The following is a 121,896-nucleotide window of genomic DNA, read 5'->3' on the forward strand; positions in this document are numbered from 1 at the left end:
TTTTCTGCTCTCATAAAGAGCCTAGGAAAGCTGCCCACTGCTACTCACCTGGTGATGGACGGGGCATCCACCCATGTGTTCCAGAGGATCGTCCTTAGTAAATTGATTCCCAGGCCTCTCTTCCCAGTCATATTAATCTGGAAGCTCTGCCCAAACTAAACGGGCATATTTAAAAAAAATAAATAGACATGTATTTCTACACTTATTTCCTTGTAATTTTTCTTACTCTTAACAGTTTCTGCTATTGGATTAATCTTATTTTATAGCCTCTCTTTAAAAGGCCTTTGCCCCAGCATGAATTATTATTTCTCATGGAGGGAATCAGACCCAATGTCTGACTGCCGGCCTTGTTCCTTATTCTACACATCAATCAGCTCCTTCCGACTTCTAGTAGTATTAATCTACATCCAAGGAGTGCTGGTGGCATAGTGGTTACACACTCGGGTGCTAAGCTCAAAGTCAGCAATTTGAAGCCATCAACTTAGAAAGATGAGGCTTTCCACTCCTATAAAGAATTAATCTCGGAAAACCACAGGAGCAGTTCTACCTTGTCTTATACGGTTGCCATGAGTCAGAATTGACTCATTAAGCAGTGAGGGAGTGAGCAATCTAAAACCCAATTCCTTAGGCTTACTAAATCTATTACTACAATCTATTACACAACTTTTACCAGTATCTTGATCTTCTACAATTCTGAGATGAGAATGTGCAATTAGAATGTGTAGTTAAAATCCTGTATCTGGTCTTCACCGATGACTGTCGAGTGCACGTGCAGAAGCCCCATTGCTGGTCCCATGGTCCTTGCTGCTGTTCTTTTAAAACGAGAAGGTGATGGTCTACTACACATTTCTGTTCTTCTTCATTCGCTAACAAATGTCATAGCTTACCTGTCCATAAAGGTCTGAGGCATAATTCCCTATGAGGTACAACTCAATTTGCTTACGACAGACAGACCTAAAATCTCTTCTCTCGTAATCATCTGTCCGCCATATGGCCCTTGTCATCATAGCCATGCTCATTCCGAGGCCATGAACTGTCATAGGCTCCTCTGCCTTGACAGTTACCCACAGGCTAACTTCATCAATACTCTCTGCCTCCCCAGTACCAACTGTGCACATATTCACCATTGAGCAATAAGGTAGCCCCAGGCCTCCAAACTCCACTACCCTTAATAGCAGCGGGATGAATATTTGCTAGTTTAACTAACCTTGCCCTACCCCTAACAATTAACGTAATTAGAGAACTCTTAACTATTTTATCCTCATTCTCATAATCAAAATTTAACCATACTATGTATAGCACTGAACATATTAATTACGGCTTTATGCTTGATATATAACTCAATGAGGGAAATTTTCATACTATTGTAACGCAACCTCGCCTTCATTTACTCAAGAAGATTCTAATAGCCATGTTCCTAATTAGCCTCCGCCTCTTCTCCTTTTGTAGATGATAGCTAAACTTATTCTGTGTTTTGCCTACTCTAAGTAGAGTTAAACAATATACTAAACTGTGAATCTACAAATAGAAGATAATCCCTTCTTAATTACCAAGAAAGATGTAAGAGCTGATAATTTTTCATACCATACTTTGAAATGTGGCTTTCTTAACTTTTAAAGGATGGGCGTTATACATTGTTCTTAGCAACCAAAAGATTGGTACAAGTTTTTAAAAATTGTACAAATGAAATTAATCAGTGTATTTTCTGCCTTTACTCTTACTATACTTGTAATTCTAATATGACCTATTTTCATGTCAGTCACATGTATTTACAAATCTGGTTAATAAACACCCTGTGTAAATATATATATATCCACTATGGGTTTTTACTAGCTTTCTACCAGCCATAATATTCATTTTATCAAATAAAGAATCCATCATCTCCAACTGACATTGATTTATCATCCAAACCCTAAAACTATATCTTAGCTTCAAACTAGATTACTTCTCAATAATTTGTGTCCCACAGTACCATTTGTTTCAGTTTATTATAGAATTCTTTCTTTCGTATAGACACCCCAACCCTCGCATGAGTTGATTCATCTATTCCTAATCACTATAATAATTCTAGTTGCTGCCAATAATTTATTCCAATGGCTTATGGGATAAGGAGGATTATGTCTTTCTTATATACTGGTCAAGCAGATGTGGGTACAGCAGCCATACAACCCATTCTCTACAACCACATGGTAAAAATGGCAGCATGATTTCTCATATACACAACTCATGAGAACATCAACAAATCTTCACCACAGCTCTGAATAATACCTATGCACCTCTCCTAAACCACCTACTAGCTCGTATAGGTCAATCCTGCATTGACTGCATCAGCCATGAAGGCCCTATCCCTGTACCGACTTTACTGCCATCAGCCATGAAGGCCCTACCCCTGTACCGACTTTACTGCCATCAGCCATAGAAGGCCCTACCCCTGTACCAACTTTATTGCCATCAGCCATAGAAGGCCCTACCCCTGTACCGACTTTACTCCACACGCACACGAGAGCAGCAGCTAGCATATTCCTGGTTTGATTTCATCCCTTCGGATCCATTTTAAGTTGTTTCAGTTAAAATTGTAAAAATAGTGGCAGGGAATACCCACGGATGAATCCTCCATTGGCTCCCTCTGACTGTGCACCAGGGATGGGAAGAGCCTGCTGTTACGCAGAAGACACTGGAGAGTGAAGTTGAAATGCACCACATTCGCAGTCCATCTCCCTTTGGATTCACTTTAAATTGCTCTAGAACCTTATTCTTTCTTTTTGATTGAGGTTTTTATCTGCATTACTTTGTTATTCCTGTTAGTTTTTGTTGTTGTTGTTTTTTAAAAGTTTCTCTATATATGAAATTCAGGGTAAGTAAATCTATAGAGATAATAATTGGGTTGATGATTCCTGGGGTGTGACAGAGAGGTAATAACCATGTGTACAAGAATGGTGGAAATGCTCTATAATCAATTGTGGTGATGATTGTACAACTCTTTTAGAGGTGATTGGACCATTGTGTTGTATGATATGTGAATGATATGCTAATACAACTGCTATAAAAAATAAGTAAAAGTGTAATGGCTTTTGCCTCAATGAGGAAAGAAACAAAGGATCTGACCCAATAATTTAGACCCTTGCACTGGGCATCGGGACTAGTCACTGCCATCTGCATTCTCACACAGAAACAACATGTTACATACTGTAGCCTAAGAATGGTAACAATTGGCATTAACCCACCTCATCTAGCTTCCCCTCATGTTTGGACCCACGACTTGGTTAAAGATGTATTCCTGATAGGCTCTGGCTCCACCATGCAGAGCCATATAATGAGTAAGACATGGGTAAAGCAGGGGCCTGTAAAAAGCACCTCCATTCACAATAGCAGCACTTACAATTGGGTGCCTACCACTGACTGGAATGCTTTTCCTTACTGGATATGAGCCTAAAGGTCTAGTTAGTGAAACTGCTAACTTGTCTGATACCAACATTTGAGCCTTTTTATGTTGATTACAAGCTCTATCACAACTTTCTACGGCATTTGCATGATTTACTTTGTTCTCCTAGATCCACCCTGACTCCCCTGTCTTAGCCGAATGAACAGAAACAGTCTCGCCCTTATAAACAGCATTCAACACCTTGCACCAAGAAGCATTATTGCAGGTTTAAAAAAATGACAGGGAATACCAAATATAGACTTTGGGGCGAGGACTTGGCGCCCAACAGACTCTACTAGAAAACACTTCTAAAGGCCAAGAAACAGTCCTTGAACTAACTATAAGCGTTTCTTTCTTGTGGTTTTTTTTTGTCATTGGTTTGTTGTTGTTGTTTTTTGTTTTATTTTGTTGCTTGGTTTTGCTCTGTCTTGTTTTTGTGCATGTTATTATCTCCACGGGTCTGTCTAAATAAGATAGGCTGGATGAACAATCTGGAGGAGAAAACAAGGGGACTGAGAGTTCCGGGGGGACATGGGAGGGGGGAGGGGGGGAAAAGGTAGTGGTGTTAACAAACCCCAAAACAAGGGAACAACGAGTGATTTAAATCGGTGGTGAGAAGGGTGTAGGAGACCTGGTATGGCATGACCAAGGGTAATGTAACCAAGAGGAATTACTGAAACCCAAATGAAGACTGACATGATAGTGGGACAAGAGGAAAATCAACAGAAATAGAGGAAAGAACTAGGAGGCAAAAGGTATTTATAGAGGTGTAATTAAAGGCATGCACATATGTAAATATATTTATATGTGAGAATGGGGAAATAGATCTCTGTGCATATATTTATAGGTTTAGTATTAAGGTAGCAGATGGACATTGGGCATTTACTCAAGTACTCCCTCAATGCAAGAATATTTTCTTCTATTAAACTGGCATTCCATGATGCTCACCTTCGCCACACAACCGCTGAAGACAAATGGGTGCATAAGCAAATGTGGTGAAGAAAACTGATGGTGCCTGGCTATCAAAAGATATAGCATCTGGGGTCTTAAAGGCTTGAAGATAAACAAGCGGCCATCTAGCTCAGAAGCAACTAAGCCCACATGGAAGAAGCACATCAGCCTTTGCTATCACGAGGTATTGAAGGGATCAGGTATCAGGTAAGGTATCATCAGAACAAAAAATTATATCATTGTGAATGAGGGGGGAAGTGCAGAGTGGAGACCCAGAGCCCATTTGTAGGCCACTGGACATCCCCCTACAGAAGGGTCTTGGGGAGGAGATGAGCCAGTCAGGGTGTAGTGTAGCAACGATAAAACATACAACTTTCCTCTAGTTCCTAAATGCTTCCTCCCCCCACCCCCTTATCATGATCCCAATTCTACCTTACAAATCTGGCTAGAGTAGAGGATGTACACTGGTACAGATAGGAACTGGAAACACAGGGAATCCAGGGCCGATGATCCCTTCAGGACCAGTGGTGTGAGTAGCGAGGAGGGTAGAAAGAGGGTGGGTTGGAAAGGGGAACTGATTATAAGAATTTACATATAACCTCCTCCCTGGGAGATAGGCAACAGAAAAGTGGTTAAGGGAGACATCGGACAGTGCAAGATATGACAAAAAATAATTTAAAACTTATCAAGGGATCATGAGGGAGTGGAGAGCGGGGAGGGAGGGGAAAAAATGGGGAGCCCGGGGCTTAGGTGAAGAGCAAATGTTTTGAGAATGATCAGGACAATGAATATACAAATGTACTTGACACAATTGATGTATGTATGGATTGTGATAAGAATTGTATGAGCCCCTAATAAAATGATCCCAAAAAATCATATGATCTAACAAAAAAAGATTAGTTGGGGTTTAATACATATATCATTCCATATTTCAGTCATATCAAACAGAATTGTACAATTGTTACCACAATCCGTTTCCAAACAATCTTTTTCTACATGAATTCCTTGACATCATCTCACTTTTACTCCCACCTCACCCCCCAACACCACTATACCCTCCTTCCCTGAACCCCTTATTCTGCTTGCTGCCCCTGAAGGTTCATCAGTCCTGGGGTTCGTAGACCCAAAAACAGAAAAGCACATAACACAGCTTCAGGAGGGTGACCTCCACGGACATAGCACCTCTGAGATGCACTCTACTGTGAACAAACAAAATCCAAAGAAACCAATACAAACCAAAAATACAGAAAAATTTGGAAACTAGATCAGGTCCAACCTATTTTTTCAGGTTTTAATCATCTCTAGTGTCCCTGTTACAATTTCTCAAATAACAAATTAAAATTCATGGCACTAATAGTAACTAAGTTAGGGTTCTTCCTGGCCATAGAAGTTAATCTACTAATTTAGCACCTAAAATTTAAAATCCCTTCATAGCCACCAAACAAGCTCACAGTGGCAGGGGGATGCATGTGAGTTTCATTGTCTGGGTTTGTCAGGAAGTGACGTGGAGCTTGCTTCCTCTGGCTAAACAAGCGGGGAGGAGAATATAGCTTTGCTTCTGCCCAAGGATGCTTCCTATGAGACAAGGGCGGCCGTGCCTCCACCCTGCAACTAAGTTCATTCTGACATGCCCATCGCTCCCACGATGTTCTGCTTCTCTGCTGGGTTTGATCATCCATTGCAGTGGCTACACAGAACTCACAGACAACGGGCCTTATTGGGGAAGCTAACAGGTCTCACATCGGGATCAGAAATGCTAAGAATACAGTTCTTTCTGATGCAGCCCCTGTTCTCAGTCACGCCACCTGGCACGTCTCTTTCTGGTCCCTGACCTCAGCAAAGCGAACTCTTGGCTTCCGTCTTGCTGGAGCAAATGATACAGAACTCCTTCAGTGCTGAAAAATGCCCAAAGGGAACCCCACTCCACAAATCAGCCTCTGACCTAAAGGCACTCAGTCTTCCTCGTTCTGTGGGCCTGAAGCCTGCACTCTGTCTCGTGGTCTGGATGCTTCTCTGCTGTTTCGGGCACGGCTGTCCCCTCTCCATGCAGGGTCCTTGGACCTGCTCCACCTCAGCTATTCTTCGCGGCTGTGGGATTCTCCTCACTGTGGACCCAGCAGAATGGCTAAGCTGACCAGTTCCCTCACATTAGAGTTCCATCACCCTGTTAGCATGCCCCCACCCAATCATTTGGCGGGAGTTGCAAAGATTATGCACAGAAGAGCCCAAACAAGTAAATTGACTTCACGGCATCGTGGAAGGAGCTCCTACATCAGAAGCTAATTTTCTACCAGTGCCTCAGCCCTGGGTTATCACTGTTAGATGCCCGCACATCTGTTCCAATTCATAGCGACCCTGTGTACAACAGAACTATCTACTGCCCAAGCCCGGGCAGTCCTTGCAATTGCTCCTACCCCGGAGCCAAGCCCTGGTGCTGTGGTGGGTTACATGTTTGGCTGCTAATCACAAGGTCGGCAGTTCAGACTCACCAGGTACTCTGAGGGAGAAAGATGAAGTCTGTACTCTGGGAGAGATTTCAGAAACTCAAAGGGGCAGTTCAACTCTGTCCCATAGGGTCGCTATGAGCCTTAACTGTCTCGAAGTCAGGGAGCCTTTTATCAGGGCCTCTGTTTACTAGTTTGTCCTCCTGCCAGATTCTCAGGACAACAATGCTGAGACAAAGCCAGTCTCACCCCTGTCCCCCCGGCTTAACACCCGCTCCAGACAGAAACTCAGGAAATAATTCATTGAAAAGAAAGAGATCACGAGGAGATGGATGGTTAAATGAATAAAATAAGGAAGCTTAATGACACATTTTGGAGTGTCCTGGTGCAGCAATAGGAGCTCCTGTGGTGTCATGGTGATGTCATTAGGAAAAGATCTGTAGGGTCAGAAGTTCGAGACCACCAGTAACTCCGCTAGAGAGTCTGGGTTTTCCACTCCCATGATCAGTTACAGTCTTGGATACCCACAAGGGGTCGCTATGTGTCAGTGAGTGAGGTGGTGGAACAGTTAAGCACTCGACCGCTAACCAGTACGTTGGTGGCCTGAGCCAAGTCAGACGTTCGTTAGGAGAAAGACCTAGCGTTCTGCTCCCATAAGGATTCTAACTCCCGGTGGACATTTCTGCTCTGTCACAGGGGGTCACGATGACGTGAAATTCAGCTCGACAGCACCTTAATAGCAATAACAGCCTGAGGGGAGGGCTTGGGGTCTGGAGGGGGCTGACAGAGACCCTGTGGCCTCTGTCCCCGAGCTCTCTGCAGTCGTTCAGAGGGGGAGTGGCAGGCTGGAGAGGGCCAGAGGGATGGGATGCAGGCAGACCTAGTCTTCAATGGACTAAAGTCCAGACTCAGGACTGCAGACTGTTTAATATCACGATACAACGTAACATCTACGTGAACCCTCGTCTTGGGGACAGGCTTGAGGGGGCAGCCAACACAGAATCACAGGAAAATGTGGTTTTTAAAGACAATAGACTTGTTGTTTTAGTTATCGGGGATGTTGTCAATCATTAGGTGCATCAGAACTCGATCAAGTGGACGTGAGCCTGCTGGTTTCTCTCTCACACAGGAATGTGTCCCTAGCATGCTAGCCAGAGTTCTGTCTGCTAAGCTCTTTGGTCTCTACAAGAGGTCAGTACATTTATGAAGTGAACCTTTATTTTACTAGGGAATCTTTAACACCTTTCATATGTTCTCTAATTTTTTTAAATTTAAAAATGTATCCCCTTTTATAGACTAACAAATTCTAATTGGGGTTACCGGAACAACTTAGGTCAAGGACTCAACTGGTAAGAGTCTAGGTCCTTCTCAATGCTTTTCATCCCTCCTTTGTGTTACTGCCCCCCCAAGTCCCCAACTCACTGCCATCGAGTCAATTCTGACTCATAGTGACCCCTATAGGACATGCCCTGTGGGTTTCCAAGGCTGTACCTGTTTCCCAGAGTAGAAAGCCTCACCTTTCTCCTTCAGGGCAGCTGATGGTTTTGAACCACTAACCTTGTGGTTCTCATCCCAATGCGTAACCACTGTCCCAGTCCCTGATTTCTGTAAATTAACGGCGCATACAGTAGTTCCCAATCTCTGACCAGCCACACAGTACACCTTATCAGTCATACATTCTGCACACAGCGTTGAAGCACATAATTTGCTGATGTCCCATTCATAGATGCTCCCTTGCAGATGTGCCATGTTACGATTCACTGCTCTGAACACTGTTGTATAAACTTCGTCTCTCAACTGAACGGGAGGTTTCGGTTGCTTGAAAATATAGCCCGAAACACTGATTGTGTTGTTAAAGTTGATGGGCAGATTCTGGAAACAGTGTAGGTGTTACCACAAAATGTATAAAGGAAAAAGCAAAAAACTGTAGAGGCAGCTCTCACAAGCTTCCTGATGGAGAACACCGGCTCTATTCTCAGGGAGAATCCTGAGAATTCATAAGTATCCACAGTGCAGTGGTTACTGCAAAGGACAAAATACCAACACTGCCCACCCTTCTCCATCCAGTTTTGATTTGTGTATATATTTGTAATGTATGCAGCTATGTCTAAAGGGGCTTCAATATATTTGTGAAACAAATTCTAATCTTTTCTATTTCATTCCCCCGCAGACTTTGTGTAGTCCCTCTGTCTGCATTAACCTACATCTGCATAATTATGCCTAGTACTTTCAGCCCTATTGGCTAGGTGGCGATGCATTGGGCTGCGAACTGCAGGGCGGGCAATTTGAAACCATCAGATGCCCGGTAGGGCTTTCTGTGCTCATGACAGTTACGATCTGGAAACCCCCAGGGGCAGTTCTGCCCTGTCTTACAGGGTCATGTGTGTCAGCCTCGACTCGGGGGCAGAGAGTTTGTTTGTTTGCCTTTGAGGAAAGACAAATAAGGACTCAATTTGTAGAGATAGTGGTAATAAAAGACAATAATAATTATTTTTAATTTTTAAGTGATGTCGTCAACTTAGTTTAGACTAGCTTAGGGAGTCCTGGGAAGGGAATCCCATCGTAAGTCAACTATTTGTATACAACATGCAACTTCAACTTGTGAAAATAATCTAATCAACACATTTCCAAGGGATATATGCTTGAACTGTTTACACTTGTTATGAAAGATTTCATTTGAGTTATGCACACTCTTTTTAGCAGAGATGAGAAAAACAAGGATTTGTGAGATGACTGGAGGGAAAAAAATAAACGAACCAGACCCAAACAGGTTAATTTTCTTTGCAAAAGTAAATGCCCCCAACAGGGGGTCAAATTCATGATCCTGATCTCCATTAGAAAGCACATTAGATGCAATATTGTATGATACTCACCTACACGATTGTTCTCACTGAAGACAAATGGGTGCATAAGAAAATGTGGTGAAGAAAGCTGATGGTGCCCCGCTATTAAAGATATAGTGTCTGTGGTCTTAAAGCAGGTGTCCTCAAACTATGGCCCCCAGGCCATATGCAGCCCACCGAGGACATTTATCCGGCCCGCAAGGTGTTTATTCTCCATTTTGTTTTTTACTTCAAAATAAGATATGTGCAGTGTGCAAAGGAATTGTTCATAGTTTTTTTTAAAAACTATAGTCCGGCCCTCCAAAAGGTCTGAGGGACAGTGAACTGGCCCCATTTAAAAAGTTTGAGGACCCCTGTAAAGGGTTGTAGTTAAACAAGCAATCTAAGTACCATGGAAGCAGCAAAGCCCACCTGGAAGAAGCACACCAGTCTGTGTGATCATGACGTGTCGACAGGAAGGGGTATCAGAAGTTCAAAAAGAAGCAACTAAATCGATGCGAAGGGGTATGGATGTAGTGGAGACTCAAAACCCACCTGTAAGATAATTGGACAGTCTCTCTTAGAAGGGTCACATAGAAGGGATGAAAAAATCCAGAGTGCTGTATAGCACTGATGAACCACATTAATCATGTTCTATGATTTACATGTGATCACTTCTATATTTAAGATTGTTCGGTATATGAAAGCCAAAATAGATAATCCTTCAGAAATAGTAACTGGAGTAAATAGTAACTGGAGTACTCAGAGGGTACAGGAAGGGGGGGGGAGAATAGGAAGCTGATGACATTGATAGCTGTATAATCCCACTTGATGGGATCAAACAATAGAATTGCATGTTAATGGATATATTGGATCATGTAAGATAGGGCAAAAAAACTATTATAGGGAAATTGATAATAATAAGGGTTTCTGGGGGTAGTTTGGGAGAGGGAGGGAATGAATATAAGGGAGCTTATATCAAGGAGTTCAAAAAGAAAGAAAATGTATTAAAGCTGATTGGAGTAGCAATTGTACAATACTGCTTGATGTGATTGAACTATGGATTGTTATGATATCTATAAGAGCTCCCAATTAAATGATTAAAAATTTGGGGAAAATCCCACACATTAGACAATCTGGGAAACCCTTGGCCCCGTTTAGATAGATAATCAGAAATTTAAATAAGACACAAGCACATGCATTACTTGCAGAAAGCACAGTGAGTGAATTTCTCATTCTGGAAAGCTGAAGGATTAACTGTTACTTCCATCAAGTGAATCTCCTTGGTTAAGCACCTTTTAAAATAGACTCAAAGGCAAGGTCGCTAAGGACAGATCATACAATATTTAAAAGCATCACACAAGTTTTGCTGTCTGCTCATCACATGACAAGTGGAGGGATGAAATTCAGACACAACAGTTCAATAGTTTCCCCTCCAATTCTGCCACCCTTTGGAGCAGGAGAGATATGTGACTGCTGCCCCCTAGTGGGCTCGAGTTAAAGTAACCAGGGATGTCAGAAGCGACTGCAGGAAGCCTCTTAGGTAGGCATGCCCCAAGTGGAAGCCTCAAGGCAGGGTCTCACACAAGCCAGGGTCTAAAAGGCAGTTCCTTTGATTTAAAGTTGAAAATGACATTGTTCAAGCAACTGATAACACCCTCCTCTAGCACCCAGCATTATCATGGATGGGACATTTTCCTGGTTGAAAGTTTGCTAGTGAAGGCATCTTTGGATTATGACAAATTCCATTCCTAAATGTATTTTTAAATTGAACTTGTAGGTAAATCTTACTTGGAACAGCAAAGTTTGATTCTGGTCATATCTAACATTATTTACTCAAATAGTTCTTGTAGTATAGAGTCTGCCTTTCTATGCGGGTCCCTGGTGATGCAGTGGGTTGAGCATTGGTCTGCTAAGCACAGCAGCCCGTCCGTCCCAGGGAGAAGGATGAAGTCGTCTCTCCCATGCAGACTTACAGCCTTGGAAACCCTAGGGGCCTTTCTACTCTGCCTTTGAGGCTTTCTCTATAAGCCGGGTCCTCTTGGTGACAGTGGGTAGATGGGTGGGTGGTGGTACCTTTGTGCACTAAAAAATGGAAAGAAGTGATTTCAGATACATTAAAGCACATTTATATAACAATAATAATTAAAATGCTCTGCTGCGTGTCCAACATAAAGCCTGTCTGTTTGTACTGATGAACCATTCTTTGTATTTCAGATTCTTAATATCTAGTCTTGACACTGCTGGTTCCTCGCTGTGGGCTCTGCATGAGGATACTGTCAGCTGGAGACTCTGTACAGGAGCCTTTTAGCGTGAATAGCCGTTTCCTTGGGGTTTGATCATTCATACGCATTTTAGAGACTTATATTTTTCCAAAATAACATATATTTACAAAATGGGTTTTGGCTTTGTTAGCATAAAAAGAACGGTAACTCAAAGTCCCCAAATCTTTCAGATGACTTTAGTTTTAACAATTTCTCCCACAGCAAACAAACACACAACCTCACTGCCAAAGAGGTTCATATTGACCCGTGTGGGTTCCCGAGGCTGTGAGTTTTTATAGGAATAGAAAGCCTCATCTTTCTCCTGGGGAACAACAGGTGGTTTCCAACTATTGACCTTGAGATTAGCAGCCCGATGCATAACCACTACAGCACAGGGTTTCTGTTAAGCAGACACCTCGGATCAGAAGGTGTACTGTGAGTTTTTATTTGAGGAATATGCCATAGATGTGTATGTTATCTTTCCTAAATATTTAGCGTGTTGACTAAATGCTGGGCTGGGGTGAAGTATATAGATACCCTCCCCTGGCGTAAACAAAAACCTGGGAGACTATCTTGTCACCCAAGGGCTTTCAGGCCAGTCTCTCATTTCAAGGATGGGTCCATTCAGTTAGTGACTAGACTTGCCTTCCAGGACACTTCTGAACTGCAGATTATATGGCCCAGTTGCTGTCAAGCTGATTTGGACTCATATGTCAGGAAGTACATCACCAGCTCTTTCTGTGGAGGGCACCTCTGAGTAGAGGTCAACCTCTGACCTATGGTCAGCAGCAGAGTCCGTTAACCATTTGTACCTCCCAGTGACTCCCCAAGTTGAACAAGGCTGAGCAGGTTCCTTTCAAGACCCCTCCCAAGGCTGAGGGGTGCCTGAGCACGCAGCCATGTGTTTCTGTTTAATTAAGAACTCACTCTAGGAAGCTGATGACCTTTCTGTGTTCCTGGAGTTCAAAGCCACAGGTGAGGCCTACTGTATGCTAAAGTACCTCCTCCTCCCCTACCCTCGCACAGCAAGCACCAGAACTTACTATGCACAGAGCCATTCCTTGGGGGTTGCTTCGGATTGAAATGTGCCTGCCCAGAGTCGTGTTATACATCTTCACCACCGAAACCCTGTACTATTGAGTCCATACTGATTCACAGTGGCCCTAGAGGACAAAACAGATCTACCCCTCAGGGTTTCCAAAGCCATAATCTTTGCCGAAGCCAACTGCCACGTCTATCAGGACCATGTTGCTGAGAAAGGGCTAAAGTGTTTACTAAAAGGCATTGGGTCAATCTCAATCAGTGTGCTAACGGGTCGGTGTGATCATTCATCACCCACATGGTGCTGGCTTGGGTAATTTGCCTAAAAGCGCTAGGTGAGTTTTCCTGGTGAGTCCTCAGGAGTATGTCCTCCTACAAGGCTGGCAGGAGCACAGGTCGCAGTCACCTCGCGTGGTGCAGCCAACGAGGGAGATATGCCCAGCATCCTCCGGGCCGTCGAGGATGGGATGCTGAGCATGTAAAAGACAGCAGATTTCAGAAAAACCTTCCTGGATGGCTGAGTCTTCAAAGATGAGCGAGTCTTAGATGAAGGAGGTGAAACACAGGCTGCGAGTGGGGATGGAGAAACAGTGTCCAAGTGGAGGGCGAAAACGAACATTAAAAACAAAACAAAAACCTCACAAACAGTGACATAGTGTGTCAAGAGGCTCTAGTTCGGCCAGCGGTTCTGATGGTAACAGGCATCACAGCTTCCTGGAGGACTTGTTAAAACACAGATTGCCAACTGGACATCCCCTTGCAGAAGTGTCTTGGGGAGGAGATGAGCCAGTCAGGGTACAGTGTAGCAATGATGAAACATACAACTTTCCTCTGGTTCTTTAATGCTTGCTCCCCCCGCCCCCCAACCACCACCACTATCATGATCCCAATTCTACCTTACAAATCCAGCTAGACCAGAGGATGTATGCTGGTACAGATAGGAACTGGAAACACAGGGAATCCAGAACAGATGATCCCTTCAGGACTAGTGGTCAGAGTGGTGATACTGGGAGGGTGGAGGGAAGGTGGGGTGGAAAGGCGGAAATGATTACATGGATCTACATATAACCTCCTCCCTGGGGGATAGACAACAGAAAAGTGGGTGAAGGGAGATGGCGGACAGTGTAAGATGTGACAAAATAATAATAATTTATAAATTATCAAGGGTGAATGAGGGAGGGGGAACAGAGAGGGAGGGGGGAAATGAGGAGCTGATACCAAGGGCTGAAGTAGAAAGCAAATGTTTTGAGAATGATGGTGGCAATAAATGCACAAATGTGCTTGACACAATGGACGGATGGATGGATTGTGCTAAGAGTTGTATGAGCTCCCAAGAAAAATAGTTATTAAAAAAAAAACCACCTTTCTGCTTCTGCAGAACTTACAACAGTTGTTCTGACAACAACTTTAGCTCTTTGAACACTTTTAGGAATCGCATAATTCACTCCTAATACCTTGTGGGAATTTTGGGTTTAACACAAAGCTGACGGGAATGACAGCATTTCACCCTCTGGGTGTTTGGCACTTTTTCTCTTTATGCTGTGTTTGTTCCCTGAAGTCACGAATGCAGGGGAATACAAATGTAGTATCTCGAGAAAAGCATAGAGTTTTATGAAATGAATAAATCAACATTACAAGCAGAGCTCTGTCTAATGTTTTAGACCTATGGAATGAACTTTACTTTGCGTACTTAGAATACCCTTTTGCACAGGTGAATGTTAAAAAGATTAAAGGATGTAAATCTGTGATCTTCGCATTGGGAAGCTGCACAACTGCCCACCGTAGCGAGGACCCGATGACAAGACCCATGGTAACCATTGATTTGCCAAACTCAACAACAAAGTAGGTCCTGCCCTGCTGTGTTAGTCTGGGTAGACTAGAGAAACAAATTCATGGAGACACATATGTGCATAAGGAAGAGATTTACATACAAGAGCACATTAAGGTACATTAAGAAAACATCCCAGCCCAGGCCAGATCAAGTCCATAAGTCCGATATTAGGCCATATGTCTGACAGCAATCTATAAAGTCCTCTTCAGACTCACGAAACACATGCAATGAAGTCAAATGCAGGGTGATCACAAGCCAGTGGGTAGAAAGTCCTTGGGTCCAGTGGCATTGTAAGCATCTCAGTGCTGGCAGGGGTCTTTCTGTGGCTTCTCTGGCTTCAGAGGTCTGGTTGCATCCGTATGGTTTGTCCAGCTCAGGGCACTAGGGTAGTTCCATGTGTCTTGTCAGCTGCAATGTCTCCCAGAGAGTCAGCAGGTAGAGGGAGGTGTCTCCTGCCTCCAAGGAGGAAATACCAGATTCCCCAGAATTCTCAGGAGAAGGCCATGCCCACACAGAAGCCTCATTGGCTATGATCCAATTGACAGACTAGACTACACCCCTTCACTTGTACTCCTCTCAAATTGATAATTACATAATTTCCACACCTGCCCAAGCAGTGCCAACTGGCTGAATCCTACCACTGCTCCAACGGGGATAATCTTGATAGATTTTCTGAGAACACAGGTGACCACGAGGGCTTAGTATGAGGAATTTTTAAGAAAATAGAAGAATGTATTGGTGAGAAGGCAGCCAGGAAAGTTGAACTGAGGATCCCCCCTCCGCCCACCTCCCCCGCCACGACACCTGTTTATTTTTCAAGGGTAGCAAGGGCTGCTGTCCAAGAATTTCCTTGGGAAGCCTTATCCCATCCACCTCTCTGTCCTGATCTTGTACCTTCAAGCTCCCGAAAGCCAAAGAACATCAAAGAGGAACAAGATCTGAATCCCCAAGGGATCCCAAATCTGCCATCGAAGAACCCAGGTGTGTTCCAGGAAGGGCTAGGATGGGAACACCTTCTTCAACAGTGTTTACATTAGATGGAAGCGATGTCAGGAACAATAGCTCCACGTTTTTCTGTTTCTATGCAATGGAAGGTTCTAAATTTGTAGCAATATGTTTAAACCTACCCTTGTATGCATTAACTATCTTGTCATTTTTAGTGGTATCACAGCTGGGCTGTAAGCGTCATCGGTGCACACTGGGATCTGACCTGCCAGGTCAGAAGTTTGAAACTGCCAGTCGCTCCAAGAGAGCAAGGCACGGCTTTCTAAGAGTTACAGTCTCAGAAATGCACAGGTGCTGTCTACCTGTCCTATAGAAGTCGCTATGTGTTGGCATCGACTCAATGGCAGTGAGTTTTTGAGGTATGATCCTTTTCCCTTTTATCTAAAATTTGACAGAGGCTTGTCAACTTCTATAAAATACCTGTTGAGATTTTCATTGGAATTGGGTTGGACTTATAGATTAATTTGAGGGCTATAAATATTGTGACCTCTTCAGTTTTATTTTCCTGTCTATGTCATAGTACAGACTCACCACTAATTTGGTGTTTTTAAACAGCAAATATTCTTTCTTCCATAAAGGTTTTGTGTATCTTGTGTTACATTTTTTTCCTGGTACATTCTGGTTTATGACAGCATGGACAATAACATCTATTTTCAATGATAATTTACCATTAATTACTGTTGATGATAGAACGCTACTGATTTCTTGGTGGCGTTAGTATTATTTCCTACAGAACAATTATTTTTCTGTAACTCATCTGAGTTTTGCGACATCGGAAACCATGCTGTCTGCAGATAACAGCAGTTTCATGGTTTTCGTATCGTGTTTGTAATTCTTACCCTCTTTTTTGCTGTACTAGGTGAGATACGCAGGTCAGAGATGAGTAATTGGGGTCATAGGTGGCCTTGTCTCGTTGCTGACTGTAATGGAAATGCTCTCTAAGATATACCAGGAAGTATTCTGTTGGCTTTTGATATCTCTTTGTGAGAACAAGAAAAACCTTCTTTTTCTGTTTAAGAAATGAAAAAATGTAAATACAATGTTCATCAGGTGATTTTTCTCTATCTGTTAAAATGATCATGTAGTTTGATTCTGTAATCTGCTTTTAGAGTGAAATGCAAAATGTACGATTAGAACCCTCAATATAATCATGGACTGCTGAGTTTCATTTGCTAATATCTTATTTATGATTGTTTGGCATCTATGGTCATAAGTGAGACAGGTCAACAATTTTTGCTTCTTGCAGTTTATTTGTCCTATTTTTTTCATCAATTTCAGCAATTTGTGTAGAACATTATGCACTCATCCACCTTTTCAAGATATTATCGTTAAACATCTACAATATTCCAATGCATATATACACAAATTCTTTATTTTATATCTGATTCATTTATATTACTTTCTATTTTCTTTTTCAGTCCTTACAGTTTATCTATTAATTGTTTTTTAAAAGACAGTTTTATTTTATTAATTCTTCTTTTGACCTTTTACATTTTCTTTCTGGTAATTTTTTTCACAATTTGATAAATTATAATTTAAAATACTTTGATGTTCCTTTGTCAGCATTTTGAAATAAAGCCTTAATTATTTTAAATTTTATTTTTAAAAATAAATGCATTTGGGTTTAAGTATGGTCCTTGTAGCATCATACAAGTTTCAATATGCTCCAGTCGTTGACATCCCATCGTAAATATTTTGTAAGCTATAGCATGTTTTTTCTTAATCCTTGAGTAATTTATTTCCAGTTAAAAAAATTTAGGTTTTCTTACTCTCTTTTTGTTATTTATTTTCACTTCATTGCATAGTATTTGGAGGATCCAGTCCGAATAATATCTATTCTTGACAGTAGTTAATATGTTTATCATGAGTTAGAACAGGATTAATTTTTATAAGGTTCCTTTTCGCAAACATTTTAATTGTCATTTTTAAAAAGCCTGGGGAGATAGAGCTGACGTTCACTTCATGCTCCAGTGGGAAAGTTAAAACATTAACTATACGGAGAGTTTTTCTAATAGCCACATATTGATTAAGAGGGAGAGCCAATACTGAAGCTCAAACTTTCTTCATTAAAATTTCCCTCCGCTCTGTCAGCGGTTACTCATGGAGACAGATGTAAATGGAAGACTTGCCCATTTTCTTTTGTATACTTACATATATTTGGTTGTTTTACAAAAAGCATCTTCTACTTTTAAGTATTTATTAAGAAACAATGGCAATGGGGGAGGGGCACTTCTACTCCTAGGAGGTTTCCTTATGGATGCATTCCCACAGATTCAAAAAGCTAAACTCATAGATGCTTCCTTCTATCCATTCTTATAACCGGGGAGACGTAGGAACAACCCGACGGGCCTTTTGTAAAGAGCCTATTTTAGTAGATTACAACACGTTCACACAATAGTGTCGATAGTCCCCAACATATTCCAGTTATGGCAAAGATCTTTTATGTTTTTTGGAGCTTTTTTGGGTATCTAGTTTCTAGTAATACATACTGCATCGCGTGCTGCAACGTGTCATTGGCTGATCATATCATCCTCAGATGTTCACTTACAGATGGTCAAGGTTATGAGTTTACCGTTCAACGCATTGTGGCATAAATTCACTTTTCTAAAATAAACTTGCTTCCAATCATGGACTCAAATGCTGATAGCTTTGCTCCAGCCAACAGGCAGATTTGGGAAACAGTGGGATGGTGTGAAATACACAAGGGAAAAGAAAAGGACCATACGGATACTATTCACATGTTTTTTGACAAGATACATCATCCCATCTCAGGTGATCTAGACCCTTCCACATGCAGAGTTCGTATCAAAACTGACAACATGGTCATGCCACTCTACCCTTCTTCATCAGCAGAGTAAATTGTTGTAAGTCATATATTTTAATGTATGGCTATATGAGCATACCCATATCTACACATGCACACATATATTAACATACACAAATGGGCAACTCCCAAAATGGAAAAAGCCCCACTGGGCAGAGCTTTCATGGTACACATTTTTCCTGCTAGGTGAGCATTCAGCAACTTGCTCTGAGTCCGTGTGCCCAGTGGCATCACCTGGAAAGGTCCTCTCTGGTCACAGTAAATTTTTTCATAAAAGCAGTTTCAATTGAGCCTCTTTTTTTTGGTGATGGCTGATTTTATAGAACAGCATGTGACTGTGACACTTTGTTTCCTGCTTGGGAAAACACACTGCAGAAACCGTTGTAATATTGAACACAAGGTTAGTGCTATGGGAAAAACCTAAGTGTACGAGTGGTTTTCTTGTTTCAAAAAAGGTGAAATGTCAGTTGATGACAAAACTCCATTCTGGACATCTATAAACTTCCTGAATGAGCAAAAATGTCATCTCGTAGTGTTTTTGGAGTTCATTCCACCAGGTCAGACTGGTAAACTTTCTACTTAGAGGTCCTGAAAAGATCGTATTACAGTGTGCGACAAAAAAAAAAAAAAAGGCCTGATTTGTGGCAGACAGGGGACTGGTTCTGCCACCATGACAGTGCACCTGCTCACCAGCCATGTCAGTGTGCCAGATTTTGGCACCAAGCAGCACGCCTCTGTTGTCCCACACGCCTGACTCACCTGACCTTGCTCAGTGCAACTTCTTTTTGTTTCCTCGAATGAAGAGAGACATGAAAGGACAGCTATATGATGATGAAGAAGAGGTGAAGGAAAAACAAGGGAGGTGCTGTCAGCCATCCAAACACATGAGTTTGAAAAATGTTACATAGAGTGGAATAGCAGATTTGACAAATGTATTAAGTGCAATGGAGAGTACTTTGAAGGTGATAAGGTTATTTCGTAAAAAAAATTAAGTACAAAGTTTTGTAAAAAATAATTCTAGGGTTTTTCGGTACCCCTCATATATCTTTAAGTTTATAAGTTATATTCCAACTCCCCCAAACAAATAAAGATCTGATTTATAAGGTATTGTTTATATCTCCACAGGGAAAGTGGGACCAGACTTCAACCCAGTGCCCCAAGGTGTGAATGCAACATTCCAGCGTGGAGTCGGGAACCAGTGGAGAGGTCTGGGGGGCTGGCCCCAGTACCAAATACTAAGTGGATGCCTGCCCCTCCCCCAGAAGAATTTATTTCAAAGGACGGCCTAGAATCTGCAGCTACGGGAGAGGGACATATCTGATCGGAGCACATGGGAGCAGATGAAGGGGGAGTAGGAGAGAGTGGAGCACATCCTGGCCCACCAGGTCTAGAGGACGATGACCCCAATTAGAGCAGCCAGTCTACAGATAGGACCACATGGCCAGCCCCACTATGAGACACGACGTCCCTCACTGACCCATGGCCCTGCGGGGGACAGCACTGGAGACACAGTGTGCGAATTGCACCTGACCTGATCCCACCACACCGAGGCAAATCACTGGGGGAGTGCAGTGGAACAGCAAGGGAATGGAGTGGCAAGGTCCCCAGGGAATGCTGAAAGTGGACTTTGGGGCCAGGGCGTGGTGCCCCAACAGACTGGACTGGAAAACACTCCTAAAGGTCAACAAATGATCCTTAAACTAACTACAAGCTTTTCTTTCTTGATGTGTTTTGTTTTGTTCTTTGTCACTGGTTTGTTGTTGTTTTGTTGTATACTGTTGCTTTATTTTGCTCTGTCTTGTTTTTGTGCATGTTATTATCTCTGCAGGTCTGTCTAAATAAGATAGGCTGGATGAACTATCTGGAGGAAAAACAATAGGACAGACAGTTCCGGGGGGACATGGGAGAGGGGGAAGTGGGGGGTAAGGAAGTGGTGTTCACAAACTCAGGGACAAGGGAACAACATGGGATCCAAATTGGTGGTGAGGTGGGAGTGGTAGGCCTGGTAGGGAATGATCAAGGGTAAGGTAACAAAGAGGTATAGCTGAAAGCCAGGTGGACACGGAGCATGATAGTGGGACAGGAGGAAAGTCAAGGGAAATAGAGGAAAGAGCTAGGAGGCAAAGGACATTTATAGAGGTCTAGATAAAGACATATATACATGTAAATATATTTATGTATGAGGATGGGGAAATAGATCTATGTGCCTATATTTATAGGTTTAATATTAAGGTGGTGGAAGGACCTTGGGCCTCTACTCAAGCACTCCCTCAATACATGAATACTTTATTCTATTAAATTGGCATTCTATGATGCTCACCCTCCCAACACAACCACTGAAGCCAAAGCGGGTGAACAAGCAAATGTGGGGAAGAAAGCTGATGGTGCCTAGCTATCAAAAGATATAGCATCTAGGGTCTTAAAGGCTTGAAGATAAACAAGCGGCCATCTAGCTCAGAAGCAACAAAGCCCACATGGAAGAACCCGCCAGCCTGTGTGATCACGTGGTTCTGAAGGGATCAGTTATCAGGCATCAAACAACAAAAATCATATCATTTGGTGTACACCTCCATGATACGATTGCTGAGGACAAACAAGTGCATAAGCAAATGTGGCAAAGAAAGCTGATGGTGCCCGGCTATCCAAAGAGATAGCATCTGGGGTCTTAAAGACTTGAAGGTAAACAAGCGGCCATCTAGCTCAGAAGCAACAAAGCCCACATGGAAGAAGCACACCAGCCTGTGCGATCATGAGGTGTCGAAGGGACCAGGTATAAGGCATCATCAGAACAAAAAATCTTACCATAGTGAATGAAGGGGGAAGTGCAGAGTGGAGACCCAAAGTCCATTTGTAGGCCACTGGAGATCCCCTTGCAGAGGGGTCTAGGGGAGGAAATGAGTCAGTCAGGGTGCGATGTAGCACCAATGAAGAATACATCTTTCCGCTAGTTTCTAAATGCTTCCTCCCCCCTCCCTGCCTCACTATTTTGATCTGAATTCTATGTTGCAAGTCTGGATAGAGCAGAGGATGTACACTGATGCAGAAAGGAGCTGGAGGCACAGAGAATTCAGGGTGGATGATACCTTCAGGACGAGGGGTGTGAGCGGCGATACTGGGAGGGTAGAGGGTGAGTGGGTTGGAAAGAGGGAACCAATTACAAGGATCTACATGTGACCTCCTCCCTGGGGGACAGACAACAAAAAAGGGGGAGAAGGGAGACATCAGACAGGACAAGATATGACAAAATAATAATTTATAAATTATCAAGGGCTCATGAGGGAGGGGAAAAAAGAGGACCTGATGCAAAGGGCTTAAGTGGAGAGCAGATGCTTTGAAAATGATGAGGGTGATGAATGTACAGATGTGGTTTACACAATTGAAATATGTATGGATTGTGATAAGAGTTATATGAGCCCCTAATAAAACAAATAAAAATTTTTTAAAAAAACTAAAAGAAGTATCCGACTTACATCAGAACCATTGGAGCCATCAGAATGAAACCACGTTGTAAGTAGGGACTCACCATATTACAACAATATTGTCTTATTAAATGTTTTGTGTAACTTCATGTTGCATTCACACAATAGTACAACATACAACTTTATCGCCTTTTAGATATTTATATAAATTAGCATATGCACATAGATTGAGAATTGGAAAGACATGGCCTTTACTTATTCATTTTTCCAGCAGTTTTAGTGGCACATAATTCACATGGCATATAATTCAGTAGTTCAATCACATCAAGAAGAGTTGCACGATAATGACTAAAATCAGCTTTAGAACATTTTCTTCATCCTTGTACTGACTATCTTTCAGTAGCTCCCCATTTCCCCCTAACCCCGCCCCCCCGCTATGCCCCCAAGGAGCTATCATTCCATTTACTGTGAATAGATTTACCCATTCTGGATTTCATATACAGAAAAACATTAATTAAAAAACCTAATAACAGTAACAAAGTAAAACAGATAAAAACCTCAGTGGAAAAGAAAGCAGGAAATAGTAAAGCCCAGAACAAATGTAAATGGATCATAAGGAGAACAAACGACAGGGTGTTCAAGGTTAACCTAAGTGCCTCTGTCACGATCCACTGGGAAGGCATTACTAACATTAACTCACATGGGCTATTTCTAGACAATGCAGTTCTAAAGCGATTTTAATTTTTATCTCCCAAGTCTGATACCTACGGACCCATTTTAAGAGCAAGGTCAAAACCAGGGTTATTGATGAAAAGGACAGGAGGGAGTCACCCCGGAGGAAGCCTACGGGTCTCGAGCTGACATTGACACGTCTGTCCTGTGGACCTCCTGTCCACCTGGGTGACGCGGGAGTCTGACTCAGAGGATGCCGAAACCCCAGGCCGGTGACGACATGCGTCACCAGGGAGGACTGCACTGAGAGGGTGCTCTGCTCAGCTCCCGTGTTCAGTTCTTCACTGTAGGCGGGGATGGGAAGTGAGCCAACAAACCGCACTGCCTCTTGTCCCATGTGCTGTCTTTATGCCGATTCCCACAGCGAGTCAATGGCAGGAGGCTGTGGTTACTGCGAACCAATCCCCGAGGTGGCTGCTGCTCTGACCTAGGTGAGCCCTTGTCTACACCTTTCCTGGGAAAAGGACTTTGGGGCCTCCCAGAGATGCCCCAAGAAGCTTGGTGGAATCACCTCAGAGAACTGCAGAATTCTCAGTGTCTCAGAAAACAGCAACTCTGATGAGGGAGGTCATGTGCACAGGGAGGCCTTTAGGAATCAAGGGAAGGCATGGTTATGGTTGCTCCATACTCCTTGTGTGCTGTCTTAATGACTCCAACCCATAACGACCCTTACAGGACCGAGTGGCACTCCTGCACAGGATGCTCTGAGCTAGACTCTTTTGGGGAAGCAGCCTGCCATATGGTTGTCTCATGCAGCAGCTGGTGGATTCAAACCCTAGTCAGCAGTTGTGTGCTTAGCTCTTTAAGAAAGGTGTGACTGAATGCTAGAGGCAACAACCCTGTCTCAGTTGCCTTGGGCTGCTGTTGGTGTTAGGGGCCATTGAGCCGGTTCTGACTCAGAGCGACCCTGTGGCCAGCAGAAGGAAACACGGCCCAGTCCTGTGCCACGCTCACTGTGGTTCTATGGGTGAGCCTCTTGCTGCAGCCACTGGGTCAATCCTTCTTCTGTTTGCTGCCCCTCCGTTTTACCAAGCGTGATGCCTTGCTTCGGGAACCGGTCTCCCCTGATAACACATCCTGGCCTCTAAGGGGCATTTGGGCTGTACCTTGTGCTACTGTAGGACAAACACCACATGTGGTTGGCTTTAAGATCTGACATTGATTTCATCTCCATCCTGGATCTCAATAGGCCCCATCAGGGTTTCGGCCAGGCTGATGCCTTTCTTGTACGTGGCCTGAGTTTCTTGGCAACTTGATGATCCTCGCCTGGCGTGTCTTTCTCCATGTTATGCTTGCTTGCCTCTGTGTCTATGCTGCTCATCATATAGGTCAGAAGTGATTGGCTTTAGGACCCTCTCTAATAATTGATTGTAATAGAGAACATTCTGGAAGATGATTACCTTACCTTATGTTATAGTCACAAATATAGGAGTTAGGATTTCAACACACACAATCATTTTACTGGGGACTCTTACAACAATCCATACCTCAATTGTGTCAAGCACATTTGTACATTTGTTGCCATCATCGTTCTCAAGACATTTTCTTTCTACTTGAGCCCTTGGTATCAGCTCCTCTTTTTTTCCCTCCGTCCTCATCCATCCAACACTCATGAACCATTGATAAATTAGAAATTATTATTTTCATATCTTATACTGTCTGCTGTCTCCCTTAACCCTAGTTTCTGTTGTTTGTATGCCTGGGGGAGGGGGCAGTTAGAGGGAAATCATTGTAGTCAGTTCCCCCTTTCTTCCCCTTCCCCCCTTCACCCTATGCTCATGATGTCGCTACCCCCATTGCTATTCCTGAGGGCTTTATCTGTCCTGGATTCTGTGTGTTGAGAGCTCTTATCTGTGCCAGCGTACACGCCCTGGTCTAGCCATGTTTTTAAAGTAGAACTGGGGTCATGATAGTGGGGGGGGAGGGGTGGGAGCAATAAAGAACTAGAGGAATGTTGTGTGTTTTGTCAGTGATATGCTGCACCCTGGCTGACTCATTCCTTCCTTGTGATGCTTCAGCGAGGGGATGTTCAATTGTCTACAGATGGGCTTTGGTCTCCATTCCAACTCCCATTATTTGCATTAATATAATTGATTGTTTTGGGTCTTCTGATGCCTGATATATGATTCTGTCGATACCTCCTGATCCCACAGGCTGGTGTGCTTCTTCCACTGGGCCTTTGTTGCTTCCATGCTACATGGCCACGTGTTCAACTTCAAGCCTTTAAGACATCAGAAACTCTACATTTTGATAGCTGGGCACCATTAGCTTTCTTCACCACTTTTGCTTATACAGCCTTTTTTTGCTTCAGTGGTTGTGTCAGGAAGGTGAGCATCACAGAATGCCAGGTTATTAGAATAAAATGTTCGAGTCTAACACGTATTTTAGAGATAGATCATCTAATTCATATCAAACCCACAAAAAAGATAATGCTCAATGAATTTATGTGTAGCTAATAAGGCATCTTAAGAACTTAGAAATCATATAGAGCAGAAAGAGACAGAAAAGAAAAAGGGAAGAAGCTAACAGGTCACGTATAATATAGAAGGTGATAAGGGATTTGAATAATCTGGTTTAATATATTTACACAAGGAACTCTGTACATGACAAACTGAGAATGCACATTAAAATGCATTTAGGCCATTTATAAAATGTAATTACTTTTATCAAACCACAAAGGATAAGCACTCAATGCTTACACCCCTATAATGAGTCAGGCTCAGAGAATATCAAGAAAAATCCTCAGTATTTGGGATACTGATATACATTTTCCCTAAATCTGGATAATAAGTCAAATTCTCTGCCGTTGAGTTAACTCTGACTCATAACAACCCCATGGGACAGGGCAAAACGACCCCTGTGGATTTCTGAGACTATAAACTGATCTTTCTCCCACAGAGCGGCTGGGGGTTTCAACAGATAACCTCTACACCATCGGGGTCCTAAATATGGATAGGAGAGGTTATCACACCACCACTACCAAGCTTAAGTCCTGGCGGTTCCCGACAATTGCCATGCCCTAGTGGTGTAGTGGTTACACATGGGACTGCTTACCTAGGTCTCCTTGGGAGAAAGATGAGACGCTCAACTCCCGTGAAGACTGACCGTCTCAGAAACTCCCGGCGGCACTTCTACCCTGTCCTACAGGTTGTTCTGAGGCAGCATGGACTCAGAAGCAGCGAGCGAGAATCACCTGGGGAGTTTTTACAAACCTGCCAAGAAATTGGAATAGATACTTCATCACAGAAGCTACCGGGATAGCAAATAAGCACACGAGAAGATGTTTAGTAACACGAGTCATGTGGGGCATGCAAATGAAAAGCACAATGATAAATCGCTATCCATCCACAATAAAAATCGCTCCCGTCACTCGGTGGGAGAGAGATGAAGCAGTCTAAAACAGACTTGGAAACCATACGGGGCAGTCTACCGCCCCATCGGTTCCCCATGGATCAAAGTCTACTCAATGGCAACCAGACTGTTTCCTCTGCTTGGGTGGCACCGAGAGGGGCGGGCACTTAAAATGGTTAAACACAAACCCCAACCAAGGACTGTTGCCTGGTTCCTGGAGACTGTGGTTTTTGTGGCCAGGGATGGCATGATTGGAATATTTTTAAAACTTTTCCTACGGTGCAGGAAAGTGATATTGTGTGTGATAAAATGTTTTTCAAAGCATTCCTTCTTGAATGGTCATCGCTGAGAAAAAAAATAATTTATTTAAATCAATCCAACGGATATCAAGGAAAACAGCTGTAATTTACCTAGCACAATATTGGACAACATAGAATTGCCCTTTCGTCTGTTATGAAAGCTAAGGTGTGGCCGATTTCATAGGGTTCAACGTAAGGCTTTCCTATTTTCTGTCTCATCAAACGATACATGTTAAGAGCTGTTGCATAAGACCTGGGCCAGGCCTTTCTAAATTCGACACGGGGTTAGAGCTGGACCGTAGCAACTTACAGAGTCACTTTCTGAGCCACACTCTTCTCTCCTTCATCAGAAGCCAGTAATAGGAGAGTCAACCCAAAAGCATTGCTACCCCAAAATTGTAGAAACCTTTCTGAAGCAAAATATAATAAATGTGAGGCTACGGTTTTTCAACAGATCATCCACTTCTAAGAGTGGGGTTTCCAGCTCTCCAAGCTTTCTTGGATTTACACCAAGTCGACTCAGTAGGGTGGCGTCCTTGAGGACCTCAAATCACTTTGCATTTTGGAAACAAAAAGACATTGGAAGTGGGCAAAATCAAGCCTGGGGGACGGTAGGGTAAGGTTTCCAAGTGACATTCTGGAATGCGCTGGTGCAAAGGAACTCCGCAGTGCAGCTTCCGGGCCTTCTCCCATCCATGGAGGCTTCCTTGTTGTTTTTTATAAAGTCTCTGTGGGTGCCCTGCATTCTTCGAGAAACTCAATCAAGATGACTCGTTTGCATTCCTCCAAAATAGTTACTGTCACCTTCCGAGCTGATGGCGCTGCCTTCAGCTTCGCTGGTCCAGCAGGTCGCTTTGGCGGACTCTGGTTTGACTAGACCTCTGTCTCAAGGCAGTCTGAGCAAACAGGTCGCTTTGGCAGACTCTGGTTCGACTAGACCTCTGTCTCAAGGCAGTCTGAGCAAACGAAGACACGTGTCATAGCTTGCAGCCGGCCGTGCATCACAGAGTTGTGTTCGAATACGTTTTGTTTGGAATAAGCCCACGGCGTGCGAACTGTCACCCTGGCTGCAATAGTCCCAGCGAGCAGCCTGCCTCCTTGTCCTTCCACAGAGAGGGTGGTGGGTTCTAACCGCCGACCATCTGGTTAGCAGCCCGACTCTTACCCCACTGAGACACCAGGGCTCCTCTGGAACATGCAGGACATGGAAGGAGTACGACAAACTCTCAACGTGTGCTTGGTCCATAAAGTGCTATCCTTGTGACGTGTTTCCTGTTTCTCTGGGTTCAAGCGTGAAATTAATTTTAGGTTTAGTCTTCCTCTTTCCGAAAGTAATGTGCATGCACTATGAGAAATACAGAAGGCACACGAAGGAAAACATTTAACTCTAACTCCACTGTGTTGATGGTCAGCGTCCTAAAACCTAGGGATTAACCCCGAATAAAGGAGCCCTGTAGTGGAGTGGATCAGGCCTTGGGCTGTTAACGACAAGGTCAAACCTACCAGCTGCTCCTTGGGAGAAAGATGAGGCTGTCTACTCTGGTAAAGAATTACAGTCTTGGAAAACCCCAGGGGGCAGTTCGACTCGAATCTCTGGAGTCAGCACGGACTCAGTGCCCATGGACGGCGTGATCATATGTAAAACCCGTGATCCGTTTCTCTCCAGTTGTAGAGTCGACGCTTGACTCATGAAGTACCCAACTTGTGCTGATTTCAACCCACGGCAACCTCATGTGTGAGAGTATCCCATAGCTAGTTTTTTGGAGGTGGATTACCAGGTCTTTCTTCTGAGGCACTCTGGGTGGCCTCAGACTGCTCATATTTTGGTTAACGGCAGAGTGTGTTGACTCTTCACACCACTTCAGACTCAGTGGTCAGTTTGAAGCACGGAAATTTTAAAAAAATGCATCAAAATCTAAGAAAGGCAGAAGGGGCGGGGCAGGGCAGCCTGGTGGTAGACTGAGAATGTGAGCAGGTAATTCCTGTTATCTCTGATAGAAAAAGGAGCCCTGTTGGTGTAGTGCTTCTGAGTTGGGTCGCGATCCAAACGGTAACTGCCAGCCTCTCCTTGAGAGACAGATGGGGCTTTCTACGCCCGTAAAGTGTTGTTGTCCTTCCTCTAGCCCGCTATCATGACCCCGTCCTTCTTACAAATCCGGCTAGACCAGAGCATGTCCACTGGTACAGAGAAGAGCTCTCAACACACAAGATCCAGGACAGAGAAAGCCCTCAGGAGCAGTAATGGGGGTAGTGAGACCATGAGTGTAGGAGGAAGGTGGGGGGTGGGGGCGAAGGGGGAGAAAGGGGGAACTAATCACAATGATCGGCATACAACTCCCTCCACCCCAAGGGGAACAAACAACAGAAACACGGGTGAAGGGAGACAGTGAACAGTGTATGACAAGAAAATAATAATTATAATATGTCAAGGGTGCATGAGGGTCAGGGGATAGGGGAGGGAGGAGAAAAAAGAGGAGCTGATACCAAGACCTCAGTAGAATGAAAATGTTTTGAAAATGATGATGGCAACATCTGTACAAATGTGCTCGAGACAATTGATGTATGGATTGTTATAAGAGTTGCAAGAGCCCCCAATAAAATTATTTATTTTAAAAAAAGAGTTTTAGTCTTAGAAACTCACAGGGCTAGTTCTACCCGGTCCTACAGGGTTGCTATGGGTCAGCATCAACTCAATGGTCACGAGAGTTGATAGGCAAACATTTAGGAGCCATGGTGGCACTATTACAATATTCTGTAGAACTACTGAACATAACTGGCACAGCCTCAAACTGGATGTTAGTTTCATGACAACTTTCCATAAAGATGGCCAGTCCTGCCCAGGGTGCAGATGATGGAGAGGTGCCTTGGGGTTCTTCCTGCCTGTCATGGGTTCTATGGGGGAGCTACTGCCTTAAAATTCCCATCTGTTTATATTGCAGCTCAACGTTCTTGTAAGCATTTGGAAAATAAAAACACAGTCACCCCCCCTTGTTGTGAGTGTGCATATTTAAGGTTTGGAAATGAAAACTGAATTGCACAAGGAAATGCACCAACCCTTGCCTATTGCCCACTGAGCGAACCCACCGAGGCTGCATCTTTTAGAGGGCATAACATCTTATTTAGTTCGGTTCTTCTTACCCTCAAGCCACCTCCCTGATGAGGTTAGCACCGCCTGGGATTTAGCCCCTGAACGAATGGTCCTAACTATGCAAACCTAGCTTCGAGCTAGCCACAGGGCTTAGGATCAGTAAATATTTATGGTGATCGACCTTTTATCTTAGGGTTTTTAAAAAAATAATATATCCCAATGCAGTCCACAAAGACAATATTCTACATCCTCTTTTGATGAGTAGTGATGGGGGTCTTCAGAGCTCAGGGGTAGCCAGCCAGCTGAGGTACACCATTTGGCGTCTCCGCAACCAGAGGGAAGAAGAGGGAGGAAAATCCAAGATTCGTAGTACGAGGAGTCGAAAGGCCCGATGAAGCATCGAAACCTCAGACCCCAGGACCTCAGACCAGAGAGTGATGGTGCTCACGGCCTCTACTGACTGCTCTGAATTGGTCCAGAATAGAGAACAGCGTGGAACAACTCTCAAAATTGTCCAAAGTACCAGGCTTATTGGGCAGATGGAGCCTGGTGGGAACCCTTAGTCCCACTGCAGGCTTGGAACTGAATCCCCAGACCCCACATACCTCGGGTCAATTTTCAGCCAAACAGTAGACAGATGTTGCCATGGGAAGCTGGAGAAAGACAGGGCTTTGTACTCGCTGAAGAGTTCGTCTCAGAAGCTCACAGGGGCAGCTCTGCCCTATAGGGTTGCTATGAGTCAGCATTGACTTGATGGCAGTGAGTTTGATGTGGGTTGAAAGAAACCCCCCCACCCCCAGGAAGGCATGATCTCCTTAGAATAACCAACCACTTGAGATCAAAGGGGCAGCATTTGTCCAAGGATAATGTTCAGAAGGCAGGAAGTGTGAGGGGAAAGGGGAAATACATAGGGGCCGGGAATAAAAGGGAAAAATGCCCATTTTAAACCGATTCAAATGCTCTAGAGTGCTGTGAAGGGAAATCTCTATTGGGTGAGATTTCAGGGCGGTGGTAGGCTCCTGCTGTGTCTCCGTCGGCTGTATGTTGCCCCTTCTGTGCCCACAGGTGGGAGACCCTACCTGTCTCCTCCTTGGCTCTAATCTTTCCCAGGGGCTGCAATGTCCACTCCCCCGTCACAGTGATGCGATTTGAAAAGCAAGTCAGAAATACGAAATCTTGGGATTAGACAAAGCATGTGACGAAGCCCCGCAGTTACAGTCATGCTTGAAAATCCCGCGAGGAATGACTGTCGGGGTCTCTTTATAGCAACATGACTTTTTGTTGTTTGTTTCTTATTTATTCGTCAGAGCCCCAGAAATATTAGGGTCTTAAAGAAGGTTATGTTTTTGCACGTCTACAGTGGGCCACCTTTAATATGTACTCCCATGGGGAAGAAATTATAGTCCAGGGAAGCCTAGCTAATGTCACATGTAAGAGAAGTTTCATGTCACAGGGAAAGATATATGGAGTCTAAATAAATATATACAATGAAACAAAACAAAGACACCCATTTCTATTGTGTCGATGTCAACTCATAGCGACTCTAAAGTTCGGTCGAGTTTCGGAAGCAGTGACCTGTCTGAGGCAGACTGTCCGCGGCCAGAAGAGCAGCCGGTGGGCTCAAACCACCAACCTTCGGTTTAGCAGTCGGAGTTTAACCATCACGCCACCATTGCTCAGCTTAGATATTGATCATGTATTTTCTCTCCATCATCGAGTCGCTGCCGACTTAAACAGCAACCCAATAGGACAGGGTGGAACTGCCCCTGTGAGTTTCTGAGACTGTAACGCTTTACATGAGTCCCGTCTTTTTCTCAAGGAGCTGTGTGGTAGTTTTGAACTGCTGACCTTGCAGTTAGCAGCCCAACGTGTAATCACTGTAGCATTGGTTTATTTTAAAAAGCCAACCGATGTAAGGAGAGAGGTATTTTAAAGTGTCACCAGAGGGGCCGAAGAGTAAGAACAGCCGCGGAGAGTCCGCAAGCGAACCCAAACTGCCATTCAGGAATTCTGACTCCCAGCAACCCGCGAGGACAGAGTGCACCAGTCCCTTTGGCTTTCCCCGCTGCAAACCTTTAGGGGAACGGAACGCCTCCGAGCAGCGTGGAGGGTTCGAATTGCTGACCTTGCATTTAGCAGCTGAATGTGCCATCCACCACGCCGCCAGGGCTCCTTCCTCAGAGAGTAGGGTTTCGGGAAGGAAGCGAGCAGTCAGGGTCAACGGCCCCAGATCATGTCGAAAGACTTCCATGAGATGGGTTGAGCAACTCTGAAGTCCCCAGGGAAGGTGGTGAGAGTGTGCTGGTGGGAGGAGGCTAACTGGAAAGGATTGAGAAACCCGTGGCTGGTGGGGAAGTGGGCCTACTGAGGCTCTTGACTCCTGGGAGCATGCTGCAGTCAGTGATTGGACAGCAGTGACAGCGACTGCCGTCACTTCAGCTGCCAGCGTGCACGCCACTGTGTTTTCTCCACTGGTTCCCCCGTCTTTCACAGGTGGATGGAATTGAGTTTGGGGAAGTGAGCTCGGCGTCTGCATTTGGGAAGCTTATGGATTTTCATCTGATAGGAGCGTGTCTACACAAAACTCACAGCCATCAAGCCATCACCAACTCGTAGTGGCCCTGTGGGACGAGGCAGAATTGTTCCTGTGCGTTTTCACTGGGACTGTAACTCTTTATGGGAGTAGAAAGCACCATCTGTCTCCTGCAGACCAGCTGGTGGTTTCTGAGGTCAGTAGTTTATTGTGCCAACCTGGCCGATAAACACATGTGGGGTTAATTGAAGGGCAGAGGGATAAATGCCTCAGTGAGCCTCACCTTTCTAATTCTCTGGTCTTTTGCTCTCAGGCGGTCAGACCAGGGTACAACTACCTTCGCCAGTTCCTTGCTTCAGCTGGCAAAACTCACTTCCTGCAAGACTTCCCTGAGGGGAAGCCACATGGACCCACCCCGATGCTGCCCTGGGTGCTGGAGCAGCCGCGTGGCGACCCCTGCCGGCGCTTGAGATGCTTACACATTCACTGACTGCTTTCCTTCCGCAGCCGGCATCATTGCATGTGTTTTGTGAGATATAGGAGGACTTTGTGGATTGGTGTTGGACATATGGGTTAATGTTGGTCTTGTGGGCTTGGGCAGTACTGGGTTGGGATGTTTTTTGGATGTGCACTTACCCTTTATATAAAACTCTCTCTTATATATATGGATTTCTGTGGATTTGTTTCTCTCAAGTACCCAGACTAACACAGTTTCGAACTACTGACTTTATGGTTAGCAGCCCAGTGTGTAACCCTTACGGCACCAGGGGTCCATTGCTATACCAGAGCTACCAAGGCCAGAGTCCTCTCTTCCATCTGATTCATATATTCAGTGTAAATGAGGGGACTGACCATGAGGGGAACTGACCTTCCTGGGTCACTCCCCTCAGAAGTACTTCAATCTGATAAGTGAAATAGTCATTGTTTTATAAACATTATAAAAGGAGTCTGGAGGACAGAGGAGTGATGCTCATGGCAATTACTTTAATGAACACTTAAGAATTTGCAATGATAAGGATCAGAGGTCAGGGCTTAGATAGAAAGGGGCTAAGATTAAAAACCGCCACACAGTGAGGTCAACTGGTGTGGTTGGAGATCTGGAGAAATTCCATGCATCTCAGAGCGAGGCAGGAGACAGCTGCAACAGCAGATTGAAGCCAGTGTGAGAAGTTAAGGAATTCTAATTCCTTAACTAACGTGCCCAGCTGAGGAATATGTTATTTATCCTGCAAGTTTGGTAAGCAGCTCTGTTTTAAATTAAGGAGGAGCATATGCACTGCTACAAATTCTGGTGTTGAGCTAATGCTTAAGCCAGAAACTTGCGTGGAAGTAGACAAAATGTTTGTAAGAGTCGGCATAATGGGTTTGATGAGCAAACTGTAGCCATCTGCATGTACACGGATGTGTGAAACACAAGCTAACTTTGTGCCTTATCATTTGGAGTGTCATGCAACAACCCCTGGTGATGCTGCTGCTGAAGCAAACAGAAAGAGCAGCAGTTGTCTTCTGCCCCTCTGGGCTCCTCATATCCTTGGACTTTGAGTGGACTTCCGGGGCTCCTCAGACGTGTATGGGGACTGTGGTCCGGCTCTCCCTTTCCCACCTTGCGTCCAAGGACTAAGGCTAACGACATAACCTCTTAGAGCCCCTTTCTGTACACTTACCTTCCTTTAAACTAGGTGGTAGCGCTGACATCCCAAGGCTGTTGTGATGCTTAGCCGGTATTAGATTTTCTTGGAAAATGATGGTCCTTTCCCTGGGACCCGTGGGGGCCCCAGTAGATTAAGTGTTGATGGCACAGTGGGTTAAACCCCAAAGTCAGCAATTCAAACCCACCAGCAGTAAGTACCTCGGGAGACAGGTGAAGCTGCTCCCATACAGATATCCAGCCTCAGAGCCCCGAAGGGGCAATTCTCTTTTATTCTATTAGCTCACTACGAACGGGAATCAGCTAAACGGCAGTAAGGTTTTGTTGTTATTTCCTTTAATTTCTTTAAAAACTTTTCAAGACTTGCATCTTACAGAATATAAAAAATGAGTTAAACCATTTAGCAGTTCCCCAGATGTCCCCGCATTCTTACCCCTGGAGGACAGAAGAGACACGTTTACAGGAAGACTTGCATATGACTGTTTACAGCAGCATTTTTTAATAATGATTCAAGTCTTAGGGGCCTTCTGCTGCTGGAAGGGGAATATCACAACTGGATGGCCTTAAAGGGCTGGAAGTTACTTCCTTACAGTTCTGTAGGCTAACAGTGCAAGCCAGGGCCTCAGCCATGCTAATTCCTTCCTGGTCCTGAGCACTAAGTGGTTCTTGGCTTCCAGATAATTCTTGCATGGCATCTGCCTTTTCCTTTATGTATCTTTGTGTCCAATCTGCTCCTTTCCTAACTCAGAAATGGTTCCTTGGAAAGCTACCCTACAGGAGAACAACCTCATCAGCATAATAAAAACCCTGCTTCCAAATAGGAATCCTCTGTAAGTATGAGGGCCAGGGATTCAATCCCTATTATCTTAGTGGGAGGCCTCAATTCCATTCACAATAGTCCCCAAACTTGAAAAATGCAGATGGATAACAAGCAGGGGGGAATAAATGAAATGTGATCTATCTGTACAAGAAAACACTACACAGAAGTAAAACCAAAAATCCCCAACAAATTATTGACGCCTGTAGCAATATGGACAGGTCTTAAAATACACTGAGAAATAAGTGAGACAAAGAGGAGTCCACTAAACTGTAATTTCTATAAAAGTGTAAACTATAGACAAAGCAGGTATGTGTTTGCCTGCGTCAGACTCAGGAAAGACTGTGGACAGATGAGCAAGGAGGCACGTTTGGGGTGATGGAAGCTGATGGTAGTGTGTCCGAGGAAACCAGCCTACACCAACTGAGGGGCCAGAAGCCAGAGTTGGATGGCAATAATATGTAAAGATTATAGTAAAGTCATTTAGGATAGGAAAGAGGATGGAGAATAAAATAAAGGAGTCAGACACATTTTATGGCAGCATGGCCACTTGATGGTCCACGGGGAACTGGGAGAAGATAGAGAATCTTAACTACCTTAGGACAGTTACAGGTCCCGATAAGACATGCATATTCAGTAGTTAAATGGGTCACCAGGTGGGTGGCATCTACGTTAATGGCCCTCAGCTACATTAATGGCCCTGAGGGGGTTGGGTGTCACAGCAGGAAGAGAGAACAAAAGGATAAAGTCTGCTTCTATAGTTTTTTGATTTTTTAAAAAAAGCAGAGCCCCACTACCACAAATTATGCAGTCGAGTTTCCCACATTTGGAGAAATCGCAGGGGTCAGCACAGCCGGAGTTCAATGGGTGAGCCTTGCCCTGGGAAGACCACCTTTGTGATCATGGCGTCTCCACTGCCAGGTAAGTGTCTATAGTTAAAGCTGGCGGCTTGATGGCAATCAGCCATGTGCTTGTAAGAGGTAACTTTAAGGGAGCACTATGATGGGAGGATATAGTGGGGAACAATATTAATTATGAGAATGTGATTGGGACTCACCTCCAACTCACAAGGGTGAAGGCCTCCCTCCAGCCCAGAAACCCAGCCTGCCAGGCTTCTTAACAGATGAGAATAGAGGGTTCATCCATATGCATGTACTCCCTTCCCGTTCTCTGCTCCCCACAGTAGGGGTAACTGCCCAACTGTATAAATGTACAAAACTCCTTCAACTGTACACTGACAGGAGTGATGTTTGTGTTGAAAATTGTATCTCAAAAAACCTGCTAGAGATTCTTTAAAGATTGTCTTACGGTTATCCAGAGAAAAAGAACCAGAGATATGTGTGAGAGAGATAAGGCTTCAAACAATTTGGGTTTTGGAACTCCCACCAGCAACACACACACACACACACACACACACACACACACACACACACACACACACAAAAGGGCTTCAACACGTCAGTGGAAAAATAGAATTGAAAGATAATGGAATTTTCCCCCCAACTGTTGGAAGCCCCATTGTATACAGCAAGGGATTGGCTCACACTTTTGTGGGAGTTGTTGTTGTTAGGTCCTGCTGAGTCGATTCTGACTCATAGCGACCTGACTTACGTACCACAGAATGAAACAGCGCCTGGTCCTGCGTCATCCTCACAAGTGGTCTTGGTTTGGGCCTCTTGTTGCAGTCATGGTGGCAATCCAGATGGAAGGTCTTCCTCTTCCCTGTGGCCCCTTTGCTTTACCAAGCGTGAGGTCCTTGTCCAAGGGCTGCTCTCACCTGTCTGAAGTACTGGAGGTGAAATTTCACCATCCTTGCTTCTAAGGAGCACTCTGGCTATACTTCTTACAAGGCAGCTCTGTTTGGATTGTTTTTGTTTTCTTGCTTTCCAGGGCACTGTCAGTATTCATCACCAGCACACCGCAATTCACACGTACCGATTCTTCTTCCATCTTCTTTAGACAATGTCCACCTGCATGTTTCACATGCAGATGAGGCAATGGGAGAAACCATGGCTTGGGTCAGGTGCACCTTAATTCTCAGAGTATCATCTTGGTTATATTGTTGAGTCTTTTTGCTGCTATGGAGGTAATTCCTTCAGATCATGGTTAAGGAGTCTGTAATTTGGGTCTGTATCTGTAGTTTTGGGGGCATGCTGCTAAGAGTGAGTAAGTGTGTGATAGGTGTGCAGCTGTCCATGAGATATAAGGGAGTTCCTAAAAGTTTCTGGGAAAAAAATCATTCTCTCTCAATTCCATTTGTCCATGAACTTTTTGAAGAGCCTTCATATTTCCCATCTGCTAAAATCTGAAAACCTTTTGTCCATGGTTGTTTAGCATCCTTGACATTGTTTTTGAAATTCTTCAGTAAGGCTCATTTCTCTTGCTGTTGTATCCTTTCAAATGTCTGTGTTATTTAAATATTTGCTTCTCTATCCTTTATGTATCCTTTCTTCTCTATCGATGGGGTCACACTTAGTCTAGCTATAAGCCATTTAAGGTCATTTTGATACATATAAATATGCATATCTTTGCTAAATCTTTCAGGGCATCCTAAGACACTAACTCAGTTAGCCTTGCTACTGTTTTATGAAAACTCGTTTGCAATGACAGTAGTGCTGCAATCTTACTGTTGCGTTCACTCCTAAGAGGTAGAACCTTAGTTTTTTGCTTTCTTCCCATTATTAAAAAATTCAGATGTTAAATATTTATTTAATATGCTTATATTGCTTTTCAAATAAGCAAGGCCCTGGTTTATTCTTCTCTAACACTTTAGATTCATTTTTACAAGATAGTCCATAGCACATTTCATGAAAAGAGTACTTGGAAAGGATGTGGACTGTAGAACTGATTGCCTCCATGAACAATCCATCACCTCCTTCCACATGAGACCGGAGGAACTGGATGGTGCTCAGCTGCCACAACATCACATGTCGACAGAAGAATTCTTTAGACTACTAATCTGATTTCAGAGGGGAAAATGTAGATGATAGTTTCAAATGCTTCTGAATTCAGATTTTGTGGAACCACGGAAACAATTGCCCAAACCTAATTTTTAACTGATATAACCATTGCCTGATATAAAACCTAAACCAAAAATACTTCCTGAAGCCTTTTTGAAACCAAAAGAGGATTTGAGCTTTGCTAGGAAAGAATGCCTACTTGAGCAGACAATGCTCCTTTAAGAATTATATATGGCACCTCACTGACCCACAGCCCTGCAGGGGACAACGCCAGAGACACCGTGTGCGAATCGCACCTGACCTGATCCCACCACACCAAGGCAAAGCACTGGGGGAGTGCAGCGGAACAGCAAGGGAATAGAGCGGCAAGGTCCCCAGGGAATGCTGAAGGTGGACTTTGGGGCCAGGACATGGTGCCCCAACAGACTGGACTGGAAAACACTGCTAAAGGTCAACAAACAATCCTTGAACTAACTACAAGCTTTTCTTTCTTGTTGTGGTTTTTTTTTGTCATTGGCTTGTTGTTGTTGTTTTGTTGTATATGGTTTTGCTCTGTCTTGTTTGTGTGCATGTTATTATCTCTGCAGGTCTGTCTAAATAAGATAGGCTGGATGAACAAGCTGGAGGAGAAAACAATGGGACCGACAGTTCGGGGGTGGGGTGGGGGGATGGGATAAGGAGAGGTGGGGGGTAAGGAAGTGATGTTAACAAACCCAGGGACAAGGGAACAACAATTGATCCAAATTGGTGGTGAGGTGGGTGTGGGAGGCCTGGTAGGGCATGATCAAGGGTAATATAACCAAGAGGAATTGCTGAAACCCAGGTGGGGATGGAGCATGATAGCGGGACAGGAGGAAAGTCAGGGGAAATAGAGGAAAGAGCTGGGAGGCAAAGGGCATTTATAGAGGCCTAGATAAAGACGTGCATATATGCAAATATATTTATATATGAGAATAGGGAAATATATCTATGTGCATATATTTATAGGTTTAGTATGAAGGTAGCAGAAGAACATTGGGCCTCCACTCAAGTACTCCCTCAATGCAAGAATGTTTTCTTCATTAAATTGGCATTCTATGATGCTCACTTTCCTGACACAACTGCTGAAGACAAAGCAGGTGAGTAAGCCAATGTGAAGAAAGCTGATGGTGCCCGGCTATCAAAAGAGATAGTGTCTGGTGTCTTAAAGGCTTGAAGGTAAACAAGCGGCCATCTAGCTCAGAAGCAGAAAATCCCACGTGGAAGAAGCACACCAGCTTGTGTGATCATGAGGTATCGAAGGGATCAGGTATCAGGCATCATCAGAACAAAAAAGCTTACTATAATGAATGAGTGGGGAAGTGCCGAGTGGAGACCCTTTGTAGGTCCCTTTGTAGGCCACTGGACATCCCCTTACAGAGGGTCTCGGGAGGAGACGAGCCAGTCAGAGTGTGATGTAGCACCAATGAAGAATACAGCTTTCCTCTAGTTCCTAAATGCTTCCCCCCCCCCGCTCCCCCCCACCCCCCACTATCATGATCCGAATTCTACCTTGCAAGTCTGGCTAGACCAGGGGATGAACACTGGTACAGATAAGAATTGGAAACAGGAAACCCAGGGCGGATGATCCCTTCAGGACCAGTGGTGTGAGTGGCAATACTGGGAGGGTAGAGTGAGGATGGATTCTAAAGGGGGGAACAAATTACAAGGATCTTCATGTGACCTTCTCCCTGGGGGACGGACAACAGAAAAGTGGGTGAAGGGAGACGTCAGACAGGGCAAGATATGACAAAATAATAACTTATAAATTATCAAGGGCTCATGAGGGAGGGGGTAGTGGGGAGGGAGGGGAAAAATGAGCACCTGATACTAGGGGCTTAAGTGGAGAGCCAATGTCTTGAGAATGATGAAGGCAATAAATGTACAAATGTGCTTTGCATAATTGATGTGTGTATGGATTGTGATAAGAGTTGTATGAGCCCCTAATAAAACAATAAAATTTTAAAAAATTATATATGGCATCAAAGAGACAATACAAGTCGGAAGATCAGACAGGAACCTCTGGGGACAGTGAATTTATATGAAGGGGAAAACAGCTCAGAAGTGGAGGCTGAGAATGGTTGAAAACTCGAATGTGATCAGTGTCACTGAGTTCTACGTGTAGAAGCTGTTAATTGGTGCCTGTTGGGCTTGTACATTCTGGAAAAAAAAAATCAGCATCTAGATTTACTGAACTCATGCTGACTGGATAAAGCCTCTTTCCCAGGGGAGGGGGAACGCCTAAGAGCTGAGACTATTTCTTTGACTAATACAACAGTCCTCCTTTATCTTTTGAAGAAAGCTTGCAGTTCCTAGAAACGTCATCCGTGCGGGCTCCTGTTTCAAGCAGCACATTTGAACTTGCTCAAATTGGTGAAATTAAAGTATAATCCTGTTAGCAAATTGAACTGCTTAGCTAGATAAGAACTATAATCCCCGTGGCCAGGTTCCTGCGTTTCAGTTGTATTTGGGGATTACGGGTCCTAGGTCCACATGTGCAGCTATGTCATCTCAGGCATTAGCGGGCGGGGGTGGGATTTATCCAACTTTTCGCCCAATTATCTGCTGCTTGTCTTCAAAGAATTTTTTTCCTTTTAGTTAACTTTTCAGTGTCTTGAAGTATAACTGCCTTTTTTTTTCCTTTTTACTGTTTGGATCATAAATAAAACCTGCTTACCAATTTAGTCATTCAATGAACGCAAACAAAAATAAAGGCTGCCATAGGATCCCTGATGTTGTTTTGTCTTCTCCACATTAATGTGTAAACCTCTTGAATTAATTTACTCTTAATCCTTGTGGGGCTTTCTTTTGATGACTCACAACATGAGTTACAATGAACCTGGTAGCAATGGACAAGAAATTACTTTAGTCTTTGTTATGACATGAACAAGTTAGTCAATGTTGGGGAATACTTCATTTCTCAACGACTCTTAAAACCATGAGTTTGATGGCCCTGCTCGATACTCACCTTCATGGAAGGATCACTGAAGATAAGGGTGCTAGAGCAAAGAGTGAAGAAAGCAGATGGTGCCCGGCTACCATTTGAAATAGTGTGTGGGGTCTTAAAGACTTGTCTTCAAACAAACAGCCATCAAGGTGGGGCATCAACTAAGTCCACATGGAAGAAGCACGCCAGCCTGTGTGACCCAAAGATGGCAGTAACAAATTCAAATATGACAAAGGGAAACAGTATCAGAGCTTAAAGTGTGAACACCCAATTTGTATTGGGCTTTGAAGGACAGCGGGGGCCCAAAGTCCACCTGCAGAGTGCCTAGTTAGATGAAGCCTCTGGCCGATCCCATCTAGCCACGCGGGAGGGACTCAAGCAGCTTTACTATCAGACAGAGATGGTTGCAAACTTGATTATGGTGGATCAAAACACAGTATAATACTTGGTCACTTGACCTCTCTTTTGACCCAACCTGAATTTCCTCTAGGCTCAAATATTTGTCTCTTTTTTTATAATAGAAATTTCTTCTCTGGATTTTGAAATATTGTTGGTAGTCCTTTCTTTCTTTTTATATTTATCTTTATAGTATTATTCTCTTTTTTCTGTTTTGTTTTGGTTTGCTATTGTTTGGTTAGGTTCCCCAGTTTAGGAAGCACAGAAGGAGTGGGTGCACAGAGACAGTAACTGATGCAATGGTTTCTCAGGGATGGGGTGGGTTAGGGGTGGAGGGTGGGGAGGGTGAAGGGAATTTAGGAGCAAATAATGAATACAGGAGGTGGGAGGGAGCACTAGAACGGATTGGGATGATGTCTATACAACTTCTTAAAAATGCGACTTGATCATCTAAGTGTACGGTTTGTGAATTTTATATCAAGAAAACAACTAAAAACAAAAAAAAGAAACCAAAGTTTACCAATGGTTTCCATGGGTGAAGGAGGAAGAAAAGTTGCTTAGGGGGCATTGAGTTTATGTTAATGGTAGTGCAATAATTTGGAAAAGGATATCAGCGATGGATGTACAACATGAAGAGTATAATCCTTGGCATTGAATTACACATGTAGACGTTGGATTGGAGAATGTCTTGCGGTGCATATTTTTGTTGCAATTGAAAAATAATCACACTAATAATGAGTACAGGGAAGAAGAAAATGGTCTATGATTGATTGTGGCATTGATCGCCCAACTCTTTTGGAGATGATTGAACTTTTGAATTTTATGATATGTGGATGAAGTGCCAATAAAACTGTTTAAAACAACAAACAAACATTTAGGAGAATTACCTTTTCTAATTTCTGCTATCGACACTGCAGCAAAGGGATCCCTGGAGGTGTAATGGTTACACATCAGGCTGCTAACCCCAACGTTGGCAGTTTGAAACCACCAGCCGGTCCATGGGAGAAAGAGGAGGTTTTATGGTCCCACGCGGAGTTACGTGCTCAGAAGCTCACAGGGGCAGGTCTACCTGGTCCTACCGGGTCACTGTGAGTCATCATGGACTCTGGCAGTTTGGTTTCTTCTTGTGGGGGGAGGTGGGGCACACCGTGGACAATCATGTCCCACAGCTTTTCTGGGTAAGATCTCAAAGGAAGGGAAAAAGGACTCTGCAGCCAGTCTGTTCCTGATCCAGCACTCTTGGTGAAGGAGCTTATGACAAATCCATGTGAGCTGAAGTACCAAGAATGTAGACGGAAGGACAAGAGGCTGGTCGGGTTGGCTCTTGTTAAATGTCACTGGTAGTGCTTTGATGTTTCTTTACATGGGTGGGGTGGCAGGGGACCCTGCTCATCATCTGCCTCATCCTTCACCAGCAGCAATTTCTTATTTGCGTAGAAGGTCTGGATGCAGAGACTTGAACATCTTCCTTTCCTCTTTGGGATAATGTCTTTGGTGCCATTTCTTGACTTTCAAGGATGAACTTAATCTGTGCCTTGATTCTTTTATTATTTTGATAGCGCTTTAAATCTTGAAAGTTCGTTATGAAGCCTCTGGGGGAGCGGGGGCGGGGGAGAGACAGACCTTTGTGAGGGGCTTCAAGGAACAGAGGACGAGTTATAGAGGTCTGCAGCATTGGCAGCTTCGGTCTGTGTCAGATCAGACTTTAGCCATGATTCAAGTTTGAATATCAGTAGGCTTTCAAGACTAAGGTGCACCTGATTCAATTCATGGCATTTCCTTTTTTTTATTATTTTAACTTATGGCATTTTCAGTGGCCTCAGGTGCATGTGAAATCCCAGCTCATAGGTCTAGGAAGACTGATGAAGAATGGGTACATTTGGATTATGGTGCTGGCAAAGAATATTAAATATAAGCATGCCACAGTCTGCCGGAAACCAACAAATCTGTGTTGAAGAAGTACAGTCAGGATGGTTCTTAGTAGAGAAGACAAACTTTGCTTCAGGAGAGAACAGTCCCTGGAGAAAGACATGCTATTTGGCAGAAGGTCAATGAAAGAGAGGAAGAGTCTCAACCAGAGGGACTGACAGTGGCTGCAACAATGGGCTCAAACATGGCCAAGGGTGTGAGGATGGTCTGAGACCGGGCTAGGTCTTCTTATGTTGTGTGCAGGCTCACTGTGATTGGGACAGGCTCCGTGGCCCCAAACAATAATAAGCAAGTGGCCCGAAGCTCTGCCACTGGTCTAGTTCTCTTCAACTCTGGTTTACTTGTTGAAAAATCCTGTTTATTTATTTGTTGTTGTTGTTGGTGGTGGTGGTGGTGGTGGTGTGTGTGTTTTCTGAAACCACGATTTTACTTAGTTGCTGCTAAAACACGGAGGCTCTCTCTTTTTCTTTACTGTGTAACTCAGAGTCCCCGGTTTCTGACCCATTTCCATGTGCTCTATTCAGCCATTAGCTATAAGCCAGTAATAAGATGGCTTTCTTCCAGGATAACTTGTTCCTCTTTTTTCTTTTTAACTTGTTTTTCTTATCCCTTCGTCTAGGTTAACTATTCAGGAAACACGTTGGAGATGCAAATTCCCCCACCCTACCCCAGAATGCCCCAATCAGCAATTCTAGGGGGGAGCCTTCCAGGTGATTGTGGGGAGAGCAAGCTTGGCAATCCCTGCTCTGGGATAAGGAGAAAGGCTGGGCTTTCTATTCCTGTGAAGATTTACAGAGCTAGGGAGAAAGGCTGGGTTTGCCAGTCCTGTAAAGAATTACATTCTCAAAAAAAAAAAAAGAATTACATTCTCTCAAAAACCCACTGAGGTAGTTCTACTCTGACCTACAGCCTTGCTATGAGTTGGAATAGACTTGATGGCAGTGAGTTGGTTGGCTGGTTGACTCTGGGTTAATCTCCTGGTCTAATCACACCTAATCTTATCCCTAGTAGTGGGCTCTTATCACACAGACCAGGAGCCTCTGTCTGTCATCTGGGGTCCTCTACCTTTGTTCAAAAGCAAGGCAGTTTGCTCAACACATGAACTAAGCTGCTGGGGTCCAAACTCACTACCATCACGTTGATTCCCGGTTCTTAGCTCCCTTTCGGGGCAAATAGAACTGCCCCTGTGAGAATCTGGGACTGCAACTCTTGGGTAGTTGGAAGCCTCCTCTGTCTCCCAGGGAGCTGCTGGTGGTTTCGAACGGCTTTCCTTGCGATTAGCAGCCCAGCGACGCAGAACCACGACACCACAAGAGGGAGGCTGTTTGCAGAGCAACGACACCCAGCGCCTAACAATGTCTGAGACGCTCTGTGTTCAAGCTGAGGTTCGAAACGGACTTCTTTCCGGCCAGCCTAGCTTCTCGAAATGTAATCCTTAGTGTGTAACTTTCCCAAAGCCCTGCCAGAGTGAGAACCAAAGACTCGTCTCCTAGCGTGCTGCATTCGCTTTTGATGGCGTCTCTGATACATCTTCTGCTGCAAGTCATGGCAAGTCTGAGGAAGAGCCCTCGAGAGTGTTTATAAAAGTCCATTTTTCCTTTACGGAAAAACCAAAAGCTTTGTTCCTCCACCTTCCTCTAAGACACAGCAGTTTTCTTTCTTAATACTACTCTGGGTTTAATTCTTCCTCGTTTGAAAAGAATTCTTCTACCGCTTGCTAAATAATGGGACTTCCCTACAGCAGGCAGGAGACCTGGGGGTGGTGTGCTGGGGGATGCATGGGCCCTAACTACTGGTCAGCTGCTCCGAGGAAGAAAGATGAGGCTCTCTAACCCGGTAAAGCTTTACAGTCCGGACACCCCCAGGGCCACTGCTACTCTGTTCTAGGGGGCCATCAGAATAGACTCAAAAGTCCTGAGTGATAGCAGACAGCTGATTCCTTGTAGCAGATAGAATTAATTGCTTTCCTCTTTCAGTAATTGGATTTGTCCTAGATTGAAAACACACACTATGGGAGAATGAAGAGGTTCTGAAAGCCCAGAGGCAGTCCGCACTGCTGAACTGTCTAAATTAACCAGGTGAAAACGGGACTCTTGAAGGAGCAACAAAGAAGCGGGCATTCTTATGTAGCCAACCCAGGAATGAACACAACACTGCAGTCGGCTTAAAGTTGAAGGCGAGCTATCTGAAAGGGGGGCTCCGTGGGGATTGGCGGATAACTGTTATGCGGGATTACATGATTGGTTAAGGGCACTTCATTTCGAGGGTCCAGGCTTTGCAGGTAATCACAGGACAGTCACAGGATTTGTTTCCTCGCTCTTCTGGGCATGACAGTGGAACTGCCGTCTCCAGCACGACTTCTCCGTGGGGTCCGTTTGTCTGTTTTTATCATTTTATTGGGGGTTCATACAACTCATCACCATCTATACATTCATCCGTTGTGTAAAGCACATTTGTACACATCCGTTACCCTCATCATTCTCATAACATTTGCTCTACACATAAGCCCCTGGCAACAGCTCCTCATTTTTCCCCTCTCTCCTTGCTCCCCCCCACTCAGGAACCCTTGATAATTTATAAATTATTATTTTGTCATATCTTACACTGCCCAGCATCTCCCTTCACCCACTTTTCTGTTGTCCATCCCCGAGGGAGGGGTTTATCGGTAGATCCTTATAATCGGTTGTCCCTTTACCCCACCTTCCTTCCACCCTCCCGGTATCGCCACTCTCACCACTGGTCCTGAAGGGATCATCCGTCCTGGATTCCCTGTGTTTCCATTTCCTATCTGTACCAGTGTACATCCTCTGGTCTAGCCAGATGTGTAAGGTAGAATTGGGATCATGACAGTGGAGGGTGTGGAGGAAGCATTTAGGAACTAGAGGAAAGTTGTATGTTTCATCATTGCTACCCTGAACCCTGACTGGCTCATCTCCTCCCCGTGACTCTTCCCTAAGGGGATGTCCAGTTGTCTACAGATGGGCTTTGGGTCCCCGCTCCACACTCCCCCTCATTCACAATGATATGATTTTTTTGTTCTTTGGTGCCTGATACGTGGGGTGCATTTTAAAGAAGATTTGTCGATAATGCTGATAAGGCAGGTCTTTAAGAACCTCCAGCCCTATGCGAGCCCATCTTGCATCTGTTTGGTCTGAGAGGAAAGACCTCCTGGGTATAGGCGGCGGCATCACTCATCTGGCTGGCTTCAGAGGGAATTCTTCTGGGGAAGTCAGCACAAAGGTTCAGTACAGGAAAGAAAGGTTGCTAGGGAAAGGGCAAGTTAAAAATTCAGCATGGATTCCACACTCGCATCAAGCGATCAGAGAGCTAAGACAGTGCTTCCAGACTGCTCCGCTCACACACACCGGGGTCGCAGCTCATAGCCTGGCACGCAGACCAAGTAGAAGGACCCCTGGTGGCACAGTGGTTAAAGTGCTCTGCCATGCTCAACCCCATCTTCGGGAAGGCCTTTTCCAAGTGTCCAAATTGTCCATTATTGCCTCACTCTTTCCCCCCTCCGACTCGCTCCTGTGCTGACTAGGTGAGCATGCTATTCATGTATTTGAGGAGAAAGAGAAGGCCTTTTTTTTTTTTTTTCTGCAAAAACATTCTTTTCCCTGATCTTTTCTTTTACGGATCCGGCTCCTCTTCCCTTGTACCTTTCTTGTTTTCATCCCTCCCCACTAGTTTCCAGACTCTGAAGTGGAGCACCTTCATACGATTGTGACTTGGCCACCTCCTGTGAGAGAGTAGAGCCACCCCTTGGGACATTCATGGCTGTATTTGTAACACAAACAGGTCCCCAGCTAGTTCTCCCTGGAGCTGTCGGGGGAGATCCGATGCCAACTTTCCTGGTCGGGGCCAGCCATTGAACCCTGGCAACACCAGCGCTACTTCAGACTCAAATATTTATCAAGCGTTTGCTAGGTGCCAAGCACATCATAGCCACTGTTTCCCCTTGCTCCTGGCCTCCTCTCACCGCTGCGTTGTCTCAACGCTGGCTCACACATCTCTTGGTGATCCTGTCTGTTCCTGGATGTCTCATTCCCAATAGGCTGCAAGCTCCTTGGGATACAAGGTAGTGATCGCTTTCTCCCTTGTCTTCCTTGAAATATTTATGCCGGTGAGCGAGTGACCGGGCAGCTTCCCTTTTGCGTTTATGATCCTACAAAAATATGTACTTATTTCACATAATATTTTAAGGCCTGTGCTAAGACAATCTATAAAAGCAGATTGGACTCTTCCCATTAGGAAACTCAGATCTCCTGTAGCCCTTCTGGGTGTTTGATGAGAAAGAGCGGGGAGTGAAAATGTAAGAGGGCACATTTCCAAATGGTAAAGCACTAAGTCTAAAAGAAAGCAGTAACTTCTCTATTGAAATATTAAGAGCCCGAGACTCACGGGGTCACTACGAGTCAATAATTGACTAGATGGCCATGAGTTTTGGATTTTTGCTGGGACTGTCAGGTAAGCCTTAGACTGCTTATCTCAAGGTTAGTGGTTCAAACCCCCAGCCAGGCCTCAGGAGAAAGGTGAGCTCATTTGCTTCCTTCATGATGTACAGCCTCAAAAGTCATCTGGAAGGTTGCTCTGAGTCAGAATTAATTCAATGGCAGTGTTTTTAGGACTTATTGACATATTTAGGGATCATCATTGTTTTAGATGTTTACTCCAGCATTTTGATGACAGCACAAGTCATATATAAAATACTACTTAAAATAGCCAGTAGGCCAACAAATACTTTCTGTGCTCTAAATGTAAGACCTGATTAAATGAGCGAATTCCTGCTCCCACTGGTCAGCACAGTTTCCAGTGATCAGACATAACGTCATAATTCTTCAGCACATGACTGAGTTCTAATGACAGAACTTCTCCATATGTCTCCAGTTCTCCTCTGATGTGGAGTGGCGGTGGGTGTTCTGTTTGAAAGGAAAACCTTAATGCTTCAGAGACATTTGGGGTGGGGGGGCTGTTGATGGCATTTAGGAGTCCGGGCACCTGTATTCATTGTTTTCCTTATCATTTCTTTTACACGGTTGGTTGTGCCCGATGACTAAATGGACGTTTATTGAGGGGAAAGCAATCACACTGTTAGCTTCACTGTTAATTGTGGCCAAATACACATAACAAAACCTTTAGCCTTTTGACCATTCAGAAGTATATAAATCAGAGGCATTAATTACACTCACCGAGTGGAATAGCCATCACCACCATCCACTTCCAGAACTTGTCCATCACTCAAAAATGGAACCGTGCCTACCACACAACACTCCTGCTTCTCCTCCCCACTCCCCGCCCAAGCACTAATCTGCTTTCTGTTTCCTGGCTTTTCCTGTTTTGGACATTTTATGTACATGATATTATACAACATGGCCTCCTGTGCTTGACTGCTTTCATGCGACACAGTGTTTCCCAAAGTGGGTGATACTGCCCCCTGGGCAGTGGTGCTGGGGTGATCCGTGGAGGCTTTGAAAGCAAATTCCTACACTTTTTCCTGCATTGTGAGCTGCAGTTCAAACATTTTTTAATTACCAGAGGAGAACTAAGAAATTTTTCTTCTCCTGAAGAGAGGCTAGGGTTACTGTGAGTTGGAGCCGACTCGAGGGCACTTAACAACAACAACAACAAACACAACATCTACTACCATAGCTTTGGTGATTGTGTCTACGTAAAAAGAAAAAGCCGGTTAAGTGGTTTTTAAATACTTATAATCAAGTACTTCATACCCATCTGAGTAAAATATTTTATGTCTAATAGACTTTCTACAAATTTAGTTCTCTCGATAGCTCTGCAGAGAATCCAGAAACAAGAAATTACAGACTCCACAAGCCAAGAGCAGTCAGGGCATGACCCCATGGCAGGTGCGGTCTTGGGTAGGCAGTCATGTGGATCAATCATCACATGACGTGTGGAAAGGGAAGAAGGCCAGGGGAATTCTTTAAAAAAGGAAGAACTGAAACTCGGGGAAGGGGTGGATGATGGGAATCAAATTCAAAAAGTCAAATAGATGCCAGGAATACCCACCAGTCCCTGAAAATAGTAGCCGGAATAAGGTTGGCATCCCCAGGATCCCATTGGGAATGAGTGACGCTGGTGGACAGAATGCGGATGGAATCAGGAGAAGAACAAGGAAGTGACATTTGGTGTACACCTACTATGTATAGGGGAAGGTGTGCCACAATGATGTCACCAGGTGTCCACATTTAAGAGGTGAGAAAACGGAAGATCAGGACAAATAGGAAACTTTGCCCAAGTCCCTTAGTGACAAAGTGACCCATTTGGATTTTGAACGTATGTGTAGTTCCTCCTGTGCTCTGGCACTTGCCCCCAGCGGCTTCCAGGTCCGTGTTATCATTAGGCACTACGGAGTGGGTTCTAACTCCTGTTGGACATGTGTTCAACAAAGGAGATGCTCTCTGCTCCTCCGTGTTCCAATCCGTCGTATGTGTGCACCCACGGTTGCCTCCACCATGGCAGTCCGTCTTGTTGAGGGTCTTTCTACTTTCCACTGACCTTCCACTTGATATCCTTCTTCAGGGACCAATGCTCCTGAAAACCCGTCCCAAGCACGTGAGATGAGATCATGCCATCCTTGATTAGAAGGAGCATTCTGACTGTACTCCATGCAACACAGACTTGTTCATTTTTCTGGAACTCCACGTTGCATTTAATATTATTTGCCAACACTGTGACTCGAAGGCATTGCCTCTTCTCTGTCTGCCTTTTCCATTGTCCAGTTATCGCATGCATGTGAGGTGATTGAAAGCATTTCGCTTGGAGGCTTGAATAAGGCATGTGCCTGTCCTCAGAGTGACATCTTTGCTCCTTAGCGCTCGGGTGAGATTTTCCACAGTCAAGCTGCAAGATGCTACATGCAAACTAAATGCAGCTCTGGCACCTGGTTTCTTTACTATTGTTTCCATGGGAACTGATTGTGTTGTTGTGAGGTGCCTTTGAGTCCATTCTGACCCATGGTGACCTTATGCACAGAGAACGAGACATTGCTCGGTCCTGCACCATCCTCACAATTGTTCCTGTGCCTACGCCCATGGCTGCGGCCAGGGTGTCAGTCCCTCTCCTTGAGGGCCTTCCTTTACTTCCCTGATCGCAGATCCAAGGAAAATGAAGTCCTTGGTAAAGTCAACATGTGCTTCTGTTCGTCACGATGTTGCCTATACGTACACTTGTGAGAATACTTACTTGCATTATGTTGAGGTGTGATCCATCCTGGAAACTGTTCTCTGATCTTCCTCGTTCTCCTCACTGTCAGGAAGCAAGGTTGCGTCATCTGCCTATCGGGGGTTGTGATGAGTTGCCTCTCGTCCTCATGTTGCATTTTCTTCATTACAGTCCAGCTTCTCGGATCGTTGGTTCAGCATACAGGTGGAAGAAGTATGGTGGAAGAAAACATCTCTGACATACACCTTTCCAGATTTAAAGTCACTCAGTATCCCCTTGTTCGATTTGAACAGATGCCTCAAAGTTCCTCATGGACACAAGGCAATCTTCTGGAGTTCCTATCCTTCGCATGGCTCTCCATAAAATCCTATGATCCAGACAGTCAAGTGCCTTGTGCAATCAGTACAACGTAGGCACACATCTCTGCCTTCAGCCAAGATCCAGCTGACGTCAGCAATGATGTTTCTTGTTCCTCATCCTCTTCTGGATTTCTGCCAGTTTCTAGCTCCTGCCGATTTTCTTGACATAGATGAGTGGATGGCAGGCTCCAGCATTGCATGCTTGTTGAAACGTCTCGATTAATGTCCTAGCAGTCCCCAGACCCTTGTTTTTCACCAAAGCTTCCAGTGCGGTTTGGACTTCTCCCTTCTAAACTATTGGTTCCTGGTCATATGCTACCTTGAGAAGAGGTGGGACGTCGAGCAATTCTTTCGGACACAGTGACTCTTTGTTTTCCGTTCATCTTCTCTCGATGCACCCTGTGCTCTGCAAACTTTTCATTTTTGCCTATCGAATCCTCCAGCACCAGGGCTCAATGCTTATGAAATGTTTGTACGCCATTCTTTCGGCATCACTAGGATGATGAGGTCATTCATTCACGTCGCAAAGCTTTCAGGAGCACCTGTTTTGTGCTTGACATTTTTATCCAGGTACAATGATGAGCAAAACAGGGGGGGGGGAGTTTTTACTCATTAGGCTAATTTTCTAGTGAGGGAGATTACACAGGTAAGTATGCAACCAAATACTACAATTTTAGAAAGCAATAAGAAAATAGAGCAGACTGGAGTAAGAGTGGGTGAAGAGGTGAAAGAGTGATTGGAAATGGGCAGGAGGAGGGTGTGGAGGCAGCTAGTGGCAGACCTCGAAAACCAAGTGATGGTCCGACTGTTGAAGCAGGAAGTGGAACCTGGGCAGATCCTTCAGCAGAGAAGGCACGTGCTGAAGCAGGAGCTATGAAAGAGAGGGTGGCTAGGAGGGGGAGTTTAAGAGTTAAGGAAGCCAAATCAAAGAGGATTCAAATTATTTAGGTGTGAAGAGGTTCCGTATAAACACATGGAAGTGGAAAAAGAGATTTAGAGGACACATGAAAGAGAAAATCCACTGGCTCAGGTAATTCATAACATAGAGGTTGTGGAGGCAAAGAACATTCATAGAGATCTAAATACAGGCATATACAGATGTAAATCTATTTATATACAATGAGGGAAAATAGATCTATGTATATATATTTATAGGTTTAGTATTAAGGAAACGGATGGACAGTGGGCCCCTACTCTAGTGCTCCCTCAACACAAGAACACTTTGTTGTAACAATTCGACAGTCTGAGATGCTCACCTTCCTGACACAAACACTGAAAACAAAGTGAGTGCATAAGCAAATATGGTGAAGAAAGCCAATGGTGCCCGGCTATCAAAAGACATAGAGTCTGGGATCTTAAAGACTTGAAGATAAACAAGCATCCATCTAACTGAGAAACAACAAAGACTACATGGAAGAAGCACACCAGCCTGTAAGATCATGAGGCATTGAAGGGATCAGGTTTCAGGCATCAAAGACCAAAAAAAAAAAAAGATAGCATTGTGAATGAGGGGGAGTGAAGAGTGGGGACCCAGGTCCCATGTGTGGGCAATCGGACATCTTCTTGCAGAAGGGTCACCGGGAGGAGATGAGTCAGTCAGGGTGCAGTGTAGTACCAATGAAACATACAATTTTCCTCCAGTTCTTGAATGCTTCCTGCCCCCACTATCATGATCCCAATTTTACCTTTCAGATCCGGCTGGACGAGAGGATGTACACTGGTACAGATAGGACCTGAAAACACAGGGATCCAGGACAGATGATCCCTTCAGGACCAGTGGGGAAAGTGGCGATACCGGGAGGGTGGAGAGAAGGTGAGGGAGAAAGGGGAACAGATTACAAGGATCTACATATAACCTCCTCCCTGGGGGATGGACAGCGGAGAAGTGGGTGAAGGGAGTCATCAGACAGTGTAAGATATGACAAAATAATAATAATTGCTAAATTATCAAGGGATCATGGAGGAGGAAGGAGTGGGGAGGGAGGGAAAAAAATGAGGAGCGAATACCAGGGGCTCAAGTAGAAAGCAAATGTTTTGAGAATGATGATGGAAACAAATGTTCAAAAGTGCTTAACGCAATGGATGTATGTGTGGATTGTGATAAGAGTTGTACAAGCCCCCAATAAAATGATTTAATAGGGGAGGGAGGGGAAAAAAAAAGAGGACCTGATGCAAGGGGCTTAAGTGGAGAGCAAATGCCTTGAGAATGATTGGGGCAGGGAATGTACAGATGTGCTTTATACAATTGATGTATGTATATGTATGAACTGTGATAAGAATTGTATGAGCCCCTAATAAATTGTTAAAATTAAAAAAAAAGAAAAAAAATGATTTAATAAAGAGAAAGACAGAGGATGTGAAGATGGTAGAAGCCTAAACAAGGCAGAAAGAATGAGGCGACACACCATAGTCATGAATGGGAAACTCAATACCATAAAGATATCGGTTCTCCCTCAAATTAATCTGGCATGGTTCATGGAATTAGATCTAATTTGAAATTAACATGCAAAGCAAAAGTCCAGGAATAGGGAAGGCAACCGTGTAAAGGGAGAGTGAAAAGCATACTTGTTCGAAGCTCTTTATGACCTGGCACATAGCTATCGTTAAGATAATGCGGTGTGTTGGTTCAGAGTTAAACAGTGAAATCGATGGACCGATAGAGAGCTCATTTATAATGAACAGATTGTAAAAGGACCCATAAATAAACAGTGATACAATATGTAGTAAAGGCAGGATTACAAACTAGTGAGCTATTTTGTTTTCCAAACAACATAATAAAGTTAGAATACTATCTCATACCACATTTAGAATAGATGGCAGATGCACCAAGGTCTTAAGTGTAAAAAATTAGTACTTTTCATCAGTTGATGTAGATTGTAGATGGCTACAAATTCTGGAAGGTATGTCGCTGATATTCAAGAACAGGTGAACTGGTTTCAACAGAGTGTCCAGACTAAGAACAGATTATGAAGAAAGAATGGTCTGTCCACTTCTGCAGAATTCGCCCCAGAAATCCTCATGAACATTGTCAGAGATGGTGCTGGAAGAGACTCAGGTTAGAAGGCTTTCAAAATATATTGGCCATTTGAAATTGGATAATCTTATCATGTACTATGCTGGTTTCGACAAATTCCAGAGCAATAAATGTATTTGAAGTATGGTGCTGGTAAAGAGGGTTGGAAATTCCATGGACTTCCAGAAGGACAAACAAGTCTGTCTCGGGAGAAATGTATCCGGAATGCTCCTTGGAAGCGAGGATGGATGGCGAGACATCATCTCACTTGGTTTGGACATGCTATCAAGAAAGCAGTCCCTGCAAAAGGACATCATGCTTGGTAAAGTGGGAAGGCAGAGAAAAAAATGCATGACCTTCAAGGAGATGGATTGATACAGTGGTTGAACAAGGGGCTCAAACTTCACACCAATTACGAAGATGGTGCAAGAGCGGGTAGTGTTCCGTTTTGTTCTAATGGTGCTGTGATGAGTCACAGCCAACTTAAGCAGGACTCAACAACAACATCATTCTTTTTATTTTTAAACAGTTTTATTGGCACTTCATCCACCTATCACCCAATTTAATAGTTCAACACATCAAGAAGAGTTGTACGATCTTCACAATTAATTTTAGAACATTGTCTTTCCCCCGTACGCATTGTCATGTATTCCATCCCTCCCCCATTTTGGCAAAATTACGTACCACAAAACATTCACCTATTCAACAACTTCTCCATGTACCATTCCGTGCATTGGGTCGACTCTCCGGGTCGGACAGCCATATTGTTGCAGCCCCTGTACCGGTGGGCTCAGGAATAACATCCTTGGTGAGGTTGGCGCAAGACGAAGGCATGTTGATTCTGTTGTACTTATGAGTTGGGACTGACACGGTGACCCCTACCACCACCACACGGGTAAAGGCCTCTTCACACAAAGAAAACCCATTCCCCAAAGGGATGATAACCCCAGGCAGAGAAGTTGGGATTTGTAGCACAGATTTGCGGGGAGGAAAGTTAAATCCACAACAGCTGCTTTCTGAAAGGTTGGACGTTCGAGCTCACACAGAAACGCCTCGACAGGAAGGGAAACCCCGCAGAGCTCAGCCTACGAGGTCATCCAGAGTCAACTTGACAGCGACGGGTCCTTCTGTCACGCCGCCGTGTGCAAGCGCAGAGCTAAATCCACTGCTGTCGAGCCAAAGCCTACTCGCAACCGCCCTCAAGGTCAGAGTAGGGCTGCTCTTTAGGATTTCTGAGACAGTCAGTCTCTATGGGAGCAGGTACTTTCATCTTTTTCCCCTTGGGGTGGCTGGTGGATTTGAACCACTCATCTTCGGCTTGTCGATCCGATCCTTTACTCTCAGCGTCGACCAGGGTTCCTTCATGCAGCAAGAAGTACCTGACGCGATCTACTCTACTGTGGAAAGCTATACATCTACACGAAAGACTTGATTTAAAAATTCTCTGAAGGAACAAAAAAATCAAATCATTGAGAATGGGAGGGAGTGCAGATTGTGGACCCAAGACCCATCTCTAGGCAACTGGACATCCCCTTACAGAAGGGTCACGGGGAGGAGATGAGCCAGTCAGGGTGCAGAATAGCAACGATGACACATACAACTTTCCTCTAGTTTCTAAATGCTCCCTCCCACCCACTATCATCCCAATTATACCTTAAAAATCAGGCTAGAGCAAAGGATGTACACTGGTACAGGTAGGAACTGGAAACACAGGGAATCCAGGACACATGATCCCTTCTGGACCAGTGGTGAGTGTGGTGATACCGGGAGGGTGGAGGGAAGGTGGAGTAGAAAGGGGGAACTGATTACAAGGATCTACATGTAACCCCCTCCCTGGGGGGGACAGACAACAGAAAAGTGGGTGAAGGGAGACATTGGACAGTGTAAGACATGACAAAATAATAATAATTCATAAATTATCAAGGGTTCATCAAGGGAGGGGGGAACAGGAAGGGAGGGGAAAAATGAGCTGATACCAAGGGCTCAAGTAGAAAGCAAATATTTTGAAAATGATAATGGCAACAAATGTACAAATGTGCCTGACACAATGGATATATGTATGGATTGTGATAGGAGAAGTATGAGCCCACAATAAAATGATTTTAAAAAATACTCCGAAGGACAAACAGCTAAAGTAGAGCTAGAGCAGGTAAAAATAAGAAGGTCAAGCTGATCCTTAGTGTTCTAGTTCACTTATTAAGAAATACCTCTGGATTGGGAATCATAAAAGGCTAACTTTTGTTGGTGCTGGGAAGTGGAGGCACAGGTGTGCTCTGTTAGATTATCCTCTGTACTTAAAAAAATCACAAACGAAGGCACAAACATCCTGTGACAGGGTCAGGGGATTAAATGGTAATTGAGAACACGGAGAAAAGCTGAGTCCAAATAACCCAGGACCACGGGAAGCAGAGGCTGCTGGCTGAACAGCATCCAGTGCGGCAGAGAAGTCAAAGTGCATTAGGCCTCGGGAGGAGCTGCTGGGTTTAGAAGCAGCAAGTCATCAGTGACCTTTGATAGCAGCTTCTGCAGAGAGGTGGCCACAGACGTGAGATGGCAGATGAAGGAGAGGGTTGATGCTGAGCGAAGCTTGGCCCTGAAAGAAAGGAAATTGAGGAAAAAAGGTGGTGGCAGCATGGGCAAATACAGATGATTCACTCCCCTCCCCCCCACCCCTTACTGTCCCCACTCCCCACCCCCCCCCCACACACACTGGAAGGTATTATAGAGAAAAAAAGAGAGATTCCACCTGGCAGCCGCTGCTGCTTTTTCCCTCCTCCTCCTCTTCCTCCTTCTAAATTTGGTGACCATAAACTTCTGGGCAGAAGAAAAATTAGCTTCAAGCAAGTTATTCCAGACGATTGTCGTGTATAAGGTGCCCTAGTGGTGTCCTGAGTTCTAGTGCGTTACAGGTTGGGCTGCAAACCAGGGGTCAGCAGTTCAAATCACCAAGCAATTCTTAGGAAAAAGGTACGCTGTGTGCTCCCATAAAGAGTTACAGCCTTTTGGGTGGGGGGAGGGAACACTAGAACTGATTGTGCTGATGTATATACAGCTCTTTTAAAATGCGATGGTGCCATGGAACTATATATGTTAATTCTATATCCAGAAAAATATTTAAAAGAAGAAGAAGAAAGAAAGAAACCAAACCTCTCCAAGGGTTACCAGTGGGGGAGAAGAAAGGGTTGGTGCTTAGGGGCATTGAGTTGATGTGAATGGTGGTGGGATAATCTTTCAAGGAAAGGCTTTCAATCATGGTTTTACAACAGAAAGAATCATCAATGGCACTGAATTATCCATGTGGACATTGTGGAATTGGAGAATGTTTTGTTGTGTATATTTTTCCCATAATTAGAAAAATAATACAAGGAAGAAGAAAATGTTCTAGAATCGAATGTGGTGGTAACTGTACAACTCTTCTTGATAGGATGGAATGACTCACTTGTATGACATGTGGTTAAAGTTCTAATAAAACTGTTAAAAACAAAATGAGAGAGAGAAAAAAGAGATATCATCTCAGAAACCTCAAGGGCCTACTCTGTCCTTTACAGTTGCTATGAGTCAGGGTTGACCCCAAGGCAGAGGGGAGGGGGTGTTGGTGAGATATATAGGGGGTGTTGTGGCTAGTGATGTTTTTAAGGAGTCCAGGGGTGCAATGTCTCAGTTCTCGTCAGCGGTCTGAGCCACTCCGCAGTCTGAGGATGAGGCTGTGGCGTCTGCTACTGGAAGCAGTCCCCCCTTGGCACCCTGCAGGGGCAGTTCCACCCTGTCCACAAGGGGCTCTATGAGCTGAAACCGGCCCCCGAGCGGTGGGTTTGGGTTTCTTTGGGTTTTATTGTCTCTTCCGAGGGCCCGGGTAACTCCTGACATTTGTTGTTGCTGTTTCGTACGGTCAAGTCAGCGCGAAGTCGTAGGGACCCGATGTACGACAGATCAAAGCACTGCCCAGCCCTAAGCCGTCCTCACCATCAGTGTTAGGCTTGAACTCATTGTCACAGCCATTGTGTCAATCCATCTCGTGGAGGGTCTTTTTGGTTGTTGTTGACCCTCTACCTTCTCCAGAAACGGGTCTCTAAGTGCTTTACAACTGAACAAGCACTTTCACTTACCACAGCACTGTCTCAGGTGACCCCATGGTTAGCAGCCCAGTCCGGAGGTAGCAGGACTGGTAGGGTAATTTGTATAAGGAACCAAGGTGAGGACCCCGATTTTCATCCCTGCTTCCTGCTTTAGGTCTTAAACAGGTGTCTTAACACTCACTAATGGATACTGACCAATGGCTTTGTTCTTCTAGAGCAGTGGTTCTCAACCTTACTAATGCGGCAACCCTTTCATACAGTTCCTCATGTTGTGGTGACCCCCAACTATAAAATTATTTTCATTGCTACTTCATCACTGTCATTTTGCTACTGCTATGAATCATCATGTAAATATTTGACATGCAGGACATATTTTCATTGTAACAAACTGAACATAATTGAAGCATAGTGATTAATCACCAAAACAATATGTAGTTATACATTGTGAAATATTTATTTCTAATTAAAAATAAATCAAATTTTGTCTTGAAGCATGGTGGTGTAGCATGGGTAACAGTCTTAATGTAACAGCGGTAAACTGCATTGCTACATTTTGCGACAGTATACATAAAAAGCCAAGTCAGTGTCAAGGTTGAGATAGCTTCTTTCTCACCAGATCAGCACATCTGCATGTGGGCAGACCTGCCTAGAGACGGATAGAGGAGCTGTGTCTCAGTTCCTAAGACCATCGGAAAAATGTGTTTTCTGACGGTCTTAGGCGACTCCTGTGAAAGGGTCGTTGGACTCCCAAAGGGGCCGTGACCCACAGGTTGAGAACCACTGTTCTAGAGGCATTTTGCAGTGGCCAGACATTGAAGATCTGGTCTTTCTAGATCTGAAGTCCTGGTTGAGTAAGACTGCATCCATTGCTGTCTCTATAAAACAGGAATAATTGAGACTGACTCACAACCTTGTGCTCACGAATTTGTTTGTTCCTGCAAAGCATATTTATTTTCTATTTCATCCCAAACTTCTGGAGTGATGGAGCCAAATCCAATTCATTTCTCACTCTGTGCCTCCACGCACCCAGGCCAGAACAGGCCTTCAATAAATGTTGAATTGACTTAGATTCTGTGCAGAAGGATGGACAGAGATGGTTTCAAAGGAGCCTACAGCACAGCACAGAGAAAAAGGAGGATTTGTCTTTTAAGGAGGCTTCCACATCCCCAATGACTCGGGTCTTAGCTGTTATGGACTGAATTGTTCTGCTAAGACACCGGTTGTAAAACCTGACCTCGACACCTGTGGTTATCATCCATTTTGGGACTAAGTTTTCTGTTGTATTAATGATGCAGGATGTGTATCTTGAGGCAATCTCTTTTGAGATAGAAAAAAAAAGTTGAATCAAAGAAGCCGAGAGAAACGGGGCAAGAGAGTTGCCACAGCACAAAGAGATCTTCAGGGACCCGGGAAGCAGGAAGAGACAAGGACCTTCATCCTGAGCGGATACACAGAGAGAACGCCTTCTCTGTGAGCCAAGGCTCTGAACTCGGATTTCTGGCCCGAGACACTGTGAGAATTCAGAGTGAGGCTTTCTCTCTGGACTGGTTGCAGCAATCTATCAACAGATGTTCAAATTGGATTCAGAAGGCTCTAAGGAGCAAGGGACATGACTGCTGATGTCAGATGGATCTTGGCTAAATGCAGAGAATACCAGAAAGATGTCTCTGTGTTCCATTGCTTATGAACGCTAAGGCGTTCAACTGTTTAGATCAAATACTGTATGTTGCACATGCTGAACCTTTACCTAGAATAAGAGGTCGTGATTCCAACAGAGTAAAGGGGCATGCATATACAGCGGGGTATAAAAATTCAGAAAGATGAATCCTTCCATTGCATTTACTTGATCTATATGCCTTTCTACTAATTTGAGAGCAAAGGAAGGAAAACCACATCAGGATTGGAAGAAGCGTCACCAGCAAGCCCAGATATGCAGATGACACACCCTTGCTTGTGGAATGTGAAGTCTAAGCACTCAGTGATGAAGATCAAAGATTATCACCCTTGACACAAGTTACACTTCAACGGAAAGAAAACAGGCATCTGACAACCGGACCAATCAGCCACCTCCTGATAAACAGAGAAAACACTAACCTTGTCAAGGATTTCATTGAAGTGGGGTCCACAGGGTGCATTCATCAAAGCAGCAACAAGAAAGCAAATGATGTAGCTCACTGGGCAAATCTGCTTCACAAGCCCCCTTCCCGGTGTTACAGAGCACTTTGCTAATTTAACGGAGTACAGCTGTTGTCTGGCAAAAAATAGAAACCACAACAAAAACAGACACTCGAAAATGGGGACCACTAGTCATTTTTCCTTCCCCTCCCAGACTTTTAAATAATTCACGGTAAGTTTATGATGTGTGTGGGTTTTTTGCCTTCTCTTTTCACATCTTCTCATAGATGCTCGTGTTCATTTTGAACATGACCTTGATCTGTGGCTAGAGTTGCTGCACACGCAGATAAGGCAAAGGACACGCGCTAGAAAAACGCTGACTGGATTGGGATGGGAAGATTTTTTAGTTTTACTTTATAAACTCATGGCAATCTGAACTGGAGCGTGCGAGGTGATCCCCATTACTTGCCCCGGGACCCGCAGTCCCTACTGCGCCTTCCTTCTCCTGCGATGACTCTAGAGGACAAAAGCATTCCTTGCTGATCTAGTTCTCCCCGCAGCGGACCGACGGCGTGGCGGAGGAAGTGGGAGAGGCTGAACGAACTTCCCGGGAACTTTCATTTTTCCACCCTGAAGTGGTCAGGCAGTTGTCGGAGTTCCTGGCGACAGATTGCCCCGGTGGCGTCACCCGCTGCCCTGGCGGACTGCTCCGCTGACTGCAAGGCGAGGGCTCTTGCGAAAGCATCAACTTCAGCGCGCGGTGGGAGGCGCGGAGCTGCAGGCGGCCCGGGGGGCGGGGGCCGAGGGGGGGGCGGCGGGCGGCGGGCCCCGCCCTCGGGTCCAGGAAGCCCCACGTCGGCGGCGCCGGGCCCGTTCCTCCGCTCCCGCCGGCCGCGCTCGGCGCGCGCTTCCTCTTCCGAGCTGCGGGCGCCCGCGGTGCAAGTGGCGGCGCGCTGCCCCCCAGCCCTGGCGGCCCGACGGCAGCGCGGCGGCGACGGGCGGGCTCCCGAGCGTCCAGCCGCCGAGCCGGTCTCCGGGCGGGGAGGCGCGCCCGGGGGCGCACGGGCCGGGCGCCGACGGACCCGAGCCCAGGGAAGCTCTCTTGGGGACATGAGGAAGCCGGACGTGAAGATCGTGCTCCTGGGGGACATGAACGTGGGCAAGACGTCGCTGCTTCACAGGTACATGGAGCGGCGCTTCCAGGACACGGTCAGCACGGTGGGGGGCGCCTTCTACCTGAAGCAGTGGCGCTCCTACAACATCTCCATCTGGGACACTGCAGGTGAGGACCCCGGGCACCCCTTCTTGGCTTTTCTCTCCTATCGCCCAGACTTTCTTCGGGAAAAGGATGGGAGAGGACCTGGGACGCCGAGGGCAGGGGGAGGAGGGGCTTCCACCCCGCAGAGACTCCTCTCCAAGGGCAGGGCGTCCCAGGCTGCGCCCAAGGTCATGTCTTTAAGCACAGGCGCCCCTGTCTGGGGTCAGACTACTCATCCCCACGTCTGCAGCCGCCCTCGGGCCCTCTGCTTTCTCACTCATCCTCACGTGCCGGTTAGGAAAGCGCCAGGTGAGCTTTGAAAACCACTCTGAGCTCCAGGAGAGAATCTGCTGATATTTGTGCACCGCACCTCCCTGGCTTTTGGCTCCAGGCCATTGAGGTAGTGGTGCTACAGTCAGCCTATTGTAACAGGAGTGTCGCATATACCGCTCCCCGCGCCCTTTACACTCCCCCCACTCCCGTGTTTTCAGTTCTTGTGATTTAAAAGTCCTCCCCTGCTCATGATCTCCTTTCATAATCACCACCACCACCTTGAGAAGGAGGTAAAGCCAGCAGAGCCTCTTATCCCTGCTGGGTTTACTCAAGACTGTATGAACTAGAACTTGGCTCCCATTACCTAGTCTAGAGTGTATTTACATTTCCCAGTGTATTTTTCATCTGCTTGATTTTGGCTTATATATGTTAGGTGGGTTTGTAGTTATTCTATCTAGAAGCTTTTTAAAGATACACCCAACCCCACCCCACCCCAATCAAAAACAAAAACGAAAATCCAGCTCACTGGCACTGTAATGGTAGCAACTCACAGAGACACTGTAAATGTGAAAAGGGTCCTGGTGCTATAAAGCCTCATCTTTCTCCACGGAGTGGGTGGGGGTGGGGCCTGGGCTGTGAACCTTGTCGTTTGCAGCCCAATGCTTAACCAACTGCACTACCAAGTCTCTTTGATAACAGACCTCCTTTACAGCCCTACCATTGAGTTGATTCAGACTTAACAGCGACCATAGATCGGGGTTTTTAAGGCTGTAGATCTTTATGGGAACAGTGAGCCATATCTTTGCACCATGGAGATACTAGTGGGTTTGAACCATCCAGCTTGCAGTTAACAACCCCATGTCTAACCCACTGTGCCACCTTGATTCATGCTTGCAGTTTGTTACCTTTTCTCTTAACAGTGGTACAACACCGTATACAGTGATATAACACTGGCTCTTACAGTGGGACCACAGAATGTAGTCAAAGTATGAAACTTTGAGAGCCTGGAACTTTAAGGTCTAGTTTCTTTTATGTCAGCACTTTCAAAAGTGATATACCCAGAGGTCCAGTCCAGAATTTTTCAATTGCCAACTTGGGTGCAAAAGTCTGCTGACTGAACAAGATTCTAATCGGTTCACAGCGGAATTAATGAAGTTCCCGGAACCCACGCCCCCCTCCCACAGCTTTCCTTTTTGTTGTCTCTGTTGTTACTCGGGTAGTTAACGGCTTGATTGGTTTTGTAACCATCCTTTGAAAACAGCAGTCATCCAGCTACTACTGTCCCTCTCTCTGGTCTTCACTGCGCCGCCCACCTCTGCCCAGGTTTGGGGGTAAAGTTTCTCCAAGATTCCTGCTGTCTGTGTTTCGTGGCAGCCACTTGCTGCACACTCACTGTGAGCCCGGGTGTTATCAGGTAGAACTGCTCCAAAGGGTTCTCTTGGCTGTAGTTGCCAGATCTTTCTTCCATGGACCTTTCACTTAACTGGCTGAGTGCGGACTCTAGACACCACCCAAAGACCTGGCTAACTCTGGAACTAGCAGCAAAGGAGCCCTGGTGGAGTAGTGGCAATGCGTTGGTCTGCCAATCACAAGATCAGCAGTTCAAACCCACTAGCCACCTGTTCTGATCCTTATAGTCTCAGAAACCCCCAGGGGCAGTCCTTCCCTGTGCTATCAGGTGGCTATGGGTCAGAATCCACTCAGTGGCAGTGAGAGTACGAATAAAGCAAATCAAATAGCAGTACCACCTGATAGCTGCCTCTTGGTACAAGTAAAAGCTGCCTTTATGTATGTATGTATATATATATATATTTCTTTTGTTAATTGGTTGACTTTACTGCTGCATTTTGGTTGATAAGAGCCTAATTCATAGTTAATCCTGGGGCAGCCAAACTGAGAACTCTCTCTCTCTCACACACACACATGTGCCACCACCAGGTGCAGACTTTTCCAGAGAGCCAGGACACTTTAGGAATAGGAGTGAAAGTGCGATCTTGGAGTGGACGTCTCCAGCTTTAGAGGGTCCTACGAAGTAGTAGCTTCATTTTGACTGGACACTTGCCGCTTCGATGCCAACCAAGGACAGGATGCAACCGGGTTCTTGATCACCAGAGAATTTCCTAATAACTGCGCATGCAATGCCCTAGATATCTTGTCGGGCCCCAAGGGCAGCGACTCATTTCCTGGTTGCAGTTGCCTCGGCCGGCCTGTCGTTCCTGGAATAGTGGTGCAGTTTCGATGCGGGGGCAGGGGGGCTGGTTAGGCTGCCCTGTCCGCATTCCTGGTGTCCCGTGCCCACATGCTCAGGGCAACCGTGCTCAGAATACACAGTGACAAGGCTTCCCTCTGCACCTGGCTTCTCGGGGTGGGGTGGGGGTGAGGGGAGCATAGGGGGGCAATCGGGTCCCCTTTTCAGAGGAGCCTAACTTTGGCTCTTCCTTTGTCCTGCCCAGAAGCTCTCTGTCCATTCTGCAGACATGGTGGTTTCAGTGGGTTTAATTAAACTTTCTCATAACTGAAGACCAAAGAGAAGATGAGTCTTTAAAAAAATTTTTTATTGTGGTAGGTCGCCTCAGGTTCCGCATCCTGTGGCCGAAAATGTTAGGAAGGAAAAAGGCAATTAAGGGCTTAAAGCAATTCCTCAAAGACGAGAAGGGAGTGCAGAGTGCGATTCATGTGGTATTTACATTCTATTAGGCATTGCATGACTAGAGATGATTTGAAGGACTCTCTGCAAATAGGAGACCATTGCATATAGGGTACTGGAGCACTCTAAGATTTTGGTATCCCGGGGGGTCCTGACACTGAGCCCCCATCCATACTGAGGGGCCAGTGTTTAGCAGAGGAGCTCGAGAGAAGGGCAATGGTTGTTAGCAGGTTTGGCTGTTAACTAGAAGGATGGTGGGTCAAATCCACCCAGAAGGAAGGCCACGTGAACTACTGCTGAAAAATCCATTACGGAAAGCCCCTCGAAGCACTGCTTTCCTAACTGACTTGCCTGGGTCGTCGTGTGGCACCGGGTGATGTATTCGAAGACAACTGCTGCTGGAACCGCAGCCTTTGTACACGTTCAACGCTCATGCGAGAGAGGTTTCCCTACAGAGCGGGACCCTACAGATCGTTTCTACATGTTACTTCTAGTCACTAGCATGAGATGGATCATTTCAGCATTACTCCTAGTAATAGGAAGTAGCATGAGGGCAGCCCGTGGGTGGGAGGATCATGTTTAATAACAAACACCAGTACTCCATCAGAATTTCTCATTTACTCTTGGAGCATTCTTTCCAAAAACAAAGTAGCTGCTCTTACGGTCTGCGTAACGGAGGGGGCGGGCATTTTGCAGGCTCCCTGACAACCTCATGTCATTCAGCGATTACAAGCTCCTTTCAGTGGTCAGCGCTGCTGTTTTCATTCTAGGAATGGGGAAATGGACAGTCAAAGAATTTAGGATCTTGTCACGGTCATACCTTGGCCTGCCTGATTCCAGCCCGCCCTCTCCTTCTGTGGTGCCCTTACTTACTGTCTAGTAGGGCAGGCAATGGTGTGTGGTCCCTGCAGTGTGCAGCCCTGGCGGCGTCTTGGACTACCAGTTGGGTCGCTAACCACAAGGTCAGCAGCTCAAAACTACCAGCCGCTCTGAGGAGGACAGATGAGGCTTTCTACTCCCTTAATGAGTTACAGTCTTGGAAACCTGTAGGGCCAGTTTTACCCTGCCCTATTAGGGTCCCTGTGAGTCGTAAGAGATGTGATGGCAGTGAGGTTTTGAGTTCTCGGTCGCATGGCATCATGGGTTCAAGAAGCAAAGGCGGTTGCCTAGAGACGAGCTAGCGTTTACCAGCATCCCACTCCTCTCTCACCCTCTCTTGTTGGTTTGCACAGTCTAGCAAGGTGTTGCCCGCTGTCCGGCAAATAGAAACGAGTGTCTACGATTTACCAAGCACTGTGTTAGGCCTCATTTCTATCAGCGAATGCTTGGTTGCTGCTCGCTGGTTTTTATAGTTCAGAGAAGGAGGAGAAACAACCAAGTTATCAATCCCTTCTAACTCACAACTCCTAATAGCTATGAAGAAAACTCTGGGTGATGCGGGAGGCCTTGTGCCCAGTAGAGAGATTCCTGCTTCTGACCCTGGAAGGCTTGATGCCCCCCTTCATTTATCCATCCATTATTCTCAAAGCTGGTGCCCTTTTAGGGCATGGCCAATAGCTGGTTCATCTTCACATTTTCAGTGCCCCTTCTTGGGTGGCACAGAGGAGGAGGAAAGAGCAGCGCACCTCACCCGGCCCCATTCCTGCTCAGCCTCTGCATTCGTTTCCAACTGTGGCTATCGTGTGTTGTGCTGAGAGTTTTAGAAGTATTATTAGCCTCGGGTGACTGCATTCGCATGTGGGACAGATGGGAATCTTTGGGGCCCAAAGGTGAACTGTGGTAGATAGAACAATGTCCTCTGCCCTGACGGCATCACGGGTATATGTTGATGCTGCATTTTGAAATTCCCAGCCACTCTTGGAGAGAAAGACAAGGTTGGTAGTTTTAACCCATCAGCCGAGGCGCAGGGCAAGCCGTGGCAGTCTGCTGCCGTAGAGAGGACGGCCTTGGGAACCCTCTGGGGCAGTTCTGCGTCGTCCAGTCGTGGTGTTGTGCAGGACTGACTTGGTGCAACGGAGTTCTCACTGGCACCGTCTGCATTCTAGTCTGTTCATGGTGGTTTAGGTACTATTCTCTAAGATGATAACTTTTTTTTTTTTGCTGCCAATTTTCCTGTTCCTCTTTGAGTCCTTATGAGCAGGGTTGTTGAGTTTTCATTTCTACTGATATTAGCAGAAATTAATGGCGACTTAGGCCTTCTTTTCTGTAATGCTCCTAAAAATGCTTCCGGCCGCTGCCCGTTGCCCGATTCTATAGCCACATCGACTCTTAGGTGTTTGTTACTTTTACCCTACTACTCCCGGGACCAGTCTGTGCTAGTTTCCTCTTGTTGCTGTGACAGTGGCCGCCGTGGTTTAAAACAACATGCATTTTATTATCTGACTGTTTTGGAGGTTAGACGTCTTCGATGAGTCTCAGTGAAGGCTATCGGACTGAGTCCGTTTTCTTACTATTTTCAGTTTCTAGGAGGCCGCTCACATTCCTTGGATCATAGGCCCTTCCTTTATTTCCAAAGCCAGCCCTGACCAACCACGCCTTTCTCCTAGTGCATCACTGTGACTGACTCTTTGGCCTCCTCCTTCCACATTGAGAAGACCCTGGTCATTACATATGAAGCCCAGTCACATAGTAGGTTATGCCTTGGGCTGCTGGCTGCAAAGTCAGCAAGTCTAACCAACCAGCCACCCCGTGGGAGAAAGATGAGGCTGTCTTCTCCCATAGAGACTGACTCAATAGCTAGTGTGTGTGTGTGTGTGTGTGTGTGTGTGTGTGTGTGAGAGAGAGAGAGAGAGAGAGAGAGAGAAAGAGAAAGTGAAAGTATTGGGGCCCACATGGATAATCTAATTTTAATGTCTTTTGATTAATACCCTTAATTCCATCTATAGTTTTCTATTCGGTTTGCTATAAAATAGCCTATCTGTGGACTCCTCTCAGGAGATTCTGCCTACCACAGCCTTTGACTGGATGTGTGACCTTGTGATTATGTCTCATCTCTCCACACCTCATTTGCCTCATCTATAAAATGAGCCCAATCCTAGCCCCTGCCTAAAGTGGGCGCCCTGGTGGTGAAGTGGGTTTCCTTTTGGGCTGCTGACTACAAGGTTAGCAGTTTGAATCCACCAGGTGCCCCTCCTGAGAAAGACAGGGGCTGTCTATTTCCATAAAGATTCCGTTTCAGAAGCCCAGAGGAGCAGCTACCCTGTCCTGCAGGGTCACTGGGAGTTGGAATTGGGTAGATGGCAGTGGGTGGGTGGGTCGGTGCTGTTTAGAACAACTGAGTGAATATTATGAGGTGCTCAGCACAGTACTTGGAGTTAGGAACCACCGTGGCTCTGCCTGGTAGTGCTATTAGGTAAGCATTGGCTGCCAATCGCAAGCTTGGTGTTTCAACCTCACCCCACACTCAGCCATGCTGTGTGAGGCTCCCTGTTCCCACAGCTTCAGCAACCCTGGAGAGGGTGGTTAGGAGTCAGAATGGACTTGATGTCAGTGGGTTTGGTTTGAAGTGTTTACTCAGACCATGCTACCTGGCCTTGAGAGGTTCTGCCCATCTTACTGCCAGTGAGCTGGAAAAGGGAGAAGAGCGGCTGGGTGGGTCCCTTGAGTACGTCTAGAATGAATGGAGAGGTCGGAGAGAAGGGAAGGGGACGAAATGGTTGTGGTGAACAGTGGTTAGAGTTCAAGCAATAGTGGCTGCATGCAACAGGGAGATGCCTCCAGACATCTGCCAGGCCCTGTGGGCTTTCATTCCTTTGCTGTGTGGAATCGCGCCAGGGGCCTGAGGGCGACTGGCTTGGCACACGGAAGGCCAACATTTGTTTTTAGACTGTCCTTGCTGTGTGCTACTTGAGCCCCGAGAGAAGTTCCTCGGCTGTGGTCTTAGTCGGGAAATCTGCCTTGTGGGGCGCTTCAGGGGGCACCAGTGTGCTTGGAGTCAGCAGTGCCCAGGAAGGAGCTCAACCAGCTGCCGCCCATGTCTCAGTGTCAGAGGGAGGCTGGTGAATGACCTTGACTCCTGGGGAGGAGGGGCCCAGGGGTGGGAGGAGGAGATGGTGCTGGAATCCATGTGACATAGTCAGTAGGGTGGGTGGGGTTGACAGGTCAGATAGCACAGAGCAGACTCAGGGTGCTGGTCACTGTTTTCAAAATCCTGCACCGTTGTCCCCTGCACAGGAGGCCGAGCCTCGTTCTCCTAGTTCGCTCCAGCTAGTAGAACTCGGCTTGATGAGTGGAAGGAATTTTATTACAGGAAGGGCAGATTAGATTGGAGCCTAAGTGGGACCGGACTGGGCTGCCTTCCAGAATGGCTCCCTCCGCCATTTGTAGTGCTGCTGCTATTTATAGAGTGTCCCCAGGTGCTGGCCTTAGTGGGGGTGGGGCAGAGGACCTCACTTCCTGTTCCCCTCCCACCCCAACCCCGCAGCTGGAAACAGAGGCTGAGGAAAGGAGGAAAGCCAAGTGCCAAAGGCAATTTCTTTTGGCAAATGGTGCTGCTGAGAGGACTCTACAGCCGGCTCACTTTTCAGGTCCCAGACCTCCCAGACCCACACGGCGTGCCTACACGGCGTGCCTGTTGGTTCCTGGCCTGCACTGGGTCCAGGCAGGGCCTTCCCTCCGGAGCAATCTCGGTGATTTCTCAAGCAAAGATCTTGTCGGACATAGGAGCTTGGCCCCTCCCAGCCCCTCTGACTAACGAGGTGGGGAGCTCTGTGGGAGCATGGAGGTGGGACTCGGGGTGAGGTGGGGAGCTCTGTGGGAGGGAGCATGGAGGTGAGGCATGGAGACGCAGTGGGAGCATGGAGGTGAGGCACGGGGATGCTGGTTTGCTTGCAGTAGGCTGGTCTGGGCTGTTCTGACGCTGCTCTGTGAGAGCAGAAGCAATTGGTTTAAGCTCTTTTTCTTTATTGAATAACTCTCATGCCACCCAGGAGTCTCAAGTTAGGATATCTTGGTGCCTAGAAAAGGGAAGAATCAATGACTGGTGCCAGGAAGCCAGCTCAGCAGCCTAGGCCCTGGGGGTCTTGTACACTGCTGGCCTGTCTGCGAGAGGAACATCAGGGGATTGTTGGAAGGATGGGGCTGGTACCTAGGTGATGATGCTGGGGAGAGGCTTGGAGCCTCGCCCATTGCTCGCCCTTCCCTCCACATGAAAGCAGCAGCCCCTATCCAACCCCCATCAAAGACCATAGCGCAGGCCCGAAAAAATGAACGTGAAAGAGTGTATTTATTGTGAGTGGATGCAATTCTAATTGGGCAGCAGCAACCGAGGGTGGGGGTGGGGGGAAGTTTGCCACGCCAGGAAGGTCCTTCAAAGATGCCATCATGAAAAGGGACTGTATAGGTGCAGCTCATGTTACTTTCTCAGGAGATGGCATCAGCCGGAACCCCGCAGGGTGGATGCGTGGATGGGTTGTAGACAGAGAGACAGCTTCCTGTCAGACACTCCTTGAGGCCCACAGCATGCAGCTCCTTCTGTACAAGAGCCCCAGGCCCCGGCAGCATACCCTCCCTTGAGCTGCTTTTACTAGGCTGTTGTCTGACTGGAAGGTGACTCGCTGTAACCCTTTCTGAAAGGATCCAGTTTCAAAAGGACACCGAAGAGCAGATGACCTGCATGGGTCACTCCGACTCCTCCAAAAACCAAACCAAACTCGCTGCCATTCGAGTGGATTCTGACTCATGGTGACCCTTTAGGGCAGGGTAGAACTGCCCCTTTGAGTTTCTAAGACTATAATTTTTCATGGGAGTAGAAAGCCCCACACCTTTCTCTAATGGAGGTGGTTTCGAACTGCTGACCTTGAGGATCGCGCTGAACGCATAACTACGCCACCACTAGAGATTCCACTCGAACTCCATGGACACAGAAATCCAATTTCCAGGAGCACTGAAATGGTTTGTTACACACACCCACACTCTCCCTATTTCTTACACTCACTGCCATTGAGTTCATGCAAACTCACCAGGACCCGTAGAACAAGGTCGAACTGCCTCTGTGGGGTTCTGAGACTATAACTCTTTAGGGAAGTAGACAGCCTCAACTTTCTTCCCTGGAGCAGCTGGTGGTTTCAGACTGCTGACCTTGTAGTTAGCAGCCCACTGCATTACCCGCTTGCTATGCCATGCCACCAGGACTCAAGCCAACTCCTATTGGAAAATGTGATGGTGCTGTGAATGAGTTAGGAGAGTAGATGGTAATTTCTTAGACAGACACTCCCTTCCATTGCTGGCTTTCCTTTTGCAAATCGGCAGAGAGAGATTGGCCCAGACATGGATTGACAGCCCCCACAAAACGTAGAGTCCAGACTGTGAAGAGGATTGGATTTGAGCTGGCACTCGGTGTTTCTGATGCTTTCATAGGCTAGTCAAGATTGGTGTGACCAGGGATACTTGGCAGGTTACATCTTCCTTTAGACCAGAGGATTGCCGTCCCTGGTAAGGACAGAGCCACGCCCATTAGTTGACCCATTAGTTACTCCTCCACAACAGCGCAATGGAATGAATGTTGCCACAGAGACCATACTGCTTGCCAAGCCCAAGAGATTTATCTTCTGACCGTTTGTAGATAAAGTTTGCTGATCCTCGGGAGAAGGCACTTCAATGAACGTCTTTTCCATGGTTACAGACACTTCCAGAGACGTTAAAATGGAATGATGAAGGACCCTGTGAGTCTGGTGAAACTCACGGGCGGCTGTTAGGTTTCTGCCGTGTGGATGTACCCTGAGCTAGGCTGGAATGGAGGTAGGAGCATGCCTGGAGGAAATCCAACACTGCTTTCGGGCCATGGGAGCCAAACATAAAGCTTCTGTGGCAGGTGGTTCCCCATCTTTGCCTCCTCTGTGGCAGGTGGGTCCCCATCTTTGCCTCTCTGAGGACGTGGCATGGAATCCTCTGGTTACAAGGCTTTGCTTAGAGCATTCTCATGTCGTCTCATATCTCTGCTCTCCTGGCCCCAAACTGTGGCATAAATAAGAAAGTGGGGTCACTCATGGATGTGAGTCTTCAGAAGGCCGGGAGAGACTGACTCTTTTGAAATTCAGCAGAAGCAGACAGAACATTCTACTTAAGATGTATCAAAGGGCTCTAGCCTCACAGCCCCATTTGCTGGGAGGCTTCGCCCAGAACCCTTGTGGAGGGGACCCCACAGGAATTCTGTGGGTGGGAAGAGGTTTTTTCTTTTTCTTTTTTCTAAGGCTCATTAGAGTACTATTTATGTAGGAGAAACTTAACTACTTAAGGTCAACTGTGTTGTTATTAACAGATACCTCTATCACATTTACTATCTTTGGAAGGTAATTTTATTCCTGTCGTTATCAAAAGTTCACAGGAGGAATAGATGCTTTTTGACCTTCACCGCGACCTTGCTCCTCTTGCTTCCTTAAGTGAAGCTTGGGCCCTATCTGAGATCCCAGTCAGTGACAAGGAACGCAGATATTCACACATCTAAGTTGCCATTTGTTCTTGGAATAGCGGAGGCATCGTAGTGGGCACGGATTTTCCTGACCAGCCCGTGCCTACTGGTCTAGCCAGACGAAAGCTTTCATTTCACCCAGTCAGCCCCAGCACCGGACTTCCCAGCTCCTGGTGGTTCTGCCCATCGCTGTTTAAACAATGCCCAGCCAACCGCAGCGCATCGTGCTGGTTTTTCTCTAAGTAGTCAATCCCCGTGCCGTCTATACGGTATACTTCCACACCCCTGTCTACGAGTTTTCATTTTTCCACCATGCTCTGCCTCTTCTCTGGTCCTACCTGTGCTTACGGCACCTCTTTGACTGCCCTCGGATCCCATCTTTCAGTGTGACGTCTTTCATGAGCCCAGCCCGGTTAGCAACAACTTTATCGAGGTGTAATTCACATTCCAGGTCCGGGCGGTGTTTCCCTCCGTCGTACACGGGGTCACTCTGAGTCGGGACCTACCACCAACAGCAACGACACGCTGGAAGGCTGTCCTGGTTCTCGGTCTGCGATTTGTCACCAGCTTTTCAGAAGAAGGCGAGGGGCTGGAATCTTTCTTTAGCGTTGCTGCTGTTCGTTGTTGAATGTCTGCTTTGTTTCCATAAGCTCCAACACTCAGGAGTTGAAAAGCTCGCTGCTTGAGAAAATGGATCTGGCTGATGAAAGCACCATGCTCCTGGAGTATTTAGAATAAGCTGCGAGCGTGTTTAGATACCACAGTCTATGGAGCAATTACCAAGTGTACCTCAGAGCCATCTAAGGAGCACTGAATATGGGAACTGAAAAATCCATTCCAGTCTGCTGGAGCATTGACCGGGTGTTTGGGAAGGAAATAGGTGTGCGATGGGTAGAGTAACAAAGGACCTTTTCTTTCTTAAAGGCTCCTCTCTGTATTTGTGAGCTACTGCTTCAGGTGGGGACGGCTGAGGGCTGGGAGTAGGGGGATTGGGGCTTGTGGCTATCTGCAAGGGCTGGGAGCACTTGGCAAGTCTCCTGGGCTCAGATCTCACCCGTGTCCATGTAGAAATAAAAGTAACAGTTCTGTCTGTGCTTTGTGAGAATGCGGCTCCTGGCATTTCCCTCCAAGGGGGACATTTTCGTGCCAGCCTCTTGGAATTTCAGTCTAAGGGGTTGCTTTTTCACGAACATTGTGAGGACTCTGTGTGCTTCAAGGCGACTTTGAAGGGGAAAAATGGAACTTCCTGAGGGGCCCTGGGCTTTTACGTAGGGGTCCTGGAGCAGCTGGCTCGGTCCTTCTGACTCACAGCTCCTCAGAGCGCTGGGTCTTTCTGGAAAGTTTCGTCAATGCATTTCCCTCTTTCCTGCCAAATAAATAAGTAAATAAAGGCAGGCACCCTCCCTTGTTCGGGGACTTTGTGTTTGTGCATCCATCTTCTGAAAGTTATCTGTTACCTCAACCTCTGTCCCCATGGCCCTTTTGCAGTCCTACATGGACATGCTCGGGCAACGCAAGTGCTCTCAGCCGAGGTCCGACAAGGTAACCCTCAGCCCTCTTCCCTCAGCTACTTGTAAACAAGAGACCTTTCTGTGGTCTCTGTGCTGCCATGTTGTTTATGTGTGCTTCTTTGGCTGGCGGCTTTGTTGTTTAAAATGGTCCCAAGTCTAGTTTCCGTGGAAACATGTGCATTAAACCCAACGTGCTGTTGAACTGATTCTGACGTCTAATAACCCAATAGGATGGTGTAGACAATTTCTCCCGGTTTCTGAGACTCTAGGTCTCTACAGGGGCAGGCAGCCTCCTCTTTCTCCCTCGGAGTGTTGCTGTGTTTGAACCACCCATCTTGCAGTTAGCAGCCCAGTGCCTGGCCTACTAACTAGGTTCCTTCTTGTTGGTGGTGGTAGGTTCCTTCCAGTTGGTTCCAACTCATAGTGACCCTAGAAAGAAACACTGCGTGGCCCTGTGCATCCTTCACAGTTGTCCTATGGGTGTGCCCATTGTGTCTTTGCCAGGGCCTTCCGCTTTGTCACTGCCCTGCCACGTTACCAAACATGATGTCCCTCTCCAGGGACTGGACTGTCCTGACAACATGTCCAAAGAATGTGAGACAAAAATCTCATGATCCTTGCCTCGACGGAGCATTCTTGGTTGAAAACCAAGACGCCTGGTTGGTAGGTTATGGGGTGTCATCAAGTCGCTTCTGCCTCATGGGGATCCTGTGTAAGACAGAAGGAAACCTTGTCCGGTCCTGTGATCATGTGTTATAGTGGTAATGAGTTCCGTGCTAATGGGTTAATAATGCATGTTAAATACTACCTACAGGTCACTGTTGGGTTGAGTTTCACTCCTGGCCAATCATGTGGCTCAGAGGAGGACTGTACGCCATAGGGTTTTCAGGGGCCAGGTTTTCAGAAGTGGATCACCAGGCCTTTCTTCCACATGTTAAATAAGGTATCTTTAAACAGAAAAGAAGCCCAGGTGGTGCTGTGTGTTAAGCATTGGGCTGATAACTGCACGGTAGGAGGTTCAAATCCACCAACCACTTTGCGGGAGAAAGATGGGACTGTCTGCTTCAGTCCAAATGTGTGGTTTTGGAAACCCCAGGAAGCAGGTCCATTCTCTCCTGCAGGGTGTATGAGTCAGACTTGACTCAATGGTAGTATTTAAACAAACACACAAAATAAGATTATATCTGACCCGTTGATGAATATTGTGACCAGAAGATCGCAGGAACCTAATTCAGAATTTCTCTGAGGAGCCGCGGCTCAGCATTTGCTCATTCATTGTTCGCAGCAACTTTGTAGACCGTGTCCTACCAGTTGTTCACTGCCTGTCAGGAGCTCCCAGTGCGTCTTGGGATACACCGGACGCAGTGACGGCCCCCGCCCATCATGACATTCCCAATGGTACAGAGTCCATGGTGGTTGGATGTGGTGGCAGTGGTCGGGTGCCGCCTGCTGGTCTTTGCCATTCACCTTCTTTGCTTGTTGCCTCCGTGAGTAGGGACTCCACTCATCCTCCCTCAGCCCCAGCCTTGAAGCCCTTTGAAGCTCTATTTCTTCTCGGTCCCTTCCTGCCCCTGCCTGCCCACAAATGTGTGTTGTCCCCCTCCTGCCCCAAGTCCTCCACGGCTGTATTGAGATGGTGTAGACTAACAGAAGATGCCCCATGACTGGTTGGCTGTTGCCTCTCACAGGACCAGGTTGTCCTGGAGATCGGGGCTATGATACATCGTGTAGGGTGGCCCACGGAGGGCTCCCTGAGTCCAGCTGTGGCCCTGCATGAGACCTGAAGGCTGGCGGTGCCACTTAAGTTTTCCAAAATGTCATGAACAGACAAGGTCAGATAACAAAGATAACTGAGATTCAACTACATTTATACATAACTAGGAGTCTGGTGGTTATGCATTGGACTACGAGCTGCAAGGTCAGAAGTTAGAAACCACCCGTGGCTTTGCAAGAGGCGAGAGGGAAAAGGAGGCTCTCTACTCCGGTAAAGTGTTCCGGTCTCGGAAGCCCACAGAGGCCCTGTCCTATAGGCTCTCTATGAGTCTGAATCCATGGAATGGCAGTGAGGGGAAACATGCAGAGTTTTCTATATCATTGCATGTTACTTTAGACAAATACACTTAACTTAGAACATGAAACCACTAGGTGGTTCTCTGAGATAGTTAATGTGTATTATGCCAATCTGGCTAATAAACACATGTGGGGTTAATTGAAGGGCGGAGGGATAAATGGCTCAGTGAGCCTCGCCTCTCTAGTTCTTGGGTCTCTTGCTTTCTGATGGTTGGACCAGGGTGCAGCTGCCTTAGCCAGTTCCCTGCTTCAGCTGGCAAGGCTCACTTCCTGCAAGACATCCCTGAGGAGAAGCCACATGGACCTACCCGGATGCAGCCCTGGGTGCTGGAGCAGCCGTGTGGAGACCCCTGCCAGTGCTGAGATGCTTATACGGTCACTGATTAGGCTTTCCTCCTGCAGTCAGCGTCATTGTGTGTGTTTAGTGAGATGGAGGAGGACTTTGTGGATTGATGTCAGACTTATGGGCTAATGTTGGACTTGTGGGCTTGGGCAGCACTGGGTTGGGATGTTTTCTTGATGTGCACTTACCCTTAATATAAAACTCTCTCTTATACATATGAATTTCAGTGGATTTGTTTCTCTAAAGTACCCACATTCTCTTAAGAGATTGATGGCCTAAAAGGAATTCAGTAAAATGAAATATAGCTCTCATGTACATCCTCAAAAGATTAGCATTATGGTATTATCTAATCTGTTTTTCAACCTTCAACTATTTAAACTTTGGAAAACATTTGTTGGGTCAAAAAGAAGTCTAAATCTATCTAGCTAAGGCCTATCTTTAAATTGTATTTTGTCATTCTATTTCCCAATTATTTTTGAAAGTTCATTATTTTATTACAACTAACTGTTACAAGCATTATGAGTTTCTTTTATAGCAGATATACATGTATACCCCATATAAGAAGATTTTTCACTCCGTATGACATCTGAAGTGTTTGCCTCTTTTGAAAGTTCCAAAGTACTTTGGGCATGTTGTCAGGAGGGACCAGTCCCCGGGGAAGGACATCATGTTCAGTGAAGTAGAGGGGCAGCCAAGAACAGGAAAACTCTCAACAAGATGGATTGTAATGGGCTCAAATATAAGAACAATTGTGAGGCTGGTGCAGGGATAGGGGGTGTTTTGTTCTGTTGTAAATAGGGTCGCAGATGAATCCGAACCGACTTGACGACACCTGACACTAACATGTTGCAAGTTCAGACATGCGGCATCAGCTGAGCAACATCTTTGTAACACTGTGTGTCCGCTGGTTAAGTAGCACGGCAGCCTGTGGGATCATGCCTTGTCGGTGGTCTCCTGCAAGATCCGTCACCTGCATCGTTTCCCCAAGACGGAACCTCAGTCTCTGATTCTCACCAAGTCATAGCTGGTGTTTGCATAGGACTCACGGTATGACAGAGGCTGGTCTCAACTCTTTATATATTTTAACTCCTTAAATCAGGGGGTCCTCAAACTAAGGCCCGTGGGCCACATGCGGCCCGCCGAGGTTATTTATCCAGGCCGCCGGGTGTTTTTGCCCCATTTTGTTTTTTACTTCAAAATAAGATATGTGCAGTGTGCGTAGGAATTTGTTCATAGTTGTTTTTTTTTTTTTAAACTATAGTCTGGCCCTCCACCGGGTCTGAGGGACAGTGGACTGGCCCCTGTTTGAAAAGTGTGAGGACCCCTCCCCTAAATTCTCATAACAGCCCTAGGAGGCAGGCAAGGCTATGGAGCAAGGTAAAGTTATGACCCTTTGTAAGTTTACACCAAGCCAGGGAGTGGCTGCTTGGGGATAGGAACCAAGCAGATTCGTGCCCGGGTCCATGAACTATCACCAAGCCATCCTGTGCCCTTCCCAGAAGGGCCATCTCTTCTACGGTAGAACAATGAGAGGTTGCTTGCTGTATTACACACAGTGCATGTGTGGGTGTGTGTGCCTCCACAGGCGCTTGCACTTAGGCCTGTATGCTGTCCATTGTATGTATAGCCGCACACACCTGTTTGCTTGTTAGTTGCTGCTGCGTTGGCTCTGACTCACGGCAGCCTCAGGTAGAGCAGTATGCACTGTTAGCCAGGCCTGCACCATCCTCCCAATTGTTATGCTTGAGTCCATTGTTGCACCTGTTGTGTCAGTGCATCACAGCAATGAGTGGGGGCCAGTTCATCCGTAACTCTCCCCTGAATCAAACACCATGTCCTTTGCCTCATGGTGTATCCAAAGAAAGTTGACGTTTCAGACAACAACTGATGCATAAGATTTTCACTGGCATGCCTTTAGAGGTAGGTACTAACAGGCCTTTCTCCGTTAGAAGTTCCACTTGGGTGACCCTGTTGGCGTTTGAAACGCTGGTGACATAGCTTCTGGCAGCACACAAGTCACCACAGGATAGCAACCTTGCAGAGAGGTGGTAGACATATGGATGTGTGTATGTGGTAGCTACATCATCTGTTGTCAATGGAGACTTATGAGTGAAGGGGTGGGAGTTTAGCCTGTCAGTCAGGTCGCAGCTTGGTGACCTCATTTGGAGGCGCTAAGAAGATGAGTAGCTCGCTGGAGGCGGGACACACGCTCACTCCCTGGGAGACATGGCAGCTGACAAGACACACGGAGCTATGCTGGTGCCCTCAGCTAGAGGAGCCACATAGAGACCCCTGCCAGCACTGAGAGGCTGAGGCTTACACCCCACTGGATCCACAAGACTCTCCACCCATGGGCCTGTGATCTTCCTGCATTTGGCATCATTGTATGTGTTGTGTGAGTACGAAGAGAAATTTATAGATTGGTATTTGACATATGGGCTAATATTGGAATGTGGACTTGATCTTGATTGGGCTGGAGTGTTTTCTCAATATTCACTTGCTCTTGTATATAAAGCTCTTCCTTGTACACATAGGAGTCTCTGTGAATTTGTTTCTATAGTCTACCCAGACTAACAGTACATATAGACAGATATATAAACATTTCATTTTGCTTAGTGTATTATATGCATATGATTTGAGAAGATATGCTCACACCCAAAAGTGTTACATTTAAGTAATTTTAACCTTTGGCCTTATAATAGACAAGATACCTATGTCCAAAACACCTGTTCATTCAAAAATTAAAAATTTTAACTATAGAATTACTTGTGCCTTTTTTATTTGCATGAAGCTTGTTTTATTCCCTGTCTTGAGATCAGAGTTTTGTACATCACAGGCTTGCTCGGCTTACTGCCTGACTTGTCTTGATCTAGCAATCCAGAATGTATTCATTTCCCTAAGCTTGGCTGCGGTCCCCTCTGTATTTTCTTGTTAGATAAAAAGGTACATTGTCAATGCTTCTCCTTGGCACACCAGTAAGTTCTTAAGCCCCACTTGTTTGGTTATGGTCCAGCTTTTTCTGAGGTAGTGGAGCCCTGGAGAGGAAGAATGCCCTTTATTATCTGCAGTATGAAAGTTCAGCTTGTACCATGCTTACGAGCCAGAGGGCTGTTACACATGTGTGTTCCAGGACATCATCTGTACCGTGGCACAGCACACGCTTACATGCCTGTCAGAGAGGTTGAGGGCAGCCTGTTTGGCACCTGCATGCCGAAGAAATCGTGAGTACGAGAAATGAAAGACTGAGGTACAACTGCTATGCTTGAAGGTTGTCCCCGTCTGCCGTACACCATTGTGGGATGGCCTTTCTTGACAAACATGTCCTGCCTAACTGAACCAATGACGGGGTGCTTGTCTGTGATAAGTAGGTTTATTGTGCCAACCTGGCCAATGAACATTTGTGGGATTGATTGAAGGGCAGTTTAATTGAAGGACGGAGAGATAAATGGCTCTCCAACCCGATTAGGCTTAACAGCACTGATAATGGATAAGTCTGCCACTCTTTCTAATCCATGGTGTGAAGTAGCCAAGCTGAAATATCCAGTGTCACCATCAATAGATGAAGTGCTGGTTAGGGGAGAGGCTCTATTCTGGGCATCAGCAGCCTTTTTGGGGGGAAAGAGTAATCAATGTTTGTACTTTAAGCAAACAAGATGAGAGTATTATCCTTCAGAGCCCCTACAACAGCTAACACGTGTTTCTGCTAACAAGAGTCAGGAGAAAGGAGTGCATCCAGAGGAGCACTGGAAGAAAGGCCCGGTGATCCACTGAAAAAGCAGCCATTGCAAACCCTGTGGCACACGAGTCTGTCCACGCTGACCCTCCCGTCGGTCGTTGCCATGATTGGAGGTTGGCCTTTGGACTGACCGGAGGGCAGTGTTAGAAAATTTATTTTGGTCTCAGTCATCACATCTTAAAATTGTAGCAATACAATTTCATACAAGCTTATCAGTCATAAAACATATACAAATACATAAGTAATAAAAATAAGTCAATAAACCTTACTCACGGGGTCAAATATAAGGCAAAATTTGATGATGGATGTAAAAGGACTTAACATAATTTACTAAACTCTCAACAACATGGAGGAAGCACACCAGTCTGTGTGATCTCGAGGTGTTGAAGGGATCAGATATCAGGCATCAAAGAACAAAAAATCATATCATTGTGAATGAGGGGGAGTGCAGAGTGGAGACCCAAAGCCCATGTGTAGGCAACTGGACATCCCCTTACAGAAGGGTCACAGGGAGGAGATGAGCCAGTCAGGGTGCAATATAGCAACGATGAAACATACAACTTTCCTCTAGTTCCTAAATGCTTCCCCACCCCCCGCCCCCACTATCATGATCCCAATTCTACCTTACAAATCTGGCTAGACCAGAGGATGTACACTGGTACAGATAGGAACTGGAAACACAGGGAATCCAGGACAGATGAGCCCTTCAGGACCAGTGGTGAGAGTGGCGATACTGGGAGGGTGGGGTAGAGGGGGAACCCATTATAAGGATCTATATATAACCTCCTCCCTGGGGGATGGACAACAGAAAAGTAGGTGAAGGGAGATGTTGGACAGTGCAAGATATGACAAAATAATAATTTATAAATTATCAAGGGTTCATGAGGGAGGGGGCACCCTGGAGGGAGAGGGGGAAATGAGCTTATGTGGAGAGCAAATGTTTTGAGAATGATGAAGGTAACGAATGTACAAATGTGCTTTATACAATTGATGTATGTATGGATTGTGATAAGAGTTGTATAAGCCACCAATAAAATAATTAAAAATAAATAAATGTTCGCTTATACATGGTGGATAACTTTTGTAGAGGGTAGTAAGGGTCTAAGAGCTAAGGCTTATCAGACAGCTAGCTCTGCTTCTCTTATGGATTTTCACCCCTCCCCCCAATTTACTATGGAATCATTTTTAGAACTCTTGGTAGGGATGATTTTGATTAGACATTAAATTTTCATATGCTTTGCAGTACGTCTAGTTCCAACTTCCAGACAAACGTGGGATGATCCAGTGTGTTTTCATGGTATCATGGCAACTAGTTTTAATGTGACCATCCAATCGCGTGTGAATTTATCTGTTCACTATACAATATTTTGGGTTATAAAACAGAGAAGGTCTGGTGGCGTTGGGAGTACAAGGTCAGCAGTTTGAAACCACCAGCCACTCCCCGGGAGGAAGATGGAGCTTTCTACTCCCATAAAGAGTAAAAGTCTCATAAACCCACAGGGGCAATTTTTCCCAGTCCCACAGGGTCTCTGTGAGCCGGCAAAGACCAAGTGGCAGTGAGTTAATGAGAATGAGACTGTTCTAAGCCCTGAGAATAGCAATGAACAAAGTAGAAATTCTTTGTTGCCCTCATGGGATTTAAAGTCCAAGGGGGAGGGAGGATATTTATAGTAAAAACAACAAACAAATCTATCTTGGAGGAAGTTTAGACAGAATGTTACTCAGAAGTGAGCCTGGTGACACTTCACCTCATGTACTTTGGACATGTTATCAGGAGACACTGGCTTCTGGCGAAGGCCATGATGCTCGGTCAGATAGTCAGCCAAAAGCATGAAGACCTCCCACAGAGGCTGCACTGAGGGCCTCAGACATGACACGGTTGGGAGGGTGGCACAGGGCGGCCCAGGGTTTTGTCCTGTTGGACCCAGGGTCACTCTGAGGCAGAACGGACTCAACTGCGCCTAACAGCAGGTCGACGAGGGGACCGGACCTACCGGGCGGGCGGGCTGTGCAGAGGCATCTTTATTTCACTTCAGCTTAATACGTCGTCGTTGTTGCCATTAGAGGCCATCGAGCCGGTTAGTAGGCAGCAGGAGCCGAATGCTTTCAAAGCAGGCCAACACAGGATTGCATTGTGTGGGTTTTCCCCAGCACCTCTGGCGGGGTTGGTGGGTAGTAAGGGTGGAAGCAAGGCGGCTATAGGGGGTGTTTCTGTGAGAGTGGTGATTTGGACCAGGCTGGTTCCAGGGGAGATGGGAAGAGACACGGTTTTGAGACAGACTTGAGGATTGCCTATTTAGTGGTGGACATGATGGAGACGCAGGATTGGGAGTGAGGGAAAGGAAGATGCCGAACACAGCTTCCCCCCCTAGGTTTCTGGGTGGCCTGGTTCTTCCTGAGAAGAGGAAGCTACAAAGAAGAAAGTCACAGAAGAAGACAGAACTGTGGAGGTGTCTGGTGAGGATCCGAAACTGAGCAACAAAGTCTGGCCTGGAAGCTGGCTGGCTGCCTGCGCGCCCACACTGCGCCTGGATGAAAGGCTTTGGAACCTATGACACCGGTGTGTAGAAAGCTGAGCTCTTTCAAGTGAAACTTTAAACCCTGGACGTGACTAATGCGTTAGCCATGAAAACGTGTCCTTTTACCCGTATTCTCAAATCCTCGGGAGGCCTTTGATTTTCCTCCAGGAGCCAGCTACGTGGTAGGACTCCTCGTCTGGAGCAGGGATCGTGGAAGCCAGAGTGGTTTGGAGCGGTGGCGGTGGTTGTTTTAGGTCCTCCTTGATGGCTAAGGTCCTGTGCCGCTGGGTGGACTCGGACTAACCCAGCTAACCATTTGCTCCCGGTCACTTCCCACCTTTCTTTTATTCAATACGCGTTTGTACCCTTCTGACTTATTGAGCTGGCTACGACGCCTGCCTCGTTCCCTCATTGCATAAAATGCAGTCTTTAAGACGCTTTTATATTTATATTTTTTATATCTGAGCTCCTTGTCTTTCTCATCCCTTCCTGCCTTTCCAACTCCGTCCCTTTGCAAATGCTGCCGTCAAAATGCCTGGAACACAGTGTGTAGGGGCTGTGGCATGGAAAATGGATTTGCTCTGTAAATTCTCACCAACGTTTCCTTAGAAAGAAATACAGTGAGGCAAAAGAAAAGAAAAGCAGTAAAACTGATCACAAGCAGGGAAAACAAGGCCATTCCCTTGAGCTCTGGTTCTCATTGGTTTCTTGGTATAATACGTAAAAAGTTTAGTTTGAAACATGGTATTTTATTATTTAAGTATGACAAGCCAAGAGTTATGAATGATTGAAAGGTTTTCCACACTGTTAAGTGAGATAGAGTTAAACGTAGGGACTCTCAGTTTGCCCCCGTCACTCCCAGATATGCATCTCTGACTTGACCAGATCTGTTCATGGATAATGCACTTTTCAGCAATTTTCTAGAACCCAGGCAACCTGTTAAACAAGGCATTCCTAAACCAAAACTAAACCCGTTGTCACTGAGTGGATTCCAGTCCATACTGGCCCATCTTGGGAGTAGCTGGTAGGTTTGAACCACCAGCCCTGGGGTTAGCAGGCCAACACTTAACCCATCGTGTCAAGAGGTAACTCAACACTGTACACATCTGCAAAGTCCTTTGTTTCCTTGGGTTTCTTACCAAAACGTTGAGTATGCTTCCCTTTGAGCAGGATTAATAGGAAGACATTTTTTTCTGTGCCATAAACCCAGGTAAGTAAAACAGCATTGCTACTGGGGTTTCAGGAAATCGACGCACAGTTTTATTTCAAACAAAATGTGTTTCCACATGTCTCTGCAATTATAGGTGGCTGCAAATAGGTTGTCTCAGCAATATACCTGTCTTCGTCCTAAACAAGATGGATTGACAGTAGCGGCAACAGTGTGGGCTCAAGCGTGGGAATAAGTGTGAAGATGGCACAGGACTGGCAGTGTTTTGTTCTGTTGTGCAGAGGGTCTGCTATGGGTTGGGCCCGAATCGATGTCACCTGACAAACAGTCTCCTTCAAACCAAAGGAACCGAACTCAAGGCCGTTGAATTGATTCCTGCTCATAGAGATCCCACGTCGGGTTTTCCATGGCTGGAAATCGTTAAGGAAGTGGATAGCCTCGTCTTTCTTCTGTAGTGCAGGAGTGGAGGGTGGAATTGAACTGCTAACCCTGTGATTAGCAGTCTAAAACTTACCCACCAGCCATAAAAGAAAAGGGCCATTCAACACAGTGGCTCCCAAAGGGAAATCATCCGGCCTAGTTATGTTCAAGGCAGAGAGGTCAGCTCAGAAAGTTATTGTGTTAGTCCTGGTTGGCTAGAGAAACAATTTCGTAGACACATGTGTATAAGACAGAGCTTTATACAAAGGAGCAATTGTACATTGAGAAAATATCCCAGTCCAGTCCAGATCAAGTCCATAAGTCTGATATTAGCCCATTTCCCCTAGTCCATAAATTCCTCTTTAGACTCATACAGCACATGCAATGATGCTGAATGTAGGAAGGTCGCAGGCCAGTGGGTGCAAAGTCTTGTGGATCCAGTGCCATTGGAAGCATCTCAATGCTGGTGCGTGTCTCCATGTGTCTCAACTTTGGGAAAGGGGAAGCAGAGACAGGCTAGGTCTGGCCTCCAGTGAGCTATTTATCTCCAAATGAGATCATCAAGCTGTGACCTGATTGACAGGCTAAACTCCACCCCTTTGCTCAAGTAGACAGGAGATTATGTAAGTTAGGGTGATTGGTTTTGGGACTTCAAAGAGGTCATCTTGATAGATATTTTCAAAGGACCTGGGGTGGTCACGGTGACTTATACTCCAACAGTATCACTGCCATTGAGCTGATCCTGACTCACAGCAACGCTATAGGACAGGGTAGACCTGCCCCTGTGGGTTTCTGAGACTGTAACTCTCTATGGGAGTGGAAAGCCTCATCTTCGTCCCTCAGAGTGGCTGGTGGATTCAAGTTACTGACCCTGTGATTACTAGTCCAACTCTTAACCCATTAACCCAGCAGGGCTCCTTCTATTAGGTAGTAGTTTTCAGGCATTTGGAAACTCAGTGAGTACAAGACTGGGAAAGTTGCATGAGGAACTTTTTTCTATCACAACAATGTACCTGCTCATTCTGCAAGGATAGCAAAAGCTCTTTTAGGGGAATTTTGGGGGAAACCTTACCCCACCTATCCTACAGCCCGATCTTGCCCCTTCAGACTTAATTCTTTGTTTCCTGACCTCAAAGAACATTGAAAGGAACACCGTTTCAGTCCTTGGGAGATGCCCAAACTGCCGCTTAGGCGTGGTTAAATCAGAGCAGAGTTCTTCACGATCCAGCTGGAGACAGAAATGCCACCTTCAGAGGTGTCCCAACCTGGACGGAGGGTATGTGAGGAAACAGTAGCTCTACATCTTGACTTTATTGTTTAGTAAATAGTTCAGCGATCTGTTGTAGCAATACTTCTGACTGGCCCTGGTATTTCTCAAAGGACGTCATATGAAGGGAAACCCCTTCAAGCTATCAAAGCTATCACGGATAATTGAGGCATCCAGGTGGCATAGTGTTGAAGAGTTGGGCTGTAACTTCAGAGTCAGCAGATCAAAGCCACCAGCGCTCCACAGGACAAGTACAGTCTGGGGCCCTGTCCTTTAGGGTCGCCATGAGTCAGCGTCGACTTGGTGGCAGTGAGTGTAGTGTATTAGCCATTATTAGGCTATGTACTGGAATACTCCAGGTACACAACTGTTCTAGACAACGCAGTAACCTTTAAAAACTCATTTTAGACAAAAATGATTTTCTTTTTTTCTAATCATTTTATGGGGGCTCTTATAACTCTTACCACAATCATCCACCCGTCCACCCATCTATCCATCCGTCCATCCACCCATCTGTCCATCCGTCCATCCATCCATCCATCCACCCGTCCACCCGTCCATCTGTCCATCCATCCATCCATCCATCCACCCACCCACCCACCCACCCAGCCATCCATCCACCCGTCCACCCGTCCGTCCATCCATCCATCCATCCATCCATCCGTCCGTCCGTCCATCCGTCCATCCGTCTATCCATCCATCCATCATCCATCCATCCATCCATCGATTGTGTCAGGCACATTTGGACATACGTTGCCATCATCATTTTCAAAGCATTTTCTTTCTACTTGAGCCCTTGGTATCAGCTCATCCCTCTGCCCCCCTCCATCCTTTCATGAATTCTTGGTACTTTATGTTTTTTTTTTCATGTCTTACACTGGCCACTGTCTCCCTTCATCCACTTTTCTGTTGTTCGTCCCCCTGGGAGGGGGTTCTATGTTGATCATTGTGATCCGTTACCCACCCACTCACCTTCTCCTTCTCCTCCTGGTATGGCTACTCTCATTATTGGCCCTGAGGGGGTTATCTGTCCTAGATTCACGGTGCTGTGAGCTCTTATCTGTACCAGTGTACATCCTCTGGTCTAGCCAGATTTGTAAAGTAGAATTTGGGTCATGATAGTGGGGGGGAGGAAGCGTTAAAGAACTAGAGCAGTGGTTCCCAACCTTCCTAATGCCGTGGCCCTTTAATACAGTTCCTTATGTTATGATGACCCCCCCCACCAAACCATAAAATTATTTTCATTGCTACTTCATAACTGTAATTTTGCTACTGTTATGAATCGGGCGTCCCCTGTGAAAGGGTCATTCGACCTCCAAAGATGTTGAGACCCACAGGTTGAGAACCACTGAACTAGAGGAAAGCTGTGTTTTGTCGGTGCTATACTGCACCCTGACTGGCTCATCTCTTCCATGTGTCCCTCAGTGAAGGTATGTCTAATAGTCTACAGATGGGTTTTGTGTCTCCAGTCTGCACTCCCCTTCATTCACATCCATATATTTTTTTGTTCTGGGTCTTTGAAGCCTGATACCTGATCTCATTGACACCTCATGATCACACAAGCTGGTGTGCTTCTTCCATGTGTACTTTGTTGTTTCTCAGCTAAATGGCCGCTTGTTTCTCTTCATGCCTTTAAGGCCCCAGACACTCTCTCTCTTTTGATAGCCGGGCACCATCAGCTTTCTTCACCACATTGCTCATGCACCCATCTTGTCTTCATCGATCATGTTGGGAAGGTGAGCATCATAGAATGTCGGGTTATTAGAACAAAGTGTTCTTGCACTGAGGGAGTACTTGAGTTGAGACCCAATGTCCATCTGCTACCTTAATACTTAACATAAATATATGTACATACATTTATTTTCCTATCATTATATATAGATAGCTACATATGTGCATGCCTGTATTTAGACCTCCATGAATATCCTTGGTCTCCTAAGTTCTTTCCTCTATTTCAAAAAGGATTTTTCTTAATAGATTGCTTGCATTTCAGGCCTGACTTTGATACAAGTTAAAACTTGCTTTAAAAAATCTGATTTTTATTTAGCTTCTGCTTTAATATGAAGATATTTTAGCAAATAATTGAGGGTTTATCTCATAATCTTTCCTTATAAATTAATGATCAAAGGCCAGCAGAGATTCTGGAGAAAGCGGAGATTAGTTTGAGTATGTTGTTATTTGAGGGGTTTTTTTATCCTCTAGGCTGAATCTATTACGGAAGGTTATCTTTTATTCAGCATACCTTTTTTTTATGTGACTATTATTAGAGTGTTAAAGAACATTCTCCTTTATTGAGCTATTTGGGGTTTTAAATGATTTTTTGTTGGTGGCGGTAAACTCATGTCTGAAAAGTGTGAAGTAATTTGAGAATTAAATTCCAGTTATAATTTTATAACCTTAGCAACAGAAATTAAAATCAGTAAGTCACAAGTATAATGGTTAACTTGTATGCAAATAATTATTTAAATGACTCTTGGAACATCTGATGTTATTTTTCATTTTAATTCAATCTTCAAATGATCAAACAGGAACAGAATAATGTATGCATATTAATTTGAATAAAAGCACATTGCTCTTTCTTTGTATCTAAAATGAAAATAAGTCTAATTTTCTAAACTTGCCCTATCTCTGAATATATTTCTGTTCCAATTTATTAGAAGTAATTTTGGGTTCTCATTTTACAGATTTGGGTTGAGTGACTGGAGTTAATTATTTGCTAGCCATTCTGGGACTGGAGTGCCAGGAGCTCAGTGCCATGAGCTCACAGTGCCGCGGTGCTGATTTTCATTACTAATGAAATTCCCGGGATTTCCTCTGCTAGAAGATTAAAGTTCTTTGTTGATTTCATTCAGTGTTGCTGTATTTTCTAATGTCTTTTAATGATCAAAGTCTCTTAAGAACCAAATCAAAGAAATTATAAATACCACAAGTAAAGTGGATTGTTTGATTTGAAAGAGCTTATTTTAAGAATGTATCTAAGCACCTCCTTGGTTGATAGAGCTGATTCCTATGTCTGGGAGTTTTCGTTCTTTCTAGCAGAAAAGGAAACTACCACATTAACCTCATGCGATAGGATATTTTAACTGTTTGACTCACATGCGTTACAGTCCAATTTGATGCCTCGTTGCTCAGGGTCACTCCTTGGTCTTAGAAGAGATGGAGCTTCAAGCCCACATGGAAGAAGCACACCAGCCTGTGTGATCACGAGGTGTCAAAGTTATCAGGTATCAGGCATCAAAGAACAAAAAATCCTATCATTGCGAATGAGCGGGAGGGCAGACTGGGGACCCAAAGCCTATCTGTAGGCAACTGGACATCCCCTTACAGAAGGGTCACGGGGAGGAGACGAGCCAGTCAGGGTGCAATGTAGCAATGATGAAACATACAATTTTCTTCTAGTTCTTAAATGCTTCCTATCTACCCCCACCCCCTCTGACTATCATGGTCCCAATACTACCTTACCAATCCGACTGGTACAGATAGGAACTGGAAACACAGGGAATCCAGGACAGATGAACCCTTCAAGACCAGTGGTGAGAGTGGTGATACCGGGAGGGTGGAGGGAAGGTGGATTAGAAAGAGGGAACTGATTACAAGGATTGACCTATAACCTCCTCCTTGGTGGTTGGACAACAGAAAAGTGGGTGAAGGGAGATGTCGGACAGTGTAAGATATGACAAAATAACAATAATTTATAAATTATCAAGGGTTCATGGGGGAAGAGGCAGCGGGGAGGGAGGGGGTAAAATGAGGAGCTGATACCAAGAGCTCAAGTAGAAAGCAAATGTTTTGAGAATGATGAGGGCAACAAGTGTACAAATGTGCTTGACACACAATGGATGGATGAATGGATCGAGATAAGAGTTGTAGGAGCCCCCATAAAATGATTAAAAAAAAAAGAAAGATGGAGTTTTATAAAGTTCTCTTTTTGCACTGTGACAGGTAGACGTCATGTGGTTTTCACCTAACCACAGAGCCCTGGTGGCACTGTAAGGTAGGTGCTGGGCTGCTAACTATGAAGTCAGTGGTTCTAATCCATCGGCCATTTGTTAGGGAGAAAGACATGTGTCGGAATCAACCATGAGGCGGATCACCCTGATGGTGGTGGGGTTTTATTGCTGTTGCTCTCCGCTATGAGTCAGAACCAACTCAGAGGCAGCGAGTTGTTCGTTTTTAATCAGGTTCAAGGAAAGAGCCTGAGTGCTCTATCTTTACCCTTGAAAAGCGTGCTATCACCCCTGGTTTGTAGTCAGCTAGGCCAGCTGTCTCCTGACAAGGGCACTATTATTGTTTGAGAACAATGAGGGTTTCATTTGGAAAGTTTTCACTTGCCCACACTGTTTCCTTGTTGGGGAAGCAGCCTCTGCTTCTGGGGGAGAGAGTTTTACTGGAAGGATTAAAGCTTTTTTTATCTCGCCTTTTTGTGTTTGCTCAAGTTCTCCTAACAAGTTTCATAGGACTCACCCATTATGATTTCTTCTAGGGTTTGAAAGACTTCATTTTTAAAACTCACCTTTCCCCCCTAACCGGTCTTAGAGTAGGAACTGAAGGTGATCGTGCGCTATGATAGAAAGGACAGGGGCCCTAGAGTCAACTTGCCTGAGTTCAAGCCCTACCCTGCCATTTATTGCTTCTCTCCTCACCAACATGGGGGATAACGATGTTGCATTGATCCATAGGATTGGCGTGGCTTAGATAAGAACTCTGCAAGGGGTTTCTAACACTGTCTAGACATGATCAACTCAAAGACACTAAACGCATAGCCATGCACCCTTTCTGACTCAGCGTGACCCTAAAGGAGAGAGCAAAGCTCTTCCCCCCCCCCCCCCGTGGGTGGATGAGACGGCAGTTCCCTGTGAGAGTAGAGGAAGTGGCGAGTGGTTGTGAACTGTGGTTAGAAGCCCTACCCACGGCCCACTGCGCCACCAGGGCTCCTTGGTCGACGTGGTAATGTTCTGTACATATGTTAAGCCAGTTTTAAAAGTTACTCATTTCAAGTGCTGGCTTTGCAATCGAAATAAGCAGCTGGCTGGCACTGCTCTGCCTGCTGGAAGAGGTGTCGGCTGCTGCAGCCTAGGAGACCCACGCTTTCCCACTCCAAGCCCTGCAATGGCTTCGTTCTCAGTGCACAGCTGATCTGTTGGTTTCTAGTCTGAAGACTTCGTTAGCTTCTCTGCAATATCTCTTCCAGAGGTTACCACATCTTCCTTCTTGTCTTGCTCAAGACAAGTAAGAACTTGTCAGTAAGAACTGTACTTCGATGATGCATTTAGTTTCTTAGAAATCCTAGTAGAGGGAGACGGTCATTTCTCGGGATAAGCAGTACCAGGTGCAGTTCAAGACGGCAAAGCAGTGAGCGATGTCTGCCAAGTGAACATAGCTGTGTGTGCCTTATGACTTGTTCTCAGGAAGTGCAAGCACTTGTATTGGCTTTGGCTCGGGACGTGACACGTGACACTCCCCATCCCCATGGGAGGTTCGGTTACTCTAGTTCAGTGTCGCTGGAACCATTCGGAGCAACTTCTCTTTCCGTGCGGTTCCCTGACATCCGTAAAGAGCTAGCCCAGGAGGAGAGGGAAGGGGGAAGGGAGGAAGGCAGAACCTTTTCTTGGGAGTCTGACTCCTCCACATGACCATCGGTGAACAGAGGAAGCCCTGGTCCTTGTCGGCGCCGTGCCTGGTGACACTACTGCAAGGGCGTGGCAGTGGCCTGCTGTCCAGCTCTTTCCCACAGTGGGCCTAGACTGAATTGATCACTTCGCTTCTCCGTGGGAAGTGGGGGTGTCCTGGCCCTCCAGGAAAAGACCGCTGCTCCCGTATGGATTTCCCCCTCTCTGGACCTGACAGCGCCGCCCTGGGCAGAGCCTCATGACAGGGCTTATCGAGAGCGCGGCTTCTTGGAAGACCATGTGCTAAGGGGTTGGGTGACCTTGCTTGCTGGCTGTTGATCAAAGGTTAACCAGGCTTTTTTAATGGAGGGGCCAAGGCTGTGAGGAGGGCAGAGGGGGCCTGGAGCATGAGCTTCCGAGGCCAGAACATTAGCTTGCAGCCCCATCACTTCCTGCCTTGCGCGCTTAGTAACGTCACCTGGCATTTCTGAGCTTTCTGCGGCTCCACCTGTGAAAAAGGAGAAAAACTGCTTGGTGAGCTGTCATACGTTAGCCCCGTTTAAGAGCTAGGTATCAGCTTCCGTCTCCTAACGTGGACTCCTTCGTTCAGGCAGCACATCATTCTGAGAACTCGGCTCAAGGCTAAGAAGGAACAAACTCTGAGGGGGCTTGTGGGGAAATGGAATTGAAGACCAATGAAACTTTCCCACACATCATTTGAAGCCTCTTTGTAGATGTGGACTCTGTCCAATTAGCAGTCTCCATCCGCCCCTCCCGAATGGTAGCCAGACACGTATGGCCGCGAAACCCTGAGATGTGGCTGGTTCGAGTCCAGTGTGAAGAACACATGCCTGATTTCCAAAGCTCTAGTCCAAACACAAACCAGCCCATCAGTAAAATGTCTCAGCATTTTTATATGGATTGGTGTTGTGTTGAGTTTGTATGGAGATGATAATATTTTGAGAGGTTTGGTTATATAAAATATATTATTACAATTAATATCACCATCCCAACCTTCTTCAATATAGCTTATCAGGACACTTGGTTATGTAGCTTGCATTATCTCTCTCTCAGATGGCGCTGGCTAATTAATAATAACAGAAAAAAAACATTCAGTGAGCATTTGCTGATGCCTAATTTTCAAAAAGCTTGAGGGCAAAGTATTAGTGAACAAGTCGTGCTATAACAGATGCCACAAGTGGGTGGCCTTAGCAAACAGGTATTTATCTTCTCACAGTTTAGGGGCCAAACTCGGGGCTCTAGGGGAAGGCGATGACTCTGTGTTGATGGTAGAGGCAGGCCCTGGTCTCTCTGAGCGTCTGCTCCTGGCTATCACATGCTCCTCAGGTGGTTCAGCATCTTCCTCATCTCTACTCGGCTGGTTGGTTTAAACTCTCTTATATCTCAGAAGAAATTCATCACACCAACCCTGCCTCATTAATATTACCAAGTGGGATTATCACCACAGGCATAGAGGTAAGGATTTATAACACATGCTTTGGGGGGGATATAGTTCAGTCCATAACAACTTTATTGTGGTTTAGGCAACTGCAAATCATTCGGGCCAGGCTACCTGATTGTGTCTGATCTCACAGCTTCACTGCCTCCTGTGACTGAGGAATTCACTCAGCTAATGAGGAAGGACTGGCTGTTGCAGATTACAGTGTCAGAGAAGAGGTGACAGCTGGTTGAGGAGGACCCCGAGTGGGGCGTAGGGGCCATCTAGGTGAGAAAAGGACCATATCCTGGAAGCTCTGGCGAAGAAGGTTTAGTTTAGAGGAGCAGTCAAAGGCTGTGTTTGGGAAGGCTTAGAGATGTCAGGCCAGGGACGCCGACGGTATCCTGGAGGTGCTGGTGAGGAGGAAAAGCTCTGGTCTAATAGAGATTACAAAGCATTTGCCATTTGAGCCATTTTTGACCCGTATAATTCAGTGATATTGTGTACTCGGCACCACTACGCATTTCCAAAATTTTCATCACTTAACAAAACCAGTACCCCTGAAGCAATACTGCCCTTCCCGACCCCTTCCACCCACTTCTGGTAATCACTGATAAACTATGCATATAGATCTAGATCTATACATTTACATGTACGCATCTACATACACATGTTCATCTCTACCTTTGCCTGCTGTAGATATTTAAGTATGATCATACAATATTTATCCTTGTGTGTCTGACTGGTTTGGCTCAGCATAGCATTTTCAAGGCTCATCCATTGTGGGGAGCAGAGAATGGGAAGGGAGTACATGCATATGGATGAACCCTTTATTCTCATCTGTTAAGAAGCCTGGCAGGCTGGGTTTCTGGGCTGGAGGGAGGCCTTCACCCTTGTGAGTTGGAGGTGAGTCCCAGTCACATTCTCATAATTAATATTGTTCCCCACTATATCCTCCCATCATAGTGCTCCCTTAAAGTTACCTCTTACAAGCACATGGCTGATTGCCATCAAGCCGCCAGCTTTAACTATAGAAGCAGACATGTGCTATTGTTCTCCAGGGTCTGAGGACAGCCACTCCCCCTTCCTGTCCTGGGCACTGGTGTTAGATTACTCCTCCAATAGACTCAGGGATCTTTAGGGTTAGGGTACAGCCCACTTTGTTATGTGTGGGGTTACCTGTAATTAGGGGGATTTGCATGACCCCGAGTGTATATAAGCCTAGGTTGGAAATATATTCTCTCGCTGTGTGGACCTGGCTCCTGAAGTCATGGCAATCCCAGAGGTGAGTGAGCCCTTGCATGCCTTATCTTGTCTGATGTCTCTTTAACTTTACTCCTCAATTACACAACCGCCTCTTGGATCTGTGCAGTTGTGGGGGCTGGTACCCCACCATCCATGTTGTGGCATGTATCAGAAATTCATTTTGGGGGGGATCATATTCCATTGTATGTATGTATATATTATGCTTTTAAAATTCACTCATATATTGACTCAGGGAATGCTTTTGAGGACCCCAGGGACATGGTTACCACAGTGTTGACATTGGATTTAGCAGTGCAGCCCCCGTGGGATCAAAGGTGGGAGGGGCATTCGTACTCTGGCAGTGATCTCTGATTGTAAGGACTTCAGGATTAGGCATTGAGAGGAGAATGGAAAGCCACAGCAAGGGCCTGGAGGCGAGTCAGTGGGGGGGTGGGTGGGGCAGGGTGAAGCCTCCTCTGGAGTTTGAGCCTGACTGACTGCAGGACTGACCACAGAAATGAGGACGGGGAACTAGCTTTGACGATTTGGGTTTTAGTCATCCTGTGAGAGCACAGTGATGGCAGGATATCCAACAGGGATTGCCTGGTGGCCATCAGCACTGGAGGACCGAGCTGTGGTGAGGGGTCCGGCTGCAGGGGGGCTGGGAGTCATTAATCCCGGTGGTGGTGGCCCTCATTGCAAGGCCAACATCCAGGCTCAACTCTCCACGATTCAGAGCGACCTGCTCTGACAAACGTGGCTACCAGGATTTTTTTTAGATCTCTCCTCGATTTTTCTGATGTTTGTCTATAGCTAAAATATCACGGACATAGGTGAGGATTGCACACAGGGAATCAGGGTGGACTTTTCATCGCAGAAAGTTTAGAAGTTTCCCAAGGTAACAAGTTAACGCAAACTTGGTGGCTTAAAAGGACAGAAATGTGTTCTCTCACAGTCCTGGAGGTAGATGCCTGAAACCTGTCTGGGCTGGACGCTAGGTGATAATTGCCCATGGCCTTTCCAGCTTCTGGTGGCTCTGGGTGTGCCGAGCCTTGTCTGCCATCCTCCATGTTCTCTGCTTCTGGGGCGCATCCCCCCGCTCTTCTGTGTGTCTTCTCTGTGCAACTCTTAGAAAGATCCTGGTCACTAGATTTAAGAATCACCATGAGAATCCAGCATGAATGCCTCATCTCAAGGTCCTTAAGTGTATCTATAATGACTCTTTCCAAATAAGGCCCCAATTCCCAGGCTCCAGGGATTCATTAACACATGGGCTTTTCTTTTGGGAGACCACCAAGCCCCTCACTATTGACCAATAAGAAACTTGGGGAAATCCTTCTCTAAGGGAACCCAAATGAAGACTAAGAGAGAAAGAAGTAGGAAATAACTTTAAAATCAAGAAGAAGCCTGTTTTTCTTTTATATATTTATTATTTTAAAAATCATTTTATTAGGGGCTCATACAACTCATCACAATCCATACATACATCAATTGTGTAAAGCACATTTGTACATTCATTACCCTCATAATTCTCAAAACATTTGCTCTCCGCGTAAGACCCTGACATCAGCTCCTCATTTTCCCCCTCCCTCCCCGCTACCCCCTCCCTCATGAACACTTGATAATTTATTATTTTGTCATATCTTATACTGTCCAACGTCTCCCTTCGCCCACTTTTCTGTTGTCTATCCCCCAGGGAGGAGGTATATGTGTATCCTTGTAATCGGTTCCCCCTTTCTACCCCACCCTCCCTCCACCCTCCCAGTGTCACCTCTGGTCCTGAAGGGATCATCCACCCTGGATTCCCTGTGTTTCCAGTTCCTATCTGTACCAGTGTACATCCTCTGGTCTAGACGATTTGTAATGTAGAATTGGGATTATGATAGTGGGAGAAAGGAAGCATTTAGGAACTAGAGGAAAGTTGTATGTTTTATCATTGCTACACTACACCCTGACTGGCTCATCTCCTCCCTGAGACCCTTCTGTAAGGGGATGTCCAATTGCATACAGATGGGCTTTGTGTCTCCACTCCACGCTCCCCCTTATTCACAATGATAAGGTTTTTTGTTCTGATGATGCCTGATACATAATCCCTTTGACACCTCGTGATTGCACAGGCTGGTGTGCTTCTTCCATGTGGGCTTTGTTACTTCTGAGCTAGATGGCTGCTTGTTTACCTTCAAGCCTTTAAAACCCCAGACGCTATCTCTTTTGATAGCCGGGCACCATCAGCTTTCTTCACCACATTTGCTTATACACCAGCTATGCCTTCAGCTATTGTGTTGGGAAGGTGAGCATCATGAAATGCCAGTTTAATAGAACAAAGTGTTCTTGCATTGAGGGAGTACTTGAGTGGAGGTCCAATGTCCATTTGCTACCTTAATACTAAACCTATAAATATATATATACATAGATATATTTCATGATTGTCATATATAAATATATTTGCATATGTGCATGCTTATCTTTAGGCTTCTATGAATGTCCTTTGCCTCCTAGTTCTTTGCTCTATTTCCTTTGACTTTCCTCTTCTCCCACTATCATGTTCAGCCTTCATTTGGGTTTCAGTAATTCCTCTCAGTTACATTACCCTTGATCACTCCCTGCCAGGCCTCCTACACCGTCCTCCTCACCACTGATTTGGACCACTTGTTGTTCCCTTGTCCCTGGGTTTGTTAACACCACTTCCTTTCCCCCCTACCTCCCCCTCTCCCATGTCCCCCCTGGAACTGTGGGCCCCATTATTTTCTCCTCCAGATTGTTCATCCAGCCTATTCTATTTAGACAGACCTATAGCGATAATAACATGCACAAAAATGAGACAGAGCAAAACCAAGCAACAAAAGAAAACAAAACATCACCTCCAACAAGCCAATGACAGAAAACAACAACAAGAAAGAAAAATTTGTAGTTAGTTCAAGGACCTGTTGGCCTTTAGGAGTGTTTTCCAGTGGAGTCTGTTGGGGCACCAAGCCCTGGCCCCAAAGTCTATTTTTGGTATTCCGTATGGACTTTGTTACTCTGTTCCCCTTGCTGTTCTGTTCCACATCCTTAGTGTTTTGCCTCTGTGTGGTGGGATCAGATCGGGCACAGTTCCCACACTATGTCTCCAGTGTTGTCCCCTGTAGGGCTAGTGAGGGATGTCGTGTCTCACAGTGGGGCCGGCCCTATGGTCCTCTCTGTGCATTGGCTGCTCTGAGTGGGAACATCATCCTCAAGGCTTGGTGGGCCAGGCTGTGCTCCACTCTCTCTTCCTCCCCCTTCATTTGCTCCTGTGTGCTCTGATCAGACGTGTCCCTCCCAGAGCTGCAGATTCAGTGCTGTCCTCTGAAATAAAATTCTCCCGGGGGAGGGCCAGCTGTTCGCTTCGTAGGGGCCTCAGCAAAAGACGCTGCAGGAAAGTCTCGTGATGGAATCTGTATTTAGCTAACGAAACAGCAAGGCGACTAGAGAGGGCAGGGAAGAGATCCTTCACGATGAAGTAAAAGGTATGGGTCAAACTAACACTTCTCATTTCTTGGGGAAATAGCTCGGGTATCCTACCCTCCGTGGCCCGTGGGCATGACTAGTTCAGCTTAGAGGTGCAGTTTCCTGATGAGCAGGCTGCCCAAGGCCAGGAGTCAGGCGAAAAGCATCACCTGGCTGTGAGAAATACCTGTAGGGAAAGTCTTTGATGAGTCACTGTCTTCCCAGTGCATTGTGGGAGAGACTTGATGAGGCCCAGTGTCTGGCAGCTCTGCCACCCTTCCTTCCCCCTCCCACTCCTCCAGCACATATGGGGGTCGATTCCTACCCAGACCTCCTGTCTGCACTCTCTGTTTATGGAAGGAAGTGGGATTCTGAGAAACAGACTGCCGACAGGGGAACCTCAGCTTTAAAAACCAGTCACTCTGAGGGAGGCGTACCCTCAGAGAAACTGGGCAGCCTTCTCCTGTTAATTCACGAGAAGGTCTCTTTGGAAAGGAGAGTCCTGAGTCAAGTACTCCTGGGGGCAGGGACGTGGCCTGGCACAGGGGGCTCTTCTTTCTGCACATTCTGTGTCCAGCCTGGAGCAGCCCCGGCACCCAGACAGCCCGCCTTCTGCTACTTCCTGGGGAGACATGCGACCCCCTTGTTCTTACTGCATTAAAAGAGACATTTCTCTGTGATCGTCTATAGCAATGTTTCTCAACCTGTGTGTCTCGACCCCTTTGAGGGTCCAATGACCCTTTCACAGGGGTTGCCCGATTCATAACAGTAGCAAAATTACAGTTGTGAAGCAGCAATGAACATAATTTTATGGTTGGGGGGGTGGTTTACCACAACATGAGGAACTGTATTAAAAGATTACGGCATTAGGAAGGTTGTGAAGCACTGCTCTATAGGGTATAGGTGCTCCTCTCACCAAGTGTGTTAACACAGAGTTTATAACACACACAGACACACACACACTCGCCTGTGGCAGTGACTACTGGACAATATGTGCACATTTGCCAAAACCTGCCAGACCTCACACAATAGCACTAAAGTGGTCTCTCCGGTAGTATTTACAATGCTGCAGCTAGAACCCTAGCACATGGGAAAGTATTTTATGATATAAAAACATCTCTGAAGGGAAGTATGACCCAGCTTGCTGTCAGTTGGTTGAGCTACACCAGGTCTCTGTTGGTTGGCAGCCATTTTTCTTGCTCCAAGAGCAAGAATGTGGTTCCTGGGAAGACTGCCAAGGAGCCCGGTGACTTGGTGGTTAAGAACTCAGCTGTAACGTGCTGTGTCCACTGTTTGAACTCACCAGCGGTCCACTGGAGAAAGCTGTGGCAGGCAGTCTGCTTCCACAAAGATTTGCAGCCTTGGCAAGCCCCTAGAGTAGCTCCGCTCTGTTTCATTGGGTTGCGGTGAAATGGGTTATACACTGAGATGCTCACTGTGAGGTCCGCTCTGGGAAGCCACCACTGTCTCCGTGGGAGAAGGGTGAGGCTTTCTGCTCCCATCACAACGTCCGGCCTTGGGGACCCCAAAGGGCAGCTGTGCTCTGCCTTAGAGGGTTGCAACCAGTTGGAATCAACTCAATGGCAGTGAGTTTTTGTGATGAATCAGAATTGACAGGGCAGGAGTGGGTTTGGGTGATGCGTAACAAGCTATCTTATCATTATTGCTCATGCACTATTTCCTGGGCCTGACACTGGTATGTGATGATGGAGCTAAAGATCTCATTCCTTGTTATAAATGACCACATCGGTCGTCCAGATTCTAACTCCTGTGCCTATACAGGGGGACTTTAAACCTCACATGGTGAATGGGATTAACTCTCTGGATGAACTGATAGTAATTGAGTTTCTCAGTCAGTCTGTGAACTTGAAATCAGACCTTGGACTCTTTTAAGCCTGTTAGCAGCTGCCTCCCTAAGGGGCCCTGTCTGCGGTGGTCAGCTGCTCTTTAACTGCCCTAAACTGATTGGTTAACATCAGCCAATTATGCTACTTATCAGTGGTTTTTCCCAGAGTACTTGATCAGATAATGAAGACAATGTTGCAGATGGCATTTTCTTTAACTTGTAATTAAGTACTGCCGAGTCAACTATAACTCACAGTATCAACAGTGTCAGAGTCACAGGGAGACAACAGGACAAAAAGCTACCTGGTCCTGTGCCAGCGTTACAAAGGCAGGCTGGTTGGAGCCCAGTGTTGCAGCCACCGTGTCATTCCATCTCACTGAGTCATCATTCTTGGGAAAGCAGCAGGTCAAGCAGCTCACTAACCTTCTGCTTTACCACGCACGATGTCCTTCTCCAGGGACAGCTCCCTCTTGAGAACGTGCTCAGAGTCAGGAAGGCACAGTCTTAGCATCCTTGCTTAGGAGAGGCAATCTGACTGTACTTCTAACAAGACAGAGGTAGCCCGTGGCACATTCAGCGCTCTTTGCCAATGCCACGATTCAGAGAGACCCAGTCTTCTTTGGTCTTCCTTATCCGTGTCTAGTTCGTGCATGCGGAAGGGGTAATTGAAAAGGCCATCACTTGGGTCAGGTGCATCTGAGTCATCAAAACGGCATCTTTGCTTTGGAAGATTTTCAGTAGTCTTTCTGCCCCCGGCAGGTTTGCCCACGGCAGGCAATGCGTTGTTTCCTTTCTTGACCGCCCCTTTTCTGGATGTTGGTGGTGATTCCAAGTGGGCTTGTTTCCAAGTTAAGGGAGCTACTAGAATTCTGGAGTCTCAATTTTGTCAGGGGATGGGGCGTTAGAGAAATAGAAACAACTGGTCTGTCTTTACAGAGAACTCCTTGCTATTGAGGCAATTCCAACCCATATGACCCAATAGGACAGAATAGAACTTTCCCTTAGGACTTCCAAGCTTGCAAAATCTTTATGGGAGCACATACCCTCCTGTTTCTCCTGCAGAGCAGCTGGTGGGTTTGAACTGCTGACTTTGAAGTAACTCATCCCCAAGCACAACAAGAACACCTGCGAATGGGAAGAGACTTTTGGATTGTGTAGCTGAAGCCGATTCTTTTAGATAGGAGATGAAATGCTCTGAAGGTAGAGGAAGCTATTCTTTATAAGAGCCCTGGTGGAATAGTGGCTACTCATTGGGTGGCTAACTTGAAGGTTAGCATCTCAAAACCACCATCTGCTCCTCCGGAGAAAGATAGGACTTGGTACGCCAGTAAAGACCTACAGTCTCTGAAACTCACACAGGCAGTTCTACTCCGTCTTCCAGGGTCGCCATGAGCCAGCAGAACTAGATGGCAGTGAGAATAGCCAGTTGAAGGGCTTGGTGCTTAACCACCAGGTTGAAAGTTCAAACATATCCAGCCCCTCCTCAGAAGACAGGTCTTCCAAAAGGCCATGGCCAGGAAAACCCTAGGGAGGAGCACAGACTCGCCTTGCCACACCTGTGGTCACCGTGGCTTGAATCCGCTTGAAGGCAACTGGTTGGATGTAGTTTGCTGTTGGGGAGCTAGTTACCTGCCTTCATCACACAGAGCTCAGTGCATGTTCAGAAGCGCTGGAAAATATTAGAAAGTGTTGGCTCCAGAAACATTGTGCTTTGGGGAAAGGAAATGGAAAAAGGTGACACCTTCTTGGCTTACCACTTTATCCTCATTGTTATTATTTTATTATATTTTCTTTTTGGCACTTTAAATACCTGAGCTCCCACTGAAATTCAATTAGGATTAAATTCCGAACTTCTGTTGCCCGTCGGACTGGGTCGTCTCATCCTTGGGCCATCTACTCGTTTGTATGCAGTCTGAATAGCCCATTAGCCGTTCTAGACGCTACAGATCATAGTGAAAACAGTACTTAAGAATTTCAAGTGTGAAAACTGCTTAAGCATAAATTCTTTCGCAAGGGTAACTGCATTTAATTTGTGTGCATTGCTTGATGGATAGGTATGGGTTGTGTGCATTGAATAACAATTTGTATCTACCGTGTTTTTGAGTGGCTCTTGGGATCCTTGACTTTTGACTTGCTCTAGTTATTTTGGCCGTTCTTTTTGTGCTATTAATATTTACTTTAAAAAAACGAAACTAGTCACTTTTATGTGGAAAGAAACTATTTTAGGCACGGGTTCCTTAAAGTTCCCCTCCCATCTGCAGTACAACAGAGTTTCCAAAGTGTCCCGGGTCACTCACTAGAATACTGCTGACTCTGCTTTCCTTTAGTGGCGCTCTTGTGAAATTTAGTGGGTAGGTGATGATAACGCGTTTAGCTGTTGAAATCCTCATGATACATGATTTGCCATCTATGGAATTCTTACTTGTGAAAGAAAAGTCAGTGGAATGATAGAGAAGCATGTTTGTCTTTTTAAACTAAAGCCTAGTATTGTTACTTTGTATTTAAAAACTTCTTGGTACAACAAAGACCACATGGAAGAAACAGCAGCCTGTGAGATCAGGGGCTGTTGAAGGGATCAGGTATTAAACAACAAAAATCATAGCATTTTTAATGAGGGGGAGTGCAGAGTGGGGACCCAGGGTCCATCTGTGGACAACTGGACATCCTCTTGCAGAAGGGTCGAGGGGAGGAGGCGAACCAGTCAGGGTGCAGTGCGGCAATGATGAAGCACACAATTTTCCTCTAGTTCCTAAATGCTTCCTGCCCCCCATTATCATGATCACAATTCTACCTTACAAATCTGGCTGGACCGGAGGATGTACACTGGTACAGATACGAACTGGAAACACAGGGAATCCAGGACAGATGAACCCCTCAGGAGCAGTGGTGAAAGTGGCGATACCGGGAGGGTGGAGGGAAGGTGAGGGGGAAAGGGGGACCAGATTACAAGCATCTACATATAACCTTCTTCCTGGGGGGACAGACAGCAGAGAAGTGGATGAAGGGAGACGTCGGGCAGTGTAAGATATGACAAAATAATAGTAATTTATAAATTATCAAGGGTCAATGGGGAGGGGGGAACATGGAGGGAAGGGGAAAATGAGCTAATACTAAGGGATCAATTAGAAAGCAGATGTTTTGAGGATGAGGGAGACAAATGTACAAACATGCTTGATGCAATGGATGTATGTGTGGATTGTGATAAGAGTTGTACAAGCCCCCAGCAAAATGATTTAATTATTAAAAAAAAAGGATAGCAGGGTGTGTGTGTGGGGGGGGGGGGCTGCTTGGTCATCCACTAACCAACTGTGGTTGAGTCAGGTCTGTACGTAGGGTTTTTGAAGCTACACGTTGATGGTATCAGTTTACCTTATTGACTTTCTACAGAGCAGCTGGTGGGTTTGAACTGCCAGACTTGACCCAACCAACACTTACCCAACAGCACCCCCAAGGCTGGCATAGGCAGGAAGAGGTGGAAAGGTGCTTAGTTTCTTCCTTGCTGGTGGACAATATCATTTGGTTTGAGGCTGATAAGGAGATTAACCAACGTGGTACATTGGTGTGTTACAGGACCGTAGAAGGAGTCATGTGTGCTTTGGGAGCACAGACTGCTTGCCCTCACTGTAGCCTTGAAGCCCAAGCTAAAACCCTACCCAGACTTGCTATTTGCAGAAGGGAGAGGAAACTGATAAAAGTTAATTTGCCTTCTGGCTCTTTGACCTTGAGAGCTGCTGCTTACTTAAGCAACTCCTGCCAAACTCATCAGGACTCCCCACCCCTTCCCCTCGCCTCCCCACCTGCTGCCCTTCTGCAGCCTCAGGTTACTTAGGAAAGCACACAGGATTTTGCTGAAGGAGCTATGTGTGGGCGAAGACATTTGTCAGCCGTCAGTCTGTGTTCCTGCTGTCGGGAAAGTGCTGGCCGGCTAGCTGACAGGATGTGATGTATTTAGACCTTCCGTTCCAAGTACTCGGTGTGTGTGGAAGGTTATGATGGACAGCAGGAGCCCCACATTCATTTTGAGTCTGGATATACATTCAGCCTCCATTGAGCTTTCCCACCACCGACCAGCGATATAAAGAGCTTTGCCCGCAGGCAGTAGAGTGTGCTTGAAAAATGAGTCCCTCTGGCTCCCCAGGCCAGTCCAGCGTGCCTCTGCTGGAAATTGGGGTTCCAGGGTTGAATTGCCTTGAGCCATACAGACCCCGAATGAGGTCAGCAGAGGGTCCAGAACCCACCCTGTAAGCTTCTCTAACCTGCAACAGGGTGCTGTCCCAACTCTGGTCCCCATTCTGCTTCCCTCGTCTGGCCTGCGACTGTGATCAATTGATTTGCCCCCATTTATGACTCCGTGCGACTTTCCTTTGTTTTCCTGGGCTCTAGGGGCATTGCCATGAGTCAGAATTGACTTGACACAAGTGAGTTTGGGGTTTGGAGTTAGAACTCAGTCACAGGGCTGGGAGTCCTTTGGACACCACACTGGCCTCATGGCAATGGTCTCCCTCACCTGGTCTTTTTCTGTCTTTGTCCTGTTGAAGATGTCATGAAAGGGTCTCTCTAAGATGTATTTGATACATTGGGGCCTTTCCACCCCGCCAGACCAGTGGTTCTGACCCTTCAGACATTCAGCAGGAGAAAACATGGCAGTCAGCTTCTGAAAGAATTTCAACCTGGGAAACCCAATGGGCAAGATTGATTCAAGGCACTCTGACCAAGTCAAAATGACTCATGACTATATGACGCGGTCACCCACGGCTCCATCAAGGACATGCCCAGGCAAGTCCCTAAAGGCTGGGCACACCCCTTCCTGCCCTGGAATGGTCAGGGGAATGGTAGTAAAGTTGACTTTCTAATGTACTTTGCTTTGTTTGAGGGCAAGGCAGTTCCCTGGCCTCATATTCAGAAGGAATTCACTGGAGGCCTAAGTCACAGGGAGACTCAAAACGACTGTCACTGTGATCTACAGTCTTCTGCAAACTGCATGCCTTAAATAATGAGCTCTTGTGGCAGCTCTAATATAGATGGTGATGAGCGTTAAGTACTTCGAGAGAGCTGCTAGGGCAAATTATAAGTCTTTATTCTTTCTGTTAGCAACAGAGCCATCACGACTGCCTCTTCTTACCCCTTTGCAGTTTATTGTCTAGATTCAGAATTGAAAGGCATGCACCATTTCAACTTGAGCATAGTCAAAATCATGCATTCACTCCCTGTGCAAGATACTGCACAGTTGTTGTTTTGAGCTTCAGGGTTTTCACTGGCTCTGCAGGACCGTGAATTTTTTAATGTGGCTCTTTCTTGCCAAAAATCTCTAACTTCCACTGAACAAGCCTTCCCTGCGTGGGTCTGGTAAGAAGGTGAGATGAGACATCGGTAGAATTCACCTGTGAGTAACAACAGAAAAGTGAGTGAAGGTAGATATCGGTCAGTGTAAGACATGAGAAAATAATAATTTATAAGTTATCAAGGGTTCGTGAGGGAGGGGAAAATAATGAGGAGCTGATACCAAGGGCTCAAGGAGAAAGAAAATGTTTTGAGAATGATGATGGCAACAAATGTACACATGTGTTTGACACCATGGATGGATGGATGGATGGATTGTGATAAGTTGTATGAGCCCCCAATAAAGATTTTTTTTAAAAGAACAAGCAAACAAAAAAAGGCCAAAAGTTCCTGGACTGGCATCCTGCTACATATGAAATGAGCCCTCTGAGAAGCAGTAGGAGGGCTCTCACTACCAACAAGAGCCAGGAGAAGTGTGCCTCCTCTGGACCTCAGATCCCTGCTCAGTGAGCCACCTGTGTCCAAGAGACCGTTACAACGCCAGAGGAGCAGCAGCAGAGCCAGAAGCCAGAGCGTGGAACAGAGTGTGCATTCTCCAACCCACAGTGCAAGTAATAATGCCGAATGCTTTTGCGGAGTGGGGTGCCCCTGGGCACTTAATTGGGGAAGTTGGGCTTGCTGACCCACAGAAGTGGAGCTGAGTGCTTTTGGGCTGAGGCAGACTGGAGTGGAATGCCTCTAGGCACTTACTTATTCAGGGAGCTGGGTTTGCTGACCCAGAGAGTTGAGCTGAATGCCTCTGGGTTGAGTATGCCTACTTGGGCATCTGTTAGAACACCTGAAAGAATCTTGCAATATGTCCTGATAAAGAACTCTACTGTGACTCTTTCTTGCTGGCGTTACAGCGTAACCGCCTTAATAAGCCCTTTAATCGTGAATTTTGTCTGGTTTTCGTGTAGCCATTGCAATGGATATTAGAACCCAGAGAGGTAAAGTGGAGGATGCTCGTGAGCACTAGGAACCCTGGTGGTATTGTTGCTGTGCATTCGGCTGCTAACCTCGAAGTCAGCAGTTCAAAACCAGCAGCTGCTCCGTTCTTAACAGTCCTGGAAACCCACAGGGTTAGTGGTGCCCTGTCCTACAGGGTCCCTAGGAGTTGGAATTGACTCTTGGCAGTGTGTGTGTTTGGGTGAAAACAGCAGAGGCTCATTTTCAGATCACCGGGCCTTTTTCCTCAGTCGGTCTCGGTCTGAAAGCTCCGTGGAAACCTGTCCTCCATGGGTGACACTGTTGGTATTTTAAATATTGGTTAAAAACAAACAAACAAACCAAAAACTCAACTCAATACCTTTAAACTCATTCTGGCTCACAGCAGCCCCATAGGATAGGGTAGAACTGCCCCTGTGGGTTTTCAAGACCATAATTTTTCTTCTTTTTTTTTATACCGGCAGCAAAGGTCTTTGCTATTTCTCAACAGGAAAACATGCTCTAACATAAGGGAACCCCTCCCACTTCCTCCTCCTTTCACAGAAATGTTCTAGCTGGATCAGGGTTGAAAGGGAAAGTCTGCCCTTTCAAATCTATCCCAATTAGACAGGATACACCCCAGTGGGTTTCCCTTCAGCATCACAAGTGCCGATCCCATGTGTGGCCCCACAGCCGGTCCTGGGGACATCTTTAGTGGGAAAGCTCCAGACTGGCGTCCTTTCCACCATGTGCTTTAATTTAAAGTCCACCCGAGCTGCTGTTTCCTCAGTTTCCCAGGGGTGATGAGATGAAGTCTTAGTGTAGTCCAAAGGTTATCTCCGAGTCACATGCCACCACACATGCTAGGTTTCTCAGCTGGGAAATATCTCAGGCCTGAGGCTTCCCATGAGAAAGAATTCATGCGGAAGCCTGGTTTGTGATCCAAGTGGGTTTTTATGAAGGACAGAACTTCCGGGCTCCCTCATGGGACTGCATACCCACATGGGGCGGCCTGAGGCCAGAGAGAGAGAGAGAGAGAGAGAGAGAGAGAGAGAGAGAGAGAGAGAGAGAGAGAGAGGCACCGCATGGCTGAACAGAAAGTGGAGAAGCAGCTGAAGAGAAAGAGTGACCATAACTTTCTCTGGGAGTGGAAAACCTCTTCTTCCTCCAGCAAAGCAGCGGGTGGTTTTGAACAGCTTCCCTTGTGGTTTGCCGCACGATGCATACCCATTACGCCACCAGGGCCCTTGACTATTGTTGAATGCAGCAGAAAGGTAGAGTGTCAGGGGAGGGAGAGGTGACAGCTGGAGGGTAGAGACGTGTCTGAGTCCACCTCACAGTATTTAGCCGGTGGTGGTTTTTGTTGTTAGGTGCTGTCAGATTGGTTCTGAAGCCAGGTGGTAATGTAGAATAAAATTGGCCTGGGGGCAGTGTGTGAGCTCTGCCAATTTCACAAGGAGGAAGGAGGAGAACCACATTGGCATCTGCCCCTGGCTGATCTTTTTATTAATCATCTTACTGGGGCTCTAACAACTCTTCTATCAATCCATACATCCATTGTATCAAGCACATTTGTACATATGTGGCCATTGTCATTTTCAAAACAGTTTCTTTCTACTTCAGCTCTGAATATCAGCTACATTTTCCCCATCCCTCCCCACCTCCCACTCTCATGAACCTATTATAAATTATTATTTTCATATTTTATACCATCCTCTGTCTCCCTTCAACCACATTTCTATTGTTCAGCCCCCTTGGGTGGGGGAGGTGATATGCCGAGCACTGCAATTGGTTCTCCCTTCTCCCTCCCACCTTCCCTCTGCCCTCCTGGGATCGCTACTCCCATGATTGTTCCTGAAAGGTTTATCTGTCCTGGATTCCGTGTGTGAAGAGTTCTTATCTGTACCAGTGTATATGCTCCGGTCCTGGGATTTGTAAGGCATGACTGGGATTCTGATACTGGAAGGGAGGAAGCATTAAAGAACTAGAGGAATGTTGTATGTTTTATTGGTGCTATACTGCACCCTGGCTGGCTCACCCCTTTCTTGTGACCCTTCTATGAGGGGATATCCAATTGTCTACAGAGGGGCTTTGGGTCTCCACTCTGAGCCTTGTTTGCATCCATATGCTTGTTCTGGGTCTTCCAATCCCTAATACCAGATCCCATCAACACCTCGTGATCACACAGACTGGTGTGCTTCTTCAATGTGGGTTTTGCTGCTTCCCTGCTAGATAGCTGCTTGTGTAACATCAGGCCTTTAAGACCCCAAACACTATATCTTCCAATAGACAGGCACCATCTGCTTTCTTCAACCATTTGCTTCTCCTGACTGATTTCTATGAAGTGAAGGCACTCTACTATGCTGCTGGGTCCAACAATCCATTGCAATGGCCACATACAATACTCACAATTATGGGTTTATTAGGGAGGTTACACCTCGGGATGAGAAACAGTTCTTAGGTTAATTGTGCCTCTTCTCAGCTATGCCCACCCACAGGCACATCTCTCTCCCTGGGCTTTGGCCCCTCAGCCATATGGCTCCTTGGCCTCTGCTCTGCTTGGGCAAGTGTTACAAAGCTCAGTTAGCGCTGCCGATAAATGCCAAAGGGCATACCACTCCACCATAAGCCTCAACCTGAAGATGCTAGGCTCTAGCCCTGGATGTCAGCAACCCTAGCTCCCCAGATCCAGTGCCTGGAGACTGCCTACTCTGGCCGTGACCCTTCTGTCCTACAGCACTTAGCTTTGTTCCCGATCCTGGGACCTGGGAAGCCAAGCCCGCCTCTCTCATCTGTGCTCTTGATGCTGCTGCCCCGGCTACTGCCACTGCTCTCTGCTCTCGCACCATCTCACGTGTCACAACTCTGGATGATGACGTTCAGCACAGGGATCTTTGGGGGCCAAGTGATATGTTTCATTCTTGTCTCTTCTTGCTTTAATGGTTGTGAGATTCCCTGTTCCTGCTTCTGAGATGGCTTATTCGACACTCCGCAGGATGGCAACATTAACTGGCCGCCTTTGCATGGCCCCACCCAATCACTTGTCAAGAGCTACAAAGACCATGGCTAGAAGAGCTGTGCTGAGTCATTTTTGTACCGAAGTTCTAACGTCATAGGGACACACACGCCACCACGGCAGAAGAGCCCGACAGACAGGTGGTAGAATCAGACATAGTCTGAGCCAAAGCTTGGGTTAGATGGGTTCCTTGGGGCGAGTCGGGTTCCTTGGGGGTCTGGGTGATGTGCAGGTGAATATGGAGCTCTCGTGCCGGTGGCCCCCTGTAGAGTACTGCAGATGCATGCCTTTGCTGTCCATAGAGAGCCTAGTCCTGACCCAGGTCCATGCTGTCATCAGATGACTCTAGTATCAGAAGGACCCTTTTGCTTTTATTTTCTAAGGGTGTGTGGGAGCATCTTTACTTTCCTGTCTTGGGCAGTTAGTGGTGATTTCAGCAACCAGTTCCACCCCTCCCTTCCCCTTGCTGTGCTCATCTCTTCCCCTCTCACCAGTCTTCAGGGTGGGGTCAGGGGATAAGAGTGCCCCTCTCGCAGTGGTAACTGTGCCCAGAGGTCAGTGGAAGAAGAGAAGTGTTGCATGATTGCTTGCCTAGACTGGCAGCTTCCTCGACAGTGCTGGGAACTGGGAGAGGCTTGCAGTGTGTTTGTGTTGTCAGATTGTATTGACCTTGTGCTGTGTGCCAATAAGTTAACGACCAATCTGGGAGCATCCTTATGAAGTCGACCTCCCTCAACTGGGCAGCAGTCAGTCTGTGGATCTTTCCACTCTCTTTGATTGGTCGACAGACTGGATCCGGGCGCATGGGGTGTCTGGGGACCATGGAACACCACAGAGACCTGTAGAATGGTCAGGTGTGGATACTTGTGAATTGAGAGTCTAGTGCAGGAGAGATGTAAAGAATATTCTTAAAATATAAGAATCACCGCAAGGTACCATGTGGCCATAAACAAGTCAAATTAAGCGTGCCTTATAAAGCACTGAGTTTTCATGCAGTTAACACGCACCTTCTACATGTGTTTGTCCACCGGTCCCTTACTCCCCATCCCCTACCTATAGAGTGACGTTAACGCATGGCAAACAAATGTAGACCAAAACCCAAACCAAAGGCGCTGCCACCGAGTCGATTCAGATTCCTTGCTACGCCAAATGTAGAAAGCATGCCTTGTTGGCCTGAGTACACCGGAGATTGCTTGGAAGACTGCTGGGCGGTACCTTCAGGAGTGAAACCCGAGAGCCAGAACTTAACGGGGCTGCCTTGCTTTCTGAGGTCGTACATGTCTTCCGCCTTCAGCAGAGTGCAGTCTGACCACTTTTGTGCTGCTGCTGCTACTGGAGGGGGCCCTGGTGGCAGAGTGGTGACATGTTGAACTGCGACCCACAGGTTGACAGTTTGAAACCGCATGCCCCTCTGAGGGAGAAAGATGGGGGCTGTCTACCCCCATAAACAGTCTATCCTGCTCATGGAGACCCTCTGGGACTGGGTTGAACTGCACCATTGAGTTTCCGGCACTGTAACTGTTTATGGGGATCGAAAGAACCAAGGGGGTGTGATGGCTTGAATAGGATAGCGGTTTAAAGCACAGCCAGAATGAACTTGGCCTCTGGAGACCAGCCTCTAATGCGAGGAAGTCCACGCAGCCTCATGGTTTAGCTGGAATCTGTGCCCTTTAGGAATAACCACTCCCTGTGGGTGGCTTCCCCATGCGTGTGGAGTAGAACTGGTCCATAAGGTTCTCAAAGCTGCAGTCTTTCAAAGCTACTCAACCTTGAACTAGCACGCTCCACCTTAACCATTTGAGCTCTGTCTCTTAGACATAGTTTTTACTACTGATGTCACAGGGGGGAAGAAAAACACTCCGGTGTGGAGAGGCTTAGTTCCGTAGCAGTTTCAAACAGCAAAGTTTCCTCTCTCCTCCCCCCCCCCCCCCACCTTGTCTTCATGCCTTTCTATTTTTCTGATGTGCAGAGCCAAGGGTGGACAGCTGGTGTGAGGGGACCGGTGCGAAGGGAGCTTCTGGCGGGAATGAAACGCTTACCACCGTGCGAATCAGACCCAGCCGTGGCAGAGCAAACGGCACACCTTGCAGGAAGGGAGCCTAGAAGTGTTTCTAAGGAGATCATTTGTGCCTTTCCTTAGCCAACACATGGACCGACCACTTAGAACTGTAGACCAAGGATATGCCAAGACACAGGAGGAGGAGGAGAACAGAAAGAATGAATTGTGTAGTGTTGCCGTGTAGTAAGCGTCCGATGGAAGCAAACCCACAAAAAGCCAACTCAGACAGGGTAGAGGGTGTGGGAGAGCAAACCTCATCCAGAAGGGCTTTGGTGGTGTCTGGGGTGGGGTGTCAGGAGGGCCTCTTGGAAGAAGTGAGTTCACCCAGAATATGAAGAAGGGTAGACCACCAGGCCATTCCTTTCCCTGGTGGCAAGTTCAGAGTGAGGCCAGCCGAAGGGAAGATGCTTGCGCAGTCTCTGAACTTGGTTCCTGCTACGCCTTGCCGGAAGTTTAGAAAACAGGAATTTCTCCTTGAAAAGGAAAACCTCAGTTTACCTCTCCTGGGGGGTCCATTAACCTGGGGCTCCACACTAGCCAGCTCTCCCCTGCCAGGCCCTGAGTGGCCAGTGGGGGCAGCAGCAGACTCAATCCAGTCCAGAGTCTTGTGTGCAGGGGTACGACGAGGTGTCTGGCCCCTTGTTGTACCTGTGCAGTCGATGTACCCTTGAAACCTTGGGGCACTAGGTGGGCACGTGAGTGGGAGGGAGAGGGATGAAGGGTGGGAAGCGGGGGTTGGGCTTGAGGATGGCCTCTGGGCCTTGTTCATCACCTGCCTCTTCCCCGGCAGTGTCCCCTGTGTGGTGGACCATGCGCTGAGGTCTAACGAAGCATCTTCCTGTCCCCACTAGGGCGCGAGCAGTTCCACGGGCTGGGCTCCATGTACTGCCGAGGCGCGGCCGCCATCATCCTCACCTACGACGTCAACCACGCGCAGAGCCTGGTGGAGCTGGAGGACCGGTTCCTGGGCCTGACGGACACGGCCAGTGCCGACTGCCTCTTTGCCATCGTGGGGAACAAAGTGGACCTGACGGAAGAGGGCACCGCCGAGGACGCGGAGCAGGAAGAGGGCAGCCCCGCGGAGGCTGACGGCAGCTGCGTGCCCTCCGCCAGGGTGCCCAAGCAGGTGAAGCTGGAGGACGCGGTGTCCCTTTATAAAAAGATTCTGAAGTACAAAATGCTGGATGAGAAGGACATGCCCTCCGCGGAAAAGATGTGCTTTGAGACCAGCGCCAAAACCGGGTACAACGTGGACCACCTGTTTGAGACCTTGTTTGACATGGTCGTGCCAGTGATTGTTCGGCAGAGAGCCCAGGGCCCGCCGCAGACGGTGGACATCCGTGATTTCAAGCAACCCAAACAGACAAAGTCGGGGTGCTGCGCCTGACTTCCCCAAGGGCAGCCCCGATTGCCGTTGTGCACTTTGGGTCAGGGCTATGACCCAGGCAGCTGGTGCCCAGGACAGAAGGCAGCGTGAGGAATCCGAGATTTGTACGGACATGGAAATAGCAGCTGTGTATTGAAGAGAGATCGAGGCCCATCGTCTCCCCCATCTCCGTGTGGTGGGTTAAGAGGTGGGGACCCCATTGGAATCATCTCTTGAAACCCATCTGCAGAACAAGGCTGCCTGGCCTGCCTGCCTGACCTGCTGCTCCGCGGGGAAGCAGCGGTCCTGCTGGGACCTGGACTGGGAAGTCCCACTGTGTCCGGGACAGACGGGAGCTTTGCTGCGGGTGTCGGACCTGACACCAGCCGTTACCACATCCTGCAACTTCTCTTTCTGTCGTGGCTGGCACTCATTCCCTTTTCACTGTGACAGGATCTCTCTCTGGTCCTCCATGTGGCACTTGTGTTTTTATGCATCACCGTAGTGATTCGCCACCCATTAATTTATACCAAATCAGGAACAACTGTTTTTATATTGGTTGCGGCAGCGTGACGTACATAGGTTATTAAAAAGAGATTTTGAGAAAAAAAAAAAAAAGATCTCGGTGTTGACGTTGTATTGATCTGGGCTCGCTATTTGCTCCTGCATGAGACTCCTGGTCGGGTGGTACCTGGAAGATCACCCCCAGCTCTCTTCTGCTGCTTTTAGAGGTGGCGTCCCATTCTGAACAGATGTCCACCGTTTTCAGACTGCCCCGTCTCCCTCGTGATTTCTGTGACTGGAATTCCAATCATAGAAGCAGAACCGGAGGGTCTCTTTCTGCTCAAGTCTGCCTGAGGTCCGTCTTTGAGTTCTGACTCTGGAGCCTCCGGTTCAGTCCTGTGGTGGGAGGTGGTTTGCTCGGTTTATAACTTGTGAAGCAGCCATTTTATTTTCTTAGAAATCTAATGGAAAGCTCAGTGGGTAGAGGTGGGACCTTTAGTTGGGAAAAAAGCTTAGTGGGCAGAACAGTGTTTCTTGAGGTTTTTTTTTGGGGGGGGCAGTGAATGGAATTGAGATAATGGGGCCCTGCTGGCACAGTGCATTTCACTGAGAAGCAAACGATTGATGATCAGTCCAAACCCACCAACTACGCTGAACCCAGTAGCTCAGCCGTTCTCAACCTGTGGGTCTCAAGCCCTTTGGGGGTCAAACGACCTTTCACAGGGGTCACCCGATTCATAACAGTAGCAAAATCACAGTTATGAAGTAGCAACAAAGTAATTTTATGTTTGGGGGGGTCACCCCAACATGAGGAACTGTATGACAGGGTCGCGGCATGAGGAAGGTAGAGACCCACTGCAGTCGGGACCCCCTTTCCAGGAGACCGATGTGTCAATCTGCTTCCATAAAAATGACAGGCTTGGAAACCCTGTGGCGCAGTTGTCCCCTGTCATTTAGGGTCACCCTGAGCCAGAATGAACGTGTCAGAATAGGTCACCGGGGCTGGAATCAACTTGAGGAGGGCAGTTTTGGTTTTGCTTTCTAATGCTTTTTGGGGAATGCCCCCTCATCTCTGGTTACTGGGCCGTCAAGGGCTCACCGCCCTCCTCCTGCTATAAAGTGAACATCTTTCAGGTAAGTGATTGGCAACCCAGTTCGTAAGATGAACTCTGACCCAGCCTGTCAATGAAACCGCCCCCGTTGCTGAAGCAGATGCCTTGAGATCTGAGACAGCAGTTTCCCCACCGTAACCTATCGAAAAGTGAAAGTGGATCGGCTTGGTGAATTACTTTGGATGGACTTAGTTTCCTATGATCGGGGCAGAAGTTTGTTTCTTTTCCATACTGTTCAGCTTGGCTTAGGACACATTTAGGGAACTTTCTACCGAGGAAGACCTTGGACTCTAAAGGTGATGGAGAGGAAGAAGAGAGTAACATGGGAAAGTAACATGGGTGGTTCACGTTCAAAGGCAGGGATGGGCGAAGAGGATTTTCCAGGCCCTTCCCTGTGCTAATATTCGTTGATTCTATTTTCTCTCCACTCTGAGCACTTCACAGCCCCCTTTCAGGAAGGGCCATGCATTCCGGGTGACTGGTACACATGGATGCTATGTTTTCCATCAACTCCGCTTAAGTATTTCAACCTTGTTGCTCTAAAAAAAATATACTTCATTGTGGGTTCCTTTTATACCAGCTCCTCCCAGCCTCATTAGCTCTTGGCTGGGGCAGTCAGCACTACCGTCTCCCATTCTAGCGACTTCCAACTGCTCTGAGCGCTGCTGGAGTGAGGGACCGATTCATTCAGCGAGTGCTCATTAAGCAGTGACTTCCCTGGGCACTGACTGGTGCTGTGCTATTTGGAAAATGAAAATGATGGTTGGTGACCCAGGCCTCCCGGCGCCTCGATGTGCCTCCAAGTCGATTTCAGCCTTGGCTCTTGGCAAACGAGTCTTTCTTTGGCTGTAGACTCTACTGGTCTTGATTGGGTGTGACCCCTGCGTCCTGACAGTTCTCAGAAGCTTCCAAGTGTTCACTTGGATGAACAAACTATTGAAGGTAGTACCGCGTTCCCTGTATGAGTTGGGATTGAACTTGCCATAAAAGTCCCTGGAGTCAAGTTGTTTCTGACTCAGAGTGACTTTATAGGACAGAGTGGAACTCCCTCCAAAGGATTTCCAAGACTGATCTTTACAGAAGCAGGCGACCACGTCTCGCCCGAGGAGCAGCTTGGTGGACTTGACCTGACCGTGCAGTTAGCTGCCCTTCACCACTACACCGCAGGGCTCCCTTTTTTCTCCTTATACACAGACATGTCCCCTGGGTGGCTTTCCTAAACAAAAGGTTTTACGACCTCACGGTTTGGAGGAGAGAAGTTGAAATCCACCTGGCTGCCAGTTGGAAGGGAAGGCTTCCTCTGTGGGGGTGGGGGTCAGGGGTGGTCTTGATCTCTCTGAGCATCTTCGCATCAAGTCCTTGGTGATTCCACATAGCGCCAGTCTTTATCCCTTTGCGCTTGCTTGCCTTTGTGCCAAGTGGCTCTTTCACATCTCGAAAAGGCATCGTGTAAGACATACCCGACCTTCATGTCCCCTCACGCATGCAGCAGACACGCCTACTCCCTCATGGGATTACATCTGTAGGCAGGTAGAAAGGTCAGTGTTCACAACACATAATATTTTGGGGGGGCCGGGGGCAACGCACCCTGTAACAGAGCCCATTGTGGCACCATTTCTGCGTGGGTCCCCCACAGTGTCCTTGTTTTGTGTCATCGAGTCAGTTCTGACTCGGCTTCCCAGGACAGAGTCCACCTGCCCTCTAGGCTGGCCTAGACGATCATCCGTATGAGAATAGACCAAGTATTTTCTCCTGAGAGTGATGGATTTGAACCACCCATCTCTCGGTTAGCAGCTGAACCCTTAACCATTGCGCCACAAGTATCTTGACACAGGTTTATGACTCTGTCTTCTCCGTGGCATCACGTGCGCTGCTATTTCACGGTGCTCCAGAGACGTCAACCTGGCATTGGCGTCAGGGGAGTTTTGGAGCTTGATGTAATTTGAATGTTGGAAGTCCTGTTTCCCCCTTTTCACATTGTAGCTTGGCACTTTTTAACTCAAGTTCCTGGTTTAAGCAGAGCTACCTGCATTGCCAGGAAGTCTTATGCAAACATTGTGTCTGCCTCTTTATCTCACAGACACACAAAGCTTTCCTTACGGTAGAAGTGCAGCCCGGTGCTCAACCTTGTGCAATTGTTCAGGTACAAAGATCATTTCCCATCTTCTAGGAGGGGGGCGGGGGCGAAGTATAACAGCATGTGCTTAGCTGGTTTTTTGGTTGTTTTTTTTTGGCGGGGGGTGGTGGTGTGTGCATGTGATTTACTGCCAATTGATTTCTACTTTTTTTTTATTAGTTGGGATTTAATTCATGTATCATTCCATATTTCAACCCCGTCAAGTAGAATGTACAATTGCTACCATAATTACTTTCCAAACATTCTTTTTTACCTGGACTCCTTAACATCGGCTCCCTTTTACCCCCTGTCCACCACTACTGCACTCCCCCTTGAATCCTGTATTTTACTTGCTGCCCCTATAATAGGTTCATGAATCCTGAGTTTCATGAACTGAAAGATGGAAAAGCATGTGACAGCTTTAAGAGCATGTAACAGCGCTGTGACGTCCAAAGACATAATGTCTCTGAGATACACTCTAATCTGAACAAACATACACTGAACAAAACAATATAAACCAAAAATACAGAGCATTTCGGAAGCCAGAACAGCCAGGGGAGAATCTGCTTAGTTGTTTTTAAAACTATATTTTTAAAGTTGTTTTTTTACACAAAATTCATATTTCAGACAATTCAACATTTCAGTAGAGATGTGTGCATTCATCACCCCAGTCCATTTGAGAACCTTTTCTCTGTTCTTGTATCTATTATTAGCTCTCTGTTTCCCTCAAGCTCCCCTGTCATAACTATTAAACTAGTAGTTGCTGTCGATATAGATTTACTTAACCTGAGTCTCATAAAAAGAAAATCAAGCAAAAATAACAACAAAAAAGCAAACTAGCAAATAAAACAGAAGAATGCCAGTCCAAAAGATAGCAGAATGAAAAAAAAAACATTAAAACAAGTTGAAAATTAGTTAAACGTAGAAAAAAAAAGATAGGATTTTAAATGTTACCCTAACTATATCTGTGGTGACCCGCATTCTGATGCCCTATGGGGGCCAGATTGTTCATGACCTTGGTCACTGAACCTAGGGAATTCAATGGAGATAGTCCGTGTGAGGACTCTGTAAATAGATTTTAGGCATTCACTGTTATCTATAACCTTCTGCAAAGCTGGTGCTCAGCATTTAAGTTCTGATACAGTGTCCCCCTCTGATTTTGGATTAGATCGTTAATTTGATTACACTGGTTAGCTGAAACCTCATTTAGATGGCTGCTCTTTTAAAAATTTTAAAATCATTTTATTGGGGGCTCTTACAGCTCTTATCACAATATATACATACATCCATTGTGTCAAGCACATTTGTACATATTTTGCCATCATCATTCTCAAAACATTTTCTTTCTACTTGAGCCCTTGATATCAGCTCCTCATATTTTTCCCACCTTCCTCCCTTATGAACCCTTTATAATTTATAAATTATTATTTTTCATGTCTTCACTGATGTCTCCCTTCACCCATTTTTCTGTTGTCCATATCCCTAGGAGGGGGTTATATGTAGATCATTGTGATCGGTTCCCCATATCCTTAACTTCTCCTTACCCTCCTGGTATCTCTATCATGATTGGTCCTGAGGGATTTATCTGTCCTGGATTCCCTGTGTTTCCGGATCTTATTTGTACCCATGTACGTGCTCTGGTCTAACTAGATTTGTAAGTGGATTTGGGTCATGATAGCGTGGGGGGAGAAAGCATTAAAAACTAGAGGAAAGCTTCATCAGTGCTATACTGTACCCTGACTCTTCCTTGTGACCCTTTTGTGAGAGGATGTACAATTGTCTACAGATGGGCATTGGGTCTCCACTCTGCCCTCACTCTCATTCACATCCATATGATTTCTTGTTCTGGATCTTTGATGCCTGATACTTGATCCCATTGACACCTCATGATCACACAGGCTGGTGTGCTTCTTCCTTGTGGGCTTTGTTGCTTCTCAGCTAAATGTTTGCTTGTTTATCTTTAAACCTTTAAGATCCCAGACACTATATCTTTCAGTAGCCGGGCACCATCAGCTTTCTTCAACACATTTGCTTGTGCACCCATTTTGTCTTCAGCAATCATGTCAGAAAGGTGAGTATCACGGAATGGATGGGTACTTATTTTTAAGCTGAGCCTTAAAGAGTTACAGTCTTGGAAACTCAGAGGAGCAGTTCTACCCTGCCCAAAAGGGTTGATATGAGAACATGAACTTGATGGCAGTGAGTTTGGTTGTTTATTTATTTAAGGTCCCAGATGCTACTTTTTCTGATAGTCAGGCACTATCTGGTTTCTTCACCACACTTTGCTATAGCACCCATATTTTCAGTGTTCCCATCATGAGACTAAGTACTGAGCAGGGCGTCATCCTTAACTAATTGTTCTTAATCTAGGGCTTAAAATTAAGTGTGGACTTAAAATTCATTCATATATATATATAAGTATATATATATTATATTTATATATGTCCCTCCATTGTAGGGACAGCATAAGCATTTTAATGGGGAGCATTATAAATAATACCCCTGGGGCATATGGTAAGTCTATGAATAGTATCTAATTTAGTCAATGATATAGAATTTAAAACAGGGTAATGAAAAGGAAAGCATACATGTATAGGACTGCTTTTTAGACTAAAATGCATGGATCATTGACTGGTACATATTACAAAGCTAAGTAATTGGGCACTGTTTGTTACAAACAATGAGGGTTGGAGATATGGCAGAACTTTCAATAATGCTCATTTCCTAAGGCAGAACTATGCCTGCTGGACACAGACACTGAGACATGTCCTAAAAAAGCAGAGTGGGTAGTCTTAAATTTCCAGTTATTGGGCACTGTCTGATTCTCCTATTCAGGGTGTTTCAGCCTTAAGACTAACAGAGTAGTTTGGTTCATCTGCTTCAGGTGGGGTCAAGGTAAAGTCCAGTTAGATTAATGGGGTTTCCAAATGGAAGCCTCCTAGTGTGGGCTATGGAGGATGTTTCTGCCCTTGAATGACAATGAAGTCTAAAGTCCTGGTTGTCTTTAGCACTGGTCTGGGTCACCGGCCTGGTTAGTGCCTAGTGTTCTGGTTCCTGTTGCTGTGAGGGTCCAGTCATCTCCCCTCATAACCCCCCTGTGCAAACAGAACAAAACACTTCCCAGCCCTGCACCATCCTTAGGATTGTTACGTTTGAGCTCACTGTCCCAGTCACTGTGTCAATCCATTACGTTGAGTATCTTCCTCTTTTATACTGCCCTCCTCGACCAGGCATGTGGACACACGTTTTCTCTCCTGATCACATGTCCAAAGCATGTGAGATGAAGTCTCAGTATCCTCTTTCTAAGATTCACTCTGTTTGTAATAGTCCAAGACAGAGTTCTCTGTTCTTGGGAGTCCAACGTGATTCCAATATTATTTGCCAGCACTATAATTCAAATAGATATATTATTCTTCAGTCTTCCTTACTCAATCTCCACATTTCACATGCATATGGGGCGAATGAAAATCGCAGGCTTGGGTCAAGTGCACCTTAGTCCTCACAGTGACCTCCTTGGGTCAAGTGCACCTTAGTCCCCACAGTGACCTCCTTGGGTCAAGTGCACCTTAGTCCCCACAGTGACCTCCTTTCTCTTTAACTCTGTAGAAAGTCTGCTGTGACCACGTTGCCCAATCCAGTACATTATTGGTTTCTCGAGTGCCGCTTCTATGATGATTGATTGTGGATCCAATAAAAATGACATTGTTCGCCACTACACTCTTGTCTCTGTTAATCATGATATGGTGAGGATTTTTGTTTTCTTTGCATTCAATTGCAATCCATACAGAAGGCTGTGTTTTCTTCAGCAAGTGATTCAAGTTCTCCTTGTTTTCAGCAAGCAAGGTTGTGTCACTTGCATTTTGCAGGTTGTGAATAATCCTTGCTTCGGTCCTGATGCTACTTTCTTCTTCGTATTGTTCAGGTTCTCTGATTATTTTTCAGCATTCAGACTGAGTAAGTATGGTGAAAGGATTCCAATTTAATGCACCCCTTCCCTGACTAAACCTAGCAGTATTTATTCCTTTGTTCTATTTGAACAATTGTCCAGGTACAGGTTCTGCATGAGCACAATTAAGGGCTCTTAAATTCCTATTCTTTGCAGTTTATTCATAGTTCATTATGATCCACCCAGCCCAATGCCTTTGCACAATCAATAAAACACACGTGAGCATCTTTCTGGTGTCTTCTACTTTCAGCTCAGCTCCATCTGACCTCAGCAGTGATGTCCCTCATGCCAGCTCCTATTCTCAGTGTGGGTTGAATTTCTGGCAGCTACCTGTTGATGTACTGCTGCAGCCATTGTAGAAATATCTTCGGTAAAATTTTGCTTACATGTATGCAATATTAATAATATTGTTCCATAATTTCTGCATTCTGTTGGGTCATTCCTCTTTGGAAGGGGCAGAAATACAGATCTCCTCCAGTTGGTTGGCCAGGTAGCTGTCTTCCAAAGTTCTTGGAAGAGAGTGCATCCCCGGTTTCATTAGTTTTTTAAGATGAGTCCACTGGTATGCAGTCAGTCCCTAGAGCCTTGATTTTTCATTAAATTCCTTCAGTGCAACTTGGGTTTCTCCTTCAGTACCATTGGTTCCCTCAATGTCATCATATGTCACTTCTTGAAATGGTTAAACACCGACCAATTCTTTTGGGTCCGGGGCTGTGTGTTCCTTTCATTGTCTTTTCATGTTTCCTGCATTGTTCAAGATTTTGCCATGAAATTCTTCAATGTTTCAGCTAGAGGCTCAACTGTGCCTCCATGTATGCACACTTGTCTATGACCTCAAGGCCCAAGACCCTGCCTCTGCAGGCCGCTGCTGAAGCCACCGTAGAAGCTGCCCTGGGCTTTGGTTCCCAGCTCCGGGGGCCCCGGGCCCTACTGCTGCATTGCCAACACCTGCCATTCAGGCTTTTCTTGGAGAAGAACCACAAATGCAGAGAACTTCTTAAAGCATGATAACAAATTACCTGTGAGAGGGAAGCCCTTGAAATTCAGAGACCCTGCATTCTGATTGCAGTTGTGTGGTCTATTGGGCATTTGGAGTCTCTCGAAGTAAATATTCCTTCCAGCTGTGGTTGGTGGAGTCTGGGATGGTATTTGCCTTTCTCTGAGTAGATAGGTTAGCTAACGTCTCCACGCTCTTCTGACTTGGCCTTAATATATTACACAAATTTCACTCTCAAAGCTGCTTCCCGCTGTAAGATGAAGTTACTTTCAATCCTCCCCACTTCTCAAAAATCTTGTCATTAGGAAACCAGAGAATCAGTCCTGACCCACAGTAATCCTGTACACCAGAACGAAACACCACCTGATCCTGCACCAGCCTCACAGTTGTTCCTACGCCGGAGCCCATTGGTGCAGCCACGGGGTCAGTCCATCTTGTCGAGAGCCTTCCTCTTTTCGCTGCCCCCCACTTTCCCAGTCTGATGTCCTTCCCCAGGGACTGGTCTCTGCCTTCGAGCTTTGTAGACTTGCCTTCTAGATTGGGCAGAGCGGCAGACACCGTGAGACCAATTGTTCCACGGAGGCCTGTGAAAATAGGGGTAAACCTGCAATGAGTCTCTGTGATGGATCGAGTAGGGTTCCTAAAGGTATATGGTGAAGTACTGACCTCGGTAACTGCTTGGAAACAAAACGGGAAGGCCAAACCCAAAACTAGTGGCAGCGATTTTACAACTATGCTGGATGCAGTGTAATCCGATCTACAAGAGCTCCTAATAACATGCCAAAAAAAATAGAAGAAATGGGGAAAAATACCAGAAAAGGAACCCTGTTGACCTAGCGTGTTATGCACTGGGCTGCTCCTGCGGGGTCAGCAGGTGGAACCTACCAGCCACCCAAGGGAGAAAGCAGAGGCTTTGTGGCCCCATAAAGAGGTACAGCCTTGGAAACCCATAGTGTCAGTCCGTTTCTACTCAGCCCTATAGGGGCGCTGAGTTGGTATCCAGTCCACAGAGTGGGTTTGGTTTGGTTTCTTGGTCATGGCTTTCTTTCGCTGTATTCCTAGTTCCCAATGGCACCGGTGGTTAAGTACTCAGTTATAAACCAGAAGGTTGCCATTTTGAATCTACCCAGAGATGCTTCAGAAAGCTTGGCAATCTTAAGACCAGTCGCAGCCACTGAAAACCTTATGAAGTTCTGCTCTGACGCACCCTGGACCATCATGGGTTGGCATCAACTCGACAGGAATTGGTTCGGATTTTGTCACGTTAGTGAGGTCATTCCAGAACAGCGTGGGTCCTAAACCTCATCTCTTCTGAGGGGTATCTTACCAAGAGGAGCGCAAACACAGGGCTACACTCACCCTGAGGGAAGATGTCAGGTGCAGGTCAGACTGCAGGCCATGAGACAGGAAGGACACGCGGAGCTGTTCCCTACTGAGAGAGAGCAGGAGGGACCTTCTCCTGGGGCTGGCACCCAGACAGCCGAGCCCTTCAGGCGCCCTCAATTAGGACGTCTAGCCTGAATGATGCTGTGAGCACTGGGTATTTGGGAATGGTTGTTATTGTTCAAAGGGCCCTGGGGAAATAGTGCTTATGTGTTGGGGTGTTAATTGCGAGGCCAGCTGTTTGAAACCACCAGCCACTCTGAGGGAGAGATGGAGCTTTCTACCCCCATAAGGAGTTAGTCTTGGAAACTCAGCAGCAGTACATCTACCCTGTCCATTAGGTTGCTAGGAGCTGGCATCAAAACAATGGAAGCGAGTGCACTGTTTTCGTTTTTTCTTAACATTTTATTAGGGGCTCATACAACTCTTATCACAATCCATACATATATATACATCAATTGTATAAAGCACATCTGTACATTCTTTGCCCTCATCATTTTCAAAGCATTTGCTCTCCACTTAAGCCCTTTGCATCAGGTCCTCTTTTTCCCCCTCCCTCCCCACCCCCTCCTCCCTCATGAGCCCTTGATAATTTATAAATTATTATTCTGTCATATCTTGCTCTGTCTGACATCTCCCTTCACCCCCTTTTCTGTTGTCCGTCCCCCAGGGAGGAGGTCACATGTACATTCTTGTAATCAGTTCCCTCTTTCTAACCCGCTCACCCTCTACCCTCCCAGTATTTTTTAACGCCTCTAGAATTGTGAGAAAAGAACCTTTTCTTTTCTAAAGCTGCCTGCTTGTGGTGGTCTTGTCACGACAGCTCTGGGAGACTAAGACGAGGAAAAGCAAAACCAAGCATGGCCACCAAATTGATCCTACTGGTAATACTCCAATGGGACCAGGCAGAACCGTAAGTTTACCAGACTGTAAACTATAGAAGCAGCCAGGGGTGAGTTTGCCCTGCTGACCTTTTGGGAAGCAAGTGGACACTTACCAGCACAGCTCACCCCTTTGTGCCTTCTCTGGAAGCTGTTGACCAGAATCCATTCTCACTGGACCCGGGCCACCCCTTTATTCCTTTTGCTGTGAATGAGGATCAGGTTACAGACCACACTGTTTTTTCATTCAACAGTTCATACACATGATGCTTCATTCACCTCATTCACTGCGATACCCTCTCCCCACTCCCTCCCTGTGTTTGGGTTCCTCCTTCTGTCCTAACCCTTCGGAGCCTTGGCCTTGGGTACATGCTGCCCTGCGGCTCTCCAACGGCTGGCTAGGCTAAGGAGTGTGCACCTCCCAGGGATGGTCTCTCTTAGAAGCCTGTCGATTGTTGGGCAGAAAACTGAGCCATGGGAATACGTTCACATCCAGACTTTCAGAGCGACTCAGGGCCCTGGTCTTGGGAGTGCCGCCAGTCTTTATCTGACTGGTACGCCT

General features: G+C 46.2%; 1 protein-coding gene and 1 pseudogene across 1 annotated transcript; one reads left to right on the top strand and one right to left on the bottom strand.

Annotated features, from left to right (window-relative positions):
• Window positions 1-35,268: 35,268 nt before the first annotated feature.
• Window positions 35,269-35,419, bottom strand: LOC142461818 (U1 spliceosomal RNA; annotated as a pseudogene).
• Window positions 35,420-60,322: 24,903 nt separating this feature from the next.
• Window positions 60,323-110,988, top strand: RAB20 (RAB20, member RAS oncogene family). Its single transcript, XM_075563427.1, has 2 exons — window positions 60,323-60,764; window positions 109,881-110,988. Exons 1-2 carry the CDS (start codon window positions 60,593-60,595, stop codon window positions 110,414-110,416), a joined length of 708 nt encoding a protein of 235 aa, XP_075419542.1. The 5' UTR covers window positions 60,323-60,592; the 3' UTR covers window positions 110,417-110,988.
• The last annotated feature ends 10,908 nt before the right edge of the window (window positions 110,989-121,896 follow it).

The sequence above is a fragment of the Tenrec ecaudatus genome, chromosome 11 (assembly GCF_050624435.1).
Source record: "Tenrec ecaudatus isolate mTenEca1 chromosome 11, mTenEca1.hap1, whole genome shotgun sequence".
NCBI lineage: Eukaryota > Metazoa > Chordata > Mammalia > Afrosoricida > Tenrecidae > Tenrec > Tenrec ecaudatus.

What these genes read in the sequence shown, in the direction of transcription:
- RAB20 (XM_075563427.1), top strand. Translation starts at nt 60,593, where the DNA reads ATGAGGAAGCCGGACGTGAAGATCGTGCTCCTGGGGGACATGAACGTG. An exon ending in CTCCATCTGGGACACTGCAG is followed by an intron (nt 60,765 to 109,880) that starts GTGAGGACCCCG and finishes TGTCCCCACTAG; the next exon opens with GGCGCGAGCAGTTCCACGGG.